We start from the raw sequence: 144,179 nt of genomic DNA on the forward strand, positions 1-144,179 counted from the left end.
CCATGTCAGTACATGTTCCCTGCACCCAGCACAGACAGGGCAATTGTCTGTGGGAGAAATAGGCTTGTACAGCTTTCCTCCCTGAGCACCCATGTCCTTTCTCACTGATCATGAGAAAGGGCTCTGTGTCTGCAGAGGCAGGAAAACTAGGGGTCAAGGACGGGAGGGTGTGTACTGCAGTCTGAACATATATGCTCCAATGTCCATCCATCCAGCAGAAACAACACTGTGTCCCATTTCTAACCCACAGCCATCTGCACTGCAAAATTAGCAATGATTTGGCACAGTAGTTTTGGCACACTGAGCACTATCTGTGTAGTCAGTCACATGAGTGATGTTAGCACAGTTCTGTACCACATTGCTGCTGCTGCTGCTGCTACTGACAGAGAAGTAACTTACCGAGGCTGTTCTCACGAGCAACCTGAGCTAGGCTGCTCGTGTGGAGTGCTGGGATCAGAGCAGATCTCAGTGTTCCCACGCAGCTCCCCTGCTACCAAGCCCAGCTCTTAGCCCAGCTGCCAGGATTGTGCGTTTCCATGGGGCCTGGGGAGACACCGAGATGGGCGCTCTAGACAGGGGACTTCCCCAAAGCACTATGCTCATCACATGGTGCCTTGTGGGATATCTGGAGGCCAGGAAAACAAATCCTGGTCTCTATTGATCTGCGCTGCTCCTGTATGGGAGTGCAGCTCACATGCTGAAGGAACAAACATCTATCATCTGGCGGAAGGTAGGTTGAACCCTGCCTTCCCCTCTGCCCACTCAACCGCCCGCACAGTCATGTGAATAGCCCCACTGTGTCCCTACTTTGGTTTAATCTTTTTTTTTTTTAAATGGAGGCAAAATCAGAGATTGGCAATCAGTTATGCACAGACTCAGAATATCTAGGAAATCTTAGAACATTCTTCAATCCTTTAAGCCTGTAGGCTTCTATAGGACTGATATTTAACTACATGCAAGAGAAGAACCAGCTAATTTTGGTCTAGTTCTCAATAAGGTAGCCAACGTGTCTGAGGGGTACCACTTCAAACTGATGGTTGGAGGCTAACATGATTGACTCCCAGCACAAAGAAAATGCAACATCTTAGACAGAAGGCTAGGCAAGAACCCTCCTCCTTGAGGTATAATTTTCTGTGTGCAAGGGTGGTTGTTGTTTGGTATTGTGGAATATTCAAAGATGTGAGCCTGCAATCTGAAATTTGTCAGCCCAGATAGCATTTTATTTATTTATATTTAAATTTATATTTTGCCCTTTGTCAGAAAATCTCAGGGCAGTTAACAAGATAAAAACAATTCAATAAAAACATGAAACCAGAACAAATACAGCTAAAAGAAGAGCTCATTGGTCAAAAGCTCATTGGTCAAAAGCCTTGATAAAGGGGGCAGTTTTCGCTTTCCTCCGAAAGACTGGGAGCAAGGAAACAATGTAGGTCTTATCCGCAAGCGCGTTCCACAGCCTGGGGGCCACAACTGGGAAGGCCCTATCCCGTGTATGTGACAAATGGGCCTCAGCAGGTGTGGGCACACGGTGCAGAGCCCTCCCAGCCTATCTAGTCAGGTGGGTAGATTCAGCCGGGAGCAGGCAGTCCCTAAGGTACTCAGGGCCCAAGCCGTTTAGGGCTTTAAAGGTAATCACCAGCACCTTGAATAATAGGCCTTTGTCACCCACTGCTCTGCCTCGTCTAGTACTTTAGTATCTCCAGAAATAGGCAACAAGCCCAACTGCCATGGTCAATCCTTCTGGGGATGGCACTCAGTCTGACCAGTCTATACACTTGGTCAGATCCAGGCAATAGTCTTTTCTGTTCTATGACCAGTAGCATGAAATCAGCTGTAATAGATCCTTTGACCTGAGAATTTCAATCCCAGGACCACTGCAGGCCACAGCTGTCACAACGAGCCTCTCCACGTGTCACCTGCACCCAGCTTTTCAAGGCAAGGATCCATGCAGCTCACAAGGAACCACTTCTGACCCTTCCCAGCTGCAATTCTCTCTCTGCTTTCACAGTCGCTTCCTGGGCACAAGTTCAGGTGGCTCTGGGCTCCAGCAGCAGCTCACTGCCAGTCTCCATAACTAACTCTTGCTTGGCACGGAGCGCTTGCTCCTCACTTAGCCCACCAGCTGGCTGATTCCAGGCCCAAGCCTTCTACAGGAGGCCAAAAGCATCTTTTCACTTGCTCAATGCCGTTCAATGCTGCTGCACTTCTGGACAAACCTTTTCCTGCTAACCTCCCATCTGTCCTGCTTTTCGATGTCCAAGGTCCCAGGTCACATCTTGCCTGGTGGGTTTGGGATTTAGCTTCTCCTTTCTCAGCCCCATACATCTGTCTTCACCATGCAGTGCCAGCTTGCTAATATTTGGAAAAGAGGGATCCATATCTAATGAAAACCTTCATGAAGAAACCAAGAACATTTTTACTTGCAGAGAGAGCTGTTTTTGTTCACTAGATCACATACCTTACAAGATCTATTAGTGTCAATGACTCCAGAATGGCAGCATATTCTTAAGCCACGGAGCTCTTTTCTGCTGCAGAAGTGAAGAAGGCTGGACAACATCAGTTGCCATGATTGGCTGCCTGTATGAGGCGTGGCTGCCTCTGCCAGCAAGCAGAAGGACGGACTAACTCCTCCTCTGGCAGAAGGCAGGAGCAGTAGACAAAACCATAGAAGTCATTCACCCAATCAAAAACTGTGTTCTTCCCGGGTTGGGGAGTTGTGTGTGCTCCCAATGTTTGGTTGTGTGGAAGGTAAGAGGGAAACCTAAGTAGAAGTGATTGTGTGGAAGCAAGGTAGAAGGAAAAGCTACCCAGGAACACAGTTTTTGATTGGGTTAATTACCTTGTAGTGTCTCTTCTGTCCTGGTTTTTCTGCCTTTGCCTTCTACCAGAGAGCAGGGTCCCTTTACAGCTTGTGAGCTTCTGCTTGTGAGTAAAATCATTTTTTTCTTCATCTTTTCATTGTTGTTATTCTTCTGCTTTGCTTTCTCTCCCTCTGCTTAATGCTCCTAGCTAGAAGAGGAGGGAGGTAGCTGCCATGGCAGCAGGTGTGCCTTAGTCCTCCTTGTCTGTGGAACAGCACCTGTTGTTTTTCATCACTGATCCAGCTGGTTCATCTCATCCTCTCTGGAGAGGAAAGGGAATAGAAAGCTCTTGGCCTCTGAAGGCCTGTTCAGCTTAGCCACAGCTGCATTCCCCACACCAGCTCTCCAAGGAATGTTAGTGTGGTCTCAACCTATGGTGTTGTGTGCCAGCTCCTCCTGTGAGGAGAAATGGCTGTGTATAGGTGCTGCCTAGAGGCTAGCACTGATGGGCAGCTGGGAAGACCCCAACTGCTCAGGAGGGCCCACTAGAAACTGCTGCCTCAGCTCGCTCAGTTGCCTGCATGCTCTATCTGGGCAGTGCTTTGGCTTGAAATGGACCCACTGGAATGACAAGTCGGAGGAACCCCACGAAGGGCTTGCTGCTGTGGGCCCACCATAACCAGGAACCAGGCCTGCTACCACTCCCTCCCAAGAGGTTCAACTAGTTTGTCAGCAGGGTCTTCTTTTACTGCCCACAACAAGGCTCTCCCTGAACAAGGGTGAGTGTGGGCTCTTCCACTTCCCACCTTGCCTCTATCAAGAATTTCTCTGGTGGATTAATAAGCTGCTTGTCCCTGGAGGGGAAAACTGGCACTCCAATAAAGAGCCAGAGAGACCTCCAAATTGGAGACTAGTTTCTCTTCAAGTTCTTGCTTCCACTCACAGTCCCCTTGCTTAGCAGGAGCTGGTAATGTCCCAAGTGCTGTCACAAGCATAGTCGGTGGTCCTCTTCATTGGGTAAGACGTAAATAGCCATTTCTTATCCTCCCCAAGACACTGCTCCTGTGTTTTTTCTGCATAGGGGAGGGCAGGCGTTATCACCTCTCTTCACTAACCTGGGAGTCTTTATCGGCTCAGGGCTGTCAGATAGAATGGGGGCAAGGTGAGCACTCTTTCTTCACTGACAAATTTCACTCATAGTCTGAGAGGAACTGTTCGAAGAAGAAGTCCTTGTACCCCCACAAGAACAGTTAAACCAGATTCCTCTCCCCACCCCCAAGCAATCCTTGCTAAGGTTCCCAGGGTTTCCCAGTTAGGGGATTCCATGGCTCCAGATTCTTAGTCTACCACTCCAGGCAAAGTACAAAGTTCTTTATTTGCGACCCCAGGTCAGCATAACATAACATACACAAAACATCTCATAACATAGAAAGATACAACTGGAGAAAGGAAATATGTAAATATATAGATAAATAACCACAAATAAATAATCAGTAAAAATTTAAAATTAATCAAAGACAAGCTCGCTGCCGTAACAATACTGCAATAGAACAGAATTTGGCCACCTTAAAGGTGACATCTAAAGTTCTATCTGCAAGAAAATAAGAAACATAAAAATCTCCTGAGCAACCTGGGAAGGGTGTCAGAAGAGGAGTTAATAAGGAACATCTTAAATCTCTATATAATGGACAGCACAACAAAACATGTTGGATGGATTCGACTTCCCCCATACCACATGGGCATAATCTATCCTCCCTAGGAATCCCCAGAAACCTCCCCGAGAGCACCGCTGAAGGTAACATATCGTGTCTTGCTCTGAAAAAGGCCCTCTGGTAGCACGTCATGCTCAAGGCATTCAAATAGGCAGCAGGGCCCCTACTAGAACTTCTCAAACCCAGCCTCCTTTTAGTGCAATCAGGGATTCGGGAAAGTTCTTGTTGGATTTCAAAGTCCAAGAGTCTTCGTTTCAGGATCTGTATAGCCTGGTTGTGACTTAACAGGACCAGGTAGTCCATAGACAGATCCAAGGACACAATTTTGTCCTGAATAGCCTGGGCCCAAGTGGGCTGGAATACATCAGCCAAGAAAAGAGAAATCCATCCTTGGGGTGGAAATCTGACTTTAAGCCAATAGGTCAAAATAGACAACCAGGCCCAGACCTCGATCTTCAGAATACCCAGCTCAAACCTTAATAATACATTGGGGACGCATCTAGGTACTCTAAGTAGAGGCCTAAGGAAGTCATTTTGAACCACATCCATAGACTTGTATGAAGGAAAAGGACCAAGTTGCGCCCCATATAATAGCTGGCTTCTAACTTTGGTCGCAAATAATTTCAAGGTGGCCAAAATGATCTCACCTCCTTTAGAATAGAAAAATCTCCAGATAGCCAGAGAACTTCTCCGTGCTATAAGAATAACTTGATCTATATGCGCCTTCCATGAACCCCTTGCTTGCAGAGTCACATCTAGATATCTATATGTATAGACCTGTTCTAACTGTTGATCCTCAATCGACCATCTTAACTGCCTAGGTCTCCTTGCAAAAATAATTACTTTGGATTTTGAATAACTGATCAAAAGATAACTGGCTCTACAGTAGAGGGCCAATCTTTTCAAAGCTCGCCTCAGGCCCACCGGAGTCCTAGCTAAAATAGCAGCATTGTCTGCTTGAAGAAGAAGAGGAATACACACACCTGCTGCAGATGGTGAATGTAGGCTGGAATCGGTTAAACAAGGGGGCAAGTCATTGAGATATAAATTAAAAAGCAAGGGGGCAAGGATGCATCCCTGCCTCACTCCTTTATAGGTAGGTAAAGGTTGTGAAAGCTCCCCTTTAGAATGACATCTAACCCTGATGTTCAAGCCTGCATAAAAAAAGAAGTCGCTTCTCAATGTTTGAGCTAGCTTCTCCCAAAGCAGTCCTCTAGATATAGAGTCGAATGCAGATTTAAAATCAATGAAGGCCACATACTAAGCCGACCGAGGCTTATCTCCGTATTTTCCAATCAGATGACGGAAGATAAAGACCTGATCATCCAGTTCTAAACCCAGGCTGCTCATCCCCCAAAATACTCCAGGCAAAAACACTCCAGGCAAAAAACCTACGGATCCTCAAAGCTTTCCCCCCAGCCATCCAATCCAATCCTACTGTTTTATTACAAGTAAAGAATGAATGGACACATCCAGCCAGGTTTAAAGTAGAGATGTGTAGAACTGGTTCATGATCGAACTGGACTGCTGCAAACCAGGCTGGGTCAAGCGGTTCAATTGCGAACCACTCTGAACCAGTTTGAGCTGGTTCATCGAACTGACACGCCCAGCCGATCAGTTCAACCGAACCAGTCTGCATTACCCACGGTTTCGTCGAAATTCAGTTCAAATTCAGACCAAACCATGCCAACTGGTGCATGCACAACCCTAGTTTAGAGCTCCTAGCAATGTGACATCATGGAGGTCTTAAAGATCCCTTTCGATGATCCTGGAGATGCACTGAGAGCTCTTAAGGAAGTTGGGAATCCTTAGGGATGCAAGAGGTAGAAAGAATGACATTGCCCTGAGCAGATCTCACAAACCCCTCATCACTATCTGAGTTGGACAGCCACAGGTAATTCCATCATGGCCAAGGCATCTGTGCTGTAAGCCTGGGTTTTCTTTTCTGAAGTCCGCCTGGATTTCCTTTGCTGCCTGTTCTCCTGCTTGCTGACTGAGAACAGAGATTTATTGTGAGGTTCTCTTTTGGTCAGTAGGCAAGAGAGCAGGCAGACTGTGGAAGTGAATACTTTGGAATACATTTAATACATTGGAAACAGACTGTGTTGTTGCCGCTGTATGATTCCATCCAGTATTTATATACTGCTTCTCTACTAAAAAGTACTCAAAGAAATGCACAAGAGTTTTAAAACAAGTTAAATCAGAATAAAAACAAAATACAAGAAGAACAGGGACAGCAGCAGGCACAAACAAGTGGCTAACCACACATCTTTGATGGGTAGCAATGACAACTAGCTTACAGGTGAAACTCGGAAAATTAGAATATCGTGCAAAAGTCCATTAATTTCAGTAATGCAAATTAAAAGGTGAAACTGATATATGAGACAGACGCATTACATGCAAAGCGAGATAAGTCAAGCCTTAATTTGTTATAATTGTGATGATCATGGCGTACAGCTCATGAAAACCCCAAATCCACAATCCCAGAAAATTAGAATATTACATGGAACCAAGAAGACAAGGATTGTAGAATAGAACAATATCGGACCTCTGAAAAGTATACAGTGTACTGTGCTTGATTGGCCAGGTCAGGCCAAACTCGCCTGACCTGACCCCATAGAGAATCTATGGGGCATTGCCAAGAGAAGGATAAGAGACATTAGACCAAACAATGCAGAAGAGCTGAAGGCCGCTAATGAAGCATCCTGGTCTTCCATAATACCTCATCAGTGCCATAGGCTGATAGCATCCATGCCACGCTGCATTGAGGCAGTAATTGCTGCAAAAGGGGCCCAAACCAAGTACTGAATACATATGCATGCTTATACTTTTCAGAGGTCCGATATTGTTCTATTCTTCAATCCTTGTCTTCTTGGTTCCATGTAATATTCTAATTTTCTGGGATTGTGGATTTGGGGTTTTCATGAGCTGTACGCCATGATCATCACAATTATAACAAATTAAAGCTTGACTTATCTCGCTTTGCATGTAATGCATCTGTCTCATATATCAGTTTCACCTTTTAATTTGCGTTACTGAAATTAATGGACTTTTGCACGATATTCTAATTTTCCGAGTTTCACCTGTAGATGGCTTTTTAAGGGATTAGATTAATTCATGGTAGATATGTTTTTCAGGTGCTGTAGAACTTTCATATTCAGATAAAGTAGTTCTGGTAAGAACTAATCTGCCTACTTTCCTTTCACTATCCCTACAACTGGACGAAATTTGATCGAAATTGGTTAGGCAGTTCACAAGTTAGCCCACTCGTGCCTCAAATGTTTACGCATATGCCATTTTGAACTGGGATGGATGACATCATCACAAACTATGCCATTCACATATCCCTATGTGTCCCTACAACCGTACCCAATTCGGTTCATATTTTTTCAGACATTGTGAAGTTCATAGGGATGCACACACACACACACACACACACACACACACACACACACACACACACACACACACAATGTCGGGCGGTCTGATATGCTAACCCTTGCCTAAAACCCAAACAATAAGATCCCAAACACAATCTCAGCAGATGCCAAAGGAGAAAAGAGAAAGAAGTGATAGTAGGAGCCTGTTAAACATCTGAGAAAAGGGAGTTTCATAACTTAGGTGCCACCATAGAAAAGGACTAGGTCACCATTAAACAAACATCTGAAAAAGGCAGGCCCCAGAGCAGAATGGAAGAAGGTAGTCCTTCTTCCATATAAGAAGGTTGGACCCAAGCCATTATGGACCTTGAAGCTAATGACTGGCACCTTGAATAGTGCCCAGAAACTCATAGGAGTCAAGGCAGATGATGAAGAATTGAGTTCAAATGCTTCCTATACTGAGCTCCCACAAAGCCTGTCTGGCTGCAGCATTTTGGACCAGTATAGGTATTTATTTGGTTCACATTGGTCCAGACATTGCAAAGTTGATGGGACACGGACACACACACACACACACACACACACGATGCCTAGTGCTCTTATAAGCTTATTTTCCTTAAGGAAAGTAGGCTAAAAATGGTTAGTATGCAAGCAACCTAAGTAAGGTTTTTGTACAATGACACCGTTTGGAGAGAGGCAGGTCTTGCAACTTAGCTTGAAAATAGGCAAAATGGCATCAGAAAGTGAACAGGGTGAGAGAACAATGCCCTAATGCCCCACATACATTCACTCTTTTGCAGAGCAGCCCCACCTTTTCAGATGTCAATCTTAGGGCAAAAAGAATAGCACAATTGGCATTCAGATGTTGGAAGAAAAGCAGGAAAAGTAGTGCTTCTATTGTGAGCAAAAACTCATTGTAAAGCTCCTAGGGGGAGGAGGTGTGTCCCTGGCCTTTCTTGAACCCAGAATTACAGGATGGGAACAGACAAGGTCAGCCTCAGAGTAGGCCCAGGGAGGAGGTCACTTCATCACCTCAGCTCTTCTCCGGTTCCCTCTCCAGGGGAACTTCCAACTCTCATGCTCAAGAGCAGCCCTCATCATCAGCTGCCTTGGCTTTAAATGCCCCAGTACAGAACGGACAGGCCTCAAAGCCTACTCCAACCCCCCCCCACCTGCCCTGGTCTCACTTCCTGTCCTGCCCTGCCCAACATGGCCCACTGGAGTTGTTCCCTGCAGCTCTTCCTGCCTCCTCTGTTCAACCCCACTCTCACCTGACCAGCCTGGCTTTGCTTCCTTTGGGGGAAGACAGAAGCCCCAAAGGAGGGATGCCATGCTCCCTGCTGGACTCTGCGGGGCCACACAGACAACAGGTAAGGTGGCATCCCGACACGAATATTTCCAGTACTCCAGTTGGTCTTTTGCCCTTGTGACAATGTAATCTTCCCCTGTCCCACACACATTTTTGAGCCCAATGCATTTTATTTATTCATTTCAAAAATGCTTGTCCACATATTCCTTCCTTCCTTCTTTGAGCTCAGAGTGGTGTACAAGGTTATACCCTTTTCATTTTATATTTTCAGTGACCCCGTGAGGTAGTTTAGGCTGAAAGCAAGTGACCAGTCCAAGGTCACACAGTGAGCTTTCTGACTGAGTGAGGATTTGATCTCAGGTTTCTGTGGCCCTCTGCCCTAACCACTATTTATGTATCTATGTATCTAACAAGTTGTTCTGGTAAGAACTAATCTGCCTGCTTTCCTTTCACTATCCCTACAACTGGACTAAATTTGGTCCAAAATTGGGTTAGGCAGTTCATAAGCTAGCCCACTTGTGCCTCAAACGTTCATTTGTCCACCATCTTGAATTGGGATGGATGACAACCCATCAAAAACTACGCCATTGAGGTGTCTCTTTGTGTCATTCACTACAACTGCACCAAATTTGATCCAAATCAGTTAGATGGTCCACAAGTTACCTCATTTGTGCCTCAAATGTTCACACGTCTGCCATCTTGAACTGGGTTGGATGACATCAAAGCAAACTACGCTGTTGAGGGGTCCCTACAGCTGTAGCAAATTTGGCTCATATTGGTACAGGGATTGTGAATTTGATAGGGACACAGAAACAGAAACAGACACACAGAGCCATTGCTGGGTGATCTCATAAGCTTACATTCCTTAAGAAAAATAAGCTAAATTATATATATCCCTGGCTTCATTTAGTTAGGAAAAAACATGTTTTGAGAAAGGTTTCAGGAGAAAAATTGCATAAGGGAACAGTGCATAAGGGATCCCTCATGATCCTCAACTGAATCATACTCTCTCCATCTTGTGGCTACTTTTTGTTAGCAGTGTTTTGTTATAGGTATTTTCCCTGTCTTAAGCACATGCTTTAATAACCCATTATTCTGTATGTGTGCTTTGGCCAGTCTGGCTATAAATAGCTGCTTTGCTACTCTGATGACTTTCCCAGGTCAGGGAGGCGGCAGGGGAGAAGTGGACAGGACCTGTCGGCACAAACAGCATCAGGACTGGTGCTGAAAGAGACCAAACACCCAACCTACAATAGACAATTAGAATACACACACTGATGTCACTGTGTAGTGGGGATAAAATCTGAAGCAGAACAGGTGCCCAGACAAGGAGTTTTGCCTTAGGTTCACTGCCCTTGCAGCAACTGGTGTTACTTGCGAAAGATTCTCTAGATGTAGCAGCTGCTATGAGGTTTTGCCTGAGCCTATTAAGACTTGCTGTCCCTGGCCACAAAATGAAGTAAGAGCTTTTCTGTTCTGAAATGCCTCTATGATCTCTGGGATGTCTTTTGGACAAGAGTGTGCCTCCCCAACCTGGGTATCCACAGGAAGAGACTATTTATCACTGCTGCCGCCGTGCTACTGCCAGCTCCAAGCTTTCCCTGCAGCACAATACCTCTCCTCCCAAGGGCTCATTCAGCTGCTGCGCCCAATACTGTCTCCTGGTTTCGAGACGGCCAATTAAACCCTGGGCCTTGCTTTGCAGTGCAATTTGTGTTGGGAATTCTCTGTGGTGAGAGAATCCCTTTTTTATTATAGCAGAGTGCACAGAGGCACAACACAGCGGAATTTACTTAGGCATGCGTGTATGCTGAGAGTAAAGTGACTTGGAGCCAATTCATAGTTTCAAATCAATATATAAGGCATTTATTAAGGAACTCCATTCTAGATAGGAAAGTGAGGAGTTGGGATCTCTAATCTATCTATCTAGCTGGATGCAGATGGATTCTGCATCTTCTCTGCACATATGGTTCAGGGAGAGAGGCTTGCCATGTTGCAAGGTAGAAGGGCAGGTAAGGAAGAGAGAGAGGAAGTGAGTTGCTGGAAGGAAGGAAGTCCCTGAGATTAGCAATCTACATTCCAAAGGGATAGTGTCAGAGCAGTAGAGAAGGGATGACCAATGTCTTGACCCTCTAACCTTCTGACTCACTAGTCTGTCCCCCACTGTCTGAGACAAGAGACAGCGCAAAGTCCTTCACTTCCAACAATTTGGACATTTGGCTTCAGCACCCTTTAGAATAAGCAGGGCAGCTGCCGCTCGCAGCAGCAGCCACCATGCCCTGTGTTTGTGTGTGTCTCCAGGAAAGACACACTCACAAACTGTGTGGTGGGTTCTTTCTGGAAGACCATGATCCGTTCTGTGCCTAGTCACACCACAGCCATAGCCATGGGAAATGTTCTCTCCCTGCTGTGCTGCCACTGTACATAAAACGCAGCATTGTGAGCCTTAATCATTACTCTTTTGCCACTCTGAAAATTATATTTGCCGTCTTGTCCTCTGCAATCACCCAAAGGCCAAGCGGAGTGTGTTAGTCACCAGGCTCAAGGGAACTCAGCTGCCTCTCTTCACACCTCTGCTCCCCTCATCTCTCCTAAAGCATCTTTTGCCTCATCAACACAATTCAGACTAATAAATGCAATCGTTAAAGGCATTGGAGATGCACTCTCTGAAACTCCAGCTTTCACTGAGCCCCAGGTGCTGAGCCCAATGAACCAGTTAGAAATGCCAAATCCTTTTAGAATGTCAGGCATTGAATTTATATCCTACAGCAAATTTATGACATAGTCAGGAGTGGGGCATGTTAATATTATTGAAGCATGCAGGTTCACTTCGCTCATGAAACGCGACTGATGGGTGCTCTGGGCCCTGTATCTGGTAGCTGGTATATATAGTGTTGCTCATTCACAGAACACACTATAAGAAAAACAACAAAGAACCTTAAAGACTAAGGCATTTATTGTAGCATAAGCTTCTGTGGATTAGAGTCCACCTTATAAGATACATGAAGGATTATCCTGAGTCAGCAGGTGTATGTACAGTATATACACATGCTATATATAACAAAGAGGGAAAATGGAAATGAAATGCAAGCAGTGCCTGTGCCTACCCTATCTACACAGTTAAGCTTGCTACAGAGTGTACCTCCTGCATTTCATGGCCATTTGGCCCCTCTGTTTAATTCCCCCTCCCCAGCTCTATGCACTTGACACTTCATGAATCTGATGAAGTGAACTGTAGTCCAGAAAAGTTTATGCTATAATAAATATTATAAATATGGTGCCACAGGACACCTGGCTGTTCTTGCTGTAAGAGACTAACATCCGACTCGAAGTTATGTTTATTTGAAGGTGAATCTGGTGAATTAAGAAGGCAAAAATCAAAGGAGTTTTACCAAACATTCTTAGTGTGAGGTATGCTTTTTTCAGTGGGAGGGAGAGGGCCAGAATCAACCATTTGTCTGCTGGGTGGAGTTTGAAACAGCAGCCCCCCTGGAGGGCATATGAAAATGAGCTTAAGTTCTTAAGGATCCCTAGTGGCTGAACACAGATTAAAATGAAATGCCACATTCATTATTTTAACATTAATTCTCAGCATACTCCCAAATGATCTCATGCAGGGATTGAAGAACACTCTTTGGAACATTACAAAATGTGCTCTATAACCGTCTTACATGACTTACACCAAATTACACAGGGTTTTACAATTATATATAACAATTTTTATTGTTTGTTTTTTAGGTAACCAAAGAAGCCAGATGTATGATAAAAATGGATAGTCTGAATCTGAGGTGAATTCTTTACCTTGGTGATTGCTTCACAATGGAAACTGTTCCTAATTTTCAGGATAAAAATCTTTTAGAGAGAGAGAGAGAGAGAGAGAGAGAGAGAGAGAGAGAGAGAGAGAGAGAGAGAGAGAGTGATAATTGCTGTAATAGTAGCCTACCTGCCTCATTTTCAAGTGTGGCAAGATACCACAGTCTAGATGATATACAACACCTCCATCCAGTGTGCCAGACATATACATATTCTGCAACCAGCACTGGAAAAGAAAAAGTGGGAAAGAAATGTTCACATTGAAATTACATTTAGCTGAGGAAAACACAAGAAGCAGCAGCACTGAGCGTTGTGATTGCTAAGAGTGGTAGCACTGCTCTTTGATTAACAGAGGCAAACAGAGATAGAAACATTTTTTGTAGCCCACATTGGCACCCTATTTTGTGACAGGTCCTTCTCAGTGAGGTTCATCTAACCAAGATAAAATATTTTTATTTGACCAGGCCTTTTAATATACTGTGTTTATTAGTGCCTGCAGTGGCCGGGCAAGCTTCAGTGAAGCCACCATGGCTCCTGGAGGCTTAGGAGTTGCAGTGGAGAGGGAGGAAATGAAGGCCTGTGGGGGGCAGGGTGGGAAGAGAGGCAGCAGATGAGCTGCCATGGAAGTGGATAGTGGCTGCTGGCTCAAGAGGGGGAGGGAGAAAGGCAGTATGTGATCTGGGCATGTTGGCTGTGCCACCATCCACGCCACAGCAACACACGATCCAAAAGCCCGGGTTAGTGGAGTGCTCGCTCTGCTAACCTGGGCTTAGGGGAGGGTAGTTTTAGCGGGTTACCCACTTTGGTGAGACTGGGCTCAGCGGCGAGCCTGGTGGTTCTCACACGTGGGCGAAATTGGGCTAGGCTCCCTTAGCCCAATTTCGCCCGATCGTGAGAATCGCCTCATTTTAGAACTGGAAAAGGTGCAGAAGAAGGCAACCAAGATGATCAGGGGTCTAGAGCACCTTCCTTATGAGGCAAGACTACAATACCTGGGGCTATTTAGTTTAGAAAAAAGACGACTGTGGGGAGACATGATAGAGGTCTATAAAACTATGCATGGTGTGGAGAAAGAAATTCTTCTCCCTCTCACATAACATTAGAACCAGGGGTCATTCCATGAAATTGATTGCCAGGAAATTTAGGACCAACAAACGGAAGTACTTTTTCACACAACACATAATCAACTTGTGGAATTTTCTGCCACAAGATGTGGTGACAGCCAATAACTTGGATGGCTTTAAGAGGGGTTTGGATAACTTCGTGGAGGAGAGGTCTATCAATGGCTACCAGTCGGAGGGCTATAGGCCACCTCCAGCCTCAAAAGCAGGATCCCTCTGAATACCAGTTGCAGGGGAGTAACAGCAGGAGAGGGGACCTGCCCTCAGCTCCTGCCTGTGGACTTCCCAGATGCATCTGGTGGGCCACTGTGTGAAACAGGATGCTGGACTAGATGGGCCTTGGGCCTGATCCGGCAGGGCTGTTCCTGTGTTCTTAGAATCCTGTTGGATCCAGTAACCTTCTTGGGTGGACCATCCTAATGAGCCCTCCACTCCTGTGGAGGTGGGACGTGTCGTGAGTCCAACCTTAACCAGATGGTGGTCTGTCCATAACAATGGGAAAATCACAAGAGTCCCCACCCACAGAGCACCACCCTGTTCAGTATGAAAGACCAGATCAAGCGTGTGACCAGCAATATGTGTTGGTCCTGAGATCACCTGGGATAGGCCCATAGTGGTCATGGCTGCTATGAACTCCTGAGCCACCTTGGACAAATTGGTCCCAAAGTGGATATTGAAGTCCCCCAGCACCACAAGCTTGGGAGACTCCAAAGCCAAGCCCGAGACCAAGCCCGAGACCAAAGCCAAGCCCGAGACCAAAGCCAAGCCCGAGACCAAGCTCAGTTAGGGACTCCATCGGGCAGTGGGGTGATCAGTACACCAACAGAAGTCCCAGTCTATCCCTGATCCCCAAACTTAGGCACACACATTCAATATGGTCAGACACTTCGACAGGGATCCTGGACCACAGTGGACCACAGCCACTCTACCATCCCGCCCACATTTATTTATTTATTATTTAGCATATTTCTATACCGCCCAAAACGCAAGTTCTCTGGGCACATCCCCTCACCTTCTCTCCTAGAGGGAGAACCTGGGACCAGACTGGGCCACCAGCCTCCCCCAACCAAGTCTCCATAATACATACTATTGGCCCCTTCATCCAGAATCAGATCATGGATGATTTCAGGTTTATTCTGGACTGACCTGGCATTACAAAGGAGCAAGACGAAGCTCTGTGGGGGGTTGGCATTGCTTTCTAAGGTCAAAGAGCTGGCAGTACAGCCGGAAGGGGAAACAACAATTTAATTTCTGATTTCCCTTCCTCTGCAATGGCCTGCTGACCTGTCAACGTTACTATTCCCCACCACCACTAGAAGAGCTGCCCCATAATCAGTGCAGGAGCATAACTATAATAGGGCAAGGGGAGACAGTTGTCTGGGCGCCCACTGTCTTGCCCCCCCGAGGCAAGTCACATGACTGACTCCCCCAGCTGTGCACCTGCCTGGGCTTCCTTCAGTTGTATTGATCCTCCGAAACTGATGTATGTTAGTCAATTTCTATAACGCCTTTCAAAAAATGTTAGTCAATTTCTATAACGCCTTTCAAAAAATAGCTGAGGGCGGTTTGCACAGAGAAATAATAAAAACTAGCCGACCCCCACACAGAGCATCTGTGTGCTCTTTGGGGCCAGCTACCTCTCCCCCCACCACACCTGCCCCAGTCTCTGGCTGAGTCCCGCCGCGGCCAGGCCGGCCACCACCACCACCCGTGCTGCCGGGCCGGGCCGCCCCCGCCCCGCCGCTGCCGCACCACCATCACCGGGTTGGCCGCCACCACCACCCGTGCTGCCAGGCTGGGCTGCCCCCGCTCCGCCGCTGCCGCACCACCATCACCGGGTTGCCGTGGTCGCGGCCAGCCACAGAGTGCTGCCGACGGCGGCAGCCCCAGAGTGCCGCTGCTGCAGCCGGGCCCACCGCCAGGCCCGCCGCCTTGCCTCCGCTACCAGGCCTGCCTCGCCCCGCCCCGCCCCGCCGCCGGGCCTGCCTGGCTCCCCAGCCATGGCTGCCGCCGCCTCGCATAATTCTCCTGGGTGTGTGCCAGGACCAATCAGGCGCCCCCGCAGCCAGGCCAATCAGCTGGGCTGCCGGGACGCATTTTTCCTGGGCACACCCAGGAGAAATATATATATAGACGTAAATGTTAAAACCTGGAGCTACCAGAACAGCATGTCTTTCTCTAGTACCATTAAATGACTTGCATCATTTTACAAAACCTTTTAAAAAATAATGTAGGATGATGTTGTATTGTGGCACATAGGATATGTGTGTGTGTGTGTATGCTTTTTGTTACCACTATTCAGCCTCATTTAAGATTTCTTTACTTCATGAGCTGAGCTTCGGGGGGGGGGGGCATTTTAAAATCTTGTCTCTGGGCCCACTCCAACCTTGCTACAACCCTGAATCAGTGGACATACCTCCTTTCTCCCCATCTCCAGACCCAGACACATTAAAACTCAACTTACCCAAGATTTCAAAAAGAGGGATCTTGAACCAAACAGCCTGACCCTCACCCTTGGCCCAATGCCACAGGCAGAGATCCTATCAAGGACCAAAACTGAGCAGGTGATCCCAGGAACTGCTGAGTCACTCAGTAGCTGGTCCCAGTCCTGCACACACTCCCCACAGATGTTACGCAGAGGCAGAAAGCAGCAGCCCCACGGGAAGCAGCAGAAGGAGCCAATAGCACTCACCTGGCCTCTCACCCCAGGCAGCACTGAAAGGAAAACAGATGGAATCTTCCTCTCCTCTGCTGGGCTTCTAGCAACCTGAGGTCACAGGCAGCATTCCTATCAAGGCCCAAAGTTGGGCATCGCTCTGCGTTGGCGCAAGTCAGCATGGGGCATAGCATGGTGGGAGAAAGGATCTTTCAATGGCAATATCACACAAGTATTAAAAAGAGAACACCCAGACTACTTGAGAGATTTGTTATTCACACTTAAAAAATGGAAGGTTGAACCGGATCTATTTAAAGGATCCTCCTCAATTAAGCAGCTAAGGAAAACAATTTATGGAGAGATTCTAGAAGTGGGTTTCTTAAAACCTGATTTAGAACGTAAACGCTACAAACACCGCACTTCACAGTACTTGTTGCAACCCGATCACCCTATTGCTCTCTTTAAAGAGAAAAAAGTCCCTTTCCATTTATGGGAAACAAGGTAGCGCTTATACCATCAAGTACTACCACTTAATGCGGCTAAGCCATGGCTCCCAGAGGACCAGCAAGAGTGCCCTAAAATCACCTGCAAACAGAAAGTTAGTGAGCTAGGCAAAACATTCAGGGAAACCCACTCACATTTCTTAAAAGAGTGTGTGGTAGCCAAAAGAGTGTGGCAGGGAGTAAGCAAGCTGTTAGAGTGGCCTGATTTGGAAAAACAGACTTGGGAAGAACTAACCTCGGGTTTGAGCGATAGAACCTCCTTTCGAGGTCCCAGAAAGAAACCTTCAAGGAAACGGGACGGAACGGGTGCCACCATACTAGGGAATTGGAACGTTCCCCTTCTCGTAATCAGGTTAGTAAACTTGTATGTCATTTATGCAATGCTCGTACATAGGAATAGGGAGGAAAGACACGACCAAGAGGTTCACGCAGATGAGACAGTAAATCTCTTCTGGAAAAGTTTGTATGGTTATGTGCAAAAAGACAAGAGTATCTCTTCTAAACAGCAATGGGACAAATTGTGGAAATGGACGTCGGACGTAAACCCCCCCCCCGATTACCAGATTTGCCTTGTAATCCCCCACCCCTGAGTTACAGTACTACCTGCATATACTTCATAACTTGTGTGTTTCCAAATCCTTGTGTGTATATCTTTGTAGATATATCATGTATAAACAACCACTTTGTATATAATTGTGCTTTGGCAATGTACTGTATGCTTTGGTAGTTTGTTGGTTCAATAAAAAAATCTTGTCTTATAAAAAAAAAATCTTGTCCCAAAGTTGGGCAGGTGACCCCAGGAACTGCTGAGTCACTCAGGAGCTGGTCCCAGGCCTGCACACACTCCCCACAGATGTTAGCTCTTAGATAATTTATTTTGCCCCAAGAGGCTAGCTTTAACTATGGAAATTCCAATAGGCAGCTGTGTTAGTTGCAGCAAAAACAACGGTCTTGTGGCTTTAAAGTATAAGATATTTTGATTAATCTGTTAGTATATATTTTGTATGATTGTGTTATCAGGATACACTTTGACAATCATTCAGAAAAGAAATGTTATTTTACTGAAGTATTGTGGCAATGAAGCCTTGGACATCTTAACTGAAACTGCTTTGGGGCAGCAGCACCCCTCTTGGACTTCATTTCTTCCTTATTCCTTGTTGTACAAATAATGACATGGCTTCTGCCCTTACATTGCTCTGCCTTTATGGTAGCAGGGGAAAGAAGGAGAATTATATCAGGTGACTTTTGCTGGGTTCGAAGCCGTAGGTCCCAAACTCACAAACTGGGTGCAATTCTCCCGTTGGCTTCCTCTCATCTAGCTACTGGTACGGCTGCAAATGGGGCATATTGGGAAGAAATTGTATGGTTTCTTTACCATGTGCTGCTAAACTTAGTCAGGAGGACTAGTGATGGGTGAGCTCTAGTCTCCTCAGCTCTAATCAGATTGGCCTGGAAATAAAGCAAACTCTTCCTCTAAAATTGGGAAACAGCTTGATTTATTTCCAAGCCAATCTGAATCCTGGCTGAGTCCACCCATACCCCTCTGAGCCCACAAACCTCTACCCATCTACCCAGCCCCTTTCCTCCCACAGAACCCTTAACTGCTCCTCACTGCACTTAACCAGGCTGGCATGCTGGCAACGGCAAGCCATAACAAGACTCTTCAGTATCTTCTGTGTATGTGCCAGCCCGTACTACTGAACTTGAACCATCCTGTTAGTATTCAGTGTCAGCGATATGCAGAGGACACATACAGAACTCATGGGGTGCTACTGATTCTCACCTTATTCTCAGACACCACAGATTAGGATTGGGTGGATGGGAGGTAACTCCAAGCTGACATTAAATGTAGGGGTGTGCACTCCCTCCTTCCAGATATTTGACTGTACTCCTCTCTCCTGTTCTTTCTCTACTGTCCAAAGATTGCTCTTATTCTTAAAATGCTTTAAGAAATCTGTGGATCTTCCCTTGCCTTCTCACTTTTAAAAGTAGCCATTTAAATATATTTGAACACCTGACTGCATTTTTAGACAGCACCACGAGCACTACATATTGTATTATTTTAGTAAACTGACTGGAGAATTGGGGCGAGGGTTCACTATATTCATGCATTTTACGAATATCCAATTCTTAGTGATTAGAATCCTCCAGAAAATTAAAAAAAAAAAAAAAAGGAAGTATGAAACTGAAACCAAACAAAATTTCAGCGTCACAGGGTATCTTGGGCTATCCGTAAAATAGCTCCTTTGAACTCGGCGTCGGCAGCGACCGTCACTGACCCGGCATCTCCTTCCTGTTTTGGTCCTTCCACGCGCACACGCCGGCCTTCCATTTCATCGCGATTTCTTGCAAGACGTATAATAATGCCACTACCCGCTCATGAGTCCATGAATCCAAAAGACCGAGAAAGTGACAGCTGCTGCCCATAACAAATAATGGCGAAATGCAGCGTTTTAGCTTAACCGTGATTGGGCAGCAGCGTTTCTCCTGCCAAACAAGAGGCAGCCCTTGCTTTTTTTCCGTGTGAAAAATGTGTGTCTCTGCGTTTCAAAGTTTTAAATATTTAAAAAACTCAACGTGCGTGAATGAAAGTCGTCACAGCAGTAGAGCCCAGGGTTAACTGCATGGAAGGAATGAACAAGCGCTGGTTTTAGGCGGGGTGGGGTGGGGTAATCTGAGGGAATTGTTTTAAGTAAACTGATTTTTGCGTTTTGTATGGAAGGGAGGGGGCAGTTTGGCCAAACATCCAACCCAGCTTTAGCTCCATCTCTAACATATAATAATAAATCCTTCTTTAACCACAGCCTCACCTCACTCACCAGTCATATGGAGGGTAATGGGGTGTATTGATGGGATTGAAATGGCAGAGCATTTTTTAAAAGGCGTCAAAAACTTTAACACACACACACACGCACAATTGAACAAGATCACAGTTGGAAAGAACATCTCCTGTCGATACTGCTGTCTTGTGTTTCTGGTGCACACAGACTATCGCCTAATCACAGCTATGCGAAAACCTTGGGAGTACTCCATTGTTTTCCATGTGAAGTTCTCAGTTCTGCCCAACGCGGGGGCTCCAAAGAGTTTAGCATTCAGACAATTGGATTTTTACTCTAGTCGTTTCTTTTTTCAGTATTGTCCCAGTTCTCCGCATGCGCTGCCGTGCCTAGTTGTCCACTAGAGTTATACTCACACTACCCGGCTTCCAGTCTCACTTAAAAGTTTCATGTTATGCTGTCTGAAGCCTGGAAAATCGGCTTGCAAGCAGATTCTTGCTTTTTATAGGAAATAAGACCAGAATTAGAAAAAAGCAGGGATTCCTGTGCTTGCTCTCACGTGCACGCTAAGGATTTCTCTATGGACAGGGGAAAGGTGACCACGACGTTCCGTGTCCAGACAATGGTAGTGTTGCTCTAGTCCCACTATACGCGGTGCCCTTCCCTTTCGGACATGCGCAGTTCAGCCTTCTGAGTTGCGGCTCTTCGCCTATCAGGCGCCCGGCTCCGCTTCGCCCGGCCAGCGGGATGTGCTTCCCGCCAGGAGGAGAAGGGTTGTCGCCGCTGCTGCTGTTGCTGCCGCCACCGAGGCCCCGGGTGCTGTCATGGAGGTGGAAGAGGCCTTCCCCCTCGTGGGCCAGATGGGGCCTTTCCAGGTCTGGCTCTGCGTCTTGCTTGCCGCGCTGCTCCAGGTGAGGAAGAAGGGCCGGCCGGCCCGTCCCTCGGGAGGGGTGGGATGAGGCAGGAGGCGCCGCCAGAGAGAGACCCAGCCAGGCGCTACCTGCAGTCCTTCTCTGGAGCAAAAGGAAGCGGCCGCCTCCTCTAGGTACTTCTGCTCCCGCGCAACGCGCGCTTGGAAAGCGTAAGCGCGACGGCCTCCACAGGAGCCTTCGACGTAGGCAGGCGGGTGGTGCGTCTCCGGTGTCGTGTCATGCTATTGCTGGTCAGGGTCAGGGCTAGGGCTGTAGTCGCCGGTTCAGACGTGCAGCGGGCGCTCTCCATGGCCGCCCTGGTGGCCATGCCCACCCCAACAGCCTAAGAAGCACCTGCGCAGGGGCGTAGCAAGGTTGGATTGGGCCCAGGGACACGATTTTAAAATGCCTCCCCCCCTCACTGAAGCTCAGCTCATCCTAAATTATTATTTTTTTTAAAGGTTTTGTAAAATGTGGACGATGCAAGTCATTTAAGGGTACTAGAGAAAGATATGCTGTTCTGGTAGCTCCAGGTCTTAAGACTCACATCAGTTTTGGAGGATGAATACAACTGAAGGAAGCCCGGGCGGGTGCGTGGCTGGGGGAGTCAGTCATGTAACTTGCCTCTGCGCCCTGCCCCCAGACAATTGTCTCCCCTTGCCCTGTTATAGTTACACCGCTGCACCGGCGCTCTCCGTCCCTGTGCGGCCCCACTCCACCCCTGGTCAGCACTTAAAGCCAAAGAAGGCGCCCTCTGAAAGTGCTTGGGAATGCAGCGCTAGGCATCTTGGCCTGGAGTTGTTACCGCAAGCTGGCTTGATCCTCTTGAGGAGGAGGCCTGGGCAGCCTAAGGTGGTCAGCCTGTGTTCGGGATGTGCTACAGAGGGTGAAATGCTTCTCCATACGTCAACAAAGCCTTGCATGTAGAAACCTAGCAAAGAAGACACAAGGAGAGAAATGGTTGCACAAGAGAGTCATAGGGACACAAGAACTAGGAAGCTGAGTTAGACCATAGGTCCTTCTAGCTCAGTATTGTCCACACAGACTGGCAGCGGCTTCTCCAAGGTTGCAGGCAGGAATCTCTCTCAGCCCTATCTTGGAGATGCCAGGAAACCTTCTGCTCTTCCCAGAGCAGCTCCATCCCTAAGGGGATCTTACAGTGCTCACATATGCAGTCTCCCATTCATATGTAACCAGGGTGGACCCTGCTTAGCTAAGGGGACAAGTCATGCTTGCTACCACAAAACCAGCTCTCTTCTGTAGAGTCAATGAGGAGGAGAAGGAGTCCTCCCCCACCCTGCAAATACTTCTTGATTTTGAGACACACACACACAGAATTGGGAATGTATACTTTTGCCCTTAGACAAGCCCCCTTTCAGGCTCCCCTTCCCTCATCTGTGATGGCTGTGAAACACTTTGAACACTGTAAAGAGCTGTATAAGTGCAAAGTATGATTGATTGATGATGTGCTGTCAAGTAGGTGTCGACTCTTAGCGACCACATAGATAGATTCTCTCCAGGATGATCTGTCTTCAACTTGGCCTTTAAGGTCTCTCAGTGGTGCATTCATTGCTGCCGTAATCGAGTTTATCCACCTTGCTACTGGATGTCCTCTTCTTCTCTGTCTTTCAACTTTCCCCAGCATTATGGACTTCTCAAGGGATCTGGGTTTTCGCATAATGTGTCCGAAGTATGATAGTTTGAGCATGGTCATTTGTGCCTCCAGTGAAACTTCTGGACTGATTTGCTCTAGGATCCATTTGTTTGTTTTCCTGGCAGTACATGGTATCCTCAAAAGTCTTCTCCAGCACCAAAGTTCAGATGTGTCAATACTTTTTCTTTCTTGCTTCTTCAAAGTCCAGCTTTCACACCCATAGAGTGCCATGGGGAAAACCATTGTCCGAATGATTCTAATCTTTGTAGGTACAGACGTGTCACGGCATCTAAATATCCTTTCATAGGAACATAGGAAGCTGCCATATACTGTGTCAGACAGACCATAGGTCTATCTAGCTCAGTATTGTCTACACAGACTGGCAGCGGCTTCTCCAAGGTTGCAGGCAGGAATCTCTCTCAGCCCTATCTTGGAGATGCAAGGGAAGGAACTTGTAGCCTAGATGCTCTTCCCAGAGTGGCTCCATCCCCTAAGGGGAATATCTTACAGCGCTCACACTTCTAGTCTCCCTTTCGTATGCAACCAGGGCAGATCCTGCTTAGCTTAAGGGGACAAGTCATGCTTGCTACCACAAGACCTTCATTGCAACCCTACCAAGTGCTAGTCTGCGGCGTATTTCTTGACTGCTGGATCCTTTACTGTTGATGGTTGAGCCTAAAAGGCAGAAGCTATCTACCCTCTTCATTATCTATTCTGAGGTTGCAACTCATTGTCATTAGTTTAGTCTTCTTGACATTTAGTCGTTACATTTAGTCTCACTTTTTCACTGTGACTTGCATTATGAGAGATTGGAGATCATCCACATTCTCAGCTATCAGAGGGTGTCATAAGTGTAGCACATGTTATTGATGTTTCTTCCTCCAACTTTAAAACCACGCTCATCTTTTCCAAATCCAGCTTCTTTTAGTATATGTTCAGCATATAAGTTGAATAAATAAGGAGAAGGTATACAGCCTTGTCTTACTCCTTTGCCCATCTGGAACCAGTCTGTTTCACCATGTTCTGTCTGGACTGTGGCTTCCTGTCCTGAGTATAGGTTTCTCATGAGAACAATGAGATGTTCTGGGATGTCCATTTTTCTAAGGATATTCAACAACTTGACATGATCAACACAATCAAAGGCTTTTCTGTAGTCAATAAAGCACATACTGACTTTTTGGTATTCTTTGGCTTTCTCAATTATCCAGCGTGCATCAGCAATGATGTCTCTTGTTCCTCGCCCTTTTTTGAAACCAGCTTGAACATCCGGCATTTCCCTTTCCACGTAGGGCTCTAATTTGTTTTGGATGATCCTGAGCATTATTTTGCTAGCATGTGCACAGCAATGCCCTAGCATGTGAGATTAAGGATATAAATGCAAATTATGGGGCATATTAAATAATCACCTAGAATTCTTATAACTAATGAGATGAGGTGGGAAATTTTCCACAACTTTATTTTTCTGTGGAAAACTTTTCATTTCTAAAAAGGAGTTGATTCATAAAAATAGTAACATAATAAATGAATATGATGCCACTCAGACTGTATGTTTCATGTTTTATGGATGGTTATGTAGTCTTCGCCATCCATATATTCAATCAGTGTGTTGAAGGGCTGTGGGATCATGGCTTCTGGCCCCAGCTCTGTGTGTATGCTGACCCATCCTTATCTGAAGGAGGTGAAAATGGGTTCTGTGCATGTATGTCTTACACATAAAGCTGATTCTCATCTTCCACTGAAAGGTGGAGGTTGGAAGCAGAGCCAGCAAGAGCAACCCTCCTCCCCTTGTGGATTATGTGGAAGAGGGTTTCTGCCTAGAAGAAGAGTTTCAGCAGAAATTCCCCTTTACATAGCAAAAGAAATGAGAAGATGGTTCTCTGTCCCAGAGGAGCTCACAATCTAAAAAGATATACTGTACAGAGGAGACACCAGCAACAGCCACTGGGAAGGATGCTGTGTTTAATTGGGCATGGATAGTTGCAGTCCTCTTAATAAATGTTAGAGAGACACCACTTTAAAGACTCCTCTTTGCCCAGTTAGCAGTATTTCTCTCGCTAATATGTAGCTCTTTGGGTGTGCTAAAATTAGTATGTTAAGGAAAATAAAAAATGGCTGAACAGACTCTAAACACACTGAAAAGCAGTTAAACTGATATAAAATATGTAACAAAGATTGCCTTTATTAAATTGCCAAAGTCACCTGGCCAAATGTGGACACACAAGACAGGCGTGTTGCCAAAACGATGGTAAACTGACACCTTATCCAATTGTGGTCAACCACATGAATTGCCAGCCCACAATGAAAACATCTTATAACACATACAAAAATAAATGACCGAATTCAAAGTAAAAATGCAACATACAAAACCAATAACATACAAATACAAAAATTGGAGAACTAATAAGTAATATGTAGGTATCTAGGCAAAATCCAAGATGTCTTCAGGATAAGGAATTGTAATGAGTACATGCAGTTCAAGTCATGAGTCCTTGATTCAGAAAAAAAGCAAGTGACATGCTCAATGAAATGTTTTAAGTATATACAGTTCGAGTTGTAAGTCCTTGATACAGAAAAAAGAAAGTGACATGCTCTGTAATGACTGCCCCCCCCCACCTTCAGCCCCCACTGGTTCTGCCCCCCACCACCGCCTTCAGCCCCCGCTGGTTCTGCCCCCCCCACCGCCTTCAGCCCCCGCTGGTTCTGCCCCCCCCACCGCCTTCAGCCCCCGCTGGTTCTGCCCCCCCCACCTTCATACCCAGTTTGCTGTGGCCAGCTACAGTATAGCCGCTACCTCCTGTCTTGCGTCATGTGGCCAGCCTCCTTGCCACCCTTGTCCAGCCAACCGCCAGCCCCCCCCAGCCGCCTCCTGTCCTTCCTGAAGCGGCCAAACTCCTTGCTGCCTGTTGCTGGCCGGCCGCCAGGCGCCTCCTGTCTCACGCGGTGCTTGCTGCCTGCCCAAAGTCAGGAACTCTCGCGAGAGTTCCACCTCGCATTCCCAGTGGCATGTCTTGGAGTGTTAAATAGATAGATAGATAGATATGTCCATATTTAACCACCCAAAGCATAACCCTTGCAGCTGGATCTTATGAATGTTTAGTTGTCCTGCTAAGCTCAGTGAGATTTACTTCCTAGCAAGTGTTCCTAGAGGTGCAGTCTTTGTTGAAATGGGTGATATTAACGGTTATACTCCCTGATCTTCATGTGTGGAAGCAGGCCACTGTGTGTTTTTCCCAACTGGATGGCAACTGTCTGTCTAAATGGGTCTTGCATGCACAGTTCCCCTTTCCAGTCTAACTACCAGGTCTGCATACATGGAACTCTTTCAAAAACGTTAAAAATTTAGTCATCCTTTTTTGTGGGGTAATGTCTGATTTCACTCCCCTTTGTTCTCCTTTTCCTCCCAGATAGCTGATGGGTGAGAATTTATGTAACTTTGTTACATAAAACCTGCTATTCCCACTTCAGAAGGTACCCAAGGTGGCTTGCAACATAATAAAGGAAAGGGAGCTGGTTTTGTGGTAGCATGCATGAATTGTCTCCTTTGCTAAGCAGGGTCCACCCTGGTTTGCATTTGAATTCAAGACCACGTGTGAGCATTGTAAGATCCCTTTGGGGTTTGGGGCCGCTCTGGGAAAAGCATCTGCATGCTTGTGTGCAGAAGGTTCCAAGTTCCCTCCCTGGCTTCTCCAAGATAGGGCTGAGAGAGTCTCCTGCCTACAACCTTGGAGAAACCGCTGCCAGTCTCAGCTAGATAGACTGATGGTCTGATTTGGTATAAGGCAGCTTCCTATATTCCTAAAGATATAGACATCTATAAAACAAAGAATCAGTACAATAAATAGAAATACAATAAAGAGTAGAAAGAAGCTTAGAGCCACTTTAGTCCCTCCGCACAAATGAGGTTCCATGTGTACAGAATCCAGAATGGTTGAAACTTACAAGCCAGCTACAATCATTCATATTTGCTCTGGTATATACCCATCTATTCCACATAGAATTGATTGATTCAAACTAGAGTCAGTCTTACATTTTTTGGTGGGGTTGGGGAGATGAAAGTGGAAGAATTACCCACTTTTCAGAAACACATCTCCGTGTTTCTGAAAGAAACACTGACTTTGTTGTGCCTCATGATTGCAAAAATACAACAGACAGCCTCCTTGGTGTGTAGGCAATTGCTGGATGACCCGGTCACACAGGATACAGCACAATTGCCCACCCTCACAGCAGGCTGTTTAGAACAAGGCAGGAGCAGATCCTTTAATTATTTGTTTAGGAAGTTTGGGAATTACTGCTGTTGTGAAATATGACAGTTCAGGAAGGTGATAAGAATAAGAATGGGCATAATGTGTTGCAAGTGACAATAAATTGTTTATTGAGAACTGAGGGGGGCAGATTTAAAAAGATATAAAATTGGGTGGGGTATAGTGGAGGAGAGGAAAATGTACAGCTGTAGAATGTATGTTCCAGTATGGTTGGTGTTGTTTCCTTATGGTTATTGTTCATACATGATGTGAATTGACAGGATGGAAGTAACATTCTTGAAGCTCATGTATCTGAAGAGGTTGACTTGACAAACCTGAAATACTGATAATCTAACCTGAAAGGCAAAGCACCTTTAAGCTATTGTGTAGGTGCTACCACAGAACTGGTTTTTTGAATGCATAAATGTCACTGTTTGTTCTGGTGCTGATTTTGATTCTGCTTCCTATTTCAGCTCTACGTAGCCAGTGAAGCAATCCTCATTGCGCTAGTTGGGGCTACACCTCCTTACCACTGGGATCTCGAAAGGATCTCTGCTAATCAAAGCCATAGTAACGAATCAACTAATGAAGACAGAGCTTTTGGGAAGTGGCTCCTGACAGCCAATGGGAGTGAAATTCATAAGCACATACATTTTAGCAGCAACTTTACATCAATAGCCTCTGAGGTAATGAAACTGTAGTATTTGTGTGGCAAGCCTGAATATATTTAATTTCTTTAATTAGTGTTGTGATTTATGAGTGATAGGTGATAATGGGACCAGCTGGTATCACATGGTGTTCTGAAAAGGACTACGCTCATTCTACTGTGTGGATGTTGGCTCATTGGACTCCTCTGGTTATAAATAGCAACAGAAAACTTTTGTGTGCTGAAAGCAAGATTGGAGTAGGGGGGAGAAAACCCATGTAGTAATCTTCCACAAGAAGGAGCACATTCTTTCTTTGCTAGGTGCATAAAATTACAGAGTGCTTCAGTAGCAATAGCTTCCTTCCTTACAAAGTCTGCCATCTAGCATACTGGGGAAAGAACTGCATGTGTTCATTGCATACTTCAAAGCCTTTGGTTTACTTGTGGGAGTTCTAAACATTTTCAATAAGAAATTTCAAGCCCACACATGCTAGTATTTCTGAGATCAGAAACGAGGCTAAATAACCAGACATAGGTCTATCTGCTCTTTTTAGCAATAACCAAAGGGATTCTGATTATCACACATGCAATATATGAACAATGGGGATACAGGAGGACCGCAGTATCTGCGGATTCGTTAATCATGGATTTGCATATCCATGGTAGGATAAAAGACACCTGACCTCGGCATACGTGGCATGGAAAAAACGGGGGCGGGGGGGCACACAGACCTCATGTATCTGCAAGTTGAGGTGGCTGGAAATGACCATGAAAGTCATTTCCGGTTGCCATTTTGTGTTTTGGAGTGTCAAAATGTGAAATGCAGGTGAAAAGCGGTGGGAGGGGTAAGTGTACCCTCCTCCACCCTTAAAGCCAGTGTGGTGTAGTGATTAGAGTGCTGGACTAGGACCGGGGAGACCCGTGTTCAAATCTTCATTCAGCCATGATACTTGCTGGGTGACTCTGGGCGAGTCACTTCTCTCTCAGCCTAACCTACTTCACAGGGTTGTTAAGAGGAGAAACATAAGTATGTAGTACTCTCAGCTCCTTGGAGGAAGAGCGGGATATAAAACGTAAAAAATAAAAATAAAATAAAATCAAGTGGCACCCCCACTGGTGTCGAACTTCAAACCAGCCCCGTGTTCGAACCTTTTTGGAGGCCCGTAAAAGGGCCTCTGAACAGGTTCGTGCACATCCCTGTTGTATGAGGTTTGAGATGCTACATATATTGACTCCAGCTTCTACCATGAGGATGAACTTTATCCATTGGAATGTTCATGTTATCCATTATCAAGTTGACAATATAAAAGTGGTGACCCTCATGTGTGTGTTTCAGGAAATTATTTTGCCAACTGTATCAGGAATACAACAGTGGTCACTTTATCTCCTGCAGAAAGACACAGCTAATGGCTGTTTTTTGTTTTGGAATTGTTTGGCAGCAGTTTCCTTGATTGCACTTCAGCAGGCAGTAGCTGTATAAGTGGCCTCCCTTAACTTAATTACCCTTGGTTTTCCTTACGTATGACTGAGAAACTATAGCTGACATGATGTGCAAGGGTAACGGAGCCGGAAGAGCAGCACTTTGGAGAATGGGAGAAACAGGTGGGCACAGCTTGAGCAACTGCTGGTCAGGACAGAAGTGCCTCTGCTGCCATGTATACAGCATCGCCACTGATGTCCTCTAACTCCATTACGCTTGTGCATCATGTCAGCCTGTATTAGTAGCATTAGTAGAAATTGTTGCCACTGCCACTTTTGTTCCTCTGTGGCTTCATGGAGTATATTCCAGGAAGGTAGAAAGAGGGGTTGTATGTGTGTGTAGCGGGGAGAGATTTCTTGCCATTGGATATTGGAGAACCTCCCTGGTTTCATTGTTCTAGCTGCATTTTTACAGTGATTGCCTTCTCATAGCCTTTCCTTCCCATCCTTCTGTTTGTGGTGGGCTGTTAAAACTCTTTTAAAAGGAAATGATCCCTTCCCTGTCCTTCTTGAAGGTACTGGTAGGACCCTTAGCCACCCAAATAATTTTCCTCCTTGGAAGCTGGAGACTGGACCAAATATTAAATGCCAACAATTCCACTGAGGATCATCTTTCAGCAAGGGGAAAGCAACACCTGTGTTAAGCGTTTTAATCTGTGTGATCCAAGCAGCTGTGCAGCCCATACATCATCATGGACCACCTAGCTTATCCAAACTTTGGTGGAACCCTGACTACAGGGGTGTAAGGTAATAAAAGGTGAATCATGCTTGGTGTGCCTTCAGTAGATAACTTCCCACACTAATGTCCTGTCTTTCAAAAATGCCATGGCCAGCTGCTCCTTGATCTACTTTTCTGATAGTAGAACTCAGGGTGTTCTCTTATAGTGCTTTTACCTGGTCTTTAAATCTAAATTGCTGTAATGATAGCAAAACTTCTAGGGAAGCACATTGACAAACTTTCTGAGCCTGAACTTATACTACAGTTGTGGTCAAAGGCATCCCTTAAAATTATGGGCAAAGTGTTTTCCTGGCTAGACTAAGGATCAAATGCAATATCTTCTCACACCTGTATTTACTGAAGGACATAGGAAGCTGTCTTATACTGAGTCAGACTCTTGGTCCATCTAGCTCAGTATTGTCTTCACTGACTGGCAGCAACTCCTCAAGGTTTCAAGCAGGAGTCTTTCCCTACCTGGAGATTCCAGGGATTGATCCTGGAACCTTCTGCATGCAAAGCAGATGCTCTGCTACTAATTTAAGATCTCATCCCCTGAGGGGATATCTTACAAAAGACAGTGCTCACATGTAGTCACCCAAATGCAAACCAAGGCAGATCCTGCTTAGCAAAGGGGACCATTCATGCTTGCTGCTGCAAGATCAACTCTCCACCCTACGCTGGGGTGCAAAGACTGGAATATTTTACAGTGCATCATACCTTAATTGACTAACCCAGTTAGAATACCTACCAAACTACTTCAAGAACTCAAGTACCTCCTATGTGATCTGTGGGCATAGCTATGTTTTTGCAAAGACAGCAGTCTTTGTGGTTGGTTTTTCTTTACAGTTTTCTCCATGTTAAATCTTTGGCGAAAGTGTTGTGTAATACTCCATGGTGATTAGAATTACTCCCCCCCCATATTTTTGAGGTTTTTCCCTCAAATCACAAGATTATTTAGCTGATGGGTCCATGTTATGATCTTGGTGTCTCCATAAAGACTTCCATATTTTGTGTCTCACAGCCAAACTGTCATTGTGTCATTAAATTCTTAAGAAAACTTTTGTGGACCGCATTCCCAAGTTATTTGCTTGCCAGGACAAATTTATCTTTCTGATGTCCAGTTCCACTAAGGTATTTAATATAGTTGTGGCTGATGTTATTGCAAGTAAGCCATTTCCACTGACACTGAAGAGAGGTTGTATTTAATAGATTAAGGATACAATCCCAAATACCCTTATTTAGGAATTAGCGCCATTGAGTACAGTGGGAATGCATTCTGAATAAACATGTATGACTTTGGGATTGGGCAGCACATTTGTTTCATGAGCTTAAATAACATGGCCATTATTTATGTAGTTCTCCTAATTACATTGGCACTAGTGTAGCATTGCAGTTAGAGTACTGCAGTAGTACTCCCCACTAGGACTGGGGAGACTTGAGTTCAAATTTCTGTTCAACTTGAAGCTTACCGTGTGACTTTGGGCCGGTTACTTATCTCTCAGCCTAACCTACCTCACCGTATTGTTGTGAGAATAAAAATGACCCTGTATGCTACCCTGAACTCCTTGGAGGAGGAGTGTGATATAAACAACATATGTAAAGATGAACTTGTAGAATATGGCCCTTTGCATTGTCATGTTTTCAATACTGACCTGTAGCATGCAAAGGTCAACGTTTTTTAAGGGTCCTGCTTGTTCTAATACTCTTGTCTAGGTTTTCTTCCTGCATGTGGTGCGCGGTTACTATGTGGTTACTAACAGTCATTAGTAACATGAGAAATTCCACTACCGTTCATTGTGCATAGAATTTTTCCAAACTGCTTGTCTGCTATTAACTTCTGAGTGCAAGGTCTGTGCCATGGTAGCCAACCAGTATGTCATGAAAATGCAGTTTTTCAATAATTTGCTGGGCTGAGAGGCTTCTGAGTACAGGGGACATGCCAGGCAATGGTTTGGACACTAGCAAAAACTTGGAAATAGCATTGAGGGAGCTGAAAGTAGTGGCTCAGCTGCTGCATCTGGCAAAAAGCGTTGGCTGATGTGTTGCCTTGGCAACGCTAGAGACACCAGCCCAGGGAAAGATGGGAGAAATCTTGCAAGGCAGTAGGTAGCCCTTCTGAGACTTGTAGATAATGTGTGTGTGTGTGAAGGGGAGAGCAGCAATACTGAGGAAGACAGAAAAAGCGCCCTGGTTCCCCACAGAGGGACAGGCTTGGAGCACTGAGGGACATTGAGGCTTAACCCTCTCCTTACCTCCCTTTGAATTGAGGCACTAGTGAACAAGAAAGGTCAGCCCTATGGTAGAATGGGGTGAAAGTTGGTGGCACTTCCTGGCCCTACCAGTGAGAGGCACTGCAATAATAATGCCATCAAAATTTTAGTTTTGAAAAGTGCAGCTCTTTAGAATTGTGAATTCTGGTTCCTTAACTATGAAAGACTGGTCACCTCATTCTAAAGAATAGTCTGTCCTATGCTGACCAGAGTGTGTTGCAGGATCCGCAGGAAGGGGCTTCTGAGTAAAATTTAGTTTCCTCAGGATAAGAGAAAACTTGTGTGTTTCAAAAATAAGCTTTCCCCCCTTCTGTTGATTTTGCCTAATGTTGCTTTTTCTCCCCCTAGTGGTTCTTAATTGGCAACTCATCATACAAAATCAGTGCTGCCAGTTCATTTTTCTTCAGTGGTGTGTTTGTTGGAGTGATTACTTTTGGCCAACTCTCAGATCGTTTTGGACGAAAGAAAGTCTATCTTGTAGGTAAGTAGTGGTCAGACGTTTCCACTTTGTTTCATACTCAGTGTTTGAAAAAGGCTGAAGAAAGCCCCATGCAACAGTCTGCTGTTGTCTATTGTCCTGACATTTTTAAGGAGACCCCTGTGTTGTTGTGCTCCACCATTTGTCCTTCAGGTATTCAAGATCCCAGTAGAATATTTTCTTTCCCCAAAATATTTTGTGAGGTTTTGTCACTTTCCTCTGAGGTGTTGGGGGCTGTTGCAGATAGAAAGAAGATTGGGACAGCTCTGCTCATCTGGTATCTTCTTCCATCACTGATCTCCCACCCCCTGTGTAACGACTGCCAGAAAAACCTGGCCACCGATGACAGTCACAGTAGTGGCTTCTCTGCTGCTGGGCCCATGACGATCATGGCTCCAGTGGTTCTCTCTTCCACTCTGCAGTGACTCCAAATGGCAGAAAGGACTGAAAGGATAAGATGGCAACATTCCTCACCCCTGTTCTGGCTGGCATGACTGGTTTTTAAAGCTGTGGCAGAACTAATATAAATACAGCAATCCATTACTTTTTGGCTGGCCTTGATCCCCAAGCCAAAAGTTTGGTTGCCTCCCTTGATTTGGGTGAGCACTGGCCAAGGGCCCCTTCCTTTAGCTGCAGCACCCCCTTCAGCTGCAGTGGAAAAGAAGGTGCAGAGCTTGCCCCTGTAGCTGAACTCAGCTGAGGCACCCTAGGCACTGTGTCTGAGTAGCAGATCCTCGCATCACTCTGGGGAGGCCTGATGCTTCCCCATACAGATGGTGCATGGGCATGGCACCCAAGTGGGCACGATTCCCACCTCCCTCTCCTGCCCCGAAGCAGAAAAAGGTAGTTTGGGGGGCTGCTGGTTTGGCTCTGCTAGTCCAGGGCACCTTGGCCACATAGTGGTGAACAACCCCCTTTCTTCGTCCCAACTCTAATGCTGGGAAGGGGTGGGGTTCCTGCTGTGAGAGGTGCAGTTGCCATCCACCTTTCTAGCTCCAAGACTGGGGGTTCTTTGTGCTCGCTGGATGGCTCCAGCTCCCTCACCACAATAAGCATGGTGGATGAAAGTGTGGAGGCCCGTATAAATAGCACCTCTGGAAATGGTCTCCAGGAAAACCTGGCCACAAGTTGTTGTTGCAGTTAGGTAGTTGTATGCAGTCATATACTATTAATTGCCCAGTAGATACAGGGCTGGTTTAGGAATAACTAATTTCAAAAGCTAAGTGCTCCTTGGTAATTGTCAAAATTGTGTGTTTGTATTTGTTTCTCCACAAAGTGAACTGGAGATAGTAACATGTGGAAAAGCTCATTTGTGTTATTCCCCCCCCCCCATTAGAAACTTCTGTGGGCTTTCCTGGTGTGATGTAAGTTTTGGGTGGTATAAAAATATGTCAAATAAATAAATAAACGGCCTTATTTTTTTTGGTGGGGGGGGAGTGATGTTTGCCTTTTGGGAGGTGTTTCAATCTTCTTTTTGCTTTCCAGGTTTTGCCCTTGACATCCTGTTTGCGGTTGCGAATGGGTTCTCCCCTTCCTACGAGTTCTTTGCAGTCTCTCGCTTCTTGGTGGGAGTGATGAATGGTGGGATGTCGCTTGTGGCTTTTGTCCTACTGAATGAGTGTGTGGGCACTGCTTACTGGGCCTTGGCAGGTACAGCTTTTAATTACTGTGGCTTTATATTAAAGACTTTAAAAAAAATCTCTGATAACAAATCCAAATTTTAGTTTTGTTTAATTTTGAGGGCTGTTGCATGCATTATTAAATTAGAGGTTCTGCCCAGATATGTACCCATGATGTTAACCTATAACTTATTGGAGCAAACCAATCTTTAAAAAACAAAAATCTGTTTGGGGAGCCATAATCAGTTCCGGTTTCCCACAGTTTGTACACAAGGTCCCCTCACCCGTGTTCGCTCTAATTTTTTCCATCTGTGCACAGAATGAGTTTTGTTCTGGCCGGGAGTATCAAGGCGGTGTGCACGCATGTGCATTCAGAGTGGGGCCTTCAACCTGATTCAACCTTGATTCAACCTGAGCGGGATCTAAAATTAACTGAGCGGACATCAGAAAATGTGTGAGCACACACCTTAGAGAGAACAGTGCCCCCCACCCTCCACTGATTAAAACAAAAATCCGGGCTTGCATGTTATGGAGTGTAGGGATGTGCACAAAACCACTTTATTTGGTTCGAATCTGAACCGGATTTAAATCAGACCAGGCATGTTCAGTTTTTGAACCCCTCGAACAGGGTCCGGTTTGGTTTGAATTAGAACCGGTTCAGGCCTGGTTTAAGGGCAGGGTGTGTGTTCAATTTTTAAAAAATGACTTGCTGCCCGTTGAGGGCAGTGAGGACCTTCGGGTGTGTGCGCTGCGGTGGACGTGGGGGGAGGTCCTCTGGTGTCTCCCCCTACCTCTGCCGGCCTCCCCTCAGTCTGTTTTGGAGCTGTTTCAACCTTCTGTGAGTGCGCAGTGGCCTCAAAATGGCCACCGTGTGCTCACAGAGGATTAAAACGGCCTTGAAACAGGACTGCGGGGGGAGGTGGAGATGCCAAAGACCACTCCCCGTGGCCGCCACAGCACTCCCCCCCCCCAAAGGCTACTGCTGCCCTTGCCAGGTGGTAAGTCATTTTTTAAAAACTAAAAATTGGATCTCCCCCACCCTCAAACCAGGCCCGAACCGGCTTGAGAGGTTCGGTCCGACCTCAAACCGAGCCGGTTCAAGTGCGAACCGGTTCTAATTAGAACCAGTTCACACATCCCTGACGGAGTGCGTGTGCTGTACCTCTTAACTGTGCCATGTGTGCTATTGTCTGTATCCCTTGCATGCATAAGGTGCTACTCTCTTGCTGTTTTTAAAGACCAGCTGAAAACATGTTTTCAGACTTCTGAAAAACCTTTTATTAAATCCGTGGCTGTCATTTTGACTCACCAAGCACATGCTTTAGGAGGATCTTTGGGGATATGACAGGGACACACATGTAATTCATCTAGTCCCTTATGTGATCTGTTATGCCATACACTGTTCTCTGCTCTGCCAATGCTCCAGAAGTGCTCTGTTTAATTAAAACATGTTGGGAATCACCTTGGCATGAAACCACTTTTTGCACCCAGTGGTTCCTGACTTCTTTTCATGGCAAATGGTTTACCAGTTGTTAAAAACAAGTGACTGCTCCGACCACAAAACACATACCGACCACAAAACACATACAGCAGGAATGCTGTTACTTGCAGGTACAGAAAAGGCTGGTAGTGTAATCTAATGTATCTTGTCTTCCCCTCTTAATAACTCTATCTGCTTCCATCCTTAAAGCTGTGTTGTCTTTGCATCTTTGTTCAGGTAGCTTATCTACCTATCTATTCTGTTAAAGTGCCTATGTTAACAGTTGTTAAATGGTCAGTAACACTTTCCCCCCCTGTCTGCCATACCGTTAGGATCAGTTGGTGGCCTGTTCTTTGCTGTGGGAATTGCCCAGTATGCTTTGTTAGGTTATCTTATTCGCTCCTGGAGGATGCTAGCGATTGTGGTTAACCTGGAGGGAATGATAGTCTTCCTGCTCTCTCTGTAAGTCACCTCTCTTAACATTGCTTTGATGATATTTATGAAAAGTTGTGGGAATCGCTCATCACTGGATAGGATTAGCAATTATCCCTCTCTCTTGCACCCCTTGAAGTGAAGTCCTCCAAACCGACCACAAAACACAAGCTGTGAGCCCTGTTCAGACATTATACTGTATGTGTGTACAGGTGCCTGCCCACATGTTTGTGTGAGCGACTGTACAAGTGTTCATTTTACAAATGAATCAGGGTACAGGCCCCCTCAGGTGCAAGGTATAGATAGAAAGTGTACTGCTGTACATGTGTGGAACGTAATGTGTGAATAACTGTACAAACATACAGATCAGTACATGTGTACACCATGCATAGATTGTCTGTGCATGGAGTGTAAAATGTGAACAGGGCTGTAGTCTTAGAAGCACAGCTCCTCTTGACACCACCTAAGGTCACCTTGACGTTATGCAGCAGATCACCTGGGTCTTATTAGGCTTAGGGAGAATATTGGGTACTGGTTGAATGCATCTAATGATTAAAAAACTAAAATCATATGGGCTGCCAATGGAATATCTTCTCCCTCTTGGGCTATGGTGATCCTTAAGAAGCATTTTATTAATATGGAATGCCGGACAGATTTAAGCCAGGCACCAAGCCTCGTAAGACTTGGAGCCACCAAGCCCTCACAAAAACCAGCTAAATACCTGTATGACCTGATATATCCAGCTCACAGAAGAGCTCTGACATTGGCTCAGCTGGATATGCTGCCCTCTGCAGGACTAGAGGGTATGTATAGGAGAGTTCCTTATTTGGAGAGACTGTTCCCTTGTGGAAGTGGGGATATTGAGACGGTTGACCATGTGCTTCTGTATTGCTCTTTCTATTGTGAGCTGCGTTCCAACTATATTGCTCTTCTCATTCTTAGAAACTTATTTCTTTCTGATAAACACACTTGTGCCTCGCACTCAGCAGCCAAATTTTGTATGGCTGTGATTAAAATTCGCTCATGGTGTGTCAGAAATGGTCAATTTTAATCGTCCCTCCTTTTTCTTTTTAATTTTGTTTTATCCTATATATTTTTATCTCAATCTTCTATGTATAATTTTTATATGCATATGCACGCATGTGTTTATATTGATATCTCAAGGTTGACTCAGCCTTCCATCCTTCCGAGGTCGGTAAAATGAGTACCCAGAAATGTTGGGGGCAATATGCTAAATCATTGTAAACCGCTTAGAGAGCTCCGGCTATAGAGCGGTATATAAATGTAAGTGCTATTGCTATTGCTATTGCTATCTACTTAGATTTATTTGATCTGTATTTGATCAAAGATCACAGTAAACTAAACTGAACTGAGCTACCTTGAAAGGACTGCTGCCTAGCCAGTTTCTTGCCATCTCTAACACTGTGGCACTTTCTATTTTTCTCCTTATCCACTTTGTTTTGGTAGCATTTGCTAGGCTCTGATCATCCAGACCAGTTGCCATTTGTCCTTGCATTTCATAAGATGGAATCTGTACTACTCCGGCAGATTTCTTTCCCCTAATGTAGCCGCTGTTTATAGCTAGTTGGCTGCCAGGATGAAAACAGATGTAGGATTTAAAAACCGTTCATAGTAGATTCTTCATCTGAAGTGTGAACTGTTTTCACAACTTCTATTATATACATGTATACCACTAAGCTGAACACTGGATCAGGCCCCAGTCTTGCCCCTCCCTTTGTACGTCAGGTGGGTTGCTCACGTGTGTGTTCATTTGTTTAAATGTTTATCCTTCACTTGCAAAATAAAAACAGTTCATAAACATTTGAAAAACAGTTATACAATTGCTCTGAGTGGATAGCTAATAGGTGCTACCACATCTGGCTTTTCCTCACTGGTTAAATTACTCTGAAACCTGTAGATTCATTTTTCCAGAGCTCATCTCAGCAAGACTTGGATAGTAACACCCATGCATTGTCCTTTGTATTTCAGATTCATTCCTGAATCACCTCGCTGGTTGTACTCGCAAGGGCGACTAAGTGAAGCTGAAGATTCCCTCTACCTCATTGCAAAGAGGAATCGCAAGGCAAAGTGCACATTTTCACTTAAGCTCCCAGCTGAGAGGAATCACAAGGAGACTGGTAGCATCCTGGACCTCTTTCGATACAAGATCCTTCTTGGGCGTACCTTGATCATGATGTTCATCTGGTACTTGCACTATATTTTGACTAGATTTTGAAAGTGCTGTTATTGAGAATTATCATTGAGATACATAAGATAAAGCCAGATAGGCATGTTGTATCTTCAGTGTTTGATTTCTTCCTTTTTTCCTTCGTTATTAGAGACTTTTTATAAAAGAAGCTTGGTTTTCCTACTTTCTCCTCATCCTGAAGTCACTTGGTAAAAAAGTTCGATAATTTTATTTATGTATTTAGCATATTTTTATATTGCCCAATATATACATCTCTGGGCAGTTTATATGCTAAGACCAACTTAAAACCACCAACAATAATAAAACATTAAAATAATTAAAACAATTTAAAATCTCAATATAAACTTGAAAACTTGTTAACTAAAATATTAATTTTGATCATTTTAATCTGGGAATCAGAAATAGGGCACTGCTACGCATTATGATTGTGTTGGAAAATACTGATATTGTCCAGATTAAACACTAAAATGTATCACTAATGCGCTCCTCAACACGTTTGGGAAAACCTGAAGCCATTGCCATAAGTTATGAATGATGTGGAAATAACATTGGTTTATTTCCTGCAGCAATTGTTAATATGTAGTGCTGCTCTTTAGTTGTAGCTCTTTTTTTTAATGCTGTGACTTTCTAGAACTGCTAAGTTCAGGAAATATTACCATGAACTTGCATTATAATAGCTATGGAGAAAGGATTTTTTTAAAAAAATATTGACTTTTAGAGCCCAGTCTGTCTAATTTTGTTTAATATCCCAGATGGGCCAATCTGGAATATTAAATGATCTGGGATATTGAACAGAATTAGACAGATGGGCCTCTAAAATATTACAAAATCCCATTGGGTTAGGAACACAATTATTCTATTTTGTTCTGTTGCCCGATGACTATTTTTAGCCTACTTTCCAGTTGGCTTATGAGATCACCTGGCATTCTGTGTGTGTGCCCGCCACTTACAACTTTGCAACGCTTGGACCAATATGAACCAAGTCAGGTACAGTTGTAAGGGCACATAGGGACACCTCAACAGCATAGTTTGTGATAATGTCATCCACCCTGATCCAAGATGGCAAATGCGTAAACTTTTGAGGCACAAGTGGGCTAACTTGTGGACTGATTTGAAACAAATTAGGTACCGTTGTAGTGAGTGACACACAGGGACACCTCAGTGGCATTGTTTGTGATGATGTCATCCACTCCAGTTCAAGATGATGAGTGTGTAAATGTCTGAGGTGCAAGTGGGCTGACCTGTGAACCACCTAACTGATCTGAACCAAATGTGCTACAGCTGTAGGGGCACATAGGGACACCTCAGTGGTGTAGTCTGTGATGATGTCGTATACCCTGATTCAAGATGGTGGATGCATAAGTGTTTGAGGCACAAGTGAGCTAACTCGTGGACTAACTGATTTGAACCAAATTTGGTACAGTTGTAGTGAGTGACACATAGGGACACCTCAATGGTGTATTTGTAATGATGTCATCGACTCTGATCCAAAATGGTGGACATGTGAATGTTTGAAGCACAAGAGGCCTAACTTGTGGATCACCTAACCAATTTGAACCAAATTTAGTCCAGTTGTAGGGATAGTAAAAGGAAAGTAGGCAGATTAGTTCTTACTAGAACAACTTATTTCCTCTATGTAAGAAGTAGCCCCACAGGGCTGGGTCTAAAAGTTATTTTTAAGATTTCCTTCTATCTCTATCTCTATCTCTCTTAAATTAAGACTTATTTGAAGCTGTAAGCCCAAATGAATTTTGTAGAGAGGTTTGGGGTGGTTATAGTGCAGTGATTTGGGTCAGTGATTTGGGTCAATTGATTTGGGTGTTAAAATGACATGAATGGATTCACAACAAATACAAATGATTAGTGGAAACATTGCACAGTAGATGTTGCAAACAGTGTATAATAATATATATAAAATCCTTGTTTTTCAGATTTTGCCTCTAGGCAAAATAGAGTTGAGGCTTGGCTCACTTATTGTGGTAATACATCAACATTTAGCACACCATCAGTCCCTGCTGAGCTTGCCATCAGGTACTGTGCAATCATCAGCCGTACATCTATTAAGTCCAATTTCTGGGACAAAATGTGTGGCAGTTATACCCATCTAGAACCATATAGTTTTAAAGGTTTCTGAACAGCAACAACAACATCAGAAGCTTCAGGATTTCTTGAAAACCAGGGCCTGTAGAATTCTTAACAACATAATTGCACAATAACCAAGTATTTCCTGGATGGCAGAATGGAAGCCACTTGGTGGGCAACTTTTTCATTTCAGTTGGTAGCCTAAGATCACCCTTACAGAAGCATCATTTGTATGATGTTTCTCATATGTCAGAATCCTTAGGTGAAAAGTCACGACTGATACACACATTGCTGTGTATGTGCAGATGTGGTTTATGGTATTTGGACCAAAGCAGCACAAATGTTTGCATCTTTTTTAGGGGTCTTTTAATTGAGGCTCAAGCTTCTGTGATGTAGGCTCAAGGTTCTGTGATGTAGGGCTTGTTCAGAGAGCAGATATCCTACTTGATACCTTCTATCAAGTAAGAGAGTAATGCTGAAGGAAAGAGATGCCAGTGAGTGTGGATATCTTTTGTGCTTTCCTGAACTGTTGCTTGCACTGGTTGCCTAGTTTCAGATCATCTATGGAGTAGCAGAGATCACCCAAGAGACAACCTCCATATTGCTAATGTGTTGTATCAATATGCCTGAAATCCCCAAAAGCCTGGAAATAGCTTGACAGAATGCATCAGAATGTAATTGTCCTATTTGTATCTCCTCGACTTATGCATGGATTGTAGATATGGTGAAAGACGCATCCTTTGGCATGCATAAAGCTTAACACATCTGTTTTCAAGACATGGCTGAGAAACTAGAAAAACCAACTTGATATGTTGCCTCTGTCTCCTTTTTACCCCCTACAGGTTTGTATGCAGCTTGGTCTATTATGGTCTTACTCTCAATGTGGGTGGCCTGGGTGGCAGCATCTATGCCAACCTGGCCCTTTCTGGGCTAATAGAGATCCCTGCATACCCTCTGTGTATCTACTTGATTAACCAGAAATGGTGAGTGCTGAATGTTAGAGATCCTTGTCATCAGGCTTTTGACCTGGTAATTTTTGTTAAGGGTTTATTGGTTTATTTGTTGCTGTAAATGCTGTTGATTCCAGCTCTGTTGTTTTGGGACAGAAAACAAGGTGCAGGAGGATCTCGTTATTTGTGGGGATTTCAGTCCTTGCCTGCTACCATGGGTAACAGAACCATGAGTAATGAGGCATTATGGCTATGGGGAAAGGAGGGTTAGGTTCCACGGTGAGCGGGAAAACCCCCAAATGGCCCAGAACATACTGTGGCATGCTCTGGGGGTCCCCCATGTTCCCAGGAATGCCCCCCAAAGGAAGAAATGCCTTGAAAAATCACGGGGCTAAGTCCAATTTTTGGAAGAAACAGGCCACAAAATGGATCCTTGAGATAAAATGGAGGGCAGAAGTGACCTCTGTGGTCACTTCCAGCCCTCTAGGAACTGCGGATACATGGGTTTTAACCCTATCATATCCACGTATATGGGAAACGGGTGTCTGTTAGACACCCCGCATATATGCGGAACTGTGAATAATGAGGTTCTCCTGTATATCATTTCTATAACTCTTCAGTGTATTAGTATATACAAACTGTCTTGCAGTTTGTATATAGCTGATACTGACCTTCATACAAAGATGAATAAGTTGATACTGCTTTTTTTACACTTTGGGAATTAACATACTCCATTATGGGCACACAAATAAAACCAATATACAATGTATTAAATGATAAATGAGTCTGGCAAACTCTCAAGATATATCCTCCTCCCCCTCAGTTCCTCCTTCAATCTCTGGCTTTGGACAGACCTCCTCTACAGACTGCACTGGCTACTCTCGTGAATTTTGCCTTCAGTAAAAAAAATTGCTGCTTTTGTCCTCTCTGCTATGGAATACCCTCTCTCTGAACATCACATTATCTCCTTCAACATTGCTCACAGTCTACCCTCCCCACCAGTGTTCCCTCTAAGGCATGCACACATATGCACGCTCATAGGTTTTTTGATGCCCGCTCCGTTAACTTTAGTTCCCACTCAGGTTGAATCAAGAAAGCCCCATTCTGACTGTACATTCGAGCATGCTGCCTTGATACTGCTGCCCAGAACTAAATTCATTTCACACACAAATGAAAAAAATGTGAGAGAATACTGCTCCCCACACTATGCTTCCTCCTCCTTCCATGACCTCCATTCTATTGATCTAGTATCTTTCTCCCTTCCTCTCTCTTCCGTCCTTTCTGCCTGTTCCTTAGACTTCACAATTTTTACCTGAAGTTCATCCCTGGCCTCAACTTTTGACACACTTGCTTTGCTAGCCAAATGGACTTCATGCCCCTCTCATCCTCATCCATGGTTCACTCTTTCCACCTGAGATTTCTGCTGATGTTCTCATGCAGCTTAATATCTCTGAAACAGTATCCTGCATAGTCTTTTTCAGAACATAAGAATAGCCCTGCTGGATCAGCCTCAAGGCCCATCTAGTCCAGCATCCTGTTTCACACGGTAGCCCTCCAGATGCCTTCAAGAAGCCTACAGGCAGGAGCTGAGGGCATGCCCTCTCTCCTGCTGTTACTCCCCTGCAACTGGTATTCGGAGACATCCTGCCTGAGGCTGGAGACTAGTAGCCATTGATAGGCCTCTCCTCCATGAAGTTATCAAAACCCCTCTTAAAACCATCTGAGTTGTTGGCTGTCACCTGAACTTGTGGCCGAGAATTCCACAAGTTGATTATGCGTTGTGTAAAAAAGTACTTTCCTTTGTTGGTCCTCAGTTTCTTGGCAATCATGGGATGACCCCTGGTTCTAGTGTTATATATGAGAGAGAGAGATTTCTCTCTATCTACTTTCTCCACCTAATGGCGAAGCGGGGAAATGACTTGATTGTCAAGCTAGAGGTTGCCGGTTCGAATCCCCGCTGGGTTGTTTCCCAGACTATGGGAAACACCTATATTGGGCAGCAGCAATATAGGAAGATGCTGAAAGGCATCATCTCATACTGCACAGGAGGAGGGGCTCTGTGGTCACCAGGAGTCGAAACTGACTTGACGGCACACTTTACCTGTATTTTCTCCATGCCATGCATGACCTCTATCATGTCTCCCCACAGTCGTCTTTTTTTCTAAACTAAAAAGCCCCAGATGCTGTAGCCTGAAGGAGGGAGTAGTATGAAGGAGGGAGTAGTACTTACCTTCTCTTCCCACTGGACTCCTTGTGATCAAGGGACTCGTTTCAGGCTCCTCCGCAGACTTCCCCACTAAACTCCATGCAAAACTCCAATGCCCTTTTCTCTAAACTCTGTTGGCTAAGCTCTTTACCTCTTATATAGAGAGTAGGCTTCAAGCTGAAACAGGAATGTGGCTTACAGGAATGTGGCCCCTCCCTCCAGGCGTGACTCACTACAGCCCTAGCTGACTCTTCCCTCTGTCCCTCTCCAGGCAGAGAGAAACAACAACTAAATGCCACAGAGCCCCCTAAAGCAAGCTCTGGCAATTGCTAGCCCTGTCAAATTATAGCCCTAGCAAGAAACAAACCCAGACATACACACTGGGACTTCTTCTTTAAAGAGAAACCAGCCCCTCAGAATCTCCCCTCCTCCTGTTAGTTTGTTTGACAGAAAAAGGGTTGCTGTTGTTTTTGTATAGAAAAGCTTGCTTACCTCCCCAAATCTGCTTCTGCTCTTCTCATAGTAGGCTTCACTTGCAGTTAGGATTGTCATAAGCTTTCCAGCTAGCTAGGTTCTCCTAGTCTAAACGATATCAAAGGATTGCCCAACTAGTTGCAATGACAAGAAAATTATGTTGACTCCAGGCAAGAAATTCCCTATAAAGAAAAATACAGTGAGGTGGGTCTCACGATCCGTTAGACTTGCTTTGGCCGAGTTTGCGGGGAGAGCGGGCTCGCTCTCCCCGCAAACCCAGCCAAAGCAAGTCTAACGGATCGTGAGACCCGCCTCACTGTATTTTTCTTTATAGGGAATTTCTTGCCTGGAGTCAACATCAACGAGCAGGGCAGAAGCCCTGGGTGGCCGGATTGGCCGCCCACACGACTGCTGGCTCCGTGGCGGGGCCGGCGGGGGCTGGAGAGTTCAGTTGCTGCACGGCCCCCGGAAGCTCTAGTATGCCCTGCACGAGCGTGCAGGGCATACTGGAGAGACCCCCGGAGCCAGGAGGCGGCTTTTCGCCTCCCCTCAGAGGGTCTACTTGTGAGTAGCTGCGGTGCGGCTACTCACGATATTGAAAACCGGGTTTCCGGAGCACTCACTCCGCAAGCCCGGTTTAAGGGGAGGGGTACTTAGGCGGGTTAACCGCCCAGGAGCTACCTGGGAGCTCCCCTAGTCCAATTTCGGCTGATCGTCTGAATAGCCTCAGTATTTTAAAAGATTAATTAATGCTCGAAAACACGCCTATCTTAAGATCACAGAAGCCCTGAAGTTAAAAGCCTAACCTAGATTTCTAGCCATAAATTTCAATAACCTGGTGGCTCTCCCCACCCCCACACAACCTCCCCTTCCCATTAGGAAATTTTACAATTTTTGTAACAAGTAGTACCATTCTCCAGTGACCCTTCTTCTGGATGGCCAAATGTTCTGCAAACAGTGAAGTTAAGTGTTATCTCACCTTCTTCAGTTAACTAGGAGAGAGAGATCACATTTCCTTAGACAGTTTCCAGTCAACAGATTTAGGGAAAACAATAGCTGAAATCTGTTTTCAGCAATTCAGTTTCAGAGAAAAACATATCAAATATAATGCATATAAGAATATTAAAAACAACTTAGTCCCATTAAAACAAGAAATGAACTTGTCCAATACCGAATGATTAATCTCAGGTCCTCAGCAGTGTGTCCTAAGAATCTGGACCTCTCTTGTCTCCAACTATTTCCAGGCTGGGTCATACTGCATACCACCATAGAGGGGCTGCAAGTTTATTTATTTATTAAGTACATTTATATACCTCCTCATACAAAACAGTCCATGGGCAGTTCATAATATAAAACCCTTAAAACATTAGCATAATTAAAACCATTTAAAATACAATAAAAATTCTAAAACCAAAGCTTTAAAACTATAAACTACAAAGCATGACTAAACAGATACGTGTTTAGGTCCTTCTTAAAAACTTTCAGAGAAGAGGAAACTAATTTTGTTAGGAAGCATGTTCCAGAGTCCTGGGGCAACTCTAGAAAAGGTCTAGTCTAGAGTCGCAACCAGTTGAGCTGGTGGCAATTAGTTAACCCTAATCTGAGTGCATTGATGCCAAATGTACCAGTGCTCTGACTTCGACACACAATTAGTTTAGGAATTCGGATTAGTAGAGTTGATGTAGGTCACACATGTTTTGGTGTTCTGACAGTTTTGTGTGTTTGACTTCGGCTCCTATTCAAAAAGCAGGAGGAAGATGTTAGGGGCAGCATTTGAACTAAGTTAGTCATTACTAACTTCTCTCCTTTATTTCAGGGGTGCAGATGGTGCCCCATGTGAATAATGTGTTGCTGTATTGAAGTCATGGATATAGAGAGATATTGTTAGTTTTCTCTGTGCATCAGCTTTTTCTCTTTCTTTTGCTTTCTGGTTCATTAGGTTTGGCCGCAAACGGACACTTGCAGCATTTTTGTCCCTGGGAGGACTGGCTTCTCTTGTTGTCATGTTTCTTCCAGAAAAGAAAGGTAAAACCATCTAATTATAAAGAAGTCTGCAGCACTTCTCATCTAGCTAAGGCTTTGTAAAAATAAATTAGAAGAGCAGTCCTAAACTGTACAGTATATGTCCAAGGACTGTCTCTGGCAATCAGAACCAGAACCACAGAGAATTTGTCTATAGCAGGGGATCCCAACCTATGGTGCTCCAGATGTTGCTGAACTACAACTTCCATAATCCCTAGACAATTGCAAATTTGCAATTACAGCTGGGGATGATAGGAGTTGTAGTTCAGCAACATCTGGGGAGCCAAAGTTGCCTACCCCTGATCTAGAGCAGTGGTTCTTAACTTGTGGTCCTCCTCCAGATGTTGCTGAACTACAACTCCCATTACCCCTAGCCATAATTTATTGTGGGTGGGGATGATGGAAGTTGCAGTTCAGCAACATCTGGAGGACCACAGGTTGAGAACCACTGCTCTAGAGCATTCCTAACACTTTTGCTGTATTTGATCCTGGAGTTGCCCAGGAATTCCTCAGAACTTTTACTATATATATGTGTGTGTGTGTGTGTGTGTGTATTGGATTGCTTTTTCAGATTTTTAATAAGAATAATTAATAATAAATAATAATATATTTTATTTGTTAGCCGCTCCATAACAGGGTGTTCTGTGGGCGGCTTACAACACAACATTAAAACATGAGATAAAAACACACAACAAATTAAATCATTGTTTTATTTTCAATAAAACAAGTGTTTCATCTTGTGTAAACACAACCTTAAATATGTATTTCTTGTGACTTTAAAAAAAACCTTCTGGTCAACAGTGTACTGCATCTGTTAGTTTGTTGAATATTAAATGATCACTTCACTTTAAAGCTAAACTCTTTAGGCAGTTGTTTCAAACATTATTTGTGTTTTTATAACACAAATTGTATAATCTGCCTTTCAATCCAGTGATCCCTAAGGTGACTTACAGCAGATAATATAAAAACAGCTTCTCAGCCCTTTGCCATCAGCCAGGGAAGTGGGTGTGCTTCCCTTCTGCAGTCTCTAGGCAGCTGCAGTTGGAGCAGAGTGTTTTTCCTGGCAGGGTGGAGAGAAGAAAGCTACCTGTAGCTGCTCCAATGCTGGGGCCAGCCTGCTCTTCCATTGCCATGGTGTCCTTCCTGGAAGGAAAGGAGAGCAACTTCCAATATAAACCCAGAAAACCACTCCTCCAATGCTAAAAAAGCTTTATAGGAATTGCATTTTCTTCAACAGCTACAGGAGTGTTTGCAATTGTCAACAGCCGTTCGTTATCTTTACTGGGGAAACTGACTATCAGCTCAGCATTTAACATTGTCTATATCTATACATCAGAACTTTATCCTACAGTGATCCGGTAAGTCTGGTTCAGTTTGTGAGTGGGAGGTTCTGTTGTCCATATATATATGTTTGCATTTGACTACCTATACTTTTGTGTGTGTTGTATGGGGGCGGGGGGTATGAGTTTAAAATTAATGCCTCTCATTTGCAGGGTGGATTTCAGAAAATTCCTATAAATATAGGTCTTTGCCCATGAAGGACAAGATAAATTTTTTCTGCACTATTCAAATACCCTTCTTGACTTAAAAACATAGTTCTAAACTTAAGTTGTCGGGTGGGGGGACCTCATCTTGTAAATACCACTGATCATTATTGTGGTCCATGAACAAAATGGGTTCTACGCCTGCGCAGTAAATCACTCAGAATAATTCTTCAGCTCCTCATGGCATTTATGACTCTGTCCACCATGCATGAGGTATGTCAGTTATTTTTGGCAGTTAGATCGCCTGTTGCTCAGTTCCTTCTTGACTGCTGTATCACTCACCTTGTGAAGGATTCGCTCCTTGATCGAGCTTGGTTCCTGTAGTTTTACTCTGGTTTTGGACTTGGGCACTTTAACATTTCTCTGGATCGTGATTGGGACTGGTACTAATGGAAGGTAAAACAAATATTTAAAAGTGTTCTTCTTGTAGAGGGACTCTTCCCTCTTTCGATAGGCACGATCAGTGTTTAATTTGTTTGGGTGAACATCATAACATTCGAGCCTGCAAGATTTGTTTGTCATGTTTGAAGCAAACAAGGAAAAGCAGGGAACTCCAATTTAGAGTGGTTTAATTTTTAAAAAATGCATTAAGACTGCCAATACTGATGCCATGATCACCGTTACCTTCGCTGTCAGTTGATAGTCAAACCTTGGGATCGTGGCCAACATCAGAGAGGTCATCAAGGGGAGAATCTCAGACCCACCATTCAGTGAAATAGCTCTCGGAGTCTATTTTTAAGAAGACCGAGGATGTCAGCAAAGATGGGCATCACCGACGTCATAAGGAAAGGAAGAACAGAAGGATGATTCTCCTAACTGCTCGGGGTGGAAATACAGATGTGCCTTGACATCTGACCCAACATCGAAGGACAATCTTCATTTGACATCTTCAAAGTCGACTACCACACCTACTTCAACATTGACCGCAGGTTTGGGGGAACCTCCCCACACCCCCTCACCCTCTGCAGTTCAAGTCTTTACATCAGATCCTCAACGAACATAAGTATCCCCTTGAGCATTGGCATCTGTATTGAGAATATTTTTGACACCATCAACTGCTCAGACTTCTAGCGCACTGCTTTCGATACCAAGGATGGTGTTGATATCGACACCAGTGTTGATGATCTCCATCTCAAGTTCATGTCCTTTAATTCTGAAGACACAGGAGACCCCTCAACATACTGCTGTGGGCACCTCCCATACTTGGCCTATCATTGTGGATTCTCACCTGAAAATTCCCCAAACAATTCTGACCAGGACAGAGGTTCTAGTTCAAGTCAGAAGGAATAATCTTCTAGAGAAACCTCCCCGGCTGTACCTCTGCCAGATAAGACTTGGAATCCTTGATGGGTTCTATACAATCCACCCCAGCAGGATCCACCTTCAGAGGTTTTTCAATACACTGTTTGGATGAAGATGAGGAAATAGGAGCAACTCCTATCCCCAAAACTCCTTCAGCATATCCAGCTAGAGTGACACCTATGTTCTCTCCTTCATACACAACAACCTTTCATTGGGGAGAGAGAGCACTAAGGCCCAACCTATCCATGAGTGGGATGCCTAATGGATTATTGGAGTTCACCAGGACTACTAGATCCTGGCTATGTACATGGACTTAGATGATTTGGGGAACCCTATTATTTTCCTATTTCCTATTATTTTCCATACAGATCGTGGAAATCCAGGGAACTAAGAGAGAACCCAGAAAAAGTGATAACCTTAAAGTCCCCAGACAACCCAAAAGCCCAAATAGGGAATCTTCTTTTAAAAGACCTTCAGTACCAGCCACAACCACAATGTCCTGTGAAAGAAACTTCTCAAGGGGATAGTCAAATTCACCGTGAGCCCTGATGTGGAAATCATCAATGACTCTCCAGCATCTTTGGAAAAGTCCCCTGAAAAGGAAAAACCAGATGATGATTCCTCCACTGACTCCAATGAGGGCTCTTTTCAAACAGAAAATTCCTTTGACGCATCACCGGATGGTAACATCCCTAACCGGCCATCAAACTCCCTTATAGAAGAAACAAAATCTTACCGTATTCAAGTGGCAGAAATGGCTAAAATTCTGGGTTTGGAATTGAAAACTCCAACCCAAGAAGTGAAAGATCCGGTATATGATTTCATGTCCTGTTCTTCTACACAACTGGCATCGCTACCAGTTTTGACAAACTCTGCTAAATCAGCTTGAGAGACCCCATCAACCTCTATCTTGACTTAAAAAAAATTAGAAAACCTGTATAGGATTTTAGGAAGGATCATGCCCTTTCCTTTTCAAATCTCCACCACCAAACCCCTTGGTGGTATATTGTTCCATGGGCAGTAAATCGGGGGAAAGACATTCAGCCCTAGTAGACAAGGCGGGCAGGAAATTGGACTCCATGGGCCATAGGTTCTATTCAGCTTCATGTCCATTTATTAAGATAGCCAACTGCATGTCCAGATACCATCAGTATTTTTGGAACAATTTAAAAGATATACTAGAAGGTGTTCAGGACAAGTTTATAGCTGGGTTAGTGAAGTCAGCTGATGTCACAAGACAGCACTTAAGCACAGCTAAATACCTAATGGAAATTGAGTCCTGTTTCATTGCATTGCAGTGTCCCTAAGATGACATGCATGGCTTCAATCAAACTCCCTTCATAATGATATGGAGGACAAGATTGAAAACCTGCTGTTTGATGGGGAAGGTCTTTTCCACTCACAGATTGATCAAGACCATGGAGAAAATGAAAAAATCTCATCACAACACAAAAATATTTACTTCTTCTCCATTCCCACAATCCTACTCCCAGAAATTCAAAAGCTACAGAGGACAAAGATTTCAATACAAGCAGTCTGATTGTAGAGACTACAGGTACAACAACAACAAAAACACCTTATGGACAAAAACAAAGAACAAAAGAACAAGACCAGTCAAAACAAAATCTTTGACCCATTGATCAACTGCCTCACTCCTTTAGAAATCCCTTCGAATGCCAGGCTCACCCATTCCCCCAAAGCATGGCATGGCATGACATAAGACACAAGGGTGTTGAGTATTATAAAAACAGGATACGCCATAGAGTTCACCACCCTCCCTGTTTTTTTAAGGGTTAAAATACATCCACCCAACTCCAACGCTACAGGAAGAGATTCAGTCTTTACTAGGAAAAGATGAAATAGAACAAGTTCCTCTGAGAAATCAAAGGAAGTGTTTCTGCTCAAGATACTTTCAGATTCCCAAGAGGGATAGAGGCTTCTGTCGCATCCTGGACCTATTTCAACTAAGCAGGTGCATGAAAACAGAAAATTCAAAATGATAACCTAACAAGGCATTCTTCCCCTACTGGCCAAGGAAGAATGGCTTGTGATGGAGTTTTGGACACAAGAACGAAAAGGGCCTACCTCCCAGAGGACAGAAGGCTCTTGATTGTACTCTTGATCTCCACATTCACAGCTAATCCAAAACAAAGGGCAAGAACCTACGGTAACAACGGATGTCTCAGTAAACGATTGGGGTGCCCATTCTGCAGGATTCCATGCTCAAAGAAAATGGACCCCTCAACAAAGGTCTCTACACATAAACTTTCTAGAGCTACTAGCGGTGCTACATGCACTGAAATCCTTTCTTTCTACTAATCAAAAACTGCATTGTGCAGATCCATATCAAGCAGGGATGGTCCCCCAATCCTTTTGCAATCTAGAAATTCAGCTTTGGGGCTGGAGCCTATACCACAGTGTACTCCCAGTGGTGCTGCACATCAAGGACGTGGACAACACCCTAGATTCTAGAGGCTTGCATGGAACTGAACTTCTTCCAGCAAGACAAATGGGAGATAAACCAAGAGATTCTTCACAACCTCTTCAAAAAGTGGGGAACTTCCCTGATAGACCCCACAACACAAAACAAGAAATACAGACTTTAATGCTCCAGAGCAGGTCTGGGAAAAGACTCACTGTGGGATGCCTTTCAAATGCCATAGAAGGAAAACCTCTCCCCTGTTATCCAAAATACTGAGCAAAATCCTTCAGGAGGACATGCATTCTGCTCACCTCGTGGTGGCCCAGACAACCATGGTTTCCTATTCTGCTCCGCTTGTCACAGGGATAACACTACTGTCTTCCTCCCCATCAAAATCTGTAGTCTCCGGTAGTGGGTTGTACCTTCCACCACAACCTCCAAGGGCTGAACCTGGCAGCATGGAAGTTCAACTTTTAGATGACATCCTCCTAAATGAAAGGAAGGAATCAACAAGACGTAGTTTCAGAGTTTCACATGAACCAAGACCTTCTTTCTCTGTGAATGCATCTACCTCCTCTGGAGAAATCACTGCACCCCATAGATATCAGAACTATTCTGTCCTATATGGAAAGAACAAAAGATTTCATAAAATCCCATAGACTGTCTCCTTTAAGGAAAGAAAAAAGGACAACTCATCTCCAGACAAAGACTGTCACACTGGCTAGTTGAACTAATTTTCAGAAGGTTAAACCTTTGTCTAGAATCAAAGTACACACTACTAGAACAATGGCTACATCTGCGGCTCATATGTCTGGAATAAGTATGATGGACATTTGTAAAGCATCAACATGGTCTTCGAACCACCCTTTCATAAGACATTATGCTGTGGATATCTGCTCAGTGGCAGAGGCCAACTTTGGTCGGGCAGTTCTAAAGAAGATACTCTAACTATGTCCTACATCCTTGCACCCGCCACCATTCAGGTGAGCTAGCCATTCGCCCATTTTGTGAGGGACCATGGATCATCACAAAGATAAACAGGTTTCTTATCTGTAGCAGGCGATTTTTTTGGTGATTCGTATTCACTCACAAAACCCACTTGGCTTTCCGTGCTGCTAGGATGTTTCCACAGTAATCATCACTTGCCTGTCCTTATCCATCCGTGTTTCATCAGTCCTCACAGCGGTCATTCAGAAACTGAGCAACAGGTGCTCCAACCCACAGAAACTAATGGAAATGCCTCATGCGTGGTGTGTGGAGTCAAGCGCCTTGAGGAGCTGAAGAATTCTTCCTCAGGGGTTACTGCGCAGGCGCAGAACCCATTTTGTGAGTGAACATGGATCACTGAAAGATTGGGGATGTGCTGCAAATCGCTCTTTGAATCATGTTTAGCAGCACATCTCTGGCACCTTTAAAAGGAGGAGAGCAGGTCCATACCTGCTCTTTGCAGCTTTCTGTTTGAGCGCACGCACAGCAGCCATGTGCATGCTGCCGGCGTGCTGTGGCAGCTGGCGGTCGCACTGCCCGAACAGGGAGTTGCAGTGAGCGGAGGAGCTCTCTTCCCTTTTAAAGGTGCTGGGGATGTGCTGTGAATCTCTCTTCGAATTGCGATTCATGCACATCCCTACAAAAGATCACCTGTTACAGATAAGCAACCTGTTTGTTTGTTTTTCCCCCTCACAGGAATGTTGGAATGGGAGCCTGCTCCATGTTCTCTCGAGTTGGTGGGATTATTGCTCCTTTTGTTCCATCTCTGGTGTGTCAGAATTTTGCTTTTCTTCCCCTCACCCCACACTCCTCCCTGGATTGCTGCACTTCAGAAAAAAGTGAATCAATTATGTATGCATCAGTTTGTTCCTTTGCAAGAGAAAAAATGCAGCTGGATTTTTTAGCACTTTCCATAAACACTTTTTTCCTCAACAGTAAAAAAGTTGCGAGGAGGGAAGAATTATCTGTGGGTCAGTTCATGCATAACATAGAGCCAAAATTAAATCCTGGCTTTGTGCAATATACCCTAGCCTTGGGAGCATGCACTCCCCACCCTCTATTTTGCAGACAGGGACTGGAGGAATTCTACTTTAGATTCTGATTTAGAATGAGCCAAGATCACTCATTGCATCTCAACCAAGTAACCCCAGCATATTCTAGCCAGAGTTTCAAAATAAACCAGGATCTGAAGCGGAAATACAATTCTTGGTTTATTTTGATACTCTGGCTAGACTAAGCCAAGATTGCTTGGTTTGGACTGAATGAATGATCCTGGCTTGTTCTAAGCCCAAATCAGAAGTAGAATTCTGATCACAAAGTGGGGGGCAGGGGAGACATGTACTCCCAAGGCTAGGAGGTGTGTAAATCCTGGCTCCACATGACATCTGAATTGGTTCTCTGACTCTGTAGCATTCAACATTCTAGAAAACTGCTGGGTCTGAAATGTGCCAGTGCAGGGCAGACTCTGTATATCTGACTTTATCCAATGCATACTTGCTTCAAGTGGTATGTGTGTGGTTTTTGTCAGCTAATGCAGGTTTAAAGAGTCTCTACAAGAAGCCATGCTTTTTGAATTATCATAAATCAGTGGAATTTCCTACAAGTGTTAAGATTTTTCTGTGACCCTGAAAAAGGCATATGCCAAAATGCGTTGGGCATTTTGGATTTTCTTCAGTAAGCCTCATATTCTGAGCACCTTTTTCAATATTCTTCTTTTGCCTTTGGGGGGGGGTCTTTTTGGTCCTCCTCTATTGGCTTCCAGCTTTTGATACTGCCCTCTTTTTCTTTGCTTAAGGAAGCTCCTAGGTACTTCAGTTCCTGATAGGTCTACAGCAAGTGTGTCCTTTGAATGAAAGTGAAAGTGAGAGTGCATGGACTGCCTAAGTTCGTTCACTCACTTAAAATTGATGAACATAAGAAGCTGCCTTATGGTCATCCATTGATCCATCTAGCTTAGTATTATCTGCTTGGCCTGGCAGTAATTCTCCAAAGTCTTGGGCAGAGAAAAACCCTGTTTCCCAGCCATGTCATCTGAGATCCTTTTAACTGGAGATTTAACTGGGATCTTCTGCATGAAAAGCACATACCTTACCAGAGAATTATGGACCTTTGCTCAATGTGGCTTGCACTGCACTGGCTCTTCTGCTGTTTCTCTTGGGCAGCTGTCCCTGCTCACTTTCATAGACTTGTGCAGTTTGAAAGGGACCAAAAGGCCATCTTGACAAGCCTTTGGCCCCACAAAGAGGACCATCTTTCCCCTGGACAGTTCGGGCCATAGTGTGCCACATACCCATAATAGCATGTGCATGCATAACAGACAGCACCAGTTATTTGGGGCATTCAGCTCCTCTCATTAAGGCCTGATCCTGTCTCCTTCATTCACTTTGATAAGCGTTTTGATTAACATGTTCTCTCAGAGTCCATTTAAATGTTGCATAGACTAATAGGAGGTGGATGGGGAAGAAATAAGATAATCTAGGACAGAGAAACTGCAACATTCAGATCTGGTACATGATCCGTTGAATCCATTAGAATGGGTTCTGTGCCTGCGCGGAAGCCTCTCTGCGTTGAGTTCCACAGCTCCTTTTTGGCACCTGCGCCTCGCCCCATTTGACCACGTGGCTATTTAAAGCAGGAGGAAGTGCAGGCATCTCAGTTCTTTTGCGACCGCCGCAGAGATAACTCGATTTCTGCGACTCCTTCGTGTAGTTTCCTTGGATATTTCTGAATCTTCTACTGGTTTTGACTTGGACTCAATTCTTGACTACTCTTTGCTGCTGATTTGGATTGTTTGCTCTTCATTCCGACCCGGACTGTTACTGTTTCTGCTTCTCCAAAATCCTTCAACGTGACGAAAGATCGGACTGATTTCCCGGCAAAACTGAACTTGGACTGTGAGTATGATGGATACCCCGAAGGGAAAGAAAACCTTTAAACACTGCACTGAATGCAACACCAAATTGCCCTCACAAGACCGACACAACTTGCGTTTGCTGTGTCTGTGCAAGGCCACGTAACTTTGGCCTGTAAAATTTGCCAATCTTTCTCTAAACAAACGAGAAGGAACCGGGAACTCTGTTTACGGGCTTCTATTTATGACAATGTTTTGGCAGCACCTTCTTCTTCGAAATCTCCTCAGGCGCACGGCTCGAAGGTCCTGGGTTTGGCCCAGTCTAAAACTTTGATGCCCCCTGCTAAGGCCCCTAAGCCCTCGAAGAGGCCGGGTGAAAAGATGGCGTCTCCGAGTGGCCCGCCAAAAAGAAGCAGAAACGGGCCCCGTCAGAATCGACTCCTTCACTGAGATCGGCACGGGACGTCATACTTCTCTCGACATCAAAAGCGCCTCCGCCCGGAAAGCCACTGGGGCCATCGATGCCGAAGACTCTACTCCAGTCGATGTCGACAGTTTCGCCTTGGGCAGCTGCTTCGACATCGAGCAAGCCGATAGCAACAACTTTGGCACTGAAGCCTATTCCTCGTTCGACATCGACAGCATCAACAGAGGCAGTAAGGTCAATATTGACGGAACAAGCAACTTCGACACCAAGGCTTGCTGCTTTGGTTTCAATATCGACTGAGACATTAAATACCACATCTACGGAGCAACAGACGGCTTCGACCTCGACGGTGATGCCATCGACGTTCTCGATATCGACAACTAGAGATCTAGTGCTTGCACCAATTCCCATCTGTTCACCATCGACTTCGAGGGATGATATTCAGTTATCTGTTCTGAACACCCCAACGAACATCACCACGGTAACTCCTAGGTTCCATGCACCTATGACTTTTACACTAGAAGATGCTGACGTGGAGGAGACTGATGCACCACCTCTGGATCCCCTTCTGAAGATGCTGGACTCAACAACAAACACAACTTCCACATTTCAGAGATTTCCGCATTCTAAGGAAGATGCTGCTGGTACTGCTCCACGGATGCTCACTGCCGCACAGCTCACTACTACAACTCCTTGGCATACCTGCGGCTGTAGTCACCCTGTTTCCCCATCAAGGGAAACTGCTTTACCAGGTACAGCTCACCTGGTGCAACCTATGACTTCCACGAGGACTGGGCGTGGCGGAGAAGACTGACATCAATACCATACCAAACTACGCTTGCCGTCCACCCTGCAGGGCCTGCTCCACCTCCTCCTGCAAAGTTCTTTGCCAATGTGGGCACACAAACTCAAACCCATAGTGCCTCCGCACATACTCAAACTATTTCAAGACATTTTACAACGACGGGCACAAACAGATCCTTTGCCTGCTCCTACCCCCCCACGAGTGGCATCTCCAAAGGCACCTTCGCACCATACTCTTTCAGATCCAGATTTGGAGAATAGTCATCATGGCTCTTCTGATTTTGAGTCAGATACTGAAACAGTGGAATTGGACCCATCGCCGGATGTAGCTACACCGACCCATGTGTCACCAACAGAAGAATTAAAAGCTTATCACTCGCATGTGAAACGGATGGCAAATGCATTGGGTCTAGACCATACCTCGCAACTCAAGACCATAGACCATCCGGTTTACAACTTTATGCAGCGGTCACAAACCTCACAACCGGTTACACTTCCCTTATTGCCCATCATCTCCAATGCAGTGCAATGTGCATGGCAAGTGCCCCATATGTCTACACCTACTTCAAAAAGACTTGAGGGTCTATATCGGGTGCAAGAACAGGATAATACTTAACTGTTTAAACATCCAGTCTGAAACTCTTTGGTTATCGATTGTGCTACCTCCTCTAAGTCGGAGAGAAAGCATACTACTCCTGCGGACAAAGAAGGCAGGAAACATGATGTGATGGGCAGGAAATTATATTCTACGTCTTGTCTATCGGTTAAGGTGGCCAATTATTTGGCCTGCATGGCCAAGTACAGCTATTGTATCTGGGAAGATCTAGAGCAAGACTTGGATACACTGTCTCCAGAAGAGCTGAAACTTCAATTCCGTATGACCTTACGGACCTTACCTGTCAGCAATTAAGCACTGCGAAGCACTTGGCAGAATCAGAGTTGCAGTCCATCACGACGGCTATCACTCTACGTCACCATGCCTGGTTGAGGTCAGCAGCCCTGCAATAAGACATGAAAGATAAAATAGAAGGGCTCCCATTTGATGGGAAAGGACTGTTTTCAGAGGAGACTGATGCCACCATGGAAAAGATTTTTAAAAATCTAAATTCACCGCTAAGACCTTTACATCGGCTACCTTTCAAGCCTCGTCCTACAGTAGTAAACAGCGTTCCTCTTATCGACCCCGGTCCACATACAGACAACAGGACCATAGGGACTTCCGTAAGTCTTATCAACCCTTCAGTAAGCATACAACACAACAGAAGGGTAGATTTTCCACGATACAATGTAATAAACAGGTGGAGGGAAACAAACAGCAACTTTGAATCGCAGGACAGCCCATCGCAATTCCCTGAGATTCAGCATTGCTTTCACTCCCAAAACATCAGGGAGAAGATATTTCCAGCCTTCAACATCTCACAGCCGGCCCCAATAGCCACCAACTCCATCAGGTTGGCAAGTCATGCAGACGCATGGCACAACGTAACATCAGATCGCTGGGTCTTGAAGATTGTCACTTCCGGCTACGCGATAGAGTTCAAGACCCAGCCATCTTTCAGGGGCATTCGCTTCACAAAAGCAACACCAGCCTTACTACAGGAGGTTCAAGAACTCCTGAACAAGAAAGCAATAGTACCAGTGTGATGGGCAAATTGACGGGAGGGATTTTACTCCCGTTATTTCCAGATACCGAAGAAGGATGGCGGGATTTGACCAATCATGGACTTATGACATTTAAACAAGTTCATCCATGTGAAGAAGTATCGAATGATGACGTTACAGGACATGCTACCTCTTCTCTATCACGAGATGTGGCTTGTGACGTTAGACTTAAAAGATGCCTGCTTTCACATAGGAATCCAGCCCTCCTTTCAGAAGTATCTGCAATTCACTGTCGGATCCTCGCTTTACCAGTACCAGGTTCTACCATTCAGACTCTGCACTGCCCCCCATTTATTTACCAAATGCATGGCAGTCATGGTAGCCCACTTTAGAACAAGGGGCTGAAATTCTACCCTGACCTGGACGACTGGCTGCTATCTTCCAAAGACAAAGAAGAGTTACATTTGCAGATAAAGTACATGTTACTCCTGCTCCAGGACCTGGGAATACAGGTCAACTGGAAGAAGTCCAACCAGACACCAGTACCGACCATATCGTTCATAGGAGCTCTGCTCAATGCCACAGAAGGGGGGGCTTTTCTCCCAGAGGATCACTATCGGACCATCGCATCACTGGTTCAGAAGTTTTAGGCCACGCCATCTCAAACAGCGTGGCACATACAACGTCTGTTAGGTCTGATGGCTTCTTGCAGGTCACACGCTTGAAAATGAGAAAACTGCAGTTGTGGTTCCTGTCCTCCTTCAATCTGCTCAGGGACATCCCCACAAAGCTTCTACTAGTACCAGCGCTGATCCTTCAATTACTATCCTGGTGGACATGAACCTCCAACCTACTCAGAGGAGTGCCGTTTCAACCGCAACCCCCATCGGTTTGGGTCATGATGGATGCCTCTCTCCAACAGTAGGGTGGGCATTGCAATGCTGCCACAACTCAGGGGCTCTGGACCTGCAGTCAACGCCAACTACACATAAATTTTCTGGAGGAGTTGTTGGTTTTTCAAGCTATGAAGGCCTTCCTTCTTATGCTACGAGGTTGAGTGGTGCAGTTACAATTGGACAACACCTCTGTGATAGCCTACCTCAACAGACAGGGGGGTACTGTCTCCAGATTGCTCTGTGCACTGAGCATTCAGATCTGGCATTGGTGCATCAAGAACAGTATAACTCCTGTAGCAATGCACATCAAGGGGTCAGACAGTGTCTTAGCAGATAGTCTCAGCCGCTCGTTCTCGATGGACTGACACAAGTGGGAATTGAACAAACGTTACCTCCATAAAATCTTCGGCCTATGGGGTCATCCGCTGATAGACTTGTTTGCTACGGCACAAAATGCGAAATGCAGACTGTTCTGCTCCATCACACGTACATGTTTCACCCCATACCGCTCGTAAGCAGAGTAGTAGCTTGACTCCTGAATGGTTCTGTGAAATGCATCTTGATCACACCATGGTGGCCGCGCCAAGCTTGGTTTCCACATTTACTCAAACTGACTTCGCACACCTACCAGAGACTTCTGAACTGCCCAGATCTACTAATTCAAGAGGATGGTAGGCTGTTACATCCCGAAGTTCTCACACTGCAACTGACAGCGTGGCGGATCGACTGCTGAAGAAGATCCTGCTGAACGAGCATAAACTCGTTTATGCTCGTTTAAGGCGAAACTACACCAGCAAGTGAAAAAGATTCGCATCTTACGCAAAGGCACACAGGTTCCGTCCCAAACAAGCCACCATACGAGAGGTCTTGCTCTATATGACAAGCCTGAAGACATTGGAGTTATCTAATGTGTCCATACGGGTGCACCTAGCAGCTCTCTCTTCTAGGCATCCTGGCTGGGATGGCAAAACATTGTTCTCCCATCCTTGCTGTAAAAGTTTCTTGAGGGGCCTTACGAATCTATATCCACCTATACGTAAGCCAATAGATCCATGGAGCATCTCTCTGGTCCTCTCCGCTCGTAACAGAACCACCGTTTGAGCCAATGAATTCTGCAACACTTAGGCATGTCTCCTTGAAAGCAGCCTTTTTAGTGGTGATCACCACTGCTCACAGGGCGAGTGAACTGACGGCCCTCTGTATGGATGTGCCTTGCACTCAGTTCTACCAGGACAAAGTTCTCCTACGTCCATCATCACCTTTGTGCCCAAGGTAGTTTCAGATTTCCATGTCAATCAGGACATAGTTCTGCCCACCTTCTTTAGATCTCCATCCACGCCTTTGAAGAAGGCTCTCCATTCTTTGGACGTCTGCAGGGCACTACTTCTGCAGGGCACTCGAGAACAAAACCTTTCCAAAAATCAAAAAAGCTACTAGTGTCATACAAGGGTTCTACTATGGGACAAGCGCTGTCCAGCCAACGTCTATCACATTGGCTAGTGGAGACCATTCGGCTGGCTTACTCAATACAGAAAGTACAGCCACCAAAATCTATCAAAGCACATTCCACTAGAGCATTTGGCGCTTCTGCAGCTTTTCTGTCTGGGGTATCCTTCCCTGATATTTGCAAGGCTGCTACTTGGTCTTCTGAAGAACCTTTTGTAAAACACTATGCTATTGACCTACACTCCGCAATGGAGGCGAACTTTGGGAGAGGTGTCCTTAAAGGGGTGTTACAATAATGCACTGCTTTTGGAGCTAACTAAACACCCATTCTAATGGATTCAGTGGATCACCTACCAGATAAACAGGTTGCTCACCTGTTGATATCCATTAGACCCTCCCGAACCTCCCCTCTACAGTGGAACGTAGGCCTATACAGTAGAGCTTACCAACTATACGACTGCTTTGGCGGTCTCTAAGGAACTGAGGTGCCTGCGCTTCCTCCCACCTTAAATAGCCACATGGTCACATGGGGCAGGGTGCAGGCGCCGAAAAGGAGCTGTGGAACTCGATGCCAAGAGGCTTCCGCACAGGCACAGAATCCATTCGAATGGATATCAACGGATCCCTACCAGATCATCAGTTACAGGTGAGCAACCTGTTTTGCGTGGTAGAAGGAAGTCTTGATTATGGTGGTCCACTCCTAGAAAGCAAGAGTGTGATGGGTACACCCTGGGATAGAGCTGGCATGGAAGTGGATTGCCTGCCCAGTCTAGCTCTGGACCAATTCACATAGTCAACTGAAAACGTGAGGGGATTGGTGCAGAGTTCACTTGTGTTGTATTCTGTTGTATGTGATTGCAGCCTTCATCATATCATATCTCCAATCTGTAACTGACCACATGTGTGCTTGGCCACTGCAAAAGAGTTGTAAAATGTTTTGAAGATGCAAAAACATTTCTATTGGAGATGTAGGGGCGACATGAAAATGCAATTTAAACCCAGACTACTGCTCTGTCTGTAATATTTGTTTTTAATTTTTACAGAAATCTGTGCAATGGTCTCTGCCATATGTTGTGTTTGGAGCGACCAGTTTGTTTTCTGGCCTTCTGAGTCTATTGTTACCAGAAACTCTAAATAGCCCATTGCTGGAGACAATATCAGACCTACAGGTTTGCTCGTATAGGAGGCTGGGGGATGAAGCCATGTCGCTGCAGGCACTAGAAGGCTCACAGGTATGTGTCTATGTGCATTAAACTTCTCCTGTGATAACAGCTGTCAAGTTGAACAGGAAGCCTTGTCTCCATTAGGGTTGTGTTGTGTCATAGCTTGTGGTGTCTGGGCTCGAAGGAGAAGAGATCAAACACATCAAAGCTATTCATATGCACATGCAAAGGGCTAAGGAAGCCCAGCCTGGTTTTGCATGCGCATGTGTACCTCCGGGATCAGACCCAATTGCAGCGGTAGCAGCACACCCTCCTACGGAGTCATCCTCCAAAACAAGGTTAGGAAAGCAAGCACTCTCCTAAACCCGTTCCTTTGGTTGTCTGGCCAACTGCGAGGCTTCCGGTTGGCTTTGGGGAGGGGAGGGGGATCCCCATTATGCACTGTGCACTCACGTGGTACATTATGGGAGCTCTAGGGGGAGCAACATGGGGTGATGCATTCGGCACCCCAACCCTCTGAGCTACCGGCAGCAGCGATCCACCCACCCAAAGGAAAGCACAGGATCATCTGCAGGGAAGTAAGCATTTTAAGGCTTCCTCCTCGCTAGCCCTCTTGCACTGCTCGTGAGAAAGGGCTCATCTTGTCATGCCTTTTAGAATACTCTTGGGAACTTTTGATTGAAATTATGGTTAACGGTAAATTTATCTCCTAAATCTTTGTGCAGCCCTTTTTCTCTAGGACAGGCATTTCCTGCCTTGGAGGCCAAGGTGTTGTTGGACTACAGCTCCCATTATTCCCAGCCACAATGGTCTAAAGAGCATCTGGGGATCCAAGGCTTGGAAGCCCTATTCTAGAACAGGCCACCATCTGGTTGCAGAGGTGGTGTACACAGCAGTACACCACTCTGTGCGGACCCTTTTTCTGTCTGCATCCAGAGGCAAGGTTTAACCCAGATCCCCATGCCAATGATGAAGAAAGCATAGATGAGTGGCAACAGGGTTGGCTTCCACTTTATTGAAGACTGTTGCTATAGCAGTGTTGGAGACATACTAAGGTGGGAGCCACAGGTACTGGAGAGGTTGAATTCCTACCTTCCTAGACTACGTGTACAAAGTGGTAGAAAAGAGGCTTCAGCAGGGTCAGGAATTGGCTTACGTGGAATCCTATCACTTACCTGCCGAGTTTTGTGCAGAAGTAACTGACTTTCTAACCCAGAATGTACAGGATCTGTAAGCAGTGGGGGATTCGCCCCAAATACAACTTAGCAAATACAATCAAAATCTGAAGTATTAGTTGATTGTAATGTTGGCCAGGTTGTATTAATAATGATGATATTTTTATAGCACTTTATAATGTTTAAAGCATATGTTGCTTTAGTAATCCTTATCCCAGCCTTGTAACTTAAATTAGAGTATTACCTCCATCTTGCACGTGGGCTGAGACATTATGGCTTGTGGCAAAGGCTACCATGAAGCTCTTCTCACGATCAGTGAGAAGAGTTTCTGTCGGGTCTGCGGAGAGAGTGGGCTTAGCCTGCTCTCCCCGCAGACGATCGAGCTCATAGCCTTGGGCAGCCGAATTGGCCGCCCACATGACGGCCAGTTTCATCATGAAGCTGACGGGGGCTGTGGAGATCGGGGGCCGCATGGCCCCCAGAAGTCCCGCTTGAGTGCATGGGCCATCCTGCAGAGACCCCTGAGTCCGGGAGGCTGCTTGCAGCCTCCCAGTCGGGGGTCTACTCATGTATCATTCAGTTAACCTCATGAGTGCTTGCTCCGTTAACCTCATTTAAGGGGAGGGTGTTTTAGGCGGGCTAGCCACCTTGGGAGTACTGGGCTCGCCCGCGAGCCCAATGGTTCCCCTGATCAACCGAAAGCGGGCTAAGGGAGCTTAGTCCATTTCCCATTGATTGTGGGAATAGCTTCCTTGTGTTTTCTGGGTTTCATCCATAAATTGGGAGAAAGGTCTTGCAATGCTGAAATCAACCATGTTTGTAAAGTATTTTATTCCAAGCTTGCTGGAGTGCATTTTTGACATCAGAATCTTTTTTTTTTTTTTTAGTCTGATCATGATAGTTCAGCTGAGAGCAGAAGTGAAGATGAGGAGTTCTATGATGCTGATGAAGAGACTCAAATGATCAAGTGAAGGATAAAACACCTCTATTTAATGTAATGTCATTTTTGAATTATCTAGTCAGATTCATCTGTGCAAATTTTAAAGTCAAGAGCAATCTGTGGGCAGAAGAAATATGCACAGTACTGTTGTGTCTGCTTTTAAGAGAAAAGTAGGTCACCATCAGACCCTTGCCATAGGATGACTGCTTGTCACCGGTAACTACTCTGGCAGATGAAGACTGTTCCTGATTTTGTCACAATTGAAGAATGTGCAGGCCATACATGATGTGGGTGCCACTTGTGAATCTTAGGAATGGACCGAATTGGTAGCCAAACTTCTTCTGCATGTGTTAGTTTCTTCCTTTGAAGTGGGCTTTTATTCAGTTGAGAATGGTCTGATCATTAAGCATGGATTGTTTTTTCCTGGTGAAACTTGACTGTGGAGAGGCATAATTTGATCCATTTGATGAGAACAGAGATCTTGTGCCATGAATGCAATTCTTGCTGGTTCTTTTTTGTGCAGAATTTTAATTTTGGGGCAATGCAGTAGATAAGGCATTCTGTAGAATGCAGCAATATTAAGAGAGCAGAGACCAGCAAGACTAGTTTTTTAAAAATTTGTTTTAACTTTTGCACAAAGATACTGCCTTAACACAAGAGCCCTGAGCTTGCCAACCAAGAGTTGGTCGATCTTACACTGTTTCCACCTTTGACTATTTACTCCTGTATATTTTCTGTGTCACATAACTTCACCGGGGGAGGGGAGCGCTACTCAGCCAGGTCTTAGTCTGCTTTGGGCTACTCTTGCCTGACAAAGAAAGTACGAGCAGCAGAGTCCTGCTGGTGAATTTGAACAGAAGGATAACGAGCATTGCCAACTTGAGTTCAAACTTCTTATGTTTGCTTGCTGCTCTGTTTGTTGTTGAAGGATTACAATCTCTTGTTCACAGATAACCTCTTATTTTTCCAAAAGTGTGTGGCTGTGAGTAGTGGCAAACAATTATCCTTTCTCTTCCTTAGGAGAGAAGACTGTTCTAAGGGATTTGAACAGCACAATAATCTGTGTGACGGCCTCCCTCCATGCTTCCTTGTGAAGTGTGTAAATATTTGCATGCACACTTCTCCCTCCCACCGCACACACACTTTCCTCCCCTGTATTGTAAATGGGAGGGAAGAGAGTTGAGGCCAGAGATGGGAGCCCTTGGAAACCTTCCCAGCACCACTTGCAGCTCCAGAATGGTAATGCAGGAAAGGTAGGTGGCACGCAATGTGCCCATTGAAGGGTTGCCTTCTGTGTACGAGCTGGTTGTGTTTAGTGGGTCCACTGCTACCAGAGTCAGAGCTGCATCTGACTCATAGCATACACACCTGACTCTAGTTGTTGCCTGTCTCAGCTTACTGTAGACCTCTGCAACTTCTCTTTTTGAATTAAGCATCATATTTTACCAATGTGTGTGAAGATAGCTTGCTCTTCTGCTCTGGACTAGCATCTGTTGATGCTCTAGGTACCTGGTATATTGTCTCGAGGTAGAAGGTTGGAGGACATACTCCAGGAGGCCCCTTCTATCTGCTCCAGGACTTGTGCAGATCTGTAGGACTAGCCAAACCAAAGCTGCAGTAGATGCTGCCTGCACTGGCAAGTTTCTGCAGGCCAATCAAGATATCTGAGTTAAAGTGGAGTTTGATTCCTGCTGAATTTTGTATGACCAGTCTTCGCAGGACTGACTTTTCTTTTATTGCTCTAGATGGTGTGGCTTTGAGGGCATTTTTTCCTCTGTAGTTTTTCAATCCAGCAGGTATCTAAAGGCATTTAAATTCAGATAATGGAATATTGATTCCAGACCATTTTACTTGTTCAGTTTTAGTTGGGGATTCCAGTTAAAACTCTGGTTATAGGGAAATAACATTTTATTAGTTGTTGCCAGGACTTATTTCCAACAGGGCAGATTAGGCTGAGGTTGGGCATGTTTGAGACATCTATTGGCTAATGACCAGCAATACCCCTTTCCTCCCCGCTCCTCCCATGTCAGCTTAGATGCTCTCATTTCTCTAGTTTTTCTTTAACACTTTTGTCTAATTCTGAGCTATATATTCTGTTCCCACTTCAGTGCTAAAACATACACCAGAAGAGGAAGGAACAGGACAGCTTTCCCCACAGCACAATTCTCCTTCCACCTGCCATTTCTGGAAAAATGCAGTTACATTTCTGTGTCTGATGGGGCTTTGATCACTTCAAAAGCTCTGTTGTTCCTGAAAGCAGCAGAGGGAGGGCTTGGGGACTTCAAACAAAAAGGCTTTGGAAGAGCAGATCCAATGAAAGTTGTCCCTTTTTAAGTTGATAGAAGTGACCTGAGTGAGAAGCTGCTTTGACACTAGAGTCCAAAAAGCTTAAATGAATCTCTTCTCCCTATCACCCATCCCCTATCCAACTTGCAAGAGGTGCTAGTTGGAGGGCAAAAAAACCTTTGGAAACTTTTCAGCATGTATCCTTAGATAAGCTCTACTGGAAGCACAGCATGACTAAAGGATGTGTACCAGTAAGGGGGGAAATTGCTGGATGGAGGAGCTGTTTCCTGAGAGAGAGATGATGGTTTCCCTTGGCCTTGACCATGGTGACTGCCATTCTTCATTCTGAATTCAGTGCCTTTAAAACAAATCTAAGGCTCCAGTAGTGTGCACACTTACTAGGACAGCAGTTCCCAGCCTTGGGTCCCTAGATGTTGCTGGACCACAACTCTCATTTGGCCATTGTGACTGGAGTTGATGACAGTCCAACAGGATCAGGAACCCAAGGCTGGGAACCCTTGCACTAGGGAGTAAATCCCATTGAAGTTGGTGAGGCTGACTTTTGCTTCTGAATAAGCATGTATAGGATTGCCCTATAAGACTCTTTCTGAAGCAAGAAAGTAAAGAAAAAATGCTTATTCAAACACAGGTGGAAATCTGGACATGTGTGTGCTTGCTTCTGTTTTGTTTTTGTTTTTGATCAAACAAGTTCCCTTGTGATTTTTGTTAGTTCTTTTGACTTCTCAATCTGTGAAAATGGACAATACATTTAAATAAGTCCTGGGGAGCCAAAAATACACTAAAACACAAGTCCTTGTAAAATTGGTAAATCATGAATATTGGGGTAGTGAGGCTGTCATTGAGTGCTTTGAATTTCTCAAATTAATATTTTGTAGTTGAGGAAAACCTATTTTGCCACATAATGAAGTCGTTCACACAATCAAGAACTGTTTTCTACCTGGGTTTGGGAGCTGTGTATGCTCCCAGTGTTGGGTTGTGTGTAAGCAAGGTAAGAGGAAAACCTGGGTGGAAGTGATTGTGTGGAAGAAAGGTAGGAAGAGAAGCTACCCAGGTTTTCCTCCTACCTTGCTTCCACACAACCGAAAATTGGGAGCACACTCAGCTCCCAAACCCACATAGAATACAGTTCTTGATTGTGTGAATGACCTCAATGTGTTTTTAAAATAAGAGATTTATGGCAGGCCATCACTGTTTGATTGCACATGTACTAATAGGTATATGTGGGGTCATTGGTGAACTGGCACAGTGGAAATGGTGTGCTTTCCCTGGGAAGACCAGTGAGAAACAACTTTGTAAACATGGTGGGATGAGGAAGGAAGCAGGCAGGTAGGTAGGCAGGCTGCTTGCATCTGTGTAGTTCTTGGCTGCACCAGGAAATAAGCTTTGTCTTGCAGCATGAGTGTCTAGGAAGGAGTGCTATGCCTGGGACCTCACTGATGAAGTTAAACATGCAATTTATTACAGTTTTTATTGTAATAAATTGTAATTTATTACATTTTTTTAAAAAAGATATGAGAGTTTTAAGGAACTCTTTTTACCTTTTGGCCTCCAGTCCAGAAAATACCGTTCATTGCACCTGTTCACCTGTGCCTTGTCCTAATCTACTCCTTCTCCATGGTCTTCCAGGGATTGCATTCCGTTTGTCTTTTCCTTAGCTGGCTGCTCCTATATTATCCCCAGGAACTGTCTTTTATCTGCTGTGTTCTGTTGTATGTTTTGTTCTGTTGTGACTTTCATGGTTTAGTATTGTGGTGATGTGTGCCATCATAGGTGCTTTAGAAATAAAGCAGAAACAATTTAAATATATAAATAAAGCAAACAGCTTTTAGATGACTGCTCCAGTTCGTCAGACTTAATATAAGGAATGGAACTTTGATAGCTCTCTCTTGCTAGTAATGATTTCAGTTGCTCCAAGATTGAAACCCTAATTATTGTATTGAACAATTTAACAATTTATAAGCTCTGACAGGAGTAAAGTGTTGCCATAACTTGAATGTATACATCTGGCATGGGTTGAGATGGACACATACAACTGCTGCAGAGTCCCATTGAACTGATTTTGTGCTATAAAGAAGCTGTAATGCCAGCTTCTCAGTATCTAGTACTGTACTTGTGTGAGTCACTCCTCACCAGGGCGCCATTAGAAGAAGTGAAATAATTGATTTTCCTCATAAGCACTTTAATGTCTCTTAAATGATTTGTTGCTTTAGAAATACTACCTAGCCAGAGGTAAATGCAGAGGTTTAGAATAATGTGCAGTGTTGCACATTATTTTAAACCTATTGCACATGCACAGTGTTTTTGTTGGAATTTGATACACATATGACTTAGTCTGGCAAATCTGGAACAAGATAGTTTCCTTTGGAATTGCAAGTCAAGGGCTGGTTCTTGAGAATGAAGATGGACACAGATTAAACACTTTAGAACCAATTCCTGGGATGTATGCTTGAATTGGTTTCTGCAAATGTGTGTGTATGCCTAGCCGTGTCTGTGGTGGCACACCTATGGTGGCACACATGGCTAAAGGACAAACTTGTGTAGGGGTTCATTTGCTGCCAATGGAATAAAAATGGCATCACATGCTGCTTCAAATGGCCAGATATATATAAAAAATATTGTAGTACTATGCCTAATCCATGTTGGTGTGTGTCCTCCATGAATCACCAGATGCACCCCAAAGGTTTATGCTGAGGCTGTGTTATGGAACTTGGTGCAAAAAATGCTTTGAGTTGCTGGCATTGGGTCCTTTAATGTTAAAGCACACTATTATTTTTTTAAAGCACACTATTATTATTATTTTAAAAATAAAAACATATTTTTATTTTATTTTTTGAAGTGTAGCTCTTAATAATGGGGTGTGTTTCTGGGGCTTGAACAAGGTTTAACAAGAAACACGCAGGATAGGCATTTTGGAAAGGAAAGAGTATCTTCCTGTCACATGGGAGAGCAAGTGAGAGAGCAGTCAACACCTAAAAACATGCCACTAATTAATGGGCTTGACTTTATTTTGAGTCCTTATTTTGAGTCTTTATTTATTTTGAGTACTTCTTTGAGTATTGTCTCAAAGGAGAGCAGCATTACAGTACTTGAAGAACCACCCACCAAAAAGAGAACTTAGGAATGTTTATGACAGTGATCATGGTCCAGGTCACAGATTTTGGTCTCCAAATGTAGAAACCAGCAGCTAGTACAGAATCTTGAGAATCCCAGCTTTCATTTTCCTTGACTGAATACCTCTTACTTGTAGATAAAACTCTATACATAAAAGTTGTGGAAGATAATAAATGGGATTTCAGTTTTCTAGAGATAGATTGTTCATCCTCTCTCATCTTACCATTCCAGAACTCTTTCTTTCCTCAGTCAACACATCAGATTCTGTAACTATTTCTTTTAAGCAGGTGTCCTGACAAGTAGTACTCTAAAACGAGTTAAATTTATTTGTTGGAATTCAGTTTGCAGCTACATCATCAGTGGAGTCTGCCATACTTAAGCTCTAAATGATAACCTGTGAAGAAATGTTAATTGTGGCTCATTCAAAGATGCCTTTTGAAGCCTATTTGTCTACAGAAATGTTACTCTGAAGGTGCTTTTTATGAGCTGTTTTTCGAAATTCAGAATTTGGGGCACTTTAAATACAAGGGACATATATAGACAATGTCACACTTCTAACAGATATGTGCTCTAGGGCCTCTTGCCATCAAATGTACTTCTTCCTAGCTGCCAGCCATCCAGTTGCACATCTGTGCTGCTAAAAACAATGACCTGTTCTATAATGGGAAGATTGAACTCTTTCCTGTGTGCTGAATTTACATGCTAATTCCATCTCCTTTTAAGGTATTTGTGCCACAGATGACTATGTTCCTGTATCAGATGTGATTTGTTCTATCTTCCCTGTGCCACCCATCCATTTGCCAGATTAATCCTGCTGCCAGTTTGGTTCTAAGTGTGGAATCTTTGATACTAAGAAACACAGGCTGGAGACAGGCAAATTAAGAGTATACACAGATGAGTTTGAAAGAATATAAAAACCTGCCAAATGCTTCCCTGAGGCAAAAGGGGTAAAGGTGCAAACCATGTATGGCAATCCAGTTTTCAAACCACTTTCAGCTCTCTGGGGGGCAGGGGGAGTGTGTCTCCAGGGGCTGGAGAGACAGTCTGCAAAGATGTGTACACATCTTCTGGATCCATTTGCAGAGAAGAGTATTATACAGTGGTATCTAGACAGAAATCAACCCAGGAAACCCTTGCCCCATTGGGAGTGTTGATGATCTTTATATTGCACTCCTAAGTAAATACTTTTAGGATCATTTTACTGCTGGAAGACTTAGTTTCCCAATAAGTATACTTAGGACTGCAGCCTGAGGGTTTCAGACACTTGCCCACCTTGGGTAAGACATTGCCAATTTAAAGCTGTAGAACTGCCTTTGATTTGTACAATTTGTGTAATGTGTGTTTGACTGACTTTGTGCCTTTACTTCTCCTTCCTTTCAAAAACTCCTCAATAAAAGACATGGTCATCTGCAATTGTGTCTACCTAGTTTTCATACCAATTTACTTGTTTGCCTTCTGCCAGTGCAAGGAGTGATTTCTTTGAGAGCAGATATTTATACCTGTCCCTGCAAGGAGTAACAAGAAGGAAAGTGGTTCCACTTTGGAGTGGCATTGTCCCAGAAGGTTTGGGAAGTGTCAACTGTCAACATGAATCAATACTTTCCCTAGATATGTTGTAAATTGCTGCTAACTTCATCCTGGAGTTAGCAGAATGGAAAAATCAACTTGGCATTAGCCTTTAGAAATACATTTGAATCTGTAACTGTTTGCTGGTTTGTTAGTACTTAAATATTACATGGAGCATATGGAACTGACTGTGCAGGATTACTAAACTCCTGTTTAATCATCATGAGAGCTTCCATGTGGTTACCATCTCTCTTAACTGATCATTAAACAGACACAGCTTCTGCCATAAGCTCTTGCAGTATCTGTTCCAATAGCTCATGCTTTGCCTCTGCGTACAGTAGGATCATATTGGAAATCTTTACATTACACAACCAAGTATGCAAGTATCTACTGTAAAATATTTAGAGGTTTTCCAGATGGGAAGGTTTATTGCAGGAGGAATAGTAGAACACTTCTATCTCATTGGCTATATTGTTTTATTTGTATTAGGTTAAGAAGTTGTAGAGAAGCCATTGAAGGGCTAGGTTGTTACAGCAAAATGCACGCGCACAACCAGTATGTGGTTGTGAATGGTGTGAAGACTGGTCAAATTAAAAGAAAAGTGATGATGGGGGATGATGAAATTTGATTCATAGATTGAGCTATGAATTGAGAAAATCGCTAGTTTCAATCTCACCTTGCCATGAATTCTGTGTAGAGTCGAGCAAGGTGCTCTTGGACCCTCCTTTGAAACAAAGATAATACAAACCTACCTTATGGAGGGGAGGATTATAAGGATTGCTCCAATCCAGTGTATGCCGTTTGAACACTGAAGATCACTATGTAAATATTGTATTTATTATTATTATTATTATTATTATTAAGTAGTAAGTGGAAAACAAGTTGGACTAGTTGAGAAAGATGAGGAAACAATGGCAAAAATACTGTGCATTATTGATTGATTGATTGATAGATTGATAAATTTATATACCGCCTTTCATTAAAACAATCCCAAAGCGGTTTACAACAAAATTTAATGAGCAAGAAAAGGAATTTACAGTGGATAGAGAGTTTTTCCACTTCAATTGGGAGGAGTTTAGCTAATCTGAAAGGCAATTTAAGAGGGTGAGGGGAGTGATCACAGCTGCTGGGCTTGAGAGCCTTGCAAGAGAGCTGTAGGGCTAAGCCAAACACACAGGTGCAGGACACAAGCAAGACTTTGCTCAACCTTTTTATAGTGCAAATTAAGAGCTAATGTCAAGGCAGGACAGAATGATTACTGCACTTCCAAACCTTCATGGGTAGGACAGAAGGAGCTGCTACCAAGCTCCTCTTCTTCCCAGCCTCCCAAAGTGGGAGGGGAGGAGCTGCTAGTAAAGGATGCAGCAACAGTGACAGCTTCTCCACTTCCCACCCTCAGGAAGTGAGGACTGCTGCCAACTGTCTCATGATATCTTCCCACAGAGGTGCCCCCAGGTAATTTTGGAGCATGGACCTAAGGGCCTTTGGAGCCCCACCCCCCTCTGCATGTTAAGCATCATCCCCCTACACACACAGTGAGACATACAATATTAATGTAGTAATAATAATACATTAATAATACAATAATAATACATTAAAGTATTAATGTATTTTTTAATTAATGTTTTACTTTTAATCTTCGTGTAAACTGCCCAGAGACGTAAGTTTTGGGCGGTGTAAAAATATAATAATAAATAAATAAATAATATTTTTAACGTGGGCTTTTGAGGACTCAAACAGCAACTTGACTCACAAGAACGTAAGGATATAAAACAAGTATATTTATGCAAATATGCATTAGCAGAAACATTTCAACATGCAACCTATCACTTTTCCCCACTCCCCCCTCTGTCTCTAAAGCATCCACTACAATTGCACCCAGCTGCCTGGCATAGTGCGGGCCTGCGACCACACCACCCAGGACAGACTAAGGAGGATTTGGGGGCCTCTCAGGGGGTGTGGAGGCCCTGGACTTTGGCCCCATAAGAGCGCCTCTGTCTTCCCCCTCCCCATTGGCCAATAGTAATGTCTGTCTAGAAGTCATGCAGCAGCTACACTTCCTGCCCTCTCCAGAGGCCAAAGGGAGCATCCCCCAGGCCTTGCGATGATCTGCCCCATGGCACAGGCATGAATCTGTCAGCCAACATGCCACTGCTGTCACTGCAAAAGAGTCAATGAGGGCGAGTGAATGTGAGCCCTTGGGCTAATCTGGCCCAGCTATGACACCATCCCCGTTTCCTGGAGTAGGCCCAAATTTTCCTTTGTTACAGAAAGATTTTAATCATTTTCAGGATTTGAGGCACCCACTGAAGCCTGGATAGCACCATAGTAGCCAAGAGAAAGAGACAGACCTCACATTGAAGGCGGAGCAGAAAAGAAGTAACCCCACAATATATCTTTGGATTGAAAAAATCTGCCTGAAATACTTTGAGAGTTACATGCTGTTTAACTCTTGGGAAGGCATTAACAGTTCTGGGCTTTTGGAAGACATGATTCCAAATCAAATGGAGCCAGCGTGGTGTAGTGGTTAGAGTGCTGGACTAGGACCAGGGAGACCTGAGTTCGAATCCCCATTCAGCCATGATACTAGCTGGGTGACTCTGGGCCAGTCACTTCTCTCTCAGCCTAACCTACTTCACAGGGTTGTTGTGAGGAGAAACCCAAGTATGTAGTACACCGCTCTGGGCTCCTTGGAGGAAGAGCGGGATATAAATGTAAAAATAAATAAATAAATAAAATCTATTGAAATTTGGAGGCGTGTTGAAAAAAGCTAGTTCTAGAGCATAGAGGGCAAACAAAAACATTATAGAAAATAACAAATAATCATACAGGATTGGGACGGAATTTGGGATAAATAATGGAAGGCCTTGTTTAGACCTGCACATCTTGCAATCTACCAAATTCAACACAGTCCACAGTCCACTTTCTTTTTACTGATTACCTGGGACTGCAAAAACAGGGCTGACAAACACCTGTCAGGCCACAATACATGGTTGGTGGGCTGTATTTGGTTGGTCACACAAGTTGTGCAGGTCTGGCCTAGCTGTTGAAAGTCCTTCTAAAAAAACAGGATTCATGAAAGGCAATGACCAGACTAGCAGTCAGAGAGGTCTGTTTGGCAGTTTAAAACTTGAATACAGTATGATGTCCACTGAAATACACCTCAAATGAAAACACAGAAAGGAGTCTGAAACCATGCCTCCACCCCCACCCCACCCCAAAGCAGCAGTGTGGAAGGAAGATATTGTTAAAGCTAAGAAACATCCTCTGCTTTTACCGGCTTCTTAAAAAAAAAAATCTTCTAATAGGCAACAGGGCCTGATAAGTAAGTCTCAGGGCATACTCTGAAGGCGGCAAAGGAGATTTCAGGTTGCCAGCAGATCTTTAGAGATTGCCAACCGACCTTGAAGGCAGAGGAGGCAACAAGCTTGTACTTCTCTCCATAAGAAGATATCAAGCAAGGAAACAAACAAACAAGAAAACAGAGTGGGGATGAAAAGCTAAGTTTGTTAGGGCTAGTAATTTTGTAGGGTTTGATTTCTGGCTGGCTAGAAGTGTTGTTGTTTTTTGACAGCGCAGGAGCAGTTAGCCTGAGTAGATTAATTCCAGATGAGTGACTCAGCTTGTGGGAGGTGTCACCTTCCTGAGGAAGTCAGATTGCCAGCAGATCTTGAAGACAAGGCTCAGACTTGAGGAGCTTTGTTCCTAGGGACTTTGCTAACAGGAGTTTGCAAACAGATATCAAAGGAGTTTAGCAGGAATTTAGTGGGGAACTCTGTGGGGAGGCACACAAGTGGTCCCCCTTCATCACAGAGGAGACATGCAGCACAAGGGTAAGGTGAGTACTACTCACCTTTTGTAATTTTCTTGGAGGACAAACCTTAAAACCTTTAATTAGCTGACAACTGCTCCCAATACATAGCTTCAAGTGAACAAGTCCTATATATTCCAAATAGCCAATCAAACCAGTTATGAAGGAAGACTGTCTAGACCTGCTAAATGACTGTGCCTTAGAACAGTTATTAAATTTATCATATTTTTATACTGCCTGATATGTACATCTCTAGGCGGTGTACAAAATTTTTCGTGGAACCAACCAGAAAGACAGTGACTTTGGACTTAATCCTGAGTGGTGCCCAGGACTTGGTGTGAGATGTCAGAATTGCAGAACCATTGGGGAGCAGTGACCATAGTGTGATCCATTTCAGTATATATGTGAGTGGAGAATTGTCAGGAAAGTCCAACACAGATGTGTTGGACTTCAGAAGGGGAAACCTAAAAAATGAGGGGACTGGTAAAAATGAAGTTGAAAAAGAAAGTCAGGAGAGTCGAATCACTCCAGAAAACATGGAACTTATTTAAAACCACAATAATAGAAGCTCAGTTGGAATGTATACCAAGAAGGAGGAAAGGTACCACCAAGTTCAAGAGGATGCCAGCATGGCTAACAAGTAGAGTCAGGGAAGCTATAAAAGGGAAGAAGACTTTGTTCAGAAAATGGAAGTCCTTCTCAAATGAAGAGAACAGAAAGGAAAATAGACTCTGGCAAAAGAAATGCAAGGAGACAATAAGGGATGCAAAGAGAGAGTGTGAGGAGCATATCACTAGAAGTGTCAAGGGGGATAACAAAAGCTGCTTTAAATATATCAGAAGCAGAAAACCTGCCTGGGAAATGGTTGGATCTTTAGATTATATGGGCATGAAAGGGTTTATTGAGGAGGATTGCGGAGAAGCTAAATGAGTTCTTTGCTTCTGCCTTCACGGTGGAGGATACTGACCATATACCCACTCCAGAACTGACCTTCTCAGGCTTGGAGGCTGAAGAACTGGGCCAATTTGAGGTGAAAAGGGAATATGTTCTAAACTATCTTGAAACACTAAAAGTTAACAAATCACCAGGGCCAGATAGCATCAACCTAAGAGTTCTGATGGAACTCAAATGTGAAATTGCTGCTCTCCGAGCAAAAATATGTAACTTGTCCCTACAATCAGGCTCTGTACGAGAAGACTGAAAAGTAGCCAATGTGACTCCAGTTTTCAAAAAGGGATCCGGGGTGGGGGCGGGGGTTTCCTGGAAATTACAGGCCAGTCCGCTTAATTTTGGTGCCGAGTAAATTGATAGAGAGCATACTTGACAAAATTGTTATAGAAGAAAAGACCTTGCTGAAGGAGAACCGGCATGGCTTCTGCAAAGGAAAGTCTTGCCTCACTAATCTTTTGGAGTTCTTTGAGAGTTTCAACAGGAATGTGGATAAAGGTGATTCAGTTGACACAGTATACTAGGACTTCCAGAAAGCTTTTGACAAAGTTCCCCACCAAAGGCTCTTGTACAAACTTAATCATGGGATAAGGGGACAAGTTAATGTGTGGATCAGTAACTGGTTGAAGGACAGGAAACAGGGTAAGAATAATGGACAATTTTAACAATGGAGAGAAGTAGGAAGTGGGATCCCCCAGGGATCAGTACTGGGACCCGTGGTCTTTAACTTTTTCATAAATCATCTAGAAGTTGGGTTAAGCAGCAAAGTGGCCAAATTTGCAAATGACACTAAACTATTTAGGGTAGTGAAATCCACAACAGATTGTGAAGAGCTCCAAAAAGATCTCTCCAAACTGGGTGAGTGGGTGACAAAATGGCAAATGCGTTTTAATGTAAGCAAGTGTAAAATGATGCATATGGGGGCAAAAAAACCCAACTTCACATATATGCTGATGGGATATGAGCTATTGGTGACTGACCAGGAGAAAAATCTTAGGGTTGTGGTGGACAGCTCGTTGAAAGTGTTGACTCAGTAGAAGGCAGCTGTGAAAAAGGCCAGTTCCATGCTAGGGATCATTAGCACTTACATTTAGCAATAGCAATAGCACTTACATTTATATACCGCTTTATAGCCGAAGCTCTCTAAGCGGTTTACAATGATTTAGCATATTGCCCCCAACATTCTGGGTACTCATTTTACCGACCTCGGAAGGATGGAAGGCTGAGTCAACCTTGAGCCCCTGGTCAGGATCGAACTTGTAACCTTCTGGTTACAGGGCGGCAGTTTTACCACTGCACCACCATTAGGAAGGGGATTGAAAATAAAAATGCTAATTATAATGCCCTTGTACAAATCTATGGTGCAACACATCTGGAGTACTGCATACAGTTTTGGTCACCGTATCTTAAGAAGGATATTGTAGAACTGGAAAAGGTGCAGAAGAGGGCAATAAAGATGATCAGGGGCCTGGAGCACCTTCCTTATGAGGCAAGGCTACAGTATCTGGGACTCTTTATCTTAGAAAAGAGGCAACTTAAGGGGGAGACATGATTGAGATGTATAAAATTATGCATGGAGTGGAGAGGATGGACAGAGACAACTTTTTCTCTGTGCGGCTCCGTTTTTGAGAGGTTTCAGCCAGTGCTGAGCTCCCAGCCTGGCTGGGAATGCCTGTCTTTGCCTTTGAAAGCATGGAGAAGACAACCCAGCCACGCTGGGAGTCCAGCACTTACTGAATTTTACACCAAAATGGGGGCACGTAGCCCCGTCTGCTATTGTTGCCATGCCCCTTGCATCTTACGTCAGACACAAGGGGCATGGCTGGGTCGGTGGGGGCTGCCGGTGGAAGCCTAGATGAGATCCATTGGTGTCATAAATGATCTGGAAGTTGGGGTAAGTAGCGAGGTGGCCAAATTTGCAGATGATACTAAACTCTTCAGGATATCATCATCAATTTTATTACAGCCATTGGCCAGCAGAAATAGAAATAACAAACATATCCAATACAACAATACTAAAACACAATAAAACAAAATACAGTCATTCATTAAAAAATTAGTTTAAAAAGCATAAACAGCTTCCACAGTTAAGCACTTAATTGAGACCTTCAGGATATTGAAATCCAAAACATTGTAAGGAACTCCAAAAGGATCTCTCCAAACTGGGTGATTGGGTGACAAAATGCCAAATGCGGTTCAATGTAAGCAATAGTAAAGTGATGCATATTGGGATTAACAAACCCAACTGATGGGGTCTGAGCTGTCAGTGACTGATCAGGGAGAGAGTTCTTGGGGATGTGGACAGCTCGTTGAAAGTGTTGACTCAGTGCGCGGCAGCTGTGAAAAAGGCAAATTCTGTGCTAGGGATCATTAAAAAGGGGATTGAAAAATAAAAACACTAATATTGTAATGCCCTTATACAAGTCTATGGTGCAGCCACATCTGGAATACTACATGCAGTTCTGGTTTCCATATCTTAAGAAGGACATTGCCAGTATCAGCTGGTGAGGGTGGTGGCAGGGTGGTGGCGAGAGGTACCTTTAAGTGTAAATTAGTAGGTTCTTACCTCTGGTACCACTGCACTGAAAGCTGTCCCAAGCAGTGGTGTGCTGTCGAGTACCCCCTGTGGCAGGGGATTGGCTCCGCCACTCACCTGCCTCCACGCATGTGAGTGGCAGAGCCGATCCCCTGCTGGAACCAATCCCCTGCTGGAACCAATCCCCTATGGTGGGGAATCAGTTCTGCCACTGGGGGTGCTGGGCAGCATGCCACTGCTCTGAGCAGCTTTCAGGTGCAGTGGTACTGGAAGTAAGCACCTACTAATTTACGCTTAAAGGTGCCTCTCGCCCCCACCCCCGGCAGTGCCCTCACCAGCCACTACTGGACATTGCAGAACTGGAAAAGTTGCAGAAGAGGGCAACCAAGATGATCAGGGGCCTGCAGCACCTTCCTCAAGGAGGCAAGGCTACAGCATCTGAGGCTTTTTAGTTTGGAAAAATGGTGACTACAGGGAGACATGAAGTTAGAGGTGTATACAGTTATGCATGGAGTAGAGAGAGTGGACAGATAAATTTTTCTCTCTCACACACACAAGACTAGAACCAGGGGTCTTCCCATTAAACTGAACACCAGGAATTTTAGGACCAATAAAGGAAGTACTTTTTCACACAGCACATAATAAATCTATGGAATTCCCTACCATGACAAGTGGTGATGGCCACTAGCTTGGGTAGCTTTAAAAGGGGCTTAGACAAATTCACAGAGGACAGGTCTATCAATGGCTACTAGTCTGGTGGCTATAGGCCACTTCCAGCCTCAGAGGCAAGATGCCTCTAAATACCAGTTACAGGGCAGCATCAGCAGGAGCAAGCGCATGCCTTCACCTCTTGCCTATGGGCTTCCCAGAGGTATCTGGTGGGCCACTGAAACAGGATGCTGGATAGGCCTTGGGCCTGATCCAGCAGGGGTGTTCTTATGTTCACCATAGATAGCTGCAAAAAGCTTAAAGTTTTTTTAAAAAGCCATCTGGCAGAGAAAGGGGAAGGAGGCAGTTGGGGCTTCAGCAGTGGAACCTGCCAAGAAGTTGGGCTTTAGCATATGCCTAAGGGTGTTGTGTGCAGAGATGCACCTAGGTAATTTTGGAGCCTGGACCTAAAGGCCTTTGCCCCCCACCCCCATCCCCACCGCAAGTTAAGCATCATTTTTTAACTTGAAGGTTCTTGAGAGTTGCGACAAACCGCACACCACCCAGGGCAGACTAAAGAGGATTTGGGGGCCCCCATGGGGTGTAGAGTCCCTGGACTTTGGCTCCAAAGTCCAGAAGAACACCTCTGGCTGTGTGCTAATATCAGGCCTGCTGCTAAGGTGCCCCATTTTGTGACTAATGCTCAGCATACTGTTAATAGCTGTGTGGGACTCATTTGTCCATATGAGTTCACTAACAATATTTTTAAAATCCTGTGATGGCAATGACAACTAATTCCAAATCAGCCTAAACATAAAGACTCCAATTGTAGTTTCATCTAGTTAACTCTCAAGGGGAAGAATTCATGCTAAAGTACTTCAGTTTAACCAGATGATGGATCTGACAGTAAATTTGTATGATTTAGATCAAAATCCAGCAAAAGCTAGCTATGACTAGAGTTGCTACATTTGTCAGAGAGAAGTCCTGGACAAAATCATCAAGCCAGGTGTGTGTGTGTGTGTGTGTGCTGGGGTGGAAGGAACAAATTTTAAAATCCTGCTTTTTTGACTAGGATTGGAAAGAGTGCTCAAGTAGAGCTTGATGGCTGTTTCACACAATCCCCCCTATAGCATTCTTTGCATGGGAGAAGCTTAGAAGGGTTTCATCAACACAATCAAATATGTGAAATAAATAAAATGATGGTTAACACAAGTGCAGGTGGGAAATGGAAGGAACCTTGTTCATATCAATATGAACAAAGAACTCCACTTCAACGCATGTTTGAGAGAGTGGGCTAGTTGAGAGAGGGGGAGGATATAGGTACAGAGCAGGCCGCTGTGTTTTGCCTGGCATGGATACTGCTATGTAAGATCTTCCAGGGGGAGCTGCTGTTTGCACCTTTTGGACCTTCTCAGCTCTTATAGTTTTGGGAGCAGTAGCTGGAGGTGGAGCTTCTGCAGAGCTTCATCTTTCATGTTGTGATAATACAGAATAGTTTTGTTTCAAGGCCTGTTGCTCGTTGCATTTCTTCCTGCTACCCCACACAGGAGACTTCCTGTTGACTAAGAGGGGACCTCACAAGACTGCAGGTGCTGTATCAAGCAATGAATGTTCTAGAGAGGTGGGACTAATGCCACTAGGGAAAGGGGAGGGGGCTCTCTCTGTTCATATACTTCGCATCGAAACCCAGAGACCCACTACCACCCTTGCCAACTCTAAAGATGACCCAGAAAGGAGGGGAAGGAGTTCACTGAGCTATATATCAAATCAAATCAAAGTTCATTGCAGTAGTTGACCAATAAGAAAAGCACAGTAGCTTCTAACTGTAGGTTGAAAACTGAAATATCACTTAGAGATAACTCTAATAAATTATTGGCATGTCTTACATGCAGCTACACAGAACATAAAGGTACAGTGTGCCATCGAGTCGCTGTCATAGCAATATTTATATTATATTATATTATATTATATTATATTATATTATATTATATTATATTATATTATATATTTATATATTTATATATTTATATATTTTTATATTAATATACCACCTGACTCCAAAGGCTCTAGACTAGACGGTTTACAAAAATAATCACAATAAAAACAGAATAAAACCAACTATTAAACAACAATTAAAATTTAAGACATACAAAGATAACTGCAATTAACAAATTTAAACAGCAATTAAAAATTTAAACCATAAAGAGATTATTAAAAGCCTGGTTTAAAAAGTGTCTCTTAAGGGCTCTTTTAAAGGCTGGTAAAGATATTAAGCCTCAAATGTCTATAGGGAGCGCATTCCAGAGCCCAGGAGCGACTATAGAGAAGGCCTGCTCCTGAGTTACCACCAGAGAGCTGGCGGTATACAGAGACAAACCTCTCTTGATGATCTTAATGTGCGGTGAGGATCATGCAGAAGAAGGCGCTCTCTCAGGTAACCCAGTCCTAAGCCGTTTAGGACTTTAAAGGTAATTACCAGCTCTTTAGATTTTGCCCAGAAAGCTATTGGTAGCCAATGCCGTTGCTTTAAAACAGACATAATATGATTGGAAACTCCAGAGACCAATCTAGCCACTGCATTTTGAACCAACTGAAGTTTCCAAACTACATTCAAAGGCAGCCCCATGTAGAGCACACTGCAGTAGTCAAGCCTAGAGGTTACCAAAGAATGCACCACAGTTCTGAGATCATTATCCTCACGGAACAGATATAACTGTCGTATCAACCAAAGTTGATAGAAAGCGGTTCTGGCCGTGGCCTCAACCGGAGAAACCAGAATGAAGCCTGGGTCCAGAAGCACTCCCAAGCTACATACCTGTTATTTCGGGGGGGGGGGGGAGTGCAACCCCATCCAGAATAGGAAGATCTATCACTTCCCTCAAAGTATGACCCCTACCATTCCATCTTGCTTGGATTCAGCTTCAATTTATTAAATTATCCCTCATCCAGTCCATTACTGCCTATCGGCAGGCATAAAGTGAGGCTATGCTATTTCCTGATGATGATGTCATAGAGAAATGGATTTGGCTGTCATCAGCCTGTTGATAACACCCTGCTCCAAATCTCCTTATGATCTCACCTAGTGGTTTCATGTAGATGATAAAAAGCATCGTAGATAGGATGGAGCCCTGAGGGACACAACAACAACAAATGTTTATATACCACTTCTCGGTTGATGCTGTCAAGGCATCTCATGGTGGGTTATCCTCGTCACGTGCTCCTGGGCAGGACTATGCAAATCAAATTTTAAAAGGCAGTCCTATATAGCTCTGACGGGGATAACCCTGCCCCAGTTCTTCTAGTCCTGTTGCTCCTGGCAGGGTGCGCCTTTTATCGCTCTTCCAGTTCAGGCCTGTATTCCTCCGTTTTTTCCCTTCTCCATTCCAGTCTGTTCTCCAGTTTCCTTGTATCTCGAGTTTCGTCTTTTGCCCTTAAAAAAAAAAAGTTTTCTGTGTTAGTGTTGGCCCTCGTGTGTTCCGTTTCTCAGCCTACCCCCCCCCGCCTCCCTTCCCGGAGGGCGTTGTATGGAGCCCTTTTAGAAGGGCCATAAACGTTTTGGTCCCGACCGGACGCCATTTTGAGCGTTTCCCTCGGCACTCGAGGAGACCGGGCGATCCACCTCCTCCCGCTCTCCAAGCTTTAAAAGATCCTTGCGCTCTTTTCCTCCCTGCCCCGGCCCCGGCTGACTCTGTTCTGTCCAGGCAGGCAGTTGGAGAGGTCCTGCGTTCGATTGCCCCTCTGGGTGGCGAGTCCTCAGGCAATATGGGGGAGAGTCAGTGTGCAGAGCGTCCGAGGCACTTTACGCGCAGCTCGGCTTCAAAGAGTGGCGGCACTCAAGCGGAGCCTCTTTTTGCCACCCTTAACGAGTGCCTTAGAGTGGGGACGTTGAGACCGCTCCCAAACCCGCCACCCTCGCAAGCGGAGCTCAGAGCACAAGGGGAGCTTCACGCTCTCTCTGCCAAGATGGCGGCCTCCTCTAGCGACCTCCACATCGCTCAAGATGGCGGCGACTCAGAAAGGGCGGGAATTGCGGCCATTACTGCCTCCACATCGGCTTCTGCTGACTTGGTGAGATCTACCCTATCGGAGGGCCGGGAGGGTTCCCCCCTATCGGAAATAGTTGGCGGCCAGCCCATTCCCCCTCCAGTTTCCCAGGAATGGCAAACCTGGTTTAAAGCTGCCATCTCAGAGTCTCTGGGCCTATTAAAGGAATCTAAGAGGAGAAAACATTCCAAAAGGCGCAGGCAGACCTCTTCCTCCTCCTCTGAGGAATCCTCCACTTTATCCTCCCCTTCCCCTCCCGCCAGAAAAGCTAAATCTAAAAAGAGACACCTAAAAAGGTCTAAAATGCACAAGAAAACTTCCAAGACCACTGTTTCTTTCCACTCCTCAGAAATTTCTGGGGAGGAGTCCGCAGACCCCACGGCCACTACCATCCGCCCAGTGGGAAATAAAGGTCCTCCTGCTCCATCCCCTCCCCTGGAGGAGGAGGCAGATGAGAACCCTGAGGGCAACAGAGAGGGAGAGGGGGATCAGGAGGGAAATCACGAGCCCTATAGGGATGAGGGAGACTGGTCAGGGGCTGAGGACCTGGAGCAGTCTCAGGTCTCTCAACGTTTATTCACCCCGGAAGATTTTAACCCCCTTATGACCAAAGTCTTAACCACTATTGGTCTTCAGGCCAAACCCCCCTCAGACCCAAGCCAGAGCACCAAGGGCGACCTGGTTTTTCCAAAACCACAACCACGTGAATTACCTCTGCCTATGCCAGCTTATTTTGCAGAAGTCATCAAGGCGGAGTGGGCTGCGCCAAGTGTCCCTAAGAAACCAACCTCGTCGGCCACCAGATTCTACACATTCCAACAAGAACCTTCCTCGTTACTGCAGACTCCAACCACCGATGCTCCCACCTCTCAGCTGAGCAGCGGTTCTCTGGTTCCAAGAGACGGGGAGGGATTTTTGAAGGATGCCTCCAACAAGAAGGCGGACTTCTCTTTCTGCCGTGTCCACGACAACTCATCCCTGGCCACCCGCTCTTCAGCTGTGGCTTCTATGACAGCTAGAGCCAGCCTATTATGGATCAACGACCTCCTCGACCAGACACCCCCAGAATCTGTCCGTCTCAGACAACAATTGTTAAAGCTTCAGCGCGCACAAGCCCTCATCGCCGACACATCCCTCGAGTCCATTCGCTATTCATCGAGAGCTTCCGCAGCATCAGTGGTTGGCAGAAGGCACCTGTGGCTTAAAGTTTGGCAAGCGGACTCCGCCTCCAAGAATAACCTGTGTGCGCTACCATACGAGGGCTCCAAGTTGTTTGGCGATTCAGCATTGGAGAACATCCTGGTCGAATCTAAGGACAAAAAGAAGACCATGCCGTCAGCTCCACGAAAACCCGACAAGCCTCCCTTCAAAAGAGGTTACCAGCCTTTTCGTTCCTTTTGTCCCTCCTTCAGGGGCAGAGACCGAGACTTCCGCGGATCAAGAGCTTCCTGGCCCCGCCAACGTTTCATCAGCAGGAACTCCACCTTCCGTAATACCAACACTCAAGGAAAACAACAAGGAAAATCTCAGCTCTGATGCAGAGCCCTCCTGCCTGGGAGGTCGTCTGTCCAGCTTCCTCCCCTCATGGCTCCACGACATCAAGGATGCCTGGGCTCTGGACTTGATACAATCAGGATACAGGATAGAACTGAGCTCCTCTCCTCGCCCAAGGTTCCTACCCACTCCTCGCTCTCGCTGTTCTACAAAGCATTTTGAAATCTCTCGGGCCATTCAACACCTGCTGGACATCGGAGCGATAGAACTGGTCCCAAGGGGCCAGGAGGGGAGAGGAGTTTACTCTATCCTATTTACTGTACCCAAAAAAGACGGCTCTCGCAGGGCCGTTCTCGACCTGAAACATCTCAACGCATATGTAAAGACCCGCAAGTTCCGCATGGAGTCCCTTCACTCCATTTTAGAATCTCTTCAACGAGGAGACCTGCTCACCTCAATAGATTTAAAGGAGGCTTACCTGCATGTCCCCATTCATCGCGACAGCAGACCCCTTCTTCGCTTCAAGTACTCAGGAGTGGACTATCAGTTCAAGGCCCTTCCCTTCGGCCTTGCCTCGGCCCCCAGGACCTTCACCAAGATACTCGCCCCCATCCTTGCGCTACTTCGCCTCCAAGGGGTGCATATCTTCGGGTACCTCGACGATCTTCTTCTGAAATCGGACTCCCTCGGCTCAGCAGAAAGAGACCTAAAAACGACGCTGGAATCCCTGGAACGGCATGGCTTTCTAATAAATGCAGCCAAGAGCCACCTATCTCCGACCCAGAGGATTCGCCACCTCGGGGTCATCATCGACACGCTGGTGGGAAAAGTCTTCCTTCCAGAGGACAGAGTCCAGGTCATCATCTCCGAAATGAAGCGGATTCTTGTGAGCCAGAGGTCACAGGTCCTGTCCTTAGCCCGCCTCCTAGGGCTCATGGTCTCCACCCTGGAAGCAGTGCCGTGGGCAAGGTTGCACCTACGGGATCTTCAGTGGTTCCTCCTGCGCTTCCAAGCTTACATCTCCAGGAGACGCAACATCTCACTCATCCTGCCTCCAACAGTCAAAGAGTCTCTGCTGTGGTGGACTCGCATTCAGAACCTTTCAGGGGGCAAGAGTTTCTTGGAACATCCGAAGCTGATAGTCACTACAGACGCCAGCAACAGGGGCTGGGGAGCCCACTGCCTCCAGCATTTGGTGCAGGGGAAATGGGACCAACACGAGCGATCCCATTCTATAAATTGGCTAGAACTGAGGGCCATCCGCCTTGCCCTCCTACGCTTCCAGCCGCTGGTCCAGGGTCAGGATGTGCTTGTGAAGATGGACAACACCACGGCCAAGGCACATGTGAACCGACAAGGGGGAACGCGCTCGCGCTCCCTGTTTCAGGAGTCTGTCCTTCTCCTATCCTGGACAGAGATCCACCTCAGCTCCATCGCTGCGCATCACGTCCAGGGCGATCTGAACTCGATAGCGGACTGGCTGAGCAGGGAGGACCTGCTCCCAGGGGAGTGGTCGCTGAACAGCTCAACGTTCAATCAGTTGGTATCCAAGTGGGGTCTTCCCCAAGCCGATCTATTCGCCACTCCCCTCAACGCGAAGGTGGAGACCTTCATCACCAGGTTCCCCTGCCGGTCAGCCTGGGGCACGGACGTGTTGTCCTGCAGGTGGCCCCAAGGACTCCTCTACGCCTTCCCGCCTATTCCACTTCTGGCCAGAGTCCTCCGAAGAATAAGAATCCTGGAAGCAGAGGTCATAATGGTGGCCCCCTTCTGGCCCAGGCGTCCCTGGTTCACGGGTCTGATCTCCATGGCAATAGACCGGCTGTGGCAACTTCCCCCGAGGCCAGACCTTCTACTTCAGGGGCCGGTGCAGCATCCCAATCCAGGCTGGTTTCAGCTAGCCACCTGGAGACTGAGCGGAGCCGACTGCGAGCGCAGGGATTACCTCAGAAAGTGACCGAAACGATTCTGGCCTCCAGAAAGGACTCCACGAACTGCATCTATCAATACACGTGGAGGATGTTCCTGCGTTGGCTCCGGTGAAATAAGATCCCCAGCGACAAAGCCTCTCTACATCACCTACTACACTTCCTCCAGGATGGCCCTGACAAGGGCCTAAAGCCCAACACCCTCAAGAGACAGGCGGCATCCTTACTACCGATGTTACGAGGTTCCTCCTCTATGAGCGTCAAGGACCGTTCCCTCCTGAGGAGATTTCTGAGGGGAGCCTCCCTTCTGTCACCGCCTGTTGTTCATCGCTTTCCGTCGTGGAACTTGAATCTGGTTCTGGGGGCGTTGCAGGTACCCCCCTTTGAGCCTATCCGGACTATTCCACTGAGACTTTCCTGGTGGTGCTAACTTCAGCCAGAAGAGTCTCTGAGCCAAGAGCGCTCTCCATCCACAAGGCGCGCTGTGTTTTCTCGGAGGACGTTTTCTCCTTGTGGCACGCTGCTCTCTTCCAGGGGAAGAAGTGGTTTGTGGGAATGAAGGGACAGTTCCTCCTGTTCACCCCTTGTCGTAGCTTGATCCTGCTCTCCCTATACTCATGGTTACTGTGCTATATGTTGGTTACCTACTTTCATGTTATGTCTCTCCTTCTGGTTCGCTTGGCCTAGAAGAACTGGGGCGGGGTTATCCCCGTCAGAGCTATATAGGACTGCCTTTTTAAATTTGATTTGCATAGTCCTGCCCAAGAGCACGTGACGAGGATAACCCATCATGAGATGCCTTGACAGCAACAACCAGAAGAAGCCCTCATGGTGAGTAACCAATGCTTCGTTTTCAACAAACGTTTCCAAAGTGGTTTACACATAGAAATAATAAATAAATAAGATGGACCCCTGTCCTCAAAGGCTCACAATCTTAAAAGAAATATAAGATAGACACCAGCAACAGTCACTGAAGGTATTGTGCTGGGGGTGGATAAGGCCAGTTACTCTCCCCCTGCTAAATAAAGAGAATCACCATGTTAAAAAGGTGTCTCTTTGCCAAGTTAGCAGGGGAGACACCATACAATAGCTCTCGTTTCAGAGAGCAACTATCTCTGAGTGACACCATCTGGAATCTACCGGAGAGATAGAAACAGAACCACTGCAAATCAGTGCCACCTATTCCCAAATCCACCAAGCAATCCAGAAGGATACCATGGTTGATAGTATCAAAAGCCACAGAAAGGTCCAAAAGAACGCACAGAGTCACATCCCCTCTGTCCATTCCTTGAGATATATCATCCATCAGGCCGACCAATGCTATCTCCACCCCTTAGCTTGCCCTAAAGCCAATTTGAAATGGATCTAGATAATCAGTTTCATCCAAATTTGCCGTTGATCAGCCACCACCTTCACAATTACCTTGCCCATCCAATGGAAGTTGGCAACTGGCCTATAGTTATCCATCACCGAGGGCTTTAGGCAGGCTTCTTAAGCAAAGGTCTCACAATTGCCTCCTTCAAACATGGAGGTATCCTGCCCTCCCTCAGTGAGGCATCTATGATGTCAACTAGGCCATCTCTAACAACCTCCCTGCTAGATGTTATAAGCCACATTGGGTAAGGATCCAAAGGACATGGTAGGCCAAACACCTCCAAGGAGTGTGTTCACATCCTCAGGAGTCACAAATTGAAACCGATCCATTCTAATTGAACCAGAGTTGATACTGGACACCCCTGCAGTTGAGCCTGCCGTAACTGTGGAGTCCAAGTCAGCTCGAATGCAAGAGATTTTATCTTCCAAACAATTGTTATAAGCTTCACAGTGGGATAATGAAAAATCCAGATCTATGTTCAGAGAAGAGGGAACTGAGTTAATCCCCTCGCAACTCTGAACAGCTCTGCTGGATGCAAACTTGCAGACACAATACATGCAGAATAGAATCGCGTCTTCGCTGCACGTATTGCCACAGAATAAGCCTTCAAATGGGCTTTGTGCAGCGTCTTATCGGGTTTTGTGTCTTATCAACTTCTTATCGGAAGTTGAGTCTTCTTCCACTTACGCTTTAGTCTTCTCCCTTGCCGCTTCAGCTCCTGTAGCTGTTCAGTATACCATGGAGCTAGTTTCAAAACAGAGTGGAGAAGACGCTTAGGGGCGATAGTATCTACTGCCCTGGTAAGCTCCCTTTTCCAGGTGACAGGTCTCCACCAGGGCATCAACAGAATCACTGGCAGAACCAACCCTGAAATCCTCCATGGTCTCTTGGAACCCTATAGGATCCAATAGCCTTCTTAGGCAGAAATCGAAATAGGTCCTACACCCCTGAAGAGGTGGGTTGTGCCATGAAACCAACTTTAACCAGATGGTGGTCTGTCCACGACAATGGGGTCTCTAGGAGTCGCCACCCATGGAACACCACCCTGATCTGAGCAAGAGACCAAATCGAGGGTGTTACCAGCAGTGTGTTGGCCCCATGACCAGTTTGGATAGGCCTATAGTTCTCATGGCCACTATGAACTCCCGAGCTGCACCAGACAAGCCAGCCCCAAAGTGAAAATTGAAGTTACCCAACACCAAAAGCCTGGGTGACTCCAAAACAAGTCACGAGTCTGTGACCAGCTCTGTCAGCTCAGTTAGGGACTCCATTGGGCAACAGGGTGCTGGGTACACCAATAGAATCTATCCCAGGTTCCCAGCCAAGATACACAAACTCAATATGGTCCAGTTGTCTCACAGAGATCCTGGTAAGAGAGATGTTACTTTGATGGACCACAGCCACTCCACCCCCCCCACCCCCTTCCCCTAACCTGCTCTACCCCTTAGTACCCAGTAGGGAGGAGCTGAGCCCATACTGGGCCACTCGCCTCCCCTAACCAGGTCTCAGTTATGCAAGCCAAGCCAGCTCCTTCATCCATGATCAAATAATGGATTGTTTTAGTCTTATTTTGAATTGACCTGGCATTGCAAAGGAGCAAGCTCAGGTTCTGAGGGTGGTTGGAACTACTCACCGAGGCCTGAGAGCTGACAGGAGAGCTGGAAGGGAAGCAGCTGGTCAATTTCTGGTCTCCCTTCCCCTGTAACGGCCTGCTGACCTGCCAACGCCAAATCAGATGTCAGTTTTGGGTGGTATAAAAATATGTCAAACAAACATTCTATTCCCCACCATTACTGTCATAGCCACTCCAGAACCCCCAGAAGTGCCCCCGGTTCCTCCACCTATACCAGAGCACATAGCTGTAACTAGCCAGGCAATAAAAGAGAAACTGGCACTATAGGGAAGGCGTCCAAGCAGATAAATAAATAGGCCTCAATCCCACCCCCAAAGGCCAGCCTCCTTTGGCAGCCATCTGCAGGAAGCACGCCTGCCGGCAAGCTTTGCCAGAGGCTGCGTCCTCATTGCTGCCCTGCCCTCCCTTTTCCAGGGGCAAGAGTTAGAAAGGCCCCTCCCACAGGAGCCTGCCACCACCCACCTATGGGGCAGAGCTGGCCCAGCTACCCAGTATCTGAGCAAATTAAGGAAGGCAGAGCAGCCAAGTAGCTGCCAAGGAGGAAAGGGGTGGGAGAGGCAGCCCTAAGTCAAAGCCAAGCCAAGCCTGCAGCTCAACTCCTCACCCAGAAGGGAAAGGGGGGAGGGGAGAAGATGAAACCAATACACCTTGCGATGTCTCCTTCATCTTCACAGGCAGTCAAAACTGGGCTAGGGCAGCCTGGGCCCAGGCTTGGCTGCCTGTGGGAACTCACGGGAGCCAACCAGCTCCTGGCGGCTACTCAGCAGCAAACCCGCCTAAGGAGTGCAGTGCCAGCTGCTTTTAACAGGTGCTGTAATACAGGTGGGCACCCGCTATGGAGATCCCCACAATGCACTGCACACTCACCCAGTGCATTATGGGATTTCCAGGGGCTGGGACAACACATCCCAGCCCCCAAACCTCTGCGCTGCCTGGGGCAGCTGGTGACCATCCCAGCAAGGACTCAGCAGTCGTCTGCAGGGGAGGTAAGTTTAAGCAGCCTTCCCTGCCGCTTGCCCGGTAGCCCTCTCATGGGATTGTGAGAAAGGGCCCTTAGTGTTATACCTGAATGTTTATGTCAGGGTTTCTTAACCTTGGGCCCCCAGATGTTGTTGGACTACAACTCCATTCATCCCCAGACATGGCCTTTGTGGCTGAGGGTGATGGGAGTTGTAGCCCAACAACATCTGGGGGGCCAAGGTTAAGAAACCCTGGTTTATGTGATAACAAACATGATAAGTAAAATGCATCAGTATGCCCTACGCGACAAGATAATAAGGGGAGAATTAAGCTTCTAAGATCGTGATAGATAGAGCAGTACAATAAAACATGCCCATTGTCTCAATTGTCCTAGCTACATATAAGGAGACAACTTCCTCCTCCTCCTTCTCCTGCTACCACAGATATTTACTGTATATACTGCTCTTCAACCAAAGTTCTCAAAGTATCATAGAAAACTACATAGAAAAATAAATAATACATAAATAAGATGGTCCCCAGTCCCCAAAGGGCTCACAATCTAAAAAGAAACATAAGGAAGACACCAGCAACAGCCATGGAAGGGATGGTGTGCTGGGGTTGGAGAGGGCCAGTTGTTCTACCCCTGCTAAATATAAGAGAATCACCACTTTAAAAAGTGTCTCTTTGCTCTGTTAGCAGGGGCTAACTGGCCAACCTAGCCAGTTGGCTGCACTGATGCCAAAGAAAAGGTAAGAATATGGGGCTTTTAAACATGGACATCATGCAGTTACCCTGCCTAGAGAGAAAAATTGGTAAAATTTGTTAGAGCAATCGTCTTGCTCCAGTTCCTGAACATTTTGTATCCAGGACAACACTTTCCCTCCCTAACAGGACATCCCTTTCCTGGACCGTCCAGGTCAGTCCTAATAATGTGGCAATCCTAGCCATGACTAAATTCCATTGAAAGCAACAGAATGGGATTTAGGAGTGATTAACTTTGCTTTATTGTCCTTGTTTTGTATCTTGAGTCCATTTGGCTGTCTGTGGCCTCAAAAGCTTGTATATAGAGCTCCCAACTGATCTCTTTCCCATAAAAAGAAACAGCCTTTATGTTGTTTGATAGTGACATGGCAGTAACAACCTCTAGGGCAGACTTTTATTAGATGTGTGAAAAAACCAATAGTGGAGAAACAGCTGATGTGGCTGCCAAGTATTGATCTAATAGCATCAGAAGCAATAGAGAAACAGTTCTGTTTGGCCTCAGTACATCACTTTGCTACTGTCACAGTGAATTAGCAGCAGCAATGCAAAACATTTCTGTTTCCAGGACTCTGTCCCTTAACCAATTCGATTATTTAAAAAATTAAAAAAACCAATGCACATAGCATCCCAAAAATAACCAGGTCAAGTATGCTTACATTGCTATTTATATAATGTAGTGCAAGGTCTCTTGGAGGAGGCATTAAATGGAAGTCATCAGTGCTAAAGGCAGTGACTCTAGACAGGTCTCTCCAAGGACTACTGACTTCACTACCCACAGAGGAATTATTTTCTTACTTCTTCCCTGGGGATAAGCCCACTGGTAGTTCAGCAGCATGGACCACATGCTGTGATAACTGAAAATCATACAACTCCCTGTACCTGAATGCACTAGCTGGAAAGATGTGGGCAGAATACTGAAATTTAAGGTGAAACAGGCAGTAATAGGCTCAAAATTTAGTACCCGAATAACTAAGAGAGGAGTTTAAAATCATAAAATTTCAGAGCAATATATAGGGTGGTGGAGGATGGAAATGAACTTTCTGTTGGGGGTTGTAATTTTTATCCCCCAGTTAATTAGCAGAGCACCAAAGAAGCTACCCGCTCCAGATACAGAGTAGTTGCAGAGTTTAGTTGTTGCAGCTAATTACAGAAGACACATGGAGATTCTTGTAGAACTTGTAGAAGTATTTATTGGAGAAGTACACTTTGGATAGGAAAGACCTATAGAACTACATAATGCATAGGTAGGCGGAGAGATATATATTTCCATCTGCTCTCTAAGAGGAAAGGAAGGGATTCTAACTCAGCACAGGCTATACCTGTAGAGTCATATCAGGGGTCATAGTAGAAACAGGTAGAACAGTTAGGGAGACCCTGAGGCGGTTATCACGGCGGGAGCCCTGGGCAGCCGGATCAACCACCCACACGATTGCCAGCTCTGTGACGGAGCCGGCGGGGGCTGAGGAGCTTGGGGGCCGCACCCCCCGGAAGCTCCAGTATGCCCTGCACGAGCACGCAGGGCATACTGGGGAGACCCCCAGAGCCGGGAGGCAGCTCTTTGCCTCCCCTCCGGGGGTCTACTTGCGAGGAGCCGCAGCACGCTAATCATGATCAGATAGCTCGCTCCACAAACCCGGGCTACGGGGAGGGCTACAGAAGCGGGTGACCCGCTTGTAAACCACCGGGCTCGCCTGCCGGGTGGTTTACATGATCAGCAAAAATCGAGCTAGGCTCTCCTAGCCCGATTTTTGCTGATTGTGAGAATAGCCCCCCTTACTCACTGTCTCTACTCCCAGTGCCCCGAGTGGTCATTAGAATAGTTGGTGCAAAAGGTTGATGCACTGGAAGTCCATCTCCAACACTTTCAGGGGCACTACTTGCTGGAATAACATTTTCAGATAATACTCTACTCTTGTGTCTCTACTCTGCTCTTGTTTCAGTAATCTTACTGTCTAAACAGAAACAGAATATTTTGGGCAAACTGCTATGTCTGTGCCTAACCTTCCTCACAAGGCTGCTGTGAGGATGAAATGGGATAATCCCCTATATGCTACCCTAAACTCCTTGGAGGAAGGAAATAATACAGATGTAACTAAGAGAGCTTCACTTCTAGAAGCTTCTGCCTGCCATAATGTCTACAGCAACTGTAGGTTTGAATTTGGAATGGGGGCTTCAACCAGTAAAAACACTAGGGCCTCCACAAACCTTAATCTGGGCCTGAATGCCAGTATAGTTTTTGATCCCACCTCTTTGCTGGGTTCATTTCACCTGTACTGTTTTGTTTAAACACCAGCAACTGCACCTGCAATTTTTTTTTGGTCTAGGACCGTAAATAAAATTTGACTTGACAACTGCATTTTTATTGTTTGTGGTAGGGGTTGTTACACTTGAACAGGGCAGCATTTGAGATTATATTACAGATTGTATATGTGTGCTAGGGATAGTCCTTATGAAACCTGAGGCTTAAAAACATGGGACATAAGCACATGGAAGGAGACACAGAAGGAAAAAATGGTGAAAAAAAGTGAGCAGAGTTAAGGATCGGAATCTTACTGAGCAACAGGGTTCTGATCCATTCCAGTTGCAAGTAAGGGTCCACGGGCTGCAAGAGAGCCAGCGTAGTGTAGTGGTTAGAGTGCTGGACTAGGACCGGGGAGACCTGAGTTCGAATCCCCATTCAGCTATGATACTAGCTGGGTGACTCTGGGCCAGTCACTTCTCTCTCAGCCTAACCTACTTCACAGGGTTGTTGTGAAAGAGAAACTCAAGTATGTAGTGCACCGCTCTGGGCTCCTTGGAGGAAGAGCGGGATATAAATGTAAAAATAATAATAAGAAGAAGAAGAAGGAAGCTGCTTAGATCATTTTTTAATCAGTGGGTTGTGAAAGCAGCTGATGGAAGCCTATTTGCTTATATTCGTGCTACTTGTGGACACACTAGGGCTGCTATCCTAGCTTGGCATGAGGCAGTCGGGAGTTATTTGCACCTGGCTTCATGCTGCAAGGTAAATGTTGTGCGAATTACACTTGCGGCATTGAGGGAAGTAGCCCCTCCCCTCCCCTCCCCTCTGCTCTTGGCTTTTGTTTTTACAAGTTCACATGGCATGCCTCCGTGTTTTCCTTCTAGCCAATGGGGCAGGGAAGGGAGAGAGAGAGATCACTAAAGAGCTACATCTGCATTTGTAAAGAGAGTATCCCTCTTATCATGCTAATGATTCTATGTCAGTCCTCTACCTGTTTGCTCTGGCATTTTCAGAAAAAGTAGCTTAAAACCAGCATTCTAAAACCCACTAATACCTCAAGATAAGCTAGAATTCGCAAGACAAAGCCTGACATGTGTGGAGTGAGTGCAAGGATTTTGAAGGGACTTTGGGGTAAGTTTGGCTGGTGTGTGAATGCACACACTCTCCCCCAAAGGAGATTTGGGGTAGAAGCCCTGTCTGTAAAGCCCCCAGGAGCTTTTCCAGACAGAGGCTTTAATGCGGGTTTTCTGCAAGTTCAAAGTTACCCCCAAAACCGATGCAAAAAGTGGGGTTTTTACCCCGGATATAAATTGGGCTACACTCTAACGCCGGATGAAAAACCCGAATTATGTGTGAAGTTCTCCCTGATAGCTCACAGGGCTTTGGGGCAAATTTGGCTGATATGTGAATGCACACTTCAGGCCCATAGAGAGGCCAGTGGCGGCCCGTGTTCCTCCCGCCGTGGCCCCACGCCCCATCTCCTGCGTCTGATGTGCAAATTCCTGGCCAGTGCTGCGTTCCAAGCACAGCTGGGAGCTGCTCTCCCTGCTTTCAAAGGCAGGGAGATGTGTTCCCAGCCAGGCTGGGAAGCCAGCGCTTGGTTAAGTGGCTCAAAACGGAGTTGTGCGGCAAGAGGGCTTTGTTTGATAGGCTGGAAGGAATGAGAAGTTAATTGGTAGAGCACGGGTTCTATTGTATCAGCCCCCTAAAGATGCAGCCGCATAATCCACATCGTGCCGTCTTATTTGCCAAAAAGCAGGAGTGAGCAAGTGACACTAATGGAACCGTTAACTCTTTTCTGCAGACCTTTAGCACCTACGAGTCTTATGTGGTGCTGGAAGGCCAAACTGGGAAGAGCCAGCCAATGCAATGGATTGCCTGCTATTGCAGCTATTTCTTAGTGCATCTCTGGCCTGGTGGAGGGTGGAGTCTGCTCTTCTCACAGGCACTGCCACATGATGCAACCTTTTGCAAAAAGCCACCCGCTCTTGTTCGATTGATAAACGGCCCGATCAATTGTTTTCCCTGCTGGACAACTTGTGTTGTGTGTTTGTGCTTGTTTGGGCAGCTGGCAGCTAACGAGAGGCCGTTCAGTAGTCTATGTTTACAGTCAAGAAAGCAAAGCAAACGGCGGGCAAGGCCCAAGTGGCGTGGCATTTACAGTCAATACAGCAAGAAAGAGAAAGGAGGGAGAAGGAACAGAGGCTGTGGACCAAAGTGTGTAAACATAGCCGTACAGTTGCAGGGGGAAGGCGGGGGCCAGAACGGGATGTGTTAGAAAGGATCTGGGGAAGAGTTTGGCTGGGGGTGGGGTGGGGGGCGTTTGTGCCAATCAGAACATGCTGAGCCTTTACATGGCTGGGGAAATGCTCTGATTTTTAATTGACGTTCAAAAGTTTTTAAATCTCTCCATGTGAGAATTGCCATTAAAAATGGCCAGGGGGAATTACGAATGGCTTTTAGGGTAAAGGTTATCATGCAGAACAGAAAGAAGTTTTGCTTCCCTCCTTGTCCACTTGCAGAGAAAGCAAGTATTTTGGAGGCACCAAGGAAGAAAAGGCAAAGTTGGAAATCCTGCAATTGTTCCTCTGCATCAGAAGACAAGCCCCGGCCATGAAGCCACTCACAGAAGAGGCTGTAGAACAGTATATCCAGAATCAGGTAAGGGTGTCTCTGCTTTCGTCCTAGAGATTCTGAAGCCCAAACTCTTGAGGTAGAAATCTCCAGTGCGGGTAGATGTCCAACTGGAGACCTCTTGCTTGCATAAATGTGAAGCTCCCTAAGCTTTTCCATATTGGGACCAGCTGAGAACGGGTTCATATTGTAGGTAAGATACCAAATGTCTAAAATGTCAGGAAAGATCCACAGAATCTAGGATGGGAACAGCTCCTGCCACAATCCTAGTTTAGATCCATGCTATGATCTTGCATTAAGAACAAATACAAGGTCATCTGAGTATACCTTCTGGATTCAGATTACAAGGCTGATGCTCCCATGGCAGACAGCTAGCACTTCTATCCCTTTGGGCAGATAAGAAGGGTTAGAGCAGTGGTTTTTAAAACTTCCCACCTTTAGGAAACTCTCTCCACAAATGAATTGTCTGCTAAGAAGCCCCTAAATGTTGTAGAGGATTCTGGAGCATTTTCTAGAGTGCACATTTGGTTCATGTGGGAACAATATTGGCCAGTTCTGTTATGCCTCAGTATCACCCCCGTGCGAACAGAAAATGCTTGCCTCAAGGTGAATGCAACCATAACCAGGGGTGCGGGTAGGAGATTTGGATTTGAGCTGCAATGCTGGTGGAGAGGCATTGAGATTAAATCTTTCCTCCTTCCATCAAATTTCAGATTAAAACCCCCACTAAAAAACAGGTATCACGTTTTCCTGCAAGAGGCAAGTAGGGGCTAGCTGGGGTTGATTGGAGAAAATGATGTAAGAGGGGAAAGGTTAGCTCTTCTTCCACCATCACCAGGGCATCAATCCAAAGCTCCCCATCTCATGACTACATTTCACAACTCCTCCCCGCAACCCCCCCCCCCAAAGCAGTAGATCTAATCGTATATATCCTGATTTCGTTTCTGATTTGAACCTGTTTCCCCCACCCCCCCATTAACTGTTGAGCAGAGTGTGAAAATCACTGGGGTTTGATCATTTGGATAATGGACCCTGAATGGAAATGGATAAGTCCCACCAAACCAGACTGAGAAGTTAAATGGTTGGCAAGTGTGTGTTATTAAAGAATCCCGGATAATAGAACCAGAAGGAAAAGTGGAATATAAATGTTTAAAAAATTAAAAAGATAGCAGGCAACTGTTTGGATGAAAAGAGACTAGAAAGAAAAGCATTGATTTATGTATAGTTTAGTTGCCAGAAATTTAGGCAAGGTGAGGCCTGTGTCTAAAACATTTAAAAAGCAGATGCTTTTGTGGGCCAGAGCTCACTTTATCATGTGAATGACATGATTACCTGTGTTGATAGGTTTAAATGCCTTGAGAGCAGAGTGGAAAAGAAGACTTTGTGGGTGGTTGGGTGGCTTTTACAAAGTTCAAGCGATGTAAGATAGAGACAGCTGTAGGAACATCTCCAATGCAGAGCACAACTGAATATAAATTGCAGTCAAGTGAGTGCAAGATCCAATCAGTGGGGGTGTGACCCACACTTGCCTAGTAGCAAGATCAACAGTGTAAATAACTGGGACAATTACCTTCTGGTAACAACCTGTTTCCAGGATTTGGTGAGACTGAAGGCCAAACAAGATGTGAAGTGGGAGTTCTGTGTACTGGAGTTTCCAATATCTTTTTTCCCCTTCCAAAAAGCAGCCACAGAAGGTGGAGTCTAACTGTTTGACCCTTCATCAGTTCCCTGACTTCAGTTGCCCCTCGGCTCAACACTGCTATTAGCTATGGACAGAATTACATACAAACACAATAGTGATGTCTGTATGATTTTCCCCTCTGCTACTAATAGCAGCTTTGTCAGGAGAGGGGGGAGTATTTGCATTGGGGAGTCTGCACAAGAGTGAAGGTTAGACTGTCGTCCCACCCCGACACAGTGGCCCCAATCCAAATTGCCGCCTTCTCTCCAGCTGCTCTTTGCAAAAAAACAAACATCAAGAGCTTCAAGCACAGAATTCCCACGTCAAATCTAGTTTGGTTGTCAAATTTGCCAAAATTGGTTGTCAAAATTGTCAGATTTACGGATGAAATCCAGTTGAGGAGTAGATTCTCATTTGATGGATTTTTCCAGTTGCTTTTGGGCATTAGTGTAGGTAGGCAAGCTCAGATTACACAGTGGAAATAGAGGAAATGTGTCTTGGGCAAGCTTAATAACAGAATTTTTCATTGCATGAAGTGCCTAGTTTTCTACCTTGTAAGAACACAGCCAAATTCACACTGGCCAGGAGGCTTTACACACAGGGCTTTTACTTTGAATCTCCTCTGGAATGGAGTGGACCAGTCCACATATTAGCTGATTTACCCTGAAGTCCCTGCAGGCTATCAGGGACCAGTACGAACATGACTCTGTTTCCCCCCGAATCGAGGCTGCACATTCTGGCTTAGCCCAAAGTATGTCTGGCTTTTAAAAATCCTGTATTTCCAGGGGCTTTTGAAACCATCCCCACCCCCCGGGCTTCTGCTATGATTCAAAGTTTTTCTTTTATGTGCAGAGGGACCATTGTCGATAATTCAACTTACACTTCCATGTGTGTTTTAAAAATGTCTGCTTAGTAGACTTCCATAACACCAAATGTCAGCAAAGGAGAGTTTGAGAGCTCAGACTGGTGTGTTCTTTGAGTGATTTGCAAGTGCTGGGGGTGTGGATGGGAGGGGTTGTGGCAGATTGATGCAATTATGTGAAAGGAGTCCAGAAGGGGAGTGGGGGAAGGGAGAAATTCCTGAGTTAAACGCAAGCACATGTAAAATGTGGGTCTTCCTATGCTTTCAAGTTTGGTCACCATAGGAACACAGCTTACATATGCAGATGTTTAGAAGCTTAACAGCAGAGACTGCAGGTTAGATGCAGTCCTTTGTGTCCTAAGTCCTTTGTGTCAGCTGATTTTTTCTTCATCACAGTGTGATAGCAATTATTTCACAAAGGCAAGTTCATTATAAAGACCAGCAAAGATTTGGGTCAGATTTGGCAGGTTGTGGTTAAGCGTTCTGTTGTTTTGACTTGTCAATTTTGTGGAAATCTGGTCCGCTGTCAAACTAAAAAAAACCTGAAGGGATGCGTCTCGTGCCTCTTCCTGGGATGTGATCTGTTGGAGGAAATAACCTGAGCAAGCAGTGGGAACGCACATAGGAGAAAGATTGCAGGGAGTGCGGGGAGGAGCCCACGGCTATGTGAACTGTCCCTCTAATCCCCTGAATTAAATTGCCTTGAATCTACTGTGAAGTAGATTTGCTCCTCAGATACCCCGCGGCATAAAGCCATGTATGAATAACTCCCAGGAGCATTCCCAGATGGGTCTTTTAGTTTGTATTGCCACTGGAATAGAGGGTGTGCATTTACACATGGGCCAATTTACCCCGAAGTCAGTGTGACATATCAGAGGTACCCCATACAGGATTTGAGTTTCCCCCCTTCTTATTGGAACCTAGCCTGATTTATGTCCAGGGTTAAAAAAAATCCACTTTTTGTGTTGGAGTATCCGATATTCCCCAGACTTGCAGCAACAGCTCACAGTAAAGCCTGCTGTCTGGGAAAGCTTTGGGTGAATGACTCCCCCTCACATGCTGGGCCAGGATTTAACTCTTGAGCTTTCAGCATACACAGGAAGGGGTCCACCTTAACGGGTGCTTAACCTTTCCAAGGAAGCTGTAACTCCTGTACATCTTTTGCACATGTGAATATTTTGCTGCTCAGGGGCATCGCTAGGGGAGAGGGGGCCCATGTTCGCCCCTCTCTGCAGTGGCTCCTCAGAGTGAGGGAGATAATGAAGAAAACAGGAAGGGGTGGAGCTGGGGGCCCCTCGGGAGCTTTGAACCCACCCACTCAATTCTAGCTACACGCTGTTGCTGCTTCCACAACATGCCTTTGCTCAGGACTTGCCATTTGAGCTAGGAGGTGTGTGATCAGCTGTGGACTGTTGAAGTCCTGAGGCAAAAGCAAATAAAAGGTGATTTAAGAAAATTAATGTGTAGGATTCCCCCTCCTGCCACCACCTATCAAGAGATAGACGTCTGCAGTATTGATCAAGTGTGCCATCAGCCTCAGAGATGGTTGCTAAGTTTGAGATTTTGCCATATGTTTACACACATTCCAGGGGGTGCCTGGATCAGTGGCTCTGTGTGGCTACCCTCTGGCATGTGGGGCATGTGGGTTTGGGGCTGTTTGTAATGTTGGCTTATGTCCGCAGGTGGACCTGAGGCACCGGATGGTGTCCAAGGCTGTGGATGAAGTGCAGAAGATCATACTGCAGCTAACCACAGAAATTAGCAACAAGGACTCTCGTTTCCAGGCAATCTCCAACTCTGGCATTCATAACGAAAACATGAAGGTAAGGCACAGGCTCCTTGCTTTGGCATGCATGTAGTGAATGAGTGACGCCTGGGTGCCACTCCTATTGGAAAGATGCTGCTCTTGTCACAGATTCCAATCAGGCTTGGCGCCTCTGGCTTCTTCCTCTGTGCCATAGTGTTGCAGCCTTTATGAGGCATAAGCCTCCTTGAACACCATGATAGCCTGTGGGGTATTATTCAAAGCACAGAAGTACCCACTGAACAGTCAGCCATCCTTTGTCTGCTGCTGCTTCTTTCCTCTCATATCAGCTCTTAAGAGGGCTTCTAGCAGATTGCGGGAGGCAGATTGGGAAAGAAATGTGCATCTCATTTCACTCTCCACCCATGTGTAAGTCATGCCAGCAGAAGTGGGCAGGGCACCCTCTGAATATGCATTCAAAATTCACTGGTCAACTTTTGCTCATTTATTCAAGGCCAAAGAGTTTACACTGACCACCAGCATTGGACAATTAGTGGTAACCAGGAGCACATTCTCTTGCAGGAATTAAAACAAAGAGCCCTTTCTCATGACTGGAGCTACCCAGGTAGGAGAGAGTGAACCCAGACAATTCATGTCGTCTGGGCCACCAGGAGCCTCCTGATCCAGCTGCTCCAGAGTTGGGTAGTCCAGATATGCTACCCAGGTACAAAGGAGGAAACGGGAACTCGTCTGACATCACTTTGTGGTCATCTGGAGCACTGCCGGGGTTAAAATGGCTGCTGGGACTGGCAGCCATAGAGTCCAGTATACAGCAAGGCCAGGGAGAGGAGCGCTGCTGCACTGCCGCGGGCTGCTTCTCCACTGCTTGTGCGGCCCATGTGTGATATGGGAGGACTTCCTCCTCTTGATTCCACTTTGGGAGTCTGCCACCACACTGGCCATGTGGGCACATGAGCGGTAGAGCTCTAGAGAGCCTCCTATCGTCTGGGGGAAGGCAGCTAAGATCCTGCCTTCCCCACCCCCAGTCCATCCCACTTTGGTCATGAGAACGAGCTCGTTGTGTCATATAGTATCAGTGGTAATTGGTTGAATATATTATGCAGTTGGCAGTACCTGATCCTCTTTGGCCATGGAAATGCTCTCCCATGTACTTAGGATGAGTGCTAATATTGTAACTATGGTGATATTTAGTTGTGTATAAGCTACTGACAGAAATTAAAAGTGATAGGGGAAGGGTACATTTTAGGGATAGTAACTGAGTGCATAAGGTTTTTAAGAGAACTTCTTCTTTAACATGAGCCCCATCATCCATCGAATTCTTCTGGAGAGGTATGTCTATGGTTGCCACCAGCTCGTCTGGTGGCTACTCGGGGACAGGCCTTCTCCGTTAGCTGCTCCTGGGCTTTGGAATATGCTCCCTGTTGAGATAAGAGCCTCTCGATCTCTGGAAACTTTTAAAAAGGCACTGAAGACATATTTGTTCACCCAGGCTTTTAATTAGATTTACAGGTGAAACTCGGAAAATTAGAATATCGTGCAAAAGTCCATTAATTTCAGTAATGCAAATTAAAAGGTGAAACTGATATATGAGACAGATGCATTACATGCAAAGCGAGATAAGTCAAGCCTAAATTTGTTATAATTGTGATGATCATGGCGTACAGCTCATGAAAACCCCAAATCCACAATCTCAGAAAATTAGAATATTACATGGAACCAAGAAGACAAGGATTGAAGAACAGAACAATATCGGACCTCTGAAAAGTATACAGTGTACTGTGCTTGATTGGCCAGCAAACTCGCCTGACCTGACCCCATAGAGAATCTATGGGACATTGCCAAGAGAAGGATAAGAGACATGAGACCAAACAATGCAGAATTGCTGAAGGCCGCTAATGAAGCATCCTGATCTTCCATAATACCTCATCAGTGCCACAGGCTGATAGCATCCATGCCACGCCGCACTGAGGCAGTAATTGCTGCAAAAGGGGCCCAAACCAAGTACTGAATACATATGCATGCTTATACTTTTCAGAGGCGTTTCTTCTCACTTTGCAGTTTTGTGATTATTAGAGTGTTCATGTCTTATTTACCAATGGTAAGCAAAAGCCCCAAAATATCAATTCTTTCCAGAAAAACTAAAATAATACATTTGTTTGTTTCAAAGCATCAGGCAAAGTTCACAGTTTCATTATTATGGCCACCCACTAATAAGCAAATGTTTTCTATCTGCAAATCAATATCTTAGTGGCTGAATAAGTACCTACAGCTGGGCAGATGAGTTTTATACCGAGGCTGGCCTGACTCATGGAGAGTGAAGCAGATGGGAAATGGTTGCTAGGTGTCCTGAGCCCTATTCAGACATTCTGTTGAGCCTTCATGTGTTTGTGTGAATGATTGTATCTGTGTTCCTTTTTAAAAGTGAACCTGGGTACGAGTTCCTCAAATGTACAGATAGGGAGTGTAACGATGTTTATTTAGCTGGTTGATGAACATAATAAAGGTATCTGAATCTGAGAGGAAGTATACCTCTGTACCTTCAGCATATCATGTGAATGACTATGCCTGCATTCAGATCTGCTCCTGTGTATATTGTGCGAGTGTTGAACAAAACATGCTCTGGTACCATCATAATTTACATGCAGCTGTGGGAGGGGATGGGGTGATTTGGATGGGGTGGTGGGGGTCAGGGCTTCCTTCCAGATCGGGGGTCTCTTGAGGCATCAGGCATGCTGATTCAGTACACCTGCTTCCTACAAATTATATGGGAAGAATGCCAGTTCCAGGTACCTTAAGAGCTCAAACAAAGGGCTGCCCAGGGACTATGTTTCCAAGTACATATTTGGAAAAACTGGTCAGCTTTCATCCAGTGCAGGACTAGTCTTGAAGTACTACTTCCTACATATATGGTTTGATGTTAAATTTATTTATTTGTGTGTAATGATTTATATCCCACCTTTCTATATTAAAAAATACTCAAGGTGGCTTACAACATTTGAAAACAACAAAGAATACGTAATCTAAAAATAACCCAAAAAAAACCTTGAAAGCAGCAGCCCAAATAAAACAGCAGTAGAATAAAAACTCAGCTAAAAATAACCGAATCTTTAAAAAGCCTGCTGAAACAAAAACTGCTTTCAGGTCCCACCTAAAGTTGGCCAATAAAGAAATCGGGTGGACCCTTCTCGGGAGGCGATGCCACATTCTCGGTGTCACAATCAAAAAGTCTCTGTCTCTTTTATTCACCCTATTCATCTCGGTTGACAGGGAGATGGAGAGAGAGGCTTCAGAAGCAAAGCAAAGCTCTCTGGCAGGTTTATAGGGGTTGGCATTAGCCAGCATGAATGGGAAGCTGCTGTCTGGATGCCCCTTGAGGTGCTTTGCAGAGGATGGAGACCTCATCAGGTCTTGGCTGGGTGGAAGGCTGTGGGAGAGGAAGAGGGCAAATGAAGCTCCACTAATGCCCATCAGGCTCTTGGACCTGGTAGAAGGATGAGGTGAGGCTGCGTGGTGCTCTTCCTCTCTGTTTCCCCGCAGTCCTTCCCAGGTCCTTTCTCACTTCCGTTCTGAAAGTGGGTGCTCCTGTTTCCTGAGCAAACTCTTTCAAGAGGCATTTTGTCGTAACACTTCAAGGAACGGGAGAGAATTGTGAGGTATCAGATTGCCACCAGAGGTTGTGTTTCAGGGTCTTCTGTGTGCTTCTTGGGCACATCATGTGCCTGTTCTGTGCCCACATTCAGCCTGCATTGGCTTCCCTGCTTCACTACCCTGTAGTCGGGTTGCCATATTCAAGCTTCCCAAATCCGGGCGGCCTAATTTGCATAGTGTGCAAATTTTGTGGCAACTAATTTGCATTTATGTATTTATTTATTTGACAGATTTGTATACTTTCCCTTCCTTCTCTGCCCTCCATTGTGATCGGATCCAGAGTCAACCTGGGCAATACTGGCAGCGCATTTGAAATCCGTGTAAATCCGGGTGGAATTTAGCTGCCGAGTGGAGGAGCCAAAATCTGGGGGCTACCCTAAATTCCGGGGGACATGGCAACCCTACCCTGTAGATAGATGCGGGTGGGGGAAACATGGAACTGGCATAGCAAGGAACATTTTCACAAGGTCAGGAACCAAGTCAAAGCAGAGTTTTCTCTGCTTCTGGAAAGGTGATTGATCTGGGCAGGGTGTTCAAAATGCATGCTGCTCCATATTCTGAAGCAGTCCCATCCCTAGGCTGCAAAGTGGGTATCTTTCTCTTCTTGGATTTCACCACCGTTAGCGGTTTTGGTGAATGCTGACTGCATTTCTAGCTAGCTAATGTAGCGCTTTTCTGTCTGTGTTCTGTCTACTTGCTTTCCTCGCTCCTGCTGTCAGGATCAGCCAGCCTTACTGGCCAAGTGGTCAGCTCTGCTTCAGGGGAAGCGCCCATTCCACCCATCTCTCCAGGTACAAACACCTTGCATGGATTCCCCCCAAACTGCCTCATGCCCACTTCTTCCTCCAGATCACCACCCCGTACCTCCCACCCCATTAGCTACTTTTACTCACCTCTCACTCACCCAGGCCTTCCTGGAATGTGCTAAAAAGCCCAAGCCCCTGTTTCTAACTTCTTTTGCTACCTTGGAATCCCAACTACTACTACTATGAATATTTATATACCGCTTTTCAACAAAGGTTCCCAAAACAGTTACTTAGAGAAAAATAAACAAAACAATAAAATAAAATGGCTCCCTATCCCCAAAGGGCTCACAAGCTAAAAAATAACATAAGATAGACAGTAGCAACAGCCACTGGAGGAATGCTGTGTTGGGGATGGATAGGGTCAGTTGCTCTCCCCCTGCCAAATAAAGAGATGGATTCTCAGCTGGAGGATTCTAAACTTGGGGAGATGCTGGCCAGTCTGGGCTGCACATAATTTGGCTGGCCTTTTGTTGCCCCCGGGCTTTGCATTCCACAGAGTTTGTCTTCTTTACCAGACACTAGATTTCCTGTATGAAACCAAAGGTGCTGGGGGCCTTGTCTGCAGCTGCACAACATGAGCAGCACATACAGGAGCATGTCCAGCTGTATGCTTAGGTAAGGGGGCCTCCAAGGAGGCTTTGTACTTTGGAAATGTGTTAGCTAGGAATCTCAGGTCCTCAGCTGCGTGACATTTCCCCACTTAAGAACCTTCTTCCCACCACAACTTTTCCCTCAGGATTGCATTGACTGTTGCTTGGTGCAACATAGTGGGTCGGGGGTGTTGCTCACATCTCCGAGGTGCATTGCCCTAGTGCTGCTACCATGCACCACCCAATATGCAAACTGATGTTGGAGGGATGGGATCATTTTTGCACATACTTTTCTGTTTTCTGCTGATGAATGATGGCTTTTTAAAAAAAAGCATTCACAGCATTCTGCAGTGGAATTCAAAACCACAGGTGCTAATCCAGCATGTTGGTACATTCCTTTAGAATGCTGCACATGTAACAGGATGATGTGTTGGTTCTTGGAGACAGAAACAGTTGGTGCTGCACAGGCCCTCTTTGAAACACCTTCCTGTTAGGGATGTTCATGAGCCAGTTCGGTGTTGGGATTTTGTGATTATTTAGCAAAGCACCAAGGAAGCTACCATTCCAGTTACAGAGTGCAGAGTTTAGTTGTTGCAGCTATTTAGAGTAACATGCATGGAGATCACTGTAGAGTCTCTAAACTAAATGCATTAAACTAAGTGCATTTGAGATAGGAAAGACCTATCCTATCTATCAGCTACATAATGAATAGGTGGGGGTGGGAGAGAGAGATGTTTCCATCTTCTCCCTAGGAGGAAAGGAAGAGGACTGACTCCTTACAGGAAGTACCTGAGGAGTCCTATCAGGGGTCCTGGAGTAGGGATAAAGTAGGGACAGGTAAGGAGACCCTCACTCACTCTCTCTACTCCCAATGCCCCTAGTAGTCATTCGGATAGTTGGTGCAAAAGGTCGATGCACTGGAACTCCATCTCCAACATTCGGCGCCTCCTTTGGGAAGTGCCAGACTGGCTTAGGCGCCAGCAGGGAAAACAGGTCCCTAGTAGGGAAGCAGGTCCTTAGCAGGATCTTTATCTGCTCTGCTGCCACCCTGACATTTTTCCATGTGCAGTGCCTGCGCTAGTCAAGGCTGTGTGCAGCGGCAGCTCTGTTCCCTGGAGCCTGCGCATGTGGCATGGCTGCTGCACAGGCTGCAGGGAACAGCACCACAGCTATGTGCGGCCTTTGCTAGTGTGAGCACCGTGCCTGGAAAAGTGGAGCAGGTAAGGATCCTGCTTCCCTGCTTCTTAAGGGAACCACTCCCTGTCCCACCGAACCAATTTGGCTGTGGGCGCCCAAGCTGGTTCAGATTCCCAAGGGGGGCACCGAACCAGCTCATGCATACCCCTAACAGGAAGTTTCCCTGCTTCTTAAGGGAACCTCTCTCCGCCCTGCCTGCGACTGCACGAGCCCTTTGTGCACATTCCTACTTCCTGTGGAGAAAATCCTTTATTATTATGGCTTATCCCTTTATTTTCCTGTCAGATGTCCTGCCTGCTCCAGTCACTCCTTGTGCCTTCAGCACATCTCTCACAAAGGAAGCATCACACATGTGCACCTCTAGCAGGACGTTCCTGTTAATCGTTCTCCCAAGGAGATGGAGGAAGCATTTTCCATGTCTCCCCATTGCCGTGTGTCCCATTTTCCATGGAGGTCACAACTGTCAAAAGTATATGTACAAAAGATGTCCTTCACCTCTAGTTAAACCCTGCCCATAGGCCATCCCCTCAACTTACCTAGCCATGAGAAGATTCTCTTCCCTGCTCCTCACCCCTGATTTGTTGGGGCCCAACCCCCCCCTCACCCTCCTTTCTTGAGCCTGCAGAGTTCAAAATAGGAACTGTTTCTCTATGGACTTTGCCAGCTTTTGGATACCCATGTATTCATTGATTGCAAGTATGGACTCTAGATCTAGATGCTGCTTAGAAGTATTTCATGTTTAGGTTAGTTAGAATGGAACAGCTTTCTTTCTCTTCCGTGACCTGCATGATTTTCCTCTTCCTAGATCCTAATAAAGCTTTTCTTAATTTGGACCATTAGGGGTTTGAGTGAATTGCTTTGACATCCCAAAGATCCTTTTCCCTGCGTAGCCTAGCTGAATGCACACACTACCCACCCAGTCATAATAAGGGAGTGGGCAGAGTGGTTTGCTGCCCAGAGAGGAGAGAGTCAGCTGGCTGTATATTCCCCACAAAGTGCCTTCTGTCTTGAAGGGTGGGGCTGGCAGCAGGAAGTTCCTAATTGGTCAGGGTTGTGAGTCAGCAGGGATGCTGATCCTATTATGTCATTTCTCCTCTCTTAATGGTCTCCCATTCAAATGCAAACCAGGGTGGACCCTGTTTAGCAAAGAGGACAATTCATGCTTGCTGCCACAAACCTCCAAGAGGCTACTTGTAGCCTGCTGCTCTGCTCCCTTCTTCTCCTTTTCAGACTGGCTGGTCCTTCTTCTAGCCACTTCCTCTCCCAACCTTTCTGAATTTGTCCAGGTCTTAGCACCCAGCCAGTTCCTCATCACTATCCCCTTGCTTGGCCTGATGGGCTACAAAGAGCGCCAGGTTCGGCACTGGCGTTACTACACGGCACATGGAGCAAAGCTCCTGTCTCCGGTCAGGGACCCAGAGGAGCTGCAGCAGTGGCTGGAAGTGGAGCAGTTCTCCCAGAGTGTGCAGCAGTGGCATGAGACAGACGTCAACATCGAGGGTGACCTTGTGCCTGCCAAAGTCCTGGCTGTCTTCCGAGAACTCGTGGAGAAATCCATCCTCTCGTGCCATCTGACAGGTGAGTTTGCTGTGGATGGTACAGAAGGAGTGGCCCCAAGGCCTTGTAGGCAGCACTTTCTCAGCCACAGGCACTCACGATGCCTCACCTCTCAGCTGACCTTCCTGTCAGTCCCTCTCCCACCTCTCAGCAGCTTTTCCTGCCCCCTCACACAGTCACCTCCTGAATACAGAGACTGGCTAGCTATAAGCTTCCTTGCGCCCCCTCTAGCAGGCATTGAGCAGAAAGATGGCCTAGGCAAATGGCATATCCCTTGACACAGGGCCAGCTTTCAGTTTCAGGGGCCTCTTGGGAAGCTGCCCTCCATGGGCCTCCTCTGGCCTGAGGAGCCCTCCCAAAGTTCACGCTGGGACTTATCTTGGTGGGTGAGATGTGAGGGGAGAGAGGAGGTCATAACAAAGCAGCTCCCTTGGCTACAAGTGTCACTCTCTGCCTCTACCACATGAAGACTATGGGCACAGAGGCCACATCAGGGATCAGCAGTGGGCTCTTTGGAGAGGCCTTGGCAGCTGTCCAACTGGGCAGATGGGAGGACATTTTTTCTTCTTGCTCTTGGCATTTCTGTTTCCTAGAAAAGGGCCTGCCTCCTCTTGATTGTCCGTTGAAAGCACCTGAACAACTGGCAGAGAAAAAGAAACAAGGGAGATTCTCACACTGGGAGTAGCTACTGATTCTGGGGCAGACATGGACAACATAAGGCATGTGGGCCACTTGTGGCCCTCTCCCTTGCTACTGGCATCTCTCTGGAGGGAACCCAAGTAATCGCTATCTAGGGTCTTTCCCCATCTTTTCAGGGGGGCATATGGGGCCCAAGGAGGGTGGTGTGGGTGGTGTGTGGGAGAATGCCTGCTATCTCCTCTGTTGTTCCTCCTCTCCCTGGATTCAGAGGTACATGGCGAGACAGCACCAGTCTCTTTCAGCCCTGCTTCAGCTGGACAGCTATTCCACATGGCCTGCCTGTATCTGAGGCTGTGCACACAAGCACAGCCCTACCTAGGTTAGGGCAGTCTCACCTGGGTTGGGCTGCTTGTGTGCAGTGCCGGGATCGAGACCAATCCCGGTACTGCCTCACCTGATCGCCCAGTTTTTTAACCCGGGCCTTTGCTTGCGTTAAAGGGTGCAAGTGCAGCCCGAGTACACCCAGTTGGGCAGCAAGAGCAGTTGGCTGAGGGAGGATCCCTCAGTGCGCACCCTGCTCCTGACGCAAGCGCATTGAGGGATGCTGGAGGACTTCCTCCTCCGGCTCCCTCCTCTGCTGCCCGCTGCAGTGCCACAGGCTTGCCTCCTAGCTTGCAGGGCCTTAACCCATCCCAGAGGAGTCTTGACGTGGCTCTTCTCTTGCATGCCGTCGCTCGAGTGTTACGTCACCCTGTCCGTGTTAGGCTATAGCCTGCCCACACCTGGTTTTGCTGGTGCTGTAGGCTGGCCTCTGCTGTCATTATCCTCTTGCTATCTCTTCCCCAGACAGAGTCAGCACTTTAGAAGGCTCCAGCTCAGTGGTCCGTGTTGCTGTGGAGACCTCCAGTTTCCAGGTGGACGTCGAGCTGGCTCCGACGATTGAGATCCCAACTTGTTGGCCTCAGAAAATCAAGTGGCCCCGATGCCTCAAGCGCTGGCCTAGCCAGGAAAAAGTGCAATGTGTTAAGGTACCAGGCCCACATGGTACTCGGAGAGAGTGAGTTTAGCTCAGTAAGGATCTTGCAAAAAGGGAAGGGTTTGAAACATAAAGGTGTTTAAGGAACTCAACCAGTATCCCTCCCTGTTGTGGCACTGGGGATAGTACATGGCCTACCCACTAATTTTCTCCTGCCCCTGCCTCAAAGAAAAAAAACATGGGAGGTTGGGCCAGGCCCCTTGGCAGTGGGGGCTTGCGGGACATCCCCTGTAAATGGGGAAGCCAAATGTCAAACCCTCATCCTCGTTTTGGGCAAATTGGCAATGTACACAGCCTGTATGAGTACATGGAAGGATACCATTCCCATCAGCTGCTGCCAGGTTTGGGGAAGATAGCCACTTCACCGGTTGTTCTTAAAGCATGACACATTACCCAGAGCCTTCTCCCTTACGATTGCTAGAAATGGCATTGCATTCCCACCAATGAACCCATAAAAGACTATAGAAGGGTATAGCCCAGGGCTGCTCAACTGCAGCCCTCTTGCAGATGTTAGCCTACAATTCCCAAAATCCATAGCTATTGGCCTCTGTGGCTGGGGATTATGGGAGTTGTAGTTCAAAAACAGCTGGGGGACCTAAGTTGAGCAAGCCTGGTATAGTCCCTTGTGGCTGTTGCTCTGCATACGTGTAGAGCTGCCTTTCAGTGGGGCTTGCCATAGCCTGAGCATATCTTCTAGAAATCATGGGAAGGCTTCCTGGGTGGCTTATGCACACACAAGGTACTTTTAATTTAGCATTTTCCAGTAATATTGCAATTGTACATTTTGTGCAGTTAAAACAGAGTATTAGTACCCACTTGGACCATCTATCTATCTATCTATCTATCTATCTATCTATCTATCTATCTATCTATCTATCTATCTATCTTTGCACACCGCCCCAAACTTCTGTCTCTGGGCAGTTTACAGCGATATAAACACATTAAAACAGAAATTAAAACCTGAAAACAATTTAAAACCACAGGACCAGTTTAAAAGCTTGGGTGAATAAATCTGTCTTTAGAGACTTTTAAAAGTGGTCAGAAATGGGGAGGCTCTCATTTCAGCAGGGCCGCATTCCAGAGTCTCAGGATGGCAACAGAGATAGCCTGTCCCTGTGTAACCACCAGATGAGCTGTTGGCAACTGCAGACAGACCTCTCCAGATGATCTCACTGGGTGTGGGGCTCATGGTAAAGAAGACAATCTCTTAAATACCCTGGGCCTAAGCTGTTTAGGGCTTTATAGGGTATAACCAGCACCTTGTGTTTTGCACGGGAAACTTACTGGTAGCTTAATACAGGAGTAATATGGTCTCGCCGAGTTGACACAGAGACAACCTGGCTGCCACATTCTGTACCAACTGCAGTTTCTGTACTACAGACAAAGGCAGCCCCACATAGAGCACATTGCAGTAGTCCAGTCTGGAGTTTACCAGCATATGTACCACTGTTCTGAGGTCATCTATCTCAAGAAACAGACACAGCCAAAGCTGATAGAAAGCACCTCTGGCCACTGCCTCAACCTGGTAAACTTTAGGGATGGTAACTGAGGTCCTAAGAACATTTGATCAGGCCCCAGGCCCATCCAGCATCCTGTCCCACACAGCAGCTCACCAGACGCCTCCAGGAAGCCCACAGGCAAGAGCTGAGAGCATGTCCTCTCTTGTACTGCTAATCCCCTGCAATGGGTATTTAGCGGCATCTTGACAGACCTGTCCTCCATGAATTTATCTAAACCCTACTTAAAGCCATCCAGGCTGTTGGCAGTCACCACATCTTGTGGCAGAGAATTCCATAGGTTGAATTTCCATCGGCTTTGGCTGGATGGTGTGACCCCATCCAGAACTGGCAGGTCAAATTTGTCTCCTGTGTTCCGACCACACAAAATAAGTATCTCCATCTTATTTGGATTCAGACTCAGTTTGCTATCCCTCATCCATCCCATCACTGCCTCCAGGCAGGCATTTAGGGAGGTTATGCCTTCTCCTGATGATGTTGTCATGGAGAAATAGATTTGGGTGTCATCAGCATATAATAATAATAATAATAATAATAATAATAATAATAATAATAATTATTATTATTATTATTATTATTATTATTATTATATTGATAACACCCTGCAATAAATCTCCTGATGATCTCTCGCAGTGGTTTCATGTAGATGTTAAAAAGCACTGAAGACAGTATGGAGCCATGGGGCAGCCATATAAAATTCCACATTTTTATGAACAGTCTTCAAGTGACACCATCTGGAATCTGCCCGAGAGGTCAGAGCAGAACCCCTGCAAAGCAGTGCCTCCCACCCCTAACCCCCTCAGATGCTCCAGAAGGATACTATGTATCAAAATCCACCAAGCGATCCAAAAGGACCAACAGAGTCATACTCTGAGGTTCTAGACATGAGCGGTGTGTAGAACCTTACCAGGCTCTGTGGGGAGAGCAGGCTTAGCCCGGAGCAGTCTCCGTCATGGAGCCGGTAGGGGTGGCAGAAATCGGGGGCTGCCCGGCCCCTGGAAGTCCCAGGATGTCCCACGCAAGTGCATGGGTAGACCCCTGAGGCCGGGAGGCTTGTGTGAGCCTCCCGGTCAGGGGTCTCCTCGTGAGCTGCTGCAGCGTGGAGATGTGCCGTGGCGTCTCATGATAAAAAACCCCAGGTTAACGGAGCACTCGCTCTGTTAACCTCGTTTAAGGGGAAGGGGAATTAGGCAGGCTACCTGCCGTGGAACCACTGGGCTTGCCTGCCAGCCCGGCAGTTCTCACGATCCACAGAAACCGGACTGGGCTTGCTTAGCCTGATATCTGTGGGTCATGGGAATAGCTTCTCCCTCTGTCAGTTCCTTGGTCAGCCTGGTGGGGATCATCCATCAGGCTGACCAAGCCAGTCTCTACCCATAGCCCGCCCAAAAGTTTGAACTGGGTCTAGATAGTTTCCTCCAAGACGGTGTGGAGCTTGGAGGCCAGCACCCTTGCTCAGCCATGGAGACAGGCCTATAGATGCTTAACTCTGAGGGATCCAATGCAGGCTTCTTCAGAAGAAGTCTAATGATTATGGTAGGAAGGCATCTTGTCCTCCTTCAGAGAAGCATTGATAATCTCTTCCAAGCCTTTTACAACAACCCCTCTGCCAGACAGTATAAGCCATGTCAGACAAGAGACTAGGTGGTGGGCCGCACCATTCCAAGCAGCTTATCCACATAATCAGGAATCACAAACTCAAACTGATCCAGCCTAACCACATAAGAGGAGTTGTTGGACCCCTCCACATTAGATTCTGCAATAATTGTGGGGTCTAAGTCTGTTGGCTCGAATATGAGAAATTTTATCCACAAAGAACTCATTGAAAATGACACAATGGGTAATTGATGGTTCTGAATTCTGCTTCAAGGAAGGAGGGGTATATACTAGCCCTCTCACAATCCTTAACCACTCTGCTGGACGTGAGCTTGTGGATGCAATACAGGCTGAAAATAATCACTTCTTTGCCGTACGTATTGCTTGAGCCTAGGTCTTCAAATGCACTCTGTGTTGTAATCTGTTGGATTCAAGTTGAGTCTTTCTCTCTACCTTGCTGCTTCAGTTCCTGTAGTTCTTCCGTATACCAAGGGGGCCAATTTTGAAGCGAGCTGGAGAGGACACTTAGGAGCGATCATGTCTACTGCCCTGGTGAGTTTGCTGTTCAGTTCTCCACCAGGGCATGAACAGAATCACTGGCAGAGCCAACACTAAATCCTTCCAAGGCTTCTTGGAATCCTGTTGGATCCAATAACCTTCTCGGGTGGAACATTCTAGTAGGCCCTTCACCCCTTTAGGAATGGGGTGGACTACATTAATTAATTAAAATAATGAATATTCATGCAGCTTCCACTGAGATGCTTTACTAGTCTCCAAGCTTTGATGCCAGCCCTTGGGGCATCCTCTCCTTCTTTCCTCATCCTTTCTGCACAACTGGTTCTACTTCTTTCCTACAGTCTTTTGGATTTGACCTCTTGGCCTCTTCCAATTACCACTGGCAACTGAGCTTCTCACGAGCTGAGCACATACTGATGGAAGGACTTGATGAGGATGGCGGTTGCCGCATGAAATGCTTCCGGGTTATGAGACAGATGAAAGAGGATGTCTGGTGTGCAGGAAATAAACACATCCTCACAACCTTTCATCTGCAGGTGGGTACAAGAACAGGGAGGCTGAAAACTGGGAAGAGATCTCTAGCTCAGCAGGACCTGTCTTGCCAAGCCAGCTACTTTACAGTCATCCAGTGCCCCTGATCTGCTAGGAGCTATGCTGAACATGGTGTGCAGTTCCATAGGAGTATGTGGAGCTGCCTTCTCCTGTGGCTCTCCAAGGTCTCACACAGAGGTCTTTGAAACGGCAACTTAACTTGCATGCCAGACATGTGCTGCACCAGTGAGGGATGGCCCCCTTCTGAGTCAAAAAGGCTCTGTAACCTGGTGGGTTCTGCCCAAGGTGCTGCCAGCACTGTGCCAAATGAGAGAACCTCGTTATTATTAACAGAACCGCTATTCGCAGCTCCGTGTATCTCATTGACACCTGTTTTCAATATCCACGGATACGAAGGGGTTAAAACCCACATACCCGCAATTCTTAGAGGGCCAGAAGTGACCGTGGAGGTCACTTCCACGCGCTGTTTTGTCTCCAGGGAGCTATTTTGTGGTTCCTTTCCTTAAAAAATGGACAGACTGACTTTTTGGACTATTTTCCATTGTTTTTCGTGGTTTGGGGGAGGCATTTTGGGGTATTCCTGGGAACATGGGTGGATTTCTGGCCACAAACATACCCCACGGAGCACACCACAGTAAGGGTTGTGTGTGTGTGTTTTGACATTTTTTGGACATTTCCCTCCATTTCCCCTCCAGAACCTAACTCCCTTTCCCCCAAAGCAATAATGACTCATTACTCATGGTTCCATTACTTGCAATAGTACGCGAGGAACAGAATCCCAGCAAGTACTGAGGCTCTCCTGTATTTAATTACAATCTATGCATGCTAACTGATCAGCTGTTGTCACACAGAGCAGTGCTGCTATACGCTGCAATTATGAAGATACTTTTTAAACACTGTATATTCTTTTCACACCCTTCCTTCAAGCAGCTTAGGGTGGCATTTATGGTGCCCTCTTCCCGTGTTATCCTTTTCACACCCTGTGAGGCAGTACGGGTGGAGAGACGGGGCCTGGCCCAAGAGCAGCCAGGGAGCTTCATGGCTGAGCAGGATCCAAACCCTGATCTCCTCTGTCTCAACCCAGCACTCTGTCCACTATATCATGTGGACTGTCAAAGATAGTTTGTACTTCAGCATTTATTCAACTATTTTGGAATAAGAAAGGTATATGAAAAACACCAAATTGAGCATTTAAAAAATGAATCATTGTAACTTTTTACGAAAACTTAATTTACATTTGAGCAATGCTATTTAGTAGGACTGAGTTCCCAGAGGCAAAAACAAAACAAAACATGACATCCACCAAACAAACAATGATGTAGTTTGGTAGATGAATCCACCTCTCTGCTTTATTGGTTATAATACAGTGAGGCTGTTCTCATGCACAGCCTAACTCAAGGCTATGGACACCCAGCCTGGGTTAGGCTGCTCATGAAAACTGCAGGGATTGGGCCTGATCCCGGTGAGGCAGCACCGCCTAGCCCAGCTTTTAAGCCCGGCCGTTAGCTGCTCTTATGCGAGTTGGGCTGCTTCCAGCCCAGCTGCACACAGAGATGGGTGCCTAGAGCACCAATCTCCTGGGGGAATCCCCCAACACACTGTGCAGTGCATTGTGGGATCTCTGGAGGCCTGGGCGTGTTGGTGCACTGCAGGCATGCAGCACTGCTTGTCAAGGAGTGTGGTTCACGTTCCCCAAAGAAATCGGTCGTCTGGGGGAACAAGCCTTCACAACCCCGCTGGTCCACCACCCCGCCCACCTGGTTGTGGGAATGGCCTCAGTATTAACCAAATAAGAAACCAAATCAGTCTCTTTGATACATTGATGCTAGCAAGGCCCTAGGCTAGCTCTTCTGCACGGAATACTTTGTGCAGACCCACACAGCCTGAATGACAGGAAGCTCCAAATCTCAGTAGGGGAGGAACTCATCACGAATTCCACCGCGGGGATGGAGGTTGGCATCTCACCACACCACTTCAGATGCCAGGGAGGGAAGTTTGGGCTGGGCCTGCAGTCCTCCAAACCCAATCAGCAAGTAACAGTAAGCGGCTCTAAAAAGTGCATCTGAATAATGGTGCTCCATAGGAAAGCTGTAATGTTTGTAAACATTGTGAAACCACATGGTTTTGGCAGATCCCACTGAGAATCTTCAAGCGACTGTTGAACTTCCTGTGCTGTTGTCAGATCCAGTTTGTTCTCGTCAGTCTTGACTTGTTTCTGACTCCTTTCCAGATGGTGCTTTTTTGGACTTGCGAGAAGTACCCGCGCTCCAAGGACTGGCGCTGCTTCCACAAAGGCTTTCTGCGGATGGTCCGGAAGTTGCACAAATGTGTGAGCCAGCACTTCCTGAAGCACTACTTCATCAAGGACACCAACCTGCTGAAGTACACCAACACCAACGACCTGGACGTAGTGGCAGGAAAACTGACTGTCTTCTTGGAGAACCCGATGCTTCCCCTAAACTGAGAGGGATAAAAAGAGGCCTCTGAGCCACTTCTGTCCTCTTCCTTAGTTCCTCTGTAATGTTTGTGGTTACTCCGTGAGTAGCGAGGGTAGAGGCAAATTGATAGAACATAGACGTGAGCTGTTTTGCCCTCTGCCTCCCTGTGACTTGCTTGCCTTGGACCCATCTCTTTACCCTCCAAGAACAGGAGAAAAAGACATATTGGGCAATGGAGAGAAGTTGGGGTGCTCCCCTCACCCTTTGTTTTTACATGTTCTATGGATTCTGAGTTTAAAACCAGTTATGCCATATTGGGAATGCAGAATAAGCATTCTGGAGTGATCACACTACTCTTGTTGCTAAGGCAATTTTGTTTTTCCCCATCAACAAAATTAATGTTGGGTTAATAGGGGTGCATGTTTCTTAATGTGCTTAAAGGTGGTTGAAAGAATCTTGAGAAACCAGAAGTGTGTGTGTGTGGGGGGGGGGATGTGTGAATGTAGTGACTGTCTCAGAGGTCCCTATTTATTTGTAAATACACCTTGCTCTCTAGCTGAGGATATGCTCATTATTCCAGTTGGTGAGACTTTTGACTTTCCCTCTAGTTTGTCTCCTCCTCATTGTCTCGCCCGCCCCTGCCCCACAAGCTTTTCTCTCACATTTTCAGGCACGAGCTGATGACCTCTGCTCACAAGCATGTGCAACAGGAAATGCATGCAGATGGCTCCATAATGCATGTGTCAGAGTAATACATGCAACTGACTCCATGACAGACTTGATCACTTCCCAAATCCTGCAGTTGGCGAGCCTGTCAGGGAACCAGTGCCACATGCATTGCTCATTCAGATTAATGTTCACAGGTAGATGCCACTTAAGTAACTCAACCTATGCCTGAAAAATGTAACACAAGAAGTAGCCCTCTGTATTTTCACATAAAGGGCAAGGCTTCATTCATACAATAAAGTGTGTATGAATACAGGGTGGCCATGGCTTTCTTGGCTTGTGCCATGTTTCAGCACCCATCCAGTGGAGCTTAAAAGGGGTTCCTTCTGAGAAGGGATCAGGACAAGATGCTTATTTCTGTACAACAGGTCAGGTCTTTGTCCCTTAATATCCTGGTGTTATTTGCTGATTGTCCCTGGAGCATCTTTTAAAGAGTCACAGTTACAGTATTCTCATTTTAAAAACAAACAGCAGCCATTTTAGTGTTTGGGAGAGGAAGCAGAAGTGAATAAATAGAATGCTGTTCCCATGTTTAATAGAAATCGTTCTAGAATAAAGTAGTTTTATTCCAAATAGCTACATTGGTGAACTAAGCAATGGCCAAGTTTGAAAACTGCAGGCTGGACTCTCCTCCTAACCATTCCACTACATAAGAAGAGCCCTGCTGGATCAGGCCCAAGGTCCATCTAGCCCAGCATCCTGTTTCACACAGTGGCCCACCAGATGCCTCTGAGAAGCCCACAGGCAGGGGGTGAGGGCATGCCCCCTCTCCTGCCATTGCTCCCCTGCTACTGGTATTTAGCAGCTTCTTGTCTCTGAGGCTGGAGGAGGCCTCCAGCCACCAGCCATTGATAGACCTGTCCTCCATGACTTTGTCTACGTTCCTTTTAAAGCCACCCAAATTAGTGGCCATCAGTGTTCCCTGTAACAAGGATTCCCAGATGTTGTTGACTACAGCTCCCAGCAATCCCAGCTGCAATGGCCTTTGGCTGAGGATTCTGGGAGTTGTAGTCAACAGCATCTGGGAATCCCTGTTACAGGGAACGCTGGTGGCTGTCACCACATCCTGTGGCAGAGAATTCCGTAAGTTAATTATGCATGGTGTGAAGAAGTACTTCCTTTTGAAGAAGTACTTCCACTGATGCCCATTCATCACAAACACTGATTGTTCCGTGGCAAACTGTAAAATGGCAGTGCCCTGGTCACGCAGAGCTCTGGTGCAACCATTCACAGAAGTGTTTCCTGCAATGAAGGCTACATGACGAGAGTGCTTCTGAAAACCACCACATGGGAAGGGCATTTATATACTTATTGACAGACATGTCAAGCTGCCGTGAGGCTCTCAGCACACTTATGCTTTGAGTTAGCATGGGTATAAATCTCCCACCTGCATAGATGAAGTGTCCTTTCAGTATTTTGTTTAGGGCGCTACAATATTTGAACATGGGCCCGAAATTAGAGTATGAGGCTCCTGCTCATGAAGTCAGCCATAAAGCACGCAGGCAGGCAGGCTGACTATTGGTACCAATGCTCCTGCAGGTAGCCCCCACCAAGAGGCACCAGTGTTCTCATCTAGGGTTGCCAGATGGCTCTTATTTTAGAGACGTTCTCCAGGGCAAAACTTCATGGTCAATCAAACACATCACTGGCCTTGACGTGCTTAGCTTTTAAAAACAGCCAGGGTGAGCCTGTAGTGGGGCAAAGAGCTCAAGCCTCCCCTTGCCCTGCACAGTAGTTTGGATCCTGATCGTGACGGCTATTTTGTAGACCAAAGTAGTTGAGTGCCTCAAGGCCAATGGCCATTTAATTTAACACGTCGTTTAGCCCTCAAGTCCCGTAGAACATGTCACATAATCCTGTATTTTGTACTTACATAGATAGAACATTGTTGCCATCACTAGTATTTGAGCGTCAAGGACATGCAGAGTTTTACAGAGTAACTGGAGGAGCGTACTATCTACATTCAACATGGAGAAAGCACTAGAAGGAGGGGCGGAAGGTGGAGCAAGGGGAAGAGGGGAAGAATATGCACAGCTGAGGTGCACATACTTGGCCTTAGTTTCACCAGGAGAGCTGGAGGACTAGGACTGGGCCGAGGCCTCATGGGAAAAGTAGGTTTTGAGTAGAGAAGAGAGAGAGAGAGGAGCAGAGAGCATCACATGGGTGTTCCAGGAGGAATAAGGGATAACACAATGGGTTTCCCTTGTTTCAGACCTGGGAGTCCCAAAGTGACCTTACTTTTGAAAGTTTATCTGGCAAGCCTCCCCTAGAATATGCTTGCCCTTCAGAAGAAGAGCTCTAAAAGTGCCGGGCATCCTGGCAAATTGCAGGAAATGGTTATGCCTTCATCCCACCAGATGGTGGCAGTCTCTCTACACTCTAGGTGCCTGGAGCCACATTATAAATGCTGATATGCTCTCCATGCTCCTACTACTGACATGAAGCAATAACGTTGCATAAAAACATACTTTCAAAGGGTATGGAAGAGATGCACGAAAGGGAAATGACAATAGAGCGCCCAGAGCAAAAAGAGGTTCAGGCACTTCTGATGGCCATCAGGGCATGGCAGATTCATCTTCAGCCAAAGGGACATGGCTGCTGCTGCACATTGTCGCACAACTGAAAAAGACAACTCTAAACTATGACTAATACTTGAAGTTTCAGGAAAAGAGTGCAACTGAGAATGGCACCCATTCTGTATTCGTATCACTACCTCAGACTGAACATGATATGTGCACTACAGAGGGCCAGAAGCAAGAGCCCAGAGTTGAGAGGACAGCCCCACAAGGGCAGGGAGCAGAGCAGACTTCCTCTTGGCTGAGCACAAGGTGGCTCCTACACATCCCTCTCGCTCGATCACTCCGGTATTTCCTCCAGAGCAGAGTCAGCACTACCTATGCTCAGCGGGTGTGTGTGTGTGTGTGTGAGAGAGAGAGAGAGAGATGGCGTGTACAGTATCTGCCTAGGGTTGCGTACCATTTCCCACAGTTTTGTAAAGACTTAAAAGTGTACTTTTTTACATATTGAAACGGAGAATGTCAGGAATCCAAATTTGGACTGTGATTTGGACACCTCCAAAGAGCAGAACAGATCCCTCAGGTATTTTTCAACGTTTTACCAAGGAGAACACAAGGTGAACTTTAATCTTGCTAGTGCATAATGTGAACTACACAGCTGGTAAACGATAAGGGGTGTGCTGTTTCATAGTACACCCCATTCCTGAAAAAGTACCTCCTCCCACTAGAAATTCAGCCGTGCTTCCATTATGGGATGCCATCCACGTATTCCGACAGAACAGGGCTACTCGACTGCAGCCCTCCAGCTGTTTTTGGACTACAGCTCACAGCATCTCTCCCCCCGCCCCTCCGCCCGCCACAGTGGCCAAGAGCCAGAGATGATGGGAGTTGCATGCCAACCAATGTCTGCAGGAGCCAGGAATTACCAGTGCCAAGAGTGCCTCAATAATAATATGCTACCCTCGCCTTCCAGAGGGACACTCTGTGGAGGAACAGCTATCCCACTGCACTCCCACAGGTGACAGATCCCACGGCTACCACCACATGTGGAGGAACAGCCCTCTAGCCCTCCTAACCTTTTTACCGCTGCCACCATGTGGACTTCTGGTATGTCTGGGTCCACTCAACAGCCCCTCAAAAAAAAGACCACCAGTTGTGGGGAAAGGCTTACAGGCGTGGGGTGGGGACATCAACAAGCTTCTAATTTTTTTTATAAGAAGAAAATTTACTTTTAGAAAAAGTGGTCCAATTAAAACATTACTTTTGCAGCAAAAAAATAAAAACAAAAAATCTGAAACAGTTATTAACTGTTAATTTTCCAGTTTTTGTTTTCCCTGCCCTGCTCTACTAATAACAGTTTTGAAGTTGGTCTTGTTGCCCCCACCCTCCCCCATCATGCTCTCCTACTCCTCCTGCAGCATTTCCAGCAAGCTTTTCCATGGGTTTACTGCGAGGCTGTACTATGAACTTGAATGTGCCGCCCCAAAAACCAATGTAAAAAGTGGATTTTTTAATCCTGGACATAAATCGGGTTACACTCTAATGTGCAATGAAAAACCCGAATCATGTCTGGAGTGCTCCTCGATAGCTCACAGGGTAAATCTGGAAATCTGATGTGGGGCAGCAGAACTGCTGCTGCCTTGTAGGAGAGAAATATGAACACAGACCCTCCATTCTGGAGGAGAAGCAAACCATCAGCCGTGTCTGGAAGTGCTCCTGGTGGTGGTGTGCCCGCCCACCCACTCTTGTTCCAGCTCCTCACAGACTTCCCTATCGCTGTCATTCTGCAGACCCAGCAAACTAAAGCTTGACGCTGCCTCTTCCCTTCCCAACCCAAGTCTCTTGCTAACTGTGCAAAGAGGCACCTTATTAAAGTGGTGATTCTCTTTATTGAGCAAGGGGAGAACAACTGGCTCAGTCCAACCCCAACACAGCATCCCTCCAGAGGCTGTTGCTGGTGTCTATCTTCTGTTTCTTTTTTCGATTGTGAGCCTTTTGGGGTCGATCTTTATTTATTTTTATTACTCTGTGTAACCAGTTTGGGAACTTTTGTTGAGAAGCAGTATAAATCTGCATTGTAGTAGTAGTAGTAACTCCTGGATTGCGGTATCTGACTAAATTGGGGTGTGTGTGAGCAATACACAGGTGCAGATTATGCAGCTTGCGTGGTTCCTCCGCCCCCTGGAATGTTGTTTTCTGCAGGTTTCACTGGGGTGTGGGTTATACATGTATGCAGGGTATACACATGAAAATACAATATTACAGATACACCAGAATTCTCCTGTGCACTCCAGAAACCCCAACCTGCTGCCCCTGGAACTTCTCACAGTTCAGGGAATAGGGTGCACACACACACACACACACACACACACACACACACAGCGCACTCTGTTACAGCACTCAGGAGGACTTAAGGCTGTTCCCATGACCAGCCGAAACCGGGTTCAGGGAGCCCAGCCTGTTTTTGGCTGGCCGTGTGCTGCAATAGAAGCCACGCGGTTCCTGGCAGCCAGCCCTCTTAAACGCCCTCTCCCCTTAAACCAGGTTAGCAGAGCACGTGCTCCGCTAACCCCATTTTTCCAACTGTGTGTCGCTGTGACGACTCGCGATTAGACCCCCGACCGGAAGGCTACAACAAGTCTCCCAGAATCTGGGGGGGGGGGTGCTCCCCAGAATGCCCCGCACACTTGCGCGGGGCATGCTGGGACTTCAGAGGCCCAGGAGACCCCCTGATTCCCACCACCTCTACTGGCTCTGTGACGGAGCCGGTAGTCTTGTGGGCAGCCGATCCGGCCACCCAGGGCGAGCTGCCAACTCTCCAGCCCGCTCTCCCCACAGACCCTCATATGGCGCTTCACACTGCTCGTGGGGGGAGCCTCCTTGTGTCATTTACACCTGGCCCATTGCCCCAGAGTGACACCCGCACCCTGAGGGTCTCAGCCCATGTTAGGAGCATGGACTGAGCAAACACAGGTCAAGTTCTACTGGTGAGAAAGAGATCGTGTGTCTGCTTTTCCTGGAGTCCAGCTCTGTAGTCCCTGCTGCAGCTGCCAAAAATGCGCATTAAAAACATGAGTTGACAATCACAAGATTCTTTTGCTTCAGGCAGAAATCAGCCACACTCATTCATTCACTCCACACTGTAACCACACCCTTTGAGTGGTGCGAATAGGCCGAAAGCAGCCAAGGTGCTCTGGCACTGCTTAGGCAGTGTGCCAGCAGTGGGTTCTTCCTTGAAAGGTGAGCCATGCTCTCATTTCCGCCAGAAAACTCAAAAACTCTCTCTCCAGAAACAAGTCCAGCAAAAGAGAGAGACTTGTTTATTAATTTTCCTGAGCCAGTTGTGAACAACTTTCTGCCTGTTCCTGGGCAGGGACTTGTTCTTTGGCAACGAAGGCGCAGAGTGTCCTTTTGTACAGCCTGCTGCCTCACCAGCCATCCCTTGGCAACGAACAGCAGCCCTCTGATGATGAGAACACCCTGTACCCACCTGCCCAAGCCTGCATATCAGTAATGTCTTTGTCTAGGACATTCTTCAGTCTGCATTCCCAGATACTCTCTCCTTAAACAAGCATGTCAGAGGGTTTATTGTTCTAGATACGTTAGGGAGAAACTTTCCATAATAAATAACCAGATCCAACAAAGAGATTAGTATAGATTTCCTGGGCACAGTCCCTCCTCTTAGCTACTGTTCTTTCTGTTCTCACATATGACCCAAAGATGCTGTTTATGACCCAAAAGTCACCTTTTATTGATTATGTATTTAATATATTTCAGCCACACCTTTCAAAAAAATAAAAATTTCATGACCTTTTATCTGTCTCAATGTAACTTTTAAAGACATTTTCAAAGCTGAGGCTGCCTCTGTCTTCAAAATAAGAGCAGTGGTTTGAGAAGTTCTTAGGGCTCAGTTCTGAAGCCTGCTGGCTAAGCCTCAAACAGTGCTTGGCATTAAGGGGACCTGTGATGAAACGGGGGGGGGGGCTCACTCTATGCTCTCCTGGGATCTACCCTCAATAGAGAGAGTGCTCTGATCCCAATCTAGGAGCACACCACTCCTTCAAGGTAGACTACCACCAGTTGAAGACTGATCTAAAGCCACTGACCAGGCTTACACGTGGCTTCAACAACCTAGAACTATCTGGCTTGAGACTTACAGGCACTGGATAGCTGGAGTCCACACAATCCAGCTCTAGGCAACAATATATTGTTCTGAAAACAACTCCACATTAGCAAATGACCTTACGAGGAAGATGGAGAAGAGTTTTTCAAGTAACCCTACAGAATCCTTTGAATCAGACTGAAGCCACTTCAGGACCCTTAAAGACATCCACAGTTCTCATCCCTGGACTGCCCCCTACTTTAGCCACATCACGGCCCTCCATTCCTCTCCCTATACATACAATAGCTCCGCAAAAGGTAAAAGGGTCAAGTCTTCACCTCATGCCCCATAATTCAAGCACTGTCTCAAATCCTGAAAATAAAGGCCTCAGTGACATTGATATCTATATCTATATCTATATCTATATCTATATCTATATCTATATATGGAATCTGCATCCTTTTGACTTCTCCCCACTTAGTGGGGCCTGAGCAGAGCCTGAGCAGTGACCAGTTTCTGATCCTCATTAAGGATCAGAAGTTTAGCAGGGCACGCTAAGAACTGACTGAACTATGAATTGAACCATTTTTCCTCTTGCCAGTGGTGCCAGATATCATACATTCTTTCTTAGATGATTTAAGATGCTATTGTTCCCGCCCCCCACTGCTCCACCACCTTTGTTTCATATAGGGGTGTATGGCCAGAACCTAAGGGGTATACTCGTGAGTCAAATGGGCTGTAACCCAAAATTTGGCTTTAAAAGAGACAATCTGGTGTAGCGAGACCCCTGGGGACAAAATCTTTGTAGAGCCAAGCACGCCCGTGTCCCAAGCCTGATGTCAGATGCAAGGAGTGGGGCAACAAACATCTCTCCCCCGCCGCCACCCCTGCCCTTGCCTTGCTGCCGCTTCTTATCTTTGCCCCCGTGATGGCAGCAGGTGCTGTGGCTGGGCTGGGCCAGGCCTTTCAGGCTATCCGGCGTGCCTCTCTCTCTCGCCAGCCGGCTGAACTGCGTGCCTGCGCAGTTCGGCTATGGATGTAGCATGCCAGTGACGTCATGGACATGCGACTTCCATAGTCGAACAGCGCAGGCGCGCAATTCAGATTGCTGGAGAGAGAGAGCGAGGAGCACACCGGCTGTGCCTGCCGCCACATGGGGGCAAAGATAAGAAGCAGCAGGGCTAGGATAAGGATGGTGAGGCAAGGGCAGGGGTGGTGTGGTGGGACAGGGGGGTGGTCTGCTTGGAGGCCCCTTGGGGTCCCTGCCTGTCCAATGGACACTACGCCCATGATTCTATCGTTCAAGGCAATGTGCTCAGATCTCTCCTCCACCCCATTATTTATTTATCTATTTGTTTGTTTGTTTGCCTCTCTTTTATTTCTTTACCGCCCAGAACTCACATTATTGAGTTTCACATTATTGTTATTTTATTTCACATTATTATTTATTTCACATTATTATTTCACATTATTATTTATTTCACATTATTGTTATTTTATTTTACTCACATTATTGAGTTTCGCATTATTGTTATTTTATTTCTTTACCGCCCAGAACTCACATTTCTGGGTGGTTTACAACAAGAAAACAAACAAAAAGTTAAAACATAAGTTAAAATAAATGACAAAAAACCGCTTAAAACAGTAATTAAAACAAAATAAATGATATAGTAGAAGTTAAAACATTACAACAATTTAAATTTTAAAACATTTTAAAATGATGTAAGTAATAATTTATTACGGTCAATGACCAGTCAACATACACATCAAAATATAAATCAGCATAAAACAAAACAAAATCAAAACAGTAAAACTTGATAACACCACATCAGGTTATGCAAAAATTTCAGTTACAACTAAGTTGTCCCTGTCTCAGTTTACAGGCTGCTGCACAGAATCTTGTTGTCCCCGCTGTGACAACTGCATGTTGATCCGTCAAAAGATAGGAGATGTAATACGCTTCTGACTGACCAGGCCTATCTTTGAAAAATGGTCCGATCCAGATAATACGAATACCCCTATAATAGGCACAGTGTAAAATAACATGTAAGACACAATGTCACCCGAATCCTTAAATCTGCCATCCAAAACGGCAGAAGGCAAGGCATTAAACCGCACCAGCAAAAAGGCTCCCTCTGGTTTCAGGTGGTCAAGTGGGTGAGGTATGCACCTGGCTGGGGGTAGTTTGAAAAACCACCTAAAGTGCTACTGGTGATAACCATACTTAAATCCAATTGCTTCTCCATATCTGCCACACACCGTTTAATAATTTAAAACAATGTTAAAAGTGTTAAAACAATATTTAATTAAAAGCCTGGGTGAATAGGTTTAAAAGTTGTCAGAGATGGGGAGGCTCTTATTTCAGCAGGGGGCGTGTTCCAAAGCTTTGGAGAAGCTTCAGAGAAGGCCCGTCCCCGAGTAGCCACGGACGAGCCGGTGGCAACTGCAGATGGACCTCTCCTGATGATCTTAAAAAAAAAAAAAGATTTTTTATAAGTTTATTAAAATAATAAAAAGCAGAGTAAAACATAGTTACATCTCTTGAAACATAAGACAAAATAAAAACTATAAAGCAAATCAGAGATCAGAGAGAATGAAGAAGAAATTTTACACTCTCCACTGACCGAGGTTCAAGAATAATTACAGTAGATGTACCAACTACAAATAAAACCCTAATCTCGAAGATAAATGATGACCTTGTTGAATATTAAAGTTAATAAAAGGTTCCCAAACCAGCATAAATGACTCTATAAAGGTATTATTCATATAAGCAGTGACAGAAATAGAGGCATAGTCCCATAGTTTAAGAAACCAATCATCTAAAGATGGGATATTCAAAATACGCCAGTTAGTAGCATAGAGAATCCTAGCGGCAGTAATAATATATAAAGACAACTCATTAAACTTGGTAGGAATATAGGGCCTAGTCATATTTAAAAGGAAAAGTTCTGGCAGAAAGGGGAATTTAATTTCCAAAATTTGCTCCATTTTTGAATGAATTTGCTTCCAAAACAACTGGGCTTTATTGCAAGTCCACCACATATGATAAAATTGATAAAATGTCCCCACTTGTTAGTCACATTTCCAACATTCCTTTGGGAAACGGTTGTCAATCTTGTTAGTAGTCAGTGGGGTTATGTACCACCTAAAGAACATCTTATACCAGTTTTCTTGTGAATTATTACTTGAAATAAATTTAATATTCTTCTTCCATTGATGTTCCCAATCAGAGATATCTATCGTTCTGTTAATATTCTGCATCCCTTTTATCATACATTCTGATCTCAATGGTTGGTGTGGTTCGTAACTAAGAAGACATTCTCTTAAATACCCAGGGCCCAAGCTGTTTAGAGCTTTATAGGTTATAACCAGCATTTTGCCCCGAAACTTATTGGCAGCCATTGTAGATCTTTCAATATGGGAGTAATATGCTCTCTCTGAGATGACTGTCATGTCCCCTAGCTCTGACATCGAGGAAGAAAGGGAAGCTGTCGGCATTTCAGCCGAGTCTGGAATGTCTGAAGGGCAGAGCCCGACTGCAGTGGAATTAGCTGACGGTTCAGAACAGACTCAACAGCCTGAACTAGCAGAAAATGTCAGCGACCAATCGGGGGATGATTTAGGCATTGGAGCTCCACCAACGCCACGGCAATGCAGGTGTTTCAAACGCAGGTCACAACTGGAGGCGGTGCGGAGGAGCAAGTGCCTGTTATCGAAGGCTGACAAGCCGTAAATCCTGACACCTGGGAGCTTTCGACGGGCTCCATAAATTGGAGCCTCTGACTCCCACTCATTGCTGAGTTTCAACAATTGTCATTCACCCACAGCAAGCAGCTGAGCCGTGTACTTCGCTGGCCTTGGGCCAGACCTTGACAATGACCCAGAGACCAACCTGGCTGCCGCATTCTGAACCACCTGTAGTTTCTGGACTACATACAAGGGCAGCCCCACATACAGCGCACTGCAGTAATCCAGTCTGGAGGTTACCAGCATATGCACCACTGTTCTGAGGTTGTTTATCTCAAGAAACAGATGCAGCTGGCGTATCAGCTGAACCTGATAGAAGGCACTTCTGGCCACTGCCTCAACCTGGGACACCAGGGAGAGGCTCGGATCCAGAAGCACCCCCAGACTGTGTACATGTTCATTCCGGGGAAGTGTGACCCCATCCAGAACAGGCAGATCAAACTCATCTCCTGAGTTTCGACCCTGCACAATGAGTACCTCCATCTTATCTGGATCAAGTCTCAATTTGTTATCCCTCATCCAGCCCATTACCGCCTCCAGGCAGGCATTTAGGGAGGCTATGCCCTCTCCCGATAATGTTGGGAGAAGTAGATTTGGGTGTCATCAGCATACTGATAGCATCCTGCACCAAATCTCCTGATGATCTCTCCCAGCGGTTTCATGTAGATGTTAAACAACATCTGAGACAATTCGGAGCCCTGAGAGATACCATACAAAAGTTCAGATTTTGAGGAACAACAGTCTCCAAGGGACACCATCTGGAACCTGCCTGAGAGGTAGGAGTGGAACCACTGCAAAGCAGTGCTTCCCACTCCCAACCCACTCACACACTCCAGAAGGATACTATGGACAATAGTATTGAAAGCTGCCGAGAGGTCCAAAAGGACCAACAGAGTCACACTTCCTCTGTCAATTCCCAATCCATCAGGCCAACCAAGGCAGTCTCTATCCCATAGTCCACCAGAAAGCAGGTTTGAAATGGGTCTAGATAATCAGTTTCCTCCAAGACTGTCTGGAGCTGGGAGGCCACCACCCTCTCAATTACCTTGCTCAGCTATGGAAGGTTGGAAACAGGCCTGTATTTGCTCAACTCTGAGGGATCCAAGGTAGGCTTCTTCAGAAGCAGTCTAATAATTGCCTCCTTAAGACAAGGAGGCATCCTGCCTTCCCCCAGAGAAGCATTTATAATCTCTACCTTCTAAAACAACCGCCCTGCCAGATAATATAAGCCATGTCGGGCAAGGGTCAAGAGAACAGGTTGTAAGTTGCATTGTTCCAAATAGAAGTCCACATCATCAGGAGTCACAAACTGGAACTGATCCAACTTAACTAGACAAGAGGAGTCACTGGACACCTCCATATCAGACACTGAAGTAACTGTGGAGACGGAATCTAAGTCAGCCAAATACGAGAGATTTCCCCCACACAGAATTCATTAAACACGTCACAATGGGTAATCCATGGTCCCAGGTTCTGATTATTATTTCTTGTTTACACAGTCAGACAGGTGTTATTGACTGGTTTGTTTTATCCAGACATCGAGTCCTTCCCAAGGACCTGGGATGGCTGAATTTTATCATCAATACTGTTGGTTATTATACAGGTAGATATAATTGCAAAATATAGGCTGTTCCCAGTAAAGTTGCTTTTTGTACTTGGCTGATGGTGATTTCTGTGACCCCCTATGGTGTTGAGGTGTTCTTCAAGTTGTTTTGGAATTGCACCTAGGGTGCCAATTACCACTGGGATTATTTTGGTCTTTTTCTGCCACAGCCTTTCAATTTCAAGTTGTAGATCTTTGTATTTGGTGATTTTTTTCTATTTCTTTTTCTTCTATTCTGCTATCCCCTGGTATTGCTATGTCGATTATTTTCACTTGTTTCTCTTTCTTCTTGACTACAGTTATATCTGGTGTATTGTGTGGCAGATGTTTGTCTGTTTGTAGTTGGAAGTTCCATAATATTTTCGCATCTTCATTTTCTTCAACTTTTTCAATTTTATGGTCCCACCAATTTTTGGCTACAGGTAGCTTGTATTTTTTGCAGATGTTCCAGTGTCTCATCCCTGCTACCTTGTCATGCCTTTGTTTGTAGTCAGTCTGTGCGATCTTTTTACAACAGCTGATTAGGTGGTCCGCGGTTTCATCTGCTTCTTTACAAAGGCGGCACTTGCTGTTTGTTGTGGATTTTTCGACTTGTGCTCTTATTGCATTTGTTCTTAGTGCCTGTTCTTGTGCAGCCAGTATTAAACCCTCTGTTTCTTTCTTCAAGTTGCCATTCTTAAGCCATTGCCAGGTCTTGGTGATGTCTGATTTTCCACTTATATTGTGCGAATATTGACCATGCAGTGGCTTATTTCTCCATTTTTCTGCTCGGTTCTTGACTTGTTCTTTCTTGTAGGCCTGCTTTGTTTCATTGGTGTTGAATAGTTTCTCATTATTGACCATTTGAAGTGCATCTTCTTCACTGTCTTTTATATATTCTGCAAGGCCTCTTTTCTCCTCCTCTACTGTTTGATGGACTTGCAGCATTCCTCTTCCACTTGAGCTGCAAGGTAAGTATAGCCTATCTACATGATCACTGTGGGGGTGCAGAGCATGATTGATGGTCATGATTTTCCTGGTCTTACAATCTAGCATCTCTAGCTCTGCCTGGGTCCAGTCTATTATTCCTGCAGTGTATCTGATAACAGGTATAGCCCAGGTGTTTATGGCTTGTATGGTGTTTCCGCCATTGAGTTTGGACTTTAGGATTTTTCTAACTCTCCTGATGTATTCACTTCCAATTTTTCTTTTAACTTCAGCATGTGCAGTATTATCAGACTGGAGAATGCCCAAGTATTTGTAATGTTCTTTCTCTTCCAGGTTCTTGATGTTGCTTCCATTGGGCAGTTCTATTCCTTCTGTTTTTGTTATTTTCCCTCTGTTCATAATTAATGCAGCACACTTGTCTAGTCCAAACTCCATTGCTATATCGCTACTGAATATACGGACAGTGTTTAGCAGTGATTCGATTTCTGACGACTTTCCATACAACTTCAGATCGTCCATGTACAGCAGATGGTTGATTTGACTTGATGTTTTAGATGTTTGGTATCCGAGGCCTGTTTTGTTTAGTATTTGTGAAAGTGGAGTCATGGCGATTACTAACAACAGAGGGGATAGTGAGTCCCCTTGGAAAATACCTCTTCTAATGCTAACCTGTCCAAGTGTCTCACCATTGATTGTTAACTGTGCACTCCACATGCTCATTCCTTTTTAAATAAATATCTGAATGTTTTTGCTGACACCAGTTGTTTCTAAACATTTTAGTATTCATGTGTGAGGCAATGAGTCGAAGGCTTTCTTGTAGTCAATCCATGCAACACTTAGATTTGTTTTTCTTCTCTTGCAATTTTCTAAAATCATTTTGTCAATCAGCAGCTGGTCTTTTGTGCCTCTGGTATTCTGACAATTTCCTTTCTGTTCAACTGGAAGCTGTTTGTTAGTTAATAAGTGTTGCATTACTTCATCTGCTATTATTCCAGTTAATAATTTGAACATGGTTGGCAGGCAGGTTATTGGTCTATAATTACTTGGAACTGCACCTTTTTCTGGGTCTTTCATCATCATCATCATCATTACATTTATATCCCACTCCTCCTCCAAGAACCCCAGAGCAGTGTACTACATACTTGAGTTTCTCCTCATAACAACCCTGTGAAGTAGGTTAGGCTGAGAGAGAAGTGACTGGCCCAGAGTCACCCAGCAAGTCTCATGGCTGAATGGGGATTTGAACTCAGGTCTCCCCGGTCCTAGTCCAGCACTCTAACCACTACAGCATGCTGGCTCTCATTCCAATCAGATTCAAGGGAGGAGGGGCACATTCTAGCCCTAAACAACTCCGCCAGATGTGAACTTGCGGACGCAATACGGGCAGAAAAGAATTGATTCTTTGCCACATGTATCACCTGAGCATAGATCTTCAAATGTGTTCTATGGTGTAATCTGTAGGATTCGAGTCGAGTCTTTCTCCACTTGTGCTCCAGCTGTCTCCCTTGCCGCTTCAGCCCCCATAGTTCTTCCATATACCAAAGACCCAATTTTGAAGCGGGTCAGAGAGGATGCTTAGGAGCGATCATGTCTACTGCCCCGGTGAGTTTGCTGTTCCAGTTTCCCACCAGGGCATCAACAGGATCGCCAGCAGAGCCAACACTAAATCCCTCCAAGGCTTCTTGAAATCCTATTGGATCCAATAACCTTCTTGGGCAGACCATCCTAATAGGTCCCTCAATCCTGAGAAGGTGGGGAGTGACTGTGAGCCCAACCTTAACCAGATGGTGGTCTGTCCATGACAATGGGGAAATCACAAGAGTCCCCACCCATGGAACACCACCCTGATCAGAGTGAAAGACCAAATCAAGTGTGTGACCAGCAATGTGCTTTGGTCCTGAGACTACTTGGGATAGGCCCATAGTTGTCATGGCCTCTATGAACTCCTGAGCCACCCCAGACAAATTGGTCCCAAAATGAACATTGAAGTCCCCTGGCACCACAAGCCTGGGGGACTCCAACACCAAGCCCGAGACCAAGTCTGTCAGCTCAGTTAGGGACTCAGTTGAGCAGCAGGGTGATCAGTACACCAACAGAAGTCCCAATCTATCCCTGGTCCCCAAATCTAAGTACACACATTTGATATGGTCCGGCACTTCAACAGGGATCCTGGTAAGGGAGATCTTATTCTTACAATATCCTCTCAGCAAACCTGGAAAGTAGATTAGAGTGAGCGACAGAGACTGGCTCAAGGTAACAGAAGCAGAACATTTGGCCATTACAGCTGGGAAAATATTGGTTTTGTAAGTAATAGAAGAGCATTTAGGTATACCTGAGATCAGGATCTGGGAGTTTTTCTTGTGCAAAGGATCTTTAGGAGATTCCCACAACTAACCAGTTATGGGTGGGGTGTTGTGTGTGTGTGTGTGTGTGTTTTGCTGCTGGGAATTGAACCTGTGGTTTGGCAAATGCTACCTGGCAGGCAGCTGAAGGTCAGGTAGCATAAAAAAATAATGCTCTGTAACAGCATTACAGTCAGTAGCAAACTCAGGGATGGCCCATGAACCTCACAGTGATGAGTTCCTCAAAAAGCTTCCTGAGTTGCTTGGATGTTGCCATCAGTCCAACACTTAAAAAAAAGAAAGCAGAAGAACACACAGAGGTTAGAACCCGGCAGGGTGGGTGGGGGTGGGGGAGGGTATAAACAGTATGAATACGACAGACATTTATATACTGCTTTTCAACAAAAGTTCCCAAAATGGTTTACATAGATATAAATAAATCAATAAAATGGCTCCCAAGGGCTCACAATCTAAAAAAGAAACAGAAGATAGACACCAGCAACAGCCACTGGAGGGATGCTGTGCTGGTGATGGAGAGGGCCAGTTGCTCTCCCCATAAAGAGAATCACCACTTTAAAAAGGTGTCTCTTTGCTCAGTTAGCAGGAGACAATAGTTCTAATTGTTATACTTTGATTCTGCTTTCATCTGAGTTACTTTGGGGCCATAGTAGGAGGGAATGTAGATAACAAATTGTAAAATGAATAAGAAAATTGAGAGGTTTACGTACTCTCAGTAAAAGTAAAGTGTGTCGTCGAGTCGGTGTCCTGGTGACCACAGAGCCCTGTGGTTGTCTTTGGTACAAAACAGAAGGGGTTTACCATTGCCGTCTCCCGCACAATTTGAGATGATGCCTTTTAGCATCTTCCTATATCGCTGCTGCCCGATATAGGACTTTCCCATAGTCTGGGAAACATACCAGCGGGGATTTGAACCGGCAACACAATGGCAAATGAGCTCCCCTAGTAGTTATGCAAAACTCCAGGGTCGCCTGCTTCCATATTACAAAGGAAGTTTAATTCCTTAGACCTCAAGGCTGAGAGATGGGCAGCGGGGAGAGAGTTGTCAAACAAAGCAAAAATATGATATTGCATGAAAGTCAAATACAACTGTACAAAAGCCACCAACCTGGCAAATAATTTCAAACTTCTTCTTTTTTAAAAAAAATTCTGTATTGAGTCTCAGAATCATGTTGCCCTTAAGTCTCTCCATGATGCTTGCAAGTTTTCTGTATTATAACCCCAAACCTTTTAGAAGCTGAATCATTAGGACACAACTAATGGTTGCAAGACAAAGATCAGAAAGTGGCAAATCTTTGGTTTAAGAATGGTGACTTTAGGCTGTGCTGAAACAAAGAAGAATAAATAATTGTAGACTCCTCAGTGCTCTTCCCTCCTCTCAAAGCCGGCCGGCTGGGGCATATCCAGCAGTCCAAGCTGAAAATGGGGCATGGGGAGAGACTGCCACAAGCCCCAGCATTTGGTTCAACTGAATCCTGACCGCCCCCCCTCACCCCACCCCACTATTCTATACCCTACAAACGGGTGTTTCGTTTATTAAGTTCTGATGGCTGAGGCAAAGAATTGCAGGCAGCCTGCCAGACTCTTTCCAAAGTCTTCCGTCTAGAGAATGCTGCTCTTTGTGGGCAGGAAAAAGGCTGTCTGAGGAGAGAGCTCGGCCTCCTTCAAGCCACAACTGCAGTCACCTCTGGCTTGGGCTTCCTCTCCACAGGAAACGGAGACCCGCCCCTTGCATTTGCAAAGCCAAACAGCAGCCCCTGTGTTGTGTCAAGGCACCAGCCTGACACGTGAGCGGTTGCTGGGTGTTCTCGTCTGCGGGCAGCAAAGCTCCACCAGCGGCATGTTCTGTTCCAGGTCGGTCCCTCCACATGAAGGATGCAGGGTGGGCTGGACAGGCTAGTTACGCAAGTGCCCTCCAGAAACCACATTCCATTGTCTTCTGGCCAAATCTGAAAAGAAAAAGGGGAAGGAAGGTGGGGGAAACAGAACAGTGTAATAGGCCATAGGGAACAGCCACAGCCAGGTGCAACTGCATCAGCAGCACACACCAACCCAAGGGAAACTTGATTCCCTGCTCCACAAGAGGACTCATGCCATCGGGCAGGGGTGCCCCAGCCATCTTTGCCAGAGTTGCCAGAACCTAAGGGGTATACTCGTGGGTCAAATGGGCCGTAAGCCAGAATTTGGCTTTTTAAAAGCCAAATCTGGCCACCTAGCTTTGCACAATAGCTACCTACACAAGTCCAGGTTCAGCCGCAACGTGAAATACTCCCCTGCATGTTATGGGGGTGGGTGGGACAAGGAAGTGGCTAACTGGGCTGCTAATCACCCGTTCGCTTTCTTTTTAAAAGCAGAGGTAATTTGGGAGCCTGGCCCTAAAGGCCTTTGGAGGGCCTCCCCCTTGCAAGTTAAGCATCATCCCCCTACATGCGTATACAGTTATCTCTTGCCAACTGCAAGGGTCCCATTCTGGGAAAACCTAATGGCTGGCGAATTCGCAGTAGATGAGCCATTGAAATCAATGGCAAACAGGGGGTTAGGGGAAGCGCGGTCGCAAGAAGACAGAAAAATACAGTAAAAATTAGAAAAAAAAACCCCAAATCACCAAGAGTCAGTAAGAGGAGTGAAGGGGACCCCGCAAATGACCCTGACCCCTGAAAATGACCCCAACCCCTGAAAATGACCCCCTGACCCCCCAAATTTAAAAAAACACCCCTGAAATGGGGGTGGGGGGTGTCTCACCAAACTCAGGTCGCAGTTGGTGTGACCTGACACAATTTCCCGATCATGGATACTCAAAACTGCGATGGGTAAACCCACGGTTGGCAAGGGATGACAGCATTGTGACACACACACTATTTTTAACAGGTAGGTACTTGAGGGCACAAACAGCAAATGAACTCACAAGAATGTAAGAATATAAAAAGATATATTTATGCAACTATGCATTAGCAGAAATATTTCAGCATTCAGTGTATCACATTCCCATTCCACATATTTCTTTCCCCACTCCTCCCTCTGTCTCTAAAGAGGATTTGGGGGCCTGCAGGGTGGGTGGAGGATCTGGACTTCGGCCTGGAAGTCCAGGGGTAGAGCACCTCTGTTTGAAAGCACAAGTGAGGGGAAATATTTAGCCTGCAAAGCATCTTGAAAAGTTAAAATAAAGCATGAAAAGAGGCTCACAAATGGGGAGGGGGGGTGTCCTTGGTGCTCGCAGATACTTTTTCTAACCTGTTGCTGGATGAGACACTTGGGCTAGGATTGCAAGCCAGGAGATTGCACAGCTGAGCCACCAAAGGAGTGCTTCAAATGGACCAAAGTGAAAGCAAAGAGGACAGTTCACAAGAGGAGGGTTAGGGAGGGGAGGAGCTGCATCATCCAACTGCATCACAGGTATATCTCGTGCACCCACATTTTGCACAGCAGTGGCAGCAATGGGTGTGTTATAGGAGCACTGCAGTTTCCTAGAAGAGGAAACTCTTGTTTGTTGGGAGAGCTGGGGAAATGCATTCTCTCTCTATCAGAAGTACAGCCATGGTAGATGAGCCACAAGAAGAACTGGGGCCCAAAAGGACCACAACTTGCACATTCAATGTGCAAAAGGCGGATTGCCTAAGAAAGTGAATGAGGTCAGCTTTTGAGGCTAGTTGGAGTCCCCGCAGATGCTGGCGTGTAGGAGGGGCTAACTCTTGATATTTACTCCAATTGCAATGCTCTAATATTCTGAATTAATAGAGAAGTAACCAAGGTTTTATCTCTCCATGATTGTTATTTATAATTCCTGTTGCACTTTTCAAATTAGGAGGAGGAGCGGGGGGGCTTTCTTAATCTAAAGTAATTCACAAAAGCACAACATCTGTGGGAGGTAACTGGGAACAAGGGGACTTACTCAAGACTTCCTAGTGAGCTTCAAGGCTCAGAAGGGATTATCAGCATCTGCTTCTCCCATGCTCAGCCTAAGCAGTGAGAACCACCAAGCTGTCACTTTCTGTTTCTGAAGAGGGGCGAGCAGCAGCTGGAATGGATGCCTTTTGTGATTCCATACCTTGATCCTGGCACTAGGACTTTTAATTGCTGCTTCTCAGGTGCCAGGAGGAACCCAGCTCCGTGGCCAGAAACCAGTTTCTGCTTCTAATTTATCAACAGGCCCTATGATGTTAGGAACATAGGAAGCTGCCATATACTGAGTCAGACCATTGGTCCCTCTAGCTCAGTATTGTCTAGACAGACTGGCAGTGGCTTCTCCAAGGTTGGAGGCAGGAGTCTCTTGCAGCCCTATCTTGGAGATGTCAGGGAGGGAACTTGGGACCTTCTGCATGCAAGCATGAAGATGCTCTTTCCCAGAGCAGCCCCATCCCTTAAGGGGAATATCTTGCAGTGCTCACATGTAGTCTCCCATTCAAATGCAACCAGGGCAGACTCTGCTTAGCTAAGGGGACAGGTTATGCTTGCTACCATAAGATCTAGGTGCTTGTTTGCTAAAAGAATGTGCTTTGTGCACGGAGAGATTCTGACAGTTTAGCAAGACCAGCTCGCCTCCCTCCTATGGCCAGGTTGGCCTCCTTTACCTAATTAATTAATTAATTAATTAATTAATTAAACACATTTTAATACTGCCCTATATGCAAGTCCCTGGGTGGTTCAAGGTGCCACAATGTTGGCACAAAATGCACGCATGACCACAGCTCAGGCCTCTCTTCTCGATCCCTGGACAATTGGTATGAACTTTGCTAAATGATCTTGATGGAGGCAGCCACTGAATATTCTAGCATCAAGGGTAAATACATGTCTGCAACTCTCAAGAGCCTCCAAAACGGATAGGGATGAAGATTTTTGCTCTCCCTGTCCTTTGCTTGCTGACACAAAAGTGTCCTTCTGCCTGGTTATGCGAGTCTTATGTCTGTCTCTTGGGTCATGGAGGATAGGTCTATCAATGGCTACTAGTCTGAGGGCTATGGGCCACCAGCCTCAGAGGCAAGATGCCTCTAAATACCAGATGCAGGGGAACAACAGCAGGAGAGATGGCATGTCTTCAGCTCTTGCCTGTGAGCATCCCGCAGACATCTGGTGGGCCACTGTGTGAAACAGGATGCTGAACTAGATGGGGTGTGGGCCTGATCCAGCAGGGCTGTTCTTATATTCTTATGTATTACATGTGAACCTGGGGAGAAGATAGTTTATAGGTAATTAGGCCACGGGGGAGGGGGTCCATGGAGGTTCCCCTCCCCCCACTGACTTCCTTGTGCCAAAACCCACCGGGTTGGGTGTTCTTCCGCCCTTTCCAGGCCTTTCCCCCTCACAGCAGCCATTTTGGAGGCTGCCGTGCCTGTGCAATGGGCCTCTATGTGATCTGGGTCATGACCCGGCCATGTAGGGGCCCATTGAGCCCGTGCGGCAGCCTCCAAAATGGCCTGGAAAGGGCTGAAGAATGACCAACCCAGGTGATTTTTGGCATAAGGAAGGCTGGCGGGGGAGGGGGGACCTCCGTGGACCCCCCACGGCCTCAGAGAAGCCCCCTGGAAGGTATAAGTTCCATATATATATATATATATATATATATATATATATATATATATATATAAACTTGTGAACCCGCCGAACGGCCGGGCGGGGGTGGTGGTGGTCCAGGGTTGGACTGAACAAGGGGTCTTTTGGTTTGACCCTGAACTGTTGAACTGAACCAGTTCGACGTCGAACATATTCAGCGTTGAACCTGATCGTACATCCCTAATCACAGCCAGAAAAGATAAGAGCAGACTGCAGGGGTCAGCATAATGGCTGTCCAGGACAATATTTTGCCAATTGTGACCAGATCTGGGTGCTTGTTTGCTAACAGAATGTGCTTTGTGCACCAAGAGATTCTGATTATTTAGCAAGCAGATTATCTGTCCCCCACAGACACAGTTAGCCAAGCACTACAACATTCCTGCTACTTCAAAAATCTAGAAAAGAGGGGATGAAGCTGTGGGAACTGTCAGCCAAACACATGGCCAGAGGCTGCAGCCAGCCCCTTTCCATCGGGGCTAAGAGGCTGCCTCCATTCAATATATTGCATGATAATCTGCCCAAACTGGTGGCTTGCTACAGTTAGGACTGAAGGGATGCCCTACCCTGTTTTTAAAACTATACCTGTGTCTGGTTACAACTGAGCAGCGGAAATGTACAGGCCCTGCAAATTCTCCAGGCAATCTGAGTTCAGCTCCTCCTCTCAGATTCAGCTGGGAGCTTTGCTGCTGCTGAATGGCGTTCTTCAGTTCACAGAATATATATTGAGCAATCTCGCCTTGCTTTATTTGGCAAGCAATAAACTTTCCTAGTGGAGAATTACAACAAATCTCGTTCTCATAGCAATGGGTTACATGATCGGTTTTTTGTGGGCACTCTGGACAGTCCCTAGATAATGTGTACACAGATGGCCATGGATACAATTCTCAGCAATTCATGATTAAAAAAAAATTCTCAGTTGCCAGAATTACAGTAATTGCTGCAGACTATACTCCTGAGTGTCTGGCCCCATGCCTAAGGTCCATTGGGAATGCTTGCATGTACAAAAGAAGTATTTATGAACCACCCCTTCGTCAACCTCATTGTGTAGAATTCACTACTGAACTGTCCAGGCCCATTGCATAAAAACCAGAGGGTAAGGGCAATAATTTGGCTAGCTTCCAATCTCTTGAAAAAGAAATTGTTTCGAAAAATGTTTGTCCCCCCATAACCTGATCAACATGGTGTTGCTGACCATGCAAATGGCCTCCGCGCATGTGCAGAGCAGGGGCGTAGCTAGGGGAGAGGGGCCCCGTGTTCACCCCTCTCCTTGGTGGCCCCTCGGAGCGAGGGAAATCAAGAAGAAAAGAGAGAGGGGTGGATCTGGGGTGGCCTTCAGGAGCTTGGGAGCCCAGGTTCTTTGAACCCATCTGCTCAATTACAGCTACACCCCTGGCGCAGAGGCCAGGTGAGTGTTGGAGCCATGGCAGCCGCCATGTGGGATGCTTTCAAAAGTCACTTTTTAAAGGTACCTCTGGCTGCCCCCACAGCGCCGTCCTGGTCTGTTGGCCTCTCAGAATCCCATGAAGTAGGAGCATATGTACACATGTCTCCCTCCCACTTGGCAAGCTATCATTTCACCATATAATCACAATTTCAATACAATTGCAAGGTGAGGGGCAATTAAAACAAACTCCCCCCACCCCCTGCAATTGTGCAACAGGATGACAGTGCACTGGGTGTGGCTGATTTGTATGCACACTCCTCGCAGTCCAGAATATCTCAATTAACACCACAACAGTCTTGTAAGGTAGATCTGTACTATTAGCCTCATACTGCAGACGTGGGATGGTGGCTGAGGCTAGTCACTTGCCCAAGACTGATAGAGAGTGACTGGCCCAAGGCCACCCCCAAAAGTTTCATAGTTGAGGGGGAATTTGAACCTGGGTCTCCCAAGCCTTAGTCTGACACTCTAAACATTGCAATGTTACGCAGAAGTTGTGCTCACTAGGGTTTACTCCCAGGTTAGTGTGCACAGGATTTCAGTCTAAGATTTATTTAACTGAAGGACAGCCTTACCTCTTAATTCTGAGGTTGTGGAAGGGGCTTTTCCCCCTTTTGCTCACTGGTTCATGGTCAAATGAAGTGCTTGCTTCCTCCAACATCCAAGAGATGGCGCTAGCATCTCACAGATTCCTATGATAGCAGGGGCAAGAATGGTCTCGGCTATATTGGGTAGTTCCACACTAGGCTTCTTCTCATTTTCTGGAAGGATTGGCTCACTCAGTCAGGACTGAGAATCCAGATGTCAATCATGCCAGCCTATTGCACATCCCTGTTTCCGCTGGCTTTCTTTGTGATGACTGAGTTGGTCTCTTGCCCAGTTTCAGCGTGAGCTTCTCCCATGTGGACAAGGGAGGAGCCATTGTTATGCCATGAAACCCTTCCAAATTGTTCTCACCACAGTTCCTGCTTGGACTTGACCTTTCAGCCTGACTTGACCTTTCAGCCGGTATATTTGCTCCTCCTGCCATTACATTTCAAGCCCACTTTAGGACACGCACAGTCGTAATGCAGGCACAGTCGTAAAGAAACTCGTTTGGTTTTTGTTCCTCCCCTCAGCTGGGGCTCTGGGGATGGTGGTGGGAAGGACTGGCTTTATTTGCCCTGTGAGAAACAGCTGTGGAGAGGCTTTCAACAAGCTCATTGCCTGACAAGCCTCTCCCAGGTCCCTGAGTGTGAGGGACATTTCTCTGGAGCCAAGAGAAGAGTGCAGGAATCTCTCTCACTGGGTGCTGCTCAGGTGCTCTGTAGCTGTGTGAGTGACTAAGAGATTCATGCAAGAACTTTCCCAGACAGCAGGTTTTATCGCAGGCTTACTGTCAGCCTTTACTGCAAGTTTGAAGTTGGCCCCAAAAGCCAATGGGTCCAAAAGTGGATTTTTTTAAAACCTGGATATAATCGGGCTACACAGGGCTCTGTGGGTGCCAGGAGTCGAAACTGACTTGATGGCACACTTTACCTTTACACTCTAACAAGGATGTGAATGCACACCTCCATTTCGGAGGAGATGCAAACTAAAAACTGGGCGTGAAAAAACTTCCTGGCTGGGCTGGGGAGGTGGGGCGGTGTCACTCACTTGGAGCATCAGAAAGACTTTGCAAGCTCGATGCCACCTGGTAAAGCTGCCCCCTCCCCCAGCATAGAGCCATAGCTGAATGGAACAACAAAAGTGTGTGTGTGTGTGTGAGGGGGGGAGGGAGGGGGAGAGGGAGGGAGGGAGAGAGAGAAAGATTGTGCTTACAATCTCTTTGTGCAATCTCTTATGGGGAAAGGACCATTTGCATCTTGTTCATCTGGGCAGGCTCAGAGAAAAGGATGTGTGTGCATTAGATTAAAAATGCATTTATCAAAACTAGAACAAAATAAATTAATTGGCAAGTGGCCACTTCCCCCCATTATGTTTCAACAGATGGCATTGGGTTTTATTGTTGCCTGTCTGTAGTCTTTCAGTGCAGTGGGGATGGGCATTTGGGGATGTGATGGAAATAGAACATTATATTTGATGGTCAAAAAACCACTCTGCCTGTTTAAGACCAGAGTTAAAGCTAATAGTTCAAGCTCCACAAAGTCAGGAAATTGGAACCTAAGGCCAACAGATCTCCCACTTGATCAATAATGATGTTGTGCAATGTTACAAATTGTGCTCACTTACAACTTGCCCTCCACACACGCACATTTTCCCTTGGTCTTTGAGGCCCAACTCTAGATGCTTCATAAGGCAGTGCAGGAGCAGGACCATGTGGGTCATATTTGCTGGATGGATGCATTCCATCCGCCCTGTTACTGATATGTTGTTTTAAACTGAATTCTATATATGTTTTAAATGTCTGTTTTTAAGCTTTTGGCTTAACAAATTTGTTTGTGAACCAGCTTGAGACTTTTTGTTATAGGCAGTATATGAGGCTGTTCACACATGCGAAACCGGGTAGGACAAATGTCCTACTCAGGTTTGGGAGCTGTGTGCACTTCATATTTTGGTTGGGTGGGGGCAAACAACTAGGTAGGAGGGAGAAGCGACCATGTGGGGGACAGGAGATGGGTAAGACAGTTTTCCCTCCTACTGTGGTCAAATGTTGAGTATGAAAGCTGGGTAGGAAGGAGCTATCCTATCCAGTTCCTGACTCCCACACAATCACTTCTCCCTCCTCCCACCTGGTTCTTTGCTCCCACACAACCAAAGATTGGGAGTACGCACAGCTCCGAAACCTGGATAGGACATGTGTCTTACCCAGGTATTCAGTTGATAAATGTAACAAATAAATAAATCTTTGCTTGGGCCCCAAACACCAAAGAGTGTGGTCACATGGAAGGCAAGTTGTAAGCAACCACAATTTGTTAAGGCATCAGCCTTAGGTTTCAGTTTCCTGGCTTTATGGAGCTTACTGACATAACTGTCACGAAGTAGGTAAAACTGCCACTGCTTCTCCACCTAAACTGCCATTGCTTCTCCCCCTAAACTGCCACTGCTTCTCCCCCTAAACTGCCATTGCTTCTCCCCCTAAACTTACATACAAACCTCCAAAACAACATTAGTACCTGTACCCCATTACTTAAGCTTGACACAGTCTTACAGTTCTTTCCGGCAATAGCCACTGCTTCTCCCCCTAAACTGCCATTGCTTCTTCCCCCAAAGTGTTTCTCAACCTTTTTAGAGTCAAGGACCGCTAAATTCTTCGTGCAGAGTTTCAAGGACCGCTACATTCATCATGCGCAGTTTCCCGGACCAGCAGGTAGTAAAGGGATTTCAAGTCTATCTATCTATCTATCTATCTATCTATCTATCTATCTATCTATCTATCTATCTATCAGACTTCTGTACTGCCCAAAACTTGCATCTCTGGGCAGTTTACAATTAAAATAATATAAGCATTAAAATCTTTAAATTTGGAATCTTTTGCAAACATGGAATATTAGGGGTTCTCAACCTTGGGTCCCTCAGTTAAACTCCCATAACCCTCAACCACAATGGCATTTGGCCATTATGGCTGGGGATTATGGGAGTTGAAGTCCACCAACATCTGGGGACCCAAGTTTGAGAACCCCTGAATCTAAAAGCCTGGGTGAACAAATTTGTCTCCAGTATGTGCGGGGTGGGGATGGGGGTGCTTGTGATTACTCAATGGAGAGGGGATGTTGGGCCATTAGAAAAAATCAAAAGCTACATGGGGCCAATGAAAACAACACACAAGCAAGCTTTTGAATTCCCCCAAACGCTTCATCAGGCTGGATGTCAAGCAAAGCAAAAAGGGGGTGAGGAGAGGAGAGCTGGGCAAGTTCAGTAGAGCCAGAAATCTACAGTTTAACCCTCTCATGATGGAGGTGGAGTTTTAGCAGGAGTTGTGTAGTTGCAGGGCCGGATACAGATGACGTTAGTCAGGACCACCCACGGAAATTAATTTAGTCATCTCTCATTTGTGTCAATGCTGTTTGGTCATGATCCCCTGGCTTGATCTGGATCCTGCTCTTAGATGTGCACTTTGTGAGGCGGACCTAATGAAACCCGCATAGCTCCTCCAAAACTCCTTAAAAATGGTTACATGGCAGGTGCTGAGAATGGGGTTTTTTTTAACGGTGAAAGAAAATGTGAAGAAGAGCGGTGGGGACCTGGCATTAAAGGGAAGGGGTGATGCTGAGATGGCGGAGGGCGTGGGACGTTGTAGTGGTGGATGCCTCATCTTCCTCACTGGGGAGACGAGGCACTGTTCAGGGTGGGTGAGGCAATGGTGCACTGGACCGCGCTTGGAAGGTCGCCTGGGTCCAAGAGCTGCCGCCACTGTCCTTGTGCACCAGAGTGTAGCAGGTGTTCACCCACCCTCTCTCATAACGCATGTTTCTGTGCCCCCCCAACTCCCCTGCGTGCACCAATCACACCAGCCTGCCTTTGGGGCCATGCAGCTCACGTGGTCCCACATGCTGCCTGCGCGTACCTGTGAGGTGAGCCAAGGCAGCCCTCCTCCCTCCCTCCTCTGCTTAGCCCTCACCTCAGCATGATCCTGGCCAGAGGTTGTCCCCCGCACCCGGCGAGGTCATAAAGGGGACCGCCGTCTTCCACCAGCGGTGCAGACCAGGGGGTTATAGGGGGCTGAGGGACCACAACACCCCACCAATGCAAGAGGGAAACAGCGTTTCCTCTCAAGGTGCCTTGGCCGCAACAGGCAGCTGGTTTTAAATCGGTTTGGATAGGACACGAACCGTGCTGGGCATCAAATCCCCGGGATCACTTCATTCCAGTGCCATTCATCCAATGACCCTTTTGCATGAACACACAAAATGGTCTCTTGCCTCTTCCCCGTACCACACCGCCTCCCTCCTCCACTTAGCCCTCCTTGGTACGTGTGCTTACTCCCCCTCCCCGAGGAAGGTCCACCTCCACTCCTTTTCTGCAAAGCCCGAGCCAAGGAAGCCCTCCTCCCTCCCCCCGCCGCTTAGCCCTCACCACGGCATAATCCCGGCCAGAGGTTCCACCCCCTGGCAAGGTCACAAAGGGGACCAGGGGGTTACAAGGGACTGAGGGACCACAAAACCCCACCGATGCAAGAGGGAAACAGCGTTCCCTCTCAAGGCGCCTCAGCCACAACAGGCAGCTGGGTTTCAATCAATCAACCTTTGGCTGCAAACAATGAGCATGCAAGAACCAGCAGCCCTTCAAGTGGCACCCAATGCCATACCTTTTCCTCGATGCCCCCGCGCTGCATACAGTTTGAAGCTGTAAAGATAGGGAATAAGATAGCTGTAGGAAGATCTCAGCAG

General features: G+C 45.9%; 2 protein-coding genes and 1 long non-coding RNA gene across 9 annotated transcripts in view; 2 read left to right on the forward strand and 1 right to left on the reverse strand.

Moving 5' to 3' along the window:
* LOC128346078 (uncharacterized) overlaps window positions 1-2,586 on the reverse strand; it is a 14,659-nt gene extending 12,073 nt beyond the window's left edge. The window contains exons 1-2 of one of the 3 annotated variants that reach the window (XR_008316769.1): window positions 2,459-2,586; window positions 2,217-2,352 (exon numbers count right to left, since the gene is read on the reverse strand). This is a non-coding gene — a long non-coding RNA (uncharacterized LOC128346078). Of the gene's footprint in view, window positions 1-399; window positions 544-2,216; window positions 2,353-2,458 lie in introns of all 3 variants that reach the window. The other 2 variants (XR_008316768.1, XR_008316770.1) reach the window with 2 other exon arrangements.
* Window positions 2,587-20,621: 18,035 nt separating this feature from the next.
* On the forward strand, window positions 20,622-70,333 carry SLC22A15 (solute carrier family 22 member 15). 4 transcript variants are annotated; one of them, XR_008315894.1, is made up of 13 exons: window positions 20,628-20,983; window positions 27,352-27,564; window positions 32,340-32,472; window positions 33,955-34,119; window positions 35,901-36,030; window positions 37,990-38,205; window positions 41,134-41,274; window positions 45,861-45,946; window positions 47,181-47,301; window positions 52,895-52,967; window positions 61,268-61,456; window positions 63,450-64,755; window positions 65,611-70,333. XR_008315894.1 is itself a non-coding variant. In XM_053294759.1 (12 exons), exons 1-12 carry the CDS (start codon window positions 20,897-20,899, stop codon window positions 63,531-63,533), a joined length of 1,638 nt encoding a protein of 545 aa, XP_053150734.1. In that variant the 5' UTR covers window positions 20,628-20,896; the 3' UTR covers window positions 63,534-70,333. The 4 variants fall into 4 exon arrangements, 1 of the variants encoding a protein (XP_053150734.1); XR_008315895.1 differs by having other exon boundaries at window positions 20,622-20,983; window positions 52,895-53,050; window positions 63,450-70,333; XM_053294759.1 differs by having other exon boundaries at window positions 63,450-70,333.
* MAB21L3 (mab-21 like 3) lies at window positions 64,583-116,251 on the forward strand. 2 transcript variants are annotated; one of them, XM_053294761.1, is made up of 8 exons: window positions 64,583-64,755; window positions 95,390-95,528; window positions 99,727-99,867; window positions 104,177-104,248; window positions 107,337-107,628; window positions 109,093-109,274; window positions 113,253-113,447; window positions 115,694-116,251. In XM_053294761.1, exons 1-8 carry the CDS (start codon window positions 64,583-64,585, stop codon window positions 115,925-115,927), a joined length of 1,428 nt encoding a protein of 475 aa, XP_053150736.1. In that variant the 3' UTR covers window positions 115,928-116,251. The 2 variants fall into 2 exon arrangements, with proteins under 2 accessions (XP_053150736.1, XP_053150737.1); XM_053294762.1 differs by lacking the exon at window positions 104,177-104,248.
* The last annotated feature ends 27,928 nt before the right edge of the window (window positions 116,252-144,179 follow it).

Source organism: Hemicordylus capensis, chromosome 2 (assembly GCF_027244095.1).
Source record: "Hemicordylus capensis ecotype Gifberg chromosome 2, rHemCap1.1.pri, whole genome shotgun sequence".
Lineage (NCBI taxonomy): Eukaryota > Metazoa > Chordata > Lepidosauria > Squamata > Cordylidae > Hemicordylus > Hemicordylus capensis.

What these genes read in the sequence shown, in the direction of transcription:
- MAB21L3 (XM_053294761.1), top strand. Translation starts at nt 64,583, where the DNA reads ATGCTTCCTTGTGAAGTGTGTAAATATTTGCATGCACACTTCTCCCTC. An exon ending in CATTCCACCCATCTCTCCAG is followed by an intron (nt 104,249 to 107,336) that starts GTACAAACACCT and finishes GAATTTGTCCAG; the next exon opens with GTCTTAGCACCCAGCCAGTT. An exon ending in CCTCTCGTGCCATCTGACAG is followed by an intron (nt 107,629 to 109,092) that starts GTGAGTTTGCTG and finishes TCTCTTCCCCAG; the next exon opens with ACAGAGTCAGCACTTTAGAA.
- SLC22A15 (XM_053294759.1), top strand. Translation starts at nt 20,897, where the DNA reads ATGGAGGTGGAAGAGGCCTTCCCCCTCGTGGGCCAGATGGGGCCTTTC. An exon ending in ATAGTCTTCCTGCTCTCTCT is followed by an intron (nt 36,031 to 37,989) that starts GTAAGTCACCTC and finishes TTTGTATTTCAG; the next exon opens with ATTCATTCCTGAATCACCTC. An exon ending in TACTTGATTAACCAGAAATG is followed by an intron (nt 41,275 to 45,860) that starts GTGAGTGCTGAA and finishes CTGGTTCATTAG; the next exon opens with GTTTGGCCGCAAACGGACAC.